Source organism: Neolamprologus multifasciatus, chromosome 19 (assembly GCF_963576455.1).
Source record: "Neolamprologus multifasciatus chromosome 19, fNeoMul1.2, whole genome shotgun sequence".
Lineage (NCBI taxonomy): Eukaryota > Metazoa > Chordata > Actinopteri > Cichliformes > Cichlidae > Neolamprologus > Neolamprologus multifasciatus.
Window position 1 is genome coordinate 22244924 of NC_140457.1, and position 143786 is coordinate 22388709.

The window sequence follows — 143786 nt, forward strand, 5'->3', positions numbered from 1 at the left end:
CACAGAAAGTACGAGTGTGTGTGTGTGTGTGTGTGTGTGTGTGTGTGTGGCAGCTGCTCACACTTATTGTCTTCTAGAGTGTGTGTTTATATGTGTGTGCACATTCAATCCCAGCGTTTTACACATGGATTAGTGGTGGTTATGTAACAGCTGTCGGTGTCAGGATCTGATATGAATCTGTGAGCCTGATCAGGGGATGATTGACAGCTCAGCTCCCAGAATAGATGAAAAATCTCTCTTTGATGAGGCCCTAAACTCAGAGTTGATCTCTTCACGGGGGCTTTTTTAGAAAATCTCTGCCTTGTCTTTATGATTGGCAGGGATAACACCTTAATTAGCCAGATGACTTTGTCAAAACATTTTAGAGACTGTGCAATTCTGACTGTCATTTAATCAATTTATTTAAAAATAACCAATAATGAAGATTTTTGTTGTTCCACAAGGTCTATCTTGTAGATTTTCTGCACTTTTGGATCATATCACAGTATTTTTACGAGCAGATGAAGTATGCACATCTATGCCATGTTTAATATTTAATCTTTATAACTTTCCTTCCATGTAACACGGGCACAGATGAAAGATTTTTTTAATCATTAACTAGTTGTTCAAGTCATATTTGCAGTGAAAGTGGGACACGGGAGTGCGCATTTGCAATGTGAAACATTGATTTTGTTTCAAATGTTAGTCATTTTATTTTTTATTTTGTTGTAAATCATCAAAAAATAATTATAATTAACATCCATTACATGCAGTGAGGGTCAAACATGGCAGTAGAGTCTCAATGATCAGCCTCGTTCAGCACGTGCGAGTAGGACTCTGATATCCTTCTTCATATATGTGTATGTATTATTGATGCGAACCCTTTGACAACAATGTGTGGGAGCGTCACTATCATGAGATAGACTGGGAATATGTCAAGCTCCAATGTCGGCAGGATCTTAGCTGCTTGGTTTTCCGAAATAAACAATGCCCTGTCTTCTAATGTCCCTTGATTGTGCAGCCATATTGTAGGAAATATAACTTAACAATGCCTGAACCATTTTAGTAACGCATGAATCTCTGCGGTGTGCATTTTTGTGCATGTCTGAATGATCACATGCATCCCTGGGTGGATGACTTGATGTCCAACTAGGCCATAAAACAGGAGCATTAAGTCAAATTTCTTTCCAAATGAAGCCCCATAGAGGGCGCCATAGGATCCTATCTAAAACTCATCCTCACTGTTACCAAAGGTAAAGAGTAGTGTTTAAATATTAGAAAAACTTTAATAGAAAATGAACACTTGCCACTTGAATGAACTTATGTAGCAAAATAGACTGAAAAAAATCAAAAGTAAAGTGGCCACAATGCAAACTTATGTTTCCTGTGTGTCATATATTTGGGCTATTATTTGTGATTGATGTTACATATGTGATGCATGATGAATTAAGTTATCTATAGTGGACGTATTTGCATATCAAATTTGAATCTGTAACGCATCTACAGCTGTGAAATACAGATAACTGCGCAGAGCTGGAGAACACTACTTGAATAAATGTGGAGATGCATTCACTGAAATGGGAGTTGAGCAGATGAGGAAGATGGGAAGATAAGATGCTTGAGTTATCAGATTTTTGTTTTTTTAATGACATTTGCAAATTGTTCATCAAAAGTTTCAGCCATGTGGGTGAAATTTCAGCGAGCCCTCAGAACTCATGCAAAGCGTGTCAGCCATTTCTGGCCATTCCCAGAGTTTTGATTTGCATGAATACAAGAAAAAGGATTTCACTCTTATAATAGAGGTCATAGTAAGGTCGGATGTTTTTGCATGTTAGGAATTTTTAACACTTTAAGTAAAGACCCATTTAAACTACAGCAACCCGAACAGGTTTTAACCCACAGCATTAAGGCTGGTTTTCAGATGATGCTGTTGATTCTGAGTCTGCCCTCACTGGCTGTCGGATACACTAACAGAAATCTGGACTTTTACCAATCAAACCTGCTTTGTTACTCTGCCAGCATCACATCTTTCCACAGCCAACAGTCCATTTTGGCAACGCTGAAATACTTCTGAGACTTCTTCCGGAAAACTGCAATTTGCAAATTGTACCATTTATCAGAACTGTGTTTGCTCCATGTGTCATTTCCGTGGAGCAAAACGGGCGAAACTCTGAAACTATCATCTTCTAGTTAACCTAAAACTAATTCATTCCCAAATCTAATTAAAACCACGGCTGATGAATTTATATAAAACATCGCTGACACATTTCTGGTATCTAAAATAATGGGAACACAGTGGACAAAGCTATTTTTTCATGGCAATGACAAACTGAAGTGTGAGAGTCAAATCATTGTTTATATTTATTCATCACTCTGTTACATTCTTACATAAAGGCTAAGTGTTGAGAAAGTTTTGACAATTAAAGATAAGGAGGGGGGTAAGAGATTTTTGGCCAGAGGAAAGTGTTATCATAAAGTGGCCACCCCACAGCCTTTTGAACATCTTCTTCTACTTCAGATTTCATGGTTACAAAGCTTTAAGTGGCCTGTGATCCCCTCCTCCCTCCCACTGGTCACCACTTGACAGCCAGCCTGTTTACTCAGGCTTTTTACCTGAGTGGAAAATTTCAAGTGCTTCTGTCAAAACACCACCAACAAATCTCGTCAGCAAAAGCAACACGTTACTGTGAGATGGCACATGCAGTAATATTTCATAACTGGGCAGCAGAAGACCAAAGGTTTGAACTAAAACCTGGATTCTGACTGGAAGACAAACTTCAAATTTGAGTTGAAAGTTTTTTCTTTTTGCTTTAAACACAAGATTGATACCATATCTAATCAAATATTAAGCTAATGTCCAGTCACTTTCTATTGGTTGCCCTCCAGTGACATCCAACCAAAACCTGTCAAGCACAATTTCAGGTTAGATTTTTTTTTTTTAATAACTCAAACGAGCTCTAACAGGTCCTAGCAAAAAGATCATGACCACCAGACAGATCCTGACAAACTGTTTGCAGTCATTCTGCGATCATCATAGTCTACATTTACTTTTTCAAGTGGCACTAAAAATAGGCTGTAACACCTAAAACTTTGTCTTCTTGCTGCCTGATCTGACTGAATTGGTGCTGAGGTACTTCAGTCTTAAGCTTACCTTGTAAAACAGTCTATCTTAACCCTGCAACAGCAATCAGGGTATAACAATCAGACACATGCAGCACTACTGGGAGCAGTAAATTTGCAAAAAGATGCTGGCTGTAGAAAAAAATGATGCAAATTCGATTAAAATCAATTGATTATATATTCATATGTTTATGTACTTAATGTTGCATCATCCGTCATATGCTAATCCCTACATTAGGTGAGATAGATTTTTTGTAGGATGTGTCATACCTCCATATTTGAGCTTACTCATCATAATAGTGTCTCTAGGTCACAACTCCTGCACATTCATTCATATGACACCAGCCAGTTTTCCATACTGTATGAACGATCTCATACTGATCTATATGAGCTCTGAACCAGTGTCAATCTCAAAGGTGGCGAGGGTGAAATTGAGAGAGCTTCTTCTTCTATACAGTCCTGGACTTGTTTGTGGGATTACAAGATGCACTTTACATAAACAGATGACAGTTATGGAAGAAAAACTTTAAATTTACTTTGAGGATGACCTTTTAGTGTGAAAATTGGAAGCTGGGGGCGATGTTAGGAAAAGACCACTTCTGACTGAGTTTGTGTTTATGGTAGAAAGAAAAAAAAATGCAAATGATCGGTAACTGGCACACGAGTCCTGCACAGCAAATTCCACTCCTGTAATTGTGGCACACGCAGAAGAAAGAAAGACAGTAAGAGATGTGATGCTCCTCCCACTGTCTTGCAGGTTGTTCTGGTCTGTGCTTTCTAACAATTGCCTGGCATGAATTGGCTCACCCGGGCATTCCAAGCTATATGAGCTGGCCAAGATGTGCAATGTCGTGTTCTCAATTTCGTTCGACTTGGCATCAATCAACCTTGGCGTTTGTGTTTTGCTGGTTTATTTTTAGATAAATTATATTGGATTGACACTTACTTTGAGCCAGTCTGAGACGCTGGCTAGGAAGCAGAGGAGGCAGAAATAGTATAAAATGTTTAAGATAATTACTCTTAATTAAAATAAATGAACCTTTTGACTTCATCAGTAAAAAGATGTGATTGGCAGTAGATATTTCTAGACTTTCTTACATGCAAGTTATGGGCACTTCAGCATTAATGGGCATCAGCCACTCTCACTCTCACATGTGACCCTGGGTCACATGGCGTTTTTCTCCACTGCAGGTCAAGTCAGTTCAGATGGACTGAAGCAGGCGAGTCAACAGGGCACAAGTCCTCTTCACAGTGACAGCTGCTAAGAGGCAAACGGGGGTCTGAGTGGTGAAGAGAAAAGTGTGGAGGACGGATAAGAGGACCACAAGTCTGCACAGGACAAAAGAAAACAGAACGAACTGGCATAAATGTGAAGCCGTAAACAGCAAACAGCCTGACAAATGACATGAGCAACCACAAACGGTTAAAACATGCCGTAAACATGAGGCAAGCTCTGACTGGGAACTCAGTAATCAGGGGCGGTGCATCTCCTGTTACAGAGAGAAAGAATATGCTGACATTTATGCCAAACTGTGTAATTAGAAAAAACAGCCTGCAAGAAGTGATAATCTGCGGTTGAGTTCTGGAAACATTAAATACCGTGAAACCATCATGTGACAACTGGATGTGCCAATAATATCCGTGTAGTTATTGTTGACTTAATGTCATGACCTTTGGCACTTTTGATGGGGAAAATCCTGCCTGCAGGACTGATTAAAACAATGTGGCTTTTATATTTTTTTATCATTACAGATATCCAAAGGTCTTCTGTACAAGTACACAATGCTAATAGAAACACAATGTTACACTCTGTTTGTGAAAAACTAACCAAAGGTCTTCAGAAAACACTTGAACTCATAAGCTTGCCAGCTGGTGTGTGAAGCTAAGTGTTAGCATACTGCTAACATAGTGGATGATCGGGAAGGCATGTAATTCTGCAGTTATTCGATCCAAATTCAGACAAAGACAAAGTATTTGTAAATCATCATAAATGACTGACAATCTGCCCATTGTATGGATCAGTGATGGAAAACCAACAAGTGTGGATAAAGACACAGTCTGTTAAAAACAATATAGCATAGAAGTGAATTACACTGAGATAAAAGTGATGGAAAAGTGGTCAAACAACAGTCAGCAAACTGATCTGTAAACCCTGAATGAAATTATTGGTCTCTACATCAATAATTTTTAACACTAAATGGGAGGCTTAAATATCCACGACACAATCTGCTGAAAGATCTGGTATTTAGGTCTCTTTAAAACTCAAAATACATGAACAACGGAAAGATGCTTTGTTGTATTAACAAATTATTGGTAAAGTAAACCTCAAAGGGATTGAGTGGTCATTAAAATGTGTTCAGAATTTTAAAATGAATGAAGATTCAGCTCATAAATGATCAATCATGGCACACTGCTCTCCACTGCATATCATAATTGGTATCAGTAATACTGGCCCTGTATTTACTTGGTATCAGAGCAAAGCCAAGATTTTACACAGCACTAAAATTAAAATGCTAAAATTAAAGTAAAACTAACAAAAAACTAAAAAAAATTAAAAAACTAAACTGAATTAAAAACAAAAAAAGTTAAATTGAGCTCAAAATAATAATAATAAAAAATAGGAAACTAATAACTCTGGTGTGCTGTGGTGGAGTTATGTTGGCATACGCTATCACGGAAACTTCGTCTGGCTTTGTAGTTGTGCAGCTTGTAACTCAGACAAACAGGTTAAGGGCGTTGTGTTGTTGATGTGCTTGAATAATAGCTTTCACCCAGGGGATACATCGGGCCCTACGTTACAGCCCAGGCACGTGTGTGTGTGATTTCTCTGTGCATGCAGCCATGTGTCGAGTCGGCGCTGAACTTCCTCGTCCTGCATTAGAAGAAGGAGGATAGAGAGGCGTGACGTCGCTGGCCGCAGACAGGCCCGTGCGGCAGGGGGAGAGAGGCAGGGACGGACGCTGCTGCTGCCGCAGAGCAGACTGAAGAATCGCAGGAGCAGCCGGGGCACGAAACAACCGGCAACCACGGCAACTTTGTAGAGACGCCAGACGGCCATAATGCGGCACCGCCCGCCGACGACCTCGGAGCTGATGTGACTGTGCACAACCAGAACCGGGAGGAAGCGGCGGACACCACCACCTCCCTTCGCTCTCTCTCTCTCGGTGTGTGCGCAGCCGGTCGGTTTGTCGTTCTGTCTGTCTGGAGGGAGGAGGTGGGGGGACGGACATGTCCTCGCTAAACGTACCGGAGGACCAGAAATGGGTACCGACACACGTCCAGGTGACGGTTCTGAGAGGCAGGGGCTTACGGGGCAAGGGCAAGCACGGCACAAGCGATGTGTACACCATCATCCAGGTCGGGAAGGAGAAGTACTCGACCGGCGTGGCGGAGAAGACGACCGAGCCGGAGTGGAAGGAGGAGTGCTCGTTCGAGCTGCAGCCCGGTGTGCTGGAGAGCGGCGGGCAGAGCGGATACCCGGCTGGGAGCTGCGAGCTAATCCTGACGGTGATGCACAGGGCGCTCATTGGGCTGGACGTGTTTCTCGGACAGGCTGTGATCCCTCTGGATAAAGTCTTTCTCGAAAGTAGATGCGTGAAAAACGAGTAAGTCCAACTGTCTCCGCTTGTAATAGTTGTGTGTGTGTTTTTAGTACGAGAACCTGCTACAGTGTGGCAAAAAAGCTGCGTGGATATGCTTTCACGTGTTGTTGTTTTATCTAATTTCCCCATATCCCTTGAACCCGTCAAGGGTGTTTTTCTTGACCAGTCCGCTTTTTGTCCCGTTTAACTCGCCACACAGTTTGTTGTTAGATACAAACACAGCTGTCAAATCTCTGGTGCTGCATCAGGGCCCTGCAGACACACCCTCCCTCCTCCCACAGACAGACCAAACTAACTCTTAGCAACCATCAGCGCACTCCCCACTGAGGCTCAAGGCTCCCCTACAACTTCTGCAAACCTCACATCCTCCACAATGTTTACATCATCAGCTGCTTGCGGTCGGTTCTTTAGAAAAGAAAAAAACCACCAACAACAACTGTTGTTTCCCCATAGCTGAGGCATAGAGTGGCGTAGAGATGGATTAATGCTTGTCCCAAATCCAGGGATTAACCAACAGTTACATGATCCCAATAAAGCTTCAAGGTATTTTTAGCAATAACATGCTGTTTCACACAAGCCCCGCCCACTACAGCAGGAAGTTTGGTGATAAATCTTTGGATGAATCCTTTTGTTTCTTTTTCATGGTAACAGAAATCTTTTTTTGTGCATCTCTGGTGCAAACAGGAGCTTTTCTTTTTTTGTTGATAACACCTTTCAACACCTTCAGAGAATATCGAAATGTGTGACATTTGTAGGTTGAGTAATAATGGCACATAAGCAGTTAGCTGTTAGATAAAAAGGTGGGTTTTGCACTGATGGTTCAAAGGCACTTTTAGCAAAAGACCTGACATTTACAGGAAGGTTTTGGATACCTAAAGGTTTTCCTACCACTTGCGTGTTCATACCACTGCTCCAAAACTTGACGAGCATCCTTTCTACTTTTCATCTACCAAACCAGGGTCAATAAAAAAGTAAGTCCAGTTGTTATATCTGACAGTAGCAATAAGTGCTACTCAGAACTGGTACATGATCTTGCCCCATCATGCTGACACCACACTAAAAGATGTTATGTTTTGTCATGTTGGCTAACAAAATGCCACATGAAGCAGTTTTTAAAAAAAAATCTTTTAAGTGACTGCCACTTGACCTAAGTGTGCTTTCAGTCAAACAGAGCCATGAATTTGAGACGAAAGGGGAGCAAGTCTCCTCCAGTCGGCCCTGTTGGAGCTGGTCGCTTGAAGGTTAGAGCCAGCCTGTGATGATGATGATGTGTCAGCAGTTTGGTGCTGTGGTACATTCAGTGTCTTCACGTGGGATTCAGTGAATGTTCACTGGTTATTAGCAACACCAGCAGCTTTCAAAGCTTCCAGCTTCAATTCTCGTCTTTGCTACTGAAGAGAAAATATATGCTAGAGGGTTTGCAAAAGACCCCCCAAAACAAACATTTGAACACGACAATTTACAATAGTTGACTTTGATACATAAAAAAAGCTTATAATTAGACTTTTCTTCTTATTCTTCCAACACCAAAACACTATACCCAGCCAATGCGTGTATAATTTAAAGACAAGAAAGGCTACCTGCAGGCTGAAGGTATTCAGCATCTGCTCGCTCCCTGTTCTCTGAGTTTTGCTACACAATCAGAACCTGTATGTTCTGACTACCGTTGCATTAAATCATGGGAAATGTTCAAACAGGAACTTAGAACAAATGGAAAAGTTTGGTCATTTTAAAAAGATACTTCCAACTACTAGCTACTACTGTAAGCCTCTGGTCGTATTAGGCATTGTAAGGTTATTACAACAACCCCACCCCCCCCCCCACCCCCAGTGTATTGGCTTTTCATTTTGTAGGATAATGGCTATTCTCGTTCTGAGAAAAGTAGTATTTGTTTGCTGCATGTTAATGTGTTTTCTGCAGAACTTGCTGTAGTTTGATCCAAACAAAAACTCGCATAAGAGCTTTGTCTAACAAATATGGAAGCTAGCGAAGTACAGATAAGCTAATAAGAGATTCACAGTACTGTGCAAAAGTCTTGAACTGCCTGTTATTTTTTATGAAATAGGTGCATTTTGAAATGTGCAAACATACATGGAAATACAGTATGTAAATCAAAAGCACAGTTTGTACAATTCTAAAAAGCTTGATAGTCAATATTTGGTATGACTTACTTACTTCTTCTTCAACATAGTCTGAATTCACTTAGGCAGCTCTCTTTAGGAAGTTTTCAGGAATAGTTCACCAGGCTTCTGGAAGGTCTTCCAAAGCTCTTCTTTAGATTTTAGCTACTGTTTGTTTCATTCTGTCAAGATGATCCCACACTGGAGGCCAATCCATGACTGACAGTGTCCATTGTGTGTTTTTCTATCAAGGTATGCTTTTACTGTGTTGTCCATATGCTTGGAATCAATTCCATGCTTAAAAATGAAGCTGTAGCCAATCAGCTGCATTCAAAACCGATATTGCATGGTGCATTAAAATCTGACATTACTTTGTGTGTTCATATTTACATCAGTTTTTACAAGTTCTCCGACACCACTGACTGAGATGCAGCTTCAAACCATGACTAAGCCTCCACTGTGTTTTACAGATTGCTGTAGACGCTCACTGTTGTGTCCCTCTCCTAACTCCCTTATACATATTAATGTACTAATATTAAGATTCGTCACTCTCTAGGACCTCTCGCCACTGCTTTTAAGCTCAGTTCTTGCGTACACTGGAATTCCTCAAACAGTAGATGGACCAACTGAAGAATATTGTTTTCAAATACTGTTCAAGATGGGTTTTCTTTTGTTTTTTAGGCTTACTACTTTTTCTTTTTGCCTTCACTTGTCTAGTTTCTTTTTCAAATTGCACACCATGCTGAGATATACAAAGTTTTCGGCTAATAGCTCTTTGGGAATCACCTTGTTGGTACAAAAATACAATTTTTCTTCAAGTCAAACTGTGTTATTGTTGACATGTTTTTCGTACAGTGCTGTACACGCTAGTGATCATAACTAATGAACAACTTCAGTAGATTGTGTTTTGATAGAACCCTGTTAAATGTAGTAGCTACTTTTGGCAGCTCCCTCTTCACAAGGGGTCACCACAGCGGGACGCTCCGCATGCTTGATTTGGCAGAGCTTATGCCGAATGCCCTTCCGAATGCAACCCTAAAGTTCAAAGCCAAATTGAACTGAACTGTTTGTCGAAACCAGAAAATAAAGTGTTACAGTGATAATGGGACAAAACAGCTCAGTTTATTAATATTCAGTTTGAGTTGACAGTTGATGCTTGACACTTAACATACCCCTCTCCATCATTACTGTGATCTTCTGCTTTGGAGAATATTTTGTCATCAGGTTGATCATTTTATGTAACTTTCCATTCGTTGTATACATTTTCTATATTTTCCATATGGTTTTTGTAGAGAAATAATTAATGTGATAAAACGGAGATTTGAGCCATATTGTGCAGCTGGCAAGTCATGCATCGAGGTTTGAATACATATACGATCATTAAGGTGACAATATTCAAATATTTTTAAGGAAAATGAGCACGAGAAAGACGAGAAGTCTAGTTTGACATACACAATGCAAAATTGGTTTCCTCAGGTGTGCTGTTTGTGTTGAGTTTTTTTTTTGGATGGTGATCAAATCCAGAGGGAAACATAAATGATGGCAGTAAAATCTGATAATAAAAACATGCTGAAAGTACGACTGATAAACGGCTTACATAAGGTTAGAAAGAGAACCGGTAGCTTTTCAACTCACTCAACAACCATGAAACGAGATTAAAAGTGACCTTTCCTTTTAGACTGCCATGCAATTTAATGGGAAAACAGAATAATGCAGTGACAACAGCCTTGTAATTATTTTAGCAGAGGTTAAGAAGCAAGGTGTGCATCTGTGACTTTACAGATTTTAATAGTCAGCCCTTTGGAAGAGTTTGAAGCGTCACACTGTATATTTCTACCCCCCCAGCCACCCTATTTTCTGACTTTTATTGTCTGCAGGATTCATCATTTTCCATACAGTGTACTTCTGAATCAGCATGTTCCAGTCAGTGAGTGGAAATGAGGAATGAGCTTTAAATTTGGACGCATTTATATTGGACTGCATGAGTTAACTCTGCTCATTTGACTTGCCTTGTAATTCTGTTAAAAAGGAATCGATAAACAACTTCTAATTCAACATTAACACAGGACTTCGCTTTGAGCTGAGCCTTTTGACGTAGATGGAGTCTTACTTGCCTTTTTAAAACCCAAGAATGCGAGAGGAAAAGTGTTGGTAATGAATTTAACCAAGTGTTTATCTTTAACATGAGTTGCAACCTCTGATACATTTAACTGAGTAGCACAATTGTTACTTCAAGGAATATGTCATTAAACAAATTAGCTACATTATTGTGTCAGTAAGTCAGAAAGGTTGCATTACTTGCTAGCTTCTGTTTCACCAGGACTGGCTAGCTTAATGCTTTAATAAAAGTGTTATACCATATTTTTGTATAAAACCAATAAAGATGCTGCCAGTTTGTCTTGTATGTATGTGTCATCAAGTGCATGTGTTGGTTTAATTTCTTTAAACAAGTCAGCTAAAAGAAAAAGTCCCATAGTGACAATGTTTTCAACCTTATCATGTAGCTAATGTTAGCTTAAGCTAGTTATCTATTGCTAGCTTAACAAATTAAGAAAAGCTATCAAAATCAAGTGTTTACTGGTAGTAGAGTTTCAATATTAATTGCTCAAATATTCAAAGAGGTATCAAATTTGTTGAAGGGTACAAAATGACCAAGTTGGTACTAAAACGGTGTTTAGTACCTTGACTTGTTCCTAATTCATGACAAAATCAATGGTAATGAATTTTTTAAATACATCAAATATATCTAGTAACTGGTTTAAATGAGATTTTCACCTTTTATTTTAGTTTGAATATGCATCATTGTAAGACTGCAAAATGTTAAATCATGAATCTATTGTGAAAGTAAATTTGCTGTTGCCTACAGTGAAAACTGAGGCAATTTCAATCAATAAGCACTCTAGGTTCGGTAACTTTTTGTAGTAACAGAGAAGCCTTACACAAGTATGTAAGAGTATTAAAAACACAGTTCATATTCATAGTTAGCAATGAAAGAAGTAAAAGAAAACATATCAAATATGTTCCTCCTTCAGTAATTTTTTTTCAAGAAACAAAGATAGAAGTGGATCTTCCCTCAAAAGAGTGACCACAGCATATTTGCATTTTGCATTATTGGTGTAGAGCAGATTACGGGAAAGGTGGGCGTTCGGTGAATTCCCCTACTGGGTCTGTCAGGAAGACGCTACAAAGGCCCTGCCAGTGCAGCATGAATAGCAGGGAACCCATGTTGTTAACAGAAAATTCATTTTGCCAGGCTTTTGCTGATTATCAGATTTGCCATATTCAGGTTTCCTTTATAATCAAGTTTCTTCCCAAGAGTATAAATGTCAGCTCTTTTATTCAGTTATTTATTTATTTATTGTTTGCTGCCTGCCAGTGATTCTTTACTGGTTCAGTGCTTCTTGTTGTGCTAAGATTATATATTTAGATTTGGTGCTTTACAACTTCTTCTTTGTATCGGCTCTCTGTCACAGTTCCCTGCCCTGTTGTATATGTGTAGGAAGAAAATCTGTGATGTTGTTTCAGGCCTGAGAGCTGAACGTCTATTTGCTGAGTGAGGCAGGAAGATGGTGTGTTTATTTCTGTGTGTGTGTGAGAGAGAGATGTACATCCAGAAAAATCCTCTGCTAAGAGCCAACAGACTTTCAGTAGCTACAAGCTGGAGAAAATCTAGTCTAATGGACATTAAAAGTTATATAACAGTGTGACCTGTTAAGTCACCCTAGATAATATAAATGTAGCATGGCTTTCTGGGAAAATTTTCCATGGAGATTTTTTAGACAATAATCTGTATAGATTATACAGATAGCCGAGTATGCAGGAGTCCACTGGTCGTTTGAGGGATATGTTCCTGAGTGATGGAGAGGCAGTGTGTCTCTACATCATAAAAATCTCATCAGACCATCTGGTTGTGTTCAACAAAGCCAGAAAGTAAAGGAGAGGAGGCGCACATAGAGGATGACTGCTGTTTTGTTTGCTAATATTTTGTAGCAGGCCACAATTGCTAGATGAGGTTGACTTGCTTCCAGATCTAGGTCAGCTAACATTGCTGCCTTTTTGTGTACTTCTAGCTAGTCAAATAGCTAACTGCTAATGTAAAGTTATTTTAAAGTGATGCCAGGTTAGCTCCTCTCTAGTATTAGCATTGTGCCATAGTGTGGCATATTGTATAATGTCATCAGTATAGTGGTTACTAACAGTGGCAGTGAGGGGTACCTTTGGAGTTGGTATTTATAGCTAATGCTTGCTTTTTGTCAAGATTGAAGTGTAATCACTACTTTAAACTAAAAATGCAAACATTCTTGCTTTTCCTTGATGACCAAATTACATTTGGAATCATGAGAAATCTCTTAAGTTTATTAGACTCTACGTAAGTCGATGAACAATCCCCTGATTTTAATTTTTTTATGATGAACGTAATGAGTAGTGATGTGATTAAACTAAGGTAATTTAAGGGGTTAGATAATGTGAGTTAATCTGTAGTGAATATCTCTTTGTTACTTGCAGAGCATCACTGGTGAGTTAAGTAGTCATTCAGGAGGCAAATACAGTTTATTGAAAGATGATAGGGAAAAGTTATACATGCCCGATTGCTTAAGTTTCCCATTGAGTCCCCCGTCCTGAAAGTCTTAGCTCTGTTGCCTAATTTTCTTCTCATTTGCTTCTTTCTTACTCGGTACTTAGATATTTAATGGTAGTTGTTGTACATAAACCTTGGAAAGCTGGCAGACTCGAGCGTGACATTTCGGCTGCTTTTCAGACTGAAACACTGGAACGCAGTGGTGGCAAGAATGTGGCAAACTTTTCATTGCAAAAAATGTTCTTGGATGTCTTCTGGTGGCCTTGCATATTAGTGCCTGACTCTTGTAGATATAGCTTAAAACCCGATTACAATGTATTATTTGGCATAGCCTGCGTTAGTATTCTGTAATCTGCATTTATTTTTATTTTGCATTTTCTTTTATTGTGCATTCTTTTTTTCTGTCTGTTATTGCAGTCTATCTAGCTGTTATACAACGAGCATTCATTTCCAGGTTTATTTATCACTCATTTATCCCTAATGTGTATCTGCGGCTATGTGGTTTTAAAGAATTGGGAGGGAAGTTGGTCGGTAGGTTTTTCGCTCATAACATCCAGATGTGGAATGTGGTTTGGGTCTCACAGCCTGTCTGCTTCTTCTGCTGAGGAAGCAGGAATCCAGGGCATATTACCAGTATTACCCACAGTATTCCTGAAGGGCTTGTTGGCCTAATTAATTCAGAAAGGTGTAATGGGAAGTGTTCAGTTGGTAACTCAAATGAACAACACCGCTTACATCCTTTTTTATGCACTTGGATATGATATGGAGGTGATGGTCTGCTATCATTGTTGAAGACCATTGACTGCTGTATTTTTTTCACTATATCCTTTGTTTTTAATTGTTCATTATTTTATGAATTTTCTGCTGAATCATTTCATCATTTTGGATAAAAAGTTGACCCTTTTCTTACCTTTTTGCCCCCCAACAGAAAATCCCTACTAGAGCTGAACATTGATGAAGATTCCTAACAGTATTGTTAAAAAGAAAACCTTGTGGGTTTTTTTTTTTTTTTTTGCATTACGCTGTAATATAGCAGTTTGTAGTGTGTTGGAAAGTTTGGTCAAGGTTTTTGTTTCAAAAATACTCTCATCTACTGAAGTCCTTGTGCGTTAGCATGAGCACAGCCCTCCAGAGCTGCTAGAAAAGCTGCTAGCTTCATTTCTAAATGTGACAGACTGTTTGAGAAGTGACAAAGTTTCTTCACTTGCTTGTGTTTTCTAAAGTTGTAGTGCAAGATGCACTCTGCACTCGTGTCCCCGGAGAGTACTCCCTGAAACTGAAACCTGTCTGATGCGTCTGCTAGATAAACGCAAAAAAAAAAAAAAGAGAAGAAGAGAGCGATACGACCTTAAATGCCAACATATTTGTTAAATCATGTGCTGCTAAGTTCCACAGCTCACACGCCCTTGGCAGTGATTTCATTTCACTCTTGTGTCTGGCCCCGATACCACAGAGGCTCACAGAGGCCGACTACACTCTGGATGAAACGAGTTGATAGCCTACTTGTGTTGTAATTTCAGCTCTCGTCTGCTCCGAAGGGTGGTTTCTAGGGATTGACATATAGCCTGTAAGTTGAAGTCTGCAATAAGACAGCAGCTTCAGAGTGGGAACATCTTCCTGTCTGCTCTGTGGTAGATCAGGGAGATTGAGGAGATGGTGGTGTGTTGCTGGGATGGGGTGGAGTGTTGTGATTTCCTGTTTTCCCAAGATGGGGAAGCAGATATGTAGTTATGCTCTGCAGCTCTGGAATGGCATTTTTCCCTCTCTTATGACAATTAAAAGCCTGTTTAGACTTCCACAAGTTCCCAAAAACGAGAAGAACATTTTCCATCTTTATTGTGTTTTCACTTAGTGCTTATAACGAAAACCGTGTTTGCACGATGGCCTTGGTGAACTATAGAGTTTCTGTGTGGGATGATGCTTTTGGGAAACTGGCTCCTCTTCAGTAGCAGGCTGTGCTCTGCCTGAGTATGTGGGCTACAAAATGTAGGTTGGTGCTTTTGTCTCTTTTGCAGTTTCTGTATTTGGGCCTCTTGTGTGTTTTACTTGTTGTTTGCATTTATTATTGTCAGGCTTAGTCATGCATCAGGCAAGAACAGGTGCACGTACAACGGAACTGTGCGTGGCCTTTTAAGTATTTTGCAACTTCTTTATTTTTATATGACCAGTTAGAAATGTTATTTTGAGAAGACAAAGGCACAAAATGTGTGCAGGTTTAGAGAAAGATGTACATATTTCTAATGAATTACAATCCTTGTAATGTTAGTGATGTGGTTGTAGTACTAAGTATCCCTGAGGAAACCTTGCATAGCTTCCCTGGCCCTGTGTTTGGAATGTGAACCCCACCTCGGCTGACGTGCCAGGAGGAGGACCGATACTATTGTTGACACGTCGATGTGAAATTTGAAACCACACCTAACAGGCGTTTGAGACATAATATTAGTGACAGGAGATTGAGCCCACACAAAAATCTGTCTTGGCTCCAAACATTGAAAAGGAAATAGACAAGTTCAGAGCTGAGAAATTGACTTTGTTGACATGTTGCTCGATAATCCCTTAACAGGATTTGTCTTAATGAAACGCGCCAATATAAATACTTTATCTGGATTAGACTAAATCAGCCTCAAACTCATCATTCAGCAAACGTAGAAACATAAGACCCAGGCTTATAGGCTGTATGTACTTGCTTTATTGGAGTGCTGCTCCCGCCTACGCCTTTTTCATGTGTGTGAATGATATCTGGTTCGTTAATGAAAACAACGTGCTCAAGTGGCAGATTTCCATTGTTGCCTGATTTCTTTGAGGTATAGTTCTCTTGTTCTCGGGCCGTAAAAAGCATTCCTCTCTCCTTATACGCCGAGCTCCACCTGCTCATTAGTCGTGCCTCTTGGAGTTTGACTTTTAGAGTTGTTTTACTAATTGTTTTCAGTGACATTCTTCTTGGGTGTTACCATGTTTTCAGGGCTGAACTTGAGGTCTGAGGCAGGACGATGATGATTACATAACAGGCTGTGCAGTGAATTATATGACTTGTGTTATTTCTTCTCTGCAGCCTACTATTACGCCAGTGTTGTTGCCAGAAACGACTTTCCTGTCTCTGTTCGTCTGTAATCAAACAGAAGATTGGTTGAAGAGTAGGGATGAGTATTGATAAGATTTTCACGATTCCGATTCCATTTTCGATTCTGTTTAACGATTCGATTCTTTATCGATTCTTTTTAAAAAAGGAGAACACTAAGGTTGATTAGCTTAGAACTTTGTTTTATATCTTCTCTTTGAACAAGATAGAAATTTAGGAGTAACATGGCCTTACAAACCCAGCAGTGAGATCTTAAGAGATCCAGCCTATGGCTCTTCAATGGGGTGTCACAGGATCCCAGGAAAAACATTTGTAAATGTAAAATAATAAAATAAATATTCTTCTGCAGCAATAACAAAGTATAACATAAATTATTCTGTAGCAATTGCACAAGAATATTCAGTAATGTCCCTGCCTACAATTAAACACATTCACTTACCAAAAATCGGGGGCATCTGCTGTGGCAAATGGGTGCAAGGCCTTTACCACAAACTTAGTCACTGCTCGGTGACATTCGTCTATCCTGGCCTGAAAGGAGACGCTACCGGTAGACTGCAGTGAGAACTGCCAGCATCTGAGCCAGACTCTGTCTGTCTCATCATGGTCACCTAAACGCACAGTAATGGCAGGTTTTGTAATAAGGCAGATCGCGCTAACATAATATGCACTGTTAGTTGATTATTTACCTGCCGCATTAACGGGAGAGGACGTGCAAACGTTACCGCTGCTGCTGGGTTGAGATTCACGAGTCCGGAGCGGAATTAAAAACATGACATTCATTTAAGGTCATCGCGTGTTTTGTGAGCAAATGCTTTTGCATATTCGTAGTGTTTCATCCCTTAAATGAAATATCTACTTTGCAAGTATTGCAAGTTGCCCTGTTGTCATCCGTTCTCGTAAAGTATAATCAAACTTTTGAGCATTTGAGCCGCCGTGTTTCCTGCCAGGTAAATGACGCTCCGCAACGTGGTGACGTCATTCGGGGCGACTGGAATCGATAAGGGAATCATTGGCAAAAATGGCAAACAATTCCAAGGAATTGAAACGGTGGGAACCGGCTCTCAACAAGAACCGGTTTTTGATACCTATCCCTATTGAAGAGAACAGAGTCTGGTATTCTGATTAGATTTGGATGATTTCATGTTGGGTTTATGAGTCTGTCAGTCCTACTCCAGTCTTTTTTTTTTCTCTCCATTATATTGTGTCTTCAATATAATGTTACATTTTGACCAGGTGCTGTAGGCATTTAAAACACTTATTTACGCTTTAATTACTAACTCTAAATCTTAATATTTTTTTTTAAGTCAGTTTTTCAACATTTCAGTCTAAAACTAAATCCTCTCCAGTCTTGCTTCTTGGACTGATGGAGCTTGGTAAGCTGACAAATGCTAATTTGTCTCATAAGTATGTGTTTATCTCATAGGCTAAGCATTTTTTGCCTATTGGCATTAAGCGAAGATAACAACCCTGACTGTTGAATGTGTTATTAATGTCTTGTAGTGCTGTGCACCTTGTTCTCTAAATAGAAACAAGCCCCCCACAAAGTTTTCATTCTTGGCCTCTGCAGCTTTTTACTAGCAGCATACATGTGCAGCATATATTTACACCCTTGGGTAATCTAAGATTTCAGCAGCAAGTAATCCAAACCACTCTGCAATCAGAGTCAGAATACTTTATTAATCCCTAGGAAAATGATGTGGGTTACAGTTGCTCCAAGACAGTAACAGACAAAAGTAATTAAATAATACAATATGATACAGAAATTTAAGAAATAGCACTACTATATACCAGCGATGGGCAGTAAACGCGTTACTGTATTCCGATTACTTTTTTCAAGTAATGAGTAAAGTAAGGGATTACTATTGCAAAAAAGGTAATTAGGTTAGTTACTTTCCCGTAAATACGCTGCATTACTGTGTTACTAAAACCGTGATTTTTATTTTATTTTATTTTTTTTGCAAGTGTCTCATGACAATGATGTAAGCGAGTGCGACGTTCATGGCAACAGCTGTGTGCAGATCAACAATGGATAATATATCGAGTGCGGGAGAGAGTATGAGCGTGCAGCGTTTAAAGCGTGGAAGTACCGACCTTACTTTGAGTTTGATTCCATAAAAAGTGACAAAAACATTAACGTCCGCTGTTCACTACGTGGGAAGAAAACTTCTTTTTACAGCGAAAAAAACTCCTTAACTTTAAGCAAGCACCAAGTGCGCTACCACAGAATCGGAAATTCACAGACAAACTCGCGGATTCCTAATATCATACCTTAGCTATGTAATATAGTGTTATTTTGGACTTTTGAAAAAAAAAACATAGCATAATTACATTATTTTATACTATCAAGCCATAACTGAATAGTGAAAATGCATTTTTGTGAATATGCAGTTTTGCTAATAGGTTTAATTTTGTCAGTTTATATTTCTTATTTTGTGTTATTTATTCCTGTTTTTAAAAGGCAAGGCAAGTTTATTTATATAGCACAATTCAACAACAAGGTGATTCAAAGTGCTTTACAGAGACATTAAAGAACAAAACAAATAAAAAACATTATTTAAAATTGATTAAAAAAACAGTAGATAAAATCAGGACAGTAGATAAAATCAGTAGTTAAAATGTAAGTTTTGAAATTTAAGCTTAACAGTGTGGATTTGGTGTTTTATTCAAATGCAGCTGAGAACAGATGAGTCTTCAACCTGGATTTAAATAAACTGAGTGTTTCAGCTGATCTGAGGCTTTCTGGGAGTTTGTTCCAGATATATGGAGCATAAAAGCTGAATGCAGCTTTTCCGTGTCTGGTTCTGACTCTGGGAACTGATAAAAAAAATGGATCCAGATGACCTGAGGGATCGGGAAGGTTCATACTGGGTCAGGAGGTCACTGACGAGAATAATCCCTGCTATTTTAACATTATAGGTTATACTTTAAGTATCAATTGAATTACATTCTAAACTGTACTGTACATTTATACCTACATGATGTTAGCATGACAGCATGCTAAACCGGTGCCACAATGTTGCAACAATGCAGCATATTGTGACCCATGTTAATTTTCAACTTCAGTGTTTCTGCAGAGTCACAGTGGAGGTTTAGAGAAAAAAGGAAGGGATCCCGTGGGGGAGAAATAAAAAGCTTTCTGGTTTTTAAGAAGGCGAATGTGTGAGGTTCCTTTCTCATACCCGAGTGGGGTAGTCCCCGTTTTCTTTCATGTTGGAGCTTTCATGTTTTGCCTTTGATTCTTAAACCTCTGTTCTTGTAACTTTCCTCAGTTGAACGTTTGAGTTTCCAGTGCACGACATTTAGATTTTCTTGTTTACTCAACAGAAGAGAACATTTGTAGTTGGTCATGAAGCAATTTCGACAACCTTATTAACATCCTGTTTTGTCATTTGTGCAATAAGAAGTTTCACAAGCACTTAATGCAATCAGAAAATTACATGTAAGCACACTTAATTTAGTTAATGACCGTTATTTAACGTTTCCTGCAATGAATTCTGTTTAAAAAGACTCAAATTTATATATTATATCACAACACCAGCTTAAGTTGTCTGAATATTTCAAAAGATATGAAAATAGTTGTTTACTTGACAAAGAAAGTATTTCTGTCTCTCCAAATGGAGCTTGAATATAGAGTGTGGATACCCTGCTTTATCCATATATATATCTATGGATGTCTGTAGTCTTTCTCAGAACAATGGTGAATGTTCACTTTGGTTACGTATTTGCCCCTCAGCTTCGTAATGCACATATGAATAAAGAGACGATGCGGTGGAGGTGTGAGGTTTATAATAATGTAGCCACCCAGTAGCACAGGAAGTGAAAAATCTATAAGCAGATACCTGTTTGAGGCCTGTTTGTTTGTCTTCCTGACAGAGCTGACAACTTCCCGTTGGCAGCATATTTATGCTAACTGGGGAATTTTTCTCACTCATTAAATTTTTTTTAAACCAGTCACTACAGATCAGATGAGACTTTCCTATGAGTCACAGTGCAGTGAACTTGGTGGCACCGTTCCACACACTTTTAAGGCCTTCATACTCATGTGGGGCGCTGAGTGTTACATCAGAAGTGAGCATTGTTTTACTTCATTGTTCTTGCTCACCGGCCCTGACAACAAAAACAAGGGCCCCCCCCCCAGGGTATTATGGTATGTCAGGACACACAGCTGTTTGGTATTAGTAGGTCGCAGACACTCACACACCCTGTTACCCTGTGCGAGGTCAGATTAGCCCCATTCATGATCACAATACAGTCATTCACACTGCTTCATGGCTGCACTCAGTGGCGAACTAATTGTTGATGTGATTCGTCACGAAAGCACTTTGACTTGTTGTTACTATAGTAAGAAGAGTAATCAACACCAGAACATTTCAGCTCTGTGTTTGGATTTTTATTGACAGCGAAAAAAGATGCACCTGTGCATTTTTCAATATGATGCATAATATATTTTCTCAGGAGGTTGTTCTGGATTTAGTCAGCTGTCAGATTCGTGACGAGCACCTGGAACCACAGGTGCACAAAATAGTTCCTCGCACTCTGCAGCTCTTTTCCGGGCAAGCACAGAAGCCCGGTTTAAGTATCAAATAACATGAAGCTATAAAAAATAAGTCTTTGCTGATAGTCAGAACACACATACTTTAAGATGATATGAACTAGTGAAAAGCAGCACATTTGAATATGCTATAATACAGCTTCTTTTCACTTCTTTTCACACGCCTTTTCACTAGAGAGTGATAGTGTTTGTGTGTTAATCATGCAAATGGATTCTTTTCTGTCGCAGGTGGTACAGGCTCAACTCGAAGACGGGGAAGAAGGAGAAGGAACGGGGAGACATTCAAGTCACCATCCAGTTCACCCGCGACAACCTGACAGCTAGCATGTACGACCTTGTCATCAAAGATAAGGGCGCCTCCACCTTCAGCAAGCTGAAGGAGCGCATGAAAGGCAAGAGGAGATCCAGCGACGAGGACTCCTCTTCGGCCGTCCTGCCGAGTGGGTATGGCTCTTTGTACCGCATGCGCCAAAGACTTCCTAGCGACGGAGGCGGAGAGGAGGATTATGAGGACGACGAAGGGGGCGAGGTCCGGAGGAGCAAGATGAGAACTTTCTTTTTGAGGGGAAAGTTGCGAAAATCGTCCGACACTCGGTCCAGCACGTCTCTGGGCTCGGAGAGCAGCGAGTCATCGTCACGGGGTGGGAGCCTCAGTCCCACGGCCGGTATCAGCGTGGTGGTGTCCGATCTCTCTAACTCGCCCAGTAACAGCAGCAACCTGACAGCAGATAACAGCCCAGGTGAGCTTGTTGTCACTTTAGTATCAAAGTGAAATATTCTTCTTGTATGATGATGTCTAGAACATGGATTTGTTAGCTGCTGTGTTTCAACCAAAGGAACAGAAATATTTGTAAGCAAGAGTTTTCGAGGTTATTCTGTAAATGTCACATAGACTTTAAGTTAAAATTATACATGTGGAAGTTCTATTTCTTGATAGTTGTGCTCCCTGAAATCTCATCTACACTATTACATCACCACGAGGGAGAGCAGGGTTTAAAAAGCTGCACTACGAAGCACGGTTTCTAGAAAAGATTCTGCAATCGCGGGTAAACTTTCATTGACACCTTTGTCTGCCAGAAACACCGATCAGCTCTGTTTTGAAAGACATTGTCAGGAAAATGTCAACAAGGCTTTACCAGCTGAAGTTTAATCGAGTAAAGTCATATGTTTTCCTCTCTTCTCAATTTTCTTCCATTCCCTCCTCCTCGCCATGATTTGCAGAGCACACAGCAAACACGTCGCCCAAGTCTTCGTCTCTCAAATGCGAGTTCGGTGATGAGGCCGGTGAGATCACCATTGCAGTGCCTCAGCCCACTGTTTGCATCAACGGAAGCCATTCTTACAACATGCAGCCCCAGGCCCCAGGCTCAGGAAAACCTGCAGGTTCTTTAGGCCTGGGACTGTTGCAGAAGTCTATGCCTCTCTCCGTGTCTCTACAGAACCTCAGTCAGCAGGCCTCCATAGATCTCCCTAAAGGAGGTGTGGGAGATGGGCGCCGCTGGTCCTTTGACAAGCCTGGCGAGGAGGAAAAAGCAGCCATAGCTGCGGCTCTGGAGAAAAGCGGCCCGATGCTGGGTGAAAACGAGGAGCGGCTGGGACAGGCTGCTCCGACAGAAGCCACGTCATGGTCCTCTGCTTCCACTTTGGAGGCGGGGGACATCCAGGGGAAAAAGCAGAGGAGGAACTTTTTCTCTCATGCGGGGAAAGGACAGAGTCAGCCCAAGGATGAGTGCGAGCGGGCCCATGCCGCAACTGACGAGAAACAAAGGGGATGGTTTGGATCAAAGGAGTCACAGAGTAAACCCAGGTGAGATACACACTGATCACAGAGAAGACGTCCGACCAGTTTAAACCTTTGGTACAAATATTATTTGAATGAAGAAGGTCAAAAGCAACCAAAAACGAAGTGCCTGCTGAGAGTTTGTACCTGCACGTTTAGACTTCCAGTATCATTACTCACAGAGTGAGGTGCGTAATTGCATGTGACCCGTATACGTTTTATCTTACTTTAGCAATCATAAGGGCATCAAAGAATGTTTTTGATGTGTAAGATGATATTTTGGCAGCAGAGCAGAATGCAAATGCGTGTTCGAGTAACAGAAAGTGTTATAGCGGTGTTACCCTAGTATTACTAGATAAAATCTTTAAATGGGCATTTTATTTCCTCTCTAGTGCAGGTTGCCAGATGCAGCCAGTGAGTACAGGCCACTGCCACCAGACATGGCAACCAAGCTACGACAGAGGCTAGCAGTGACAGGCTTTGACAAACAGAGTAGCAGTGAAACAGACTTCCTTCCTGGCGCTAAATTAGCACTCCATTTCCTGTTGAGCACCTCATTTGGCGTGACATTGCACAATATCTGTTGTCTACCACTATTTGCTTAAACCGATGATGCTCACGGTGCAGCAAAAGCGTAACTTAAACCCATTCACAGGAGGGTTAAATGACGGCGTAGATGTTTACGTCCTGTGCACCAGCATCACAGCTAGAAGTTGCTTCCAGCTTTGCACATATCCCTCCTGGTTTCAGTCTCTGGTTACAGCAGGTATCTGCAGTGCAGATGGAGGAGGGGAGCTGCTCTTGTGAAATTAGCTCTGTCAACTTTCAGCCTTGTGCACGCTGTAATATGCTTCAGTAATAATGTTCATTTCATTGGAAAGATGATGATGTGAGCTGGGAAAAAGAAATCATTCTCCTATTACAGGTTGTGTGTGTGTGTGTGTGGGCAGGGAGAAAGTGGGGGAAGAAAACCCCGTCTTATTTTATATCTACTTCTAACACAAGTGCATATTTAAGTGGGTAATTTATTTTGGGGGTGTCACAGGCCTTACTGCACTTTCTGCACTGCTGTCAGTGGTAAATAGTAGTAAATACATTATTAATCTTTCATTCAGGTCTCCCAAAACTCATGATTTTAATTTTTTAAAATCAATTTACTTAACCAAGGTGGGGGGAAAAAAAGAAGTCGATGTCGTAATATTTTCATACACCGAGTGTAAACAAAATATTGGCCAGATAAGCACCTGCTTGTAGAAGTAAGGGGTCAGCTATTCTGGACCATAGTACACACAGGGCCTTTCTGCTGCCTCTGTAACTATACATTTTCACAGCCTACGCACCCACATGCTTTTAGATACTGGAGTTGAGAAAGGTGCCAAGTTGGTGCAGTTAGCGCTAAGCAATGACTACACCTAGCTCCGTCAACTTTTCTCGCAAATTATTACATGAAGGGCCAATGAAAGCAGAGAAGAGACGGCCATTAATGTTTTAGATGCAAAGTGTTTGAATGGAAGACGTGAAGACACGTACATGCATATGACTGATGTCAACAATTAAAAAGTAATATCTGTTGTTTAATTCAACTTTTTCAATTAAAGTCTTCAATGAAGTGTACCTGGAACGGAAAGTCTTACTTACCGTATTTTTCGGACCATAAGGCCCACCGGATTATAAGGCGCACTGTCGATGGACGGGTCTGTTTTCATACATAAGGCACACCGGATTATAAGGCGCATTAAACGCCTTATAATTTTTTATCATTTTTGCTATGTAACTTTGCACTGTCCACTGCTGTAACAAAACAAATTTCCCACGTGTGGGACTAATAAAGGTTATCTTATCTTACATTAATGACTAACCTCGCATTGTGGATGGATTATCTCAGTCGTTCTCCTGACTGAAGTTTGGTCCATTTACAGCATCTTTCCATGCGATTGCATTTGTCAAAAACCCTCGGGAACTTTTATCAAGTGGAAAAAAGTTAGCGTTCATCCTCCAGTGTTTATGTTATGCTAACATAGCTGTGTCGCTAGTGATCACGTAGCACAGCATTATATACCAGCTAGCCCAACTTCAGTAACCCTACAAATGTCACTGCTGTGTAGTTTTCTATCTTTATTTGTTTTGCAAGTGATAGCAGAGCAGAGCAGAGTGATAGTTTTAATTTTTTTCCAGAAATCTCTCAGTCAGAAAATGGTATATCATGTTTAGGTAAGCGAAAGCAGTGAGCTAACTTCCTGCTAACATTCTGCTAACTTCTAACTTTGTTAAATTTAATAAATCCTGTTTTCATGGATGCCAGGATGTTAAACTTAATTGTTACACCTAGTAAAGCAGCAACGCTGATCATTTTATTAAAGATGAAAGAATTTAGACAGTTTTTAACTCTCGGTGTGCCTCAGTGTTTATTTGACTATAGGACCCAGATTACTCCGCGAGGCTCCTGACTATGGTAGCCGTAATGCTCCGACAATCCATCAAGCGGTGCGGCTTGGTAGCTTACCATACATAAGGCGCACTGACGATTTTTGAGAAAATTAAAGGATTTTAAGTGCACCTTTTACCTTGCGGAAAATACGGTAACAACGTGCTTTTTTAAAGGTTTTTATAGATTTTTATAGTAGATGATTACAGCAGTTGGACGTTCCCAATATGATTCTCTCAATTTCTTAATACTATCATGCACTGTTAGAGGTTGCGATTACCAACCTCTTTGCAACTCTACTTCTAGAATACTATTTTTAAAGTGAGTCATGTTTTTTTTCATGTTTTTGTTTTTTGACATTATGTTTGCTTTGCTGCAGCTTTTTGATGTGTGTTGCCCGGATCAAATTGTGTGTGGAAACTCTTCAACTTCAGTTTATACACTAATTAGTAGTGGTTTTAAAGAATAAAGGGGACTGCAGCTTCAACTGATTTGATTCATGTGAGCACTCTGTAAAAGTATGTTCTTTAAATCGTGATTTCAGATATAAAAGCCCTCTTCAGGGTGCGGTTATTCTGTGTGAATGATCCAAACTAATCAAGAGGACTGTGTGCCTTCCTTTCACAGCCTGGTGGTCTCACCTAAATTAGAACCCAGCACTGATCCCCACTTACCACCTCTTCCACCTAGTCACCACCCTTTGGGTCCCCTTGTAGAGCATACCTCCATGGTTCCAAACCTGCACCGTACTAACCCTTTCTGCCACTCACCGACCTCACCACCCCCTATATCACAATCCAACCCTTTCTTTTCTCTAATCCAGCACAACCCTTTCTATGAAGACATGATAACCACTCAGCAACTTAAACCTACACTGCCTCCTCTGCCCTATCTTTCCAGTTCCCGGCCCCCTATAGCTCAACTCTTTCCACAGCCGAGTAACTCTAACTCTGTCCTCACCCACGGCAACTCAGCTGCCGAGGAATCCTTCACTGATGCTGATGCAAGCAGCACAGAGGTCACCAAAGCTGGGATGAGAGGACTTCCTCTAACTCTCGTGGAAGGAAAGAAACCGTTACTCAAGAAGTCATCCAACCCTTTTATGTCTGTTAGCAGTGTGGAACCGGATTCAGAGTGGGACGAATCCTTTGAAGCATTTGCAGCTGGCAGGCTGCAGTCTCCTGAGGATCTCTCCACAGGCTGCAAAACGCAGCAAAAACCACCCAGCGACCATCTGCTGGAACACTGCAATAATAAAGCCAATCGAAACACAAATGTGACTGATGCACTGCATTCTCATCAGCTCGTCAGCCAAGTGACCAACACTAACATGCATTACCTTAACACTTTCCCACAATTCCTTGAAACAATCCCAGAACACAGAAGTTTTGAGCACAATGATGTAACTTTAAATACTTCCACTAACTCTCTGAAACTGAACACTTGCTCTGAAACTAATCAGGACGCCAGCGCTACCAGTGAAATACCCGACACTAACATGAGTCGAGCTCCTTGCCGCACCCCGTCTGTACAACTCAGCAGCAGCTCTCCAGATCCTAGTTCTTCAGGTCTCGGCAGTTCAGCAGAAGAGGATTTTCTGTCATGTGTTTCCTCTTATTCTGATAAAGTCTCTGCATCCTCATTTGAAGACACTGAAAGCAACATATTTGGGTCAACGGATGTAAAAAATAAAATGGGCTCAGAATCTGAAGATGACACTACTTACAGGTCAAATGATCTATCTTTAGTTGATGTTGTTCATCAAACTGTTATTGAGCTTAAGGATAGCGGAAAGGTAGACTTGAGTGGTTCAGCAGGGTCTTTGGCACCGCAGTCCACAGTACTTGGGCATCCAAATCCATCAATCACAAAGGAGATAGGAATTGATGGTGCAGATGCTGAAACACGTAACAATTCTAATATTGTATACCCTGACTTGTTGCCTGAACTCTCTAAACCACAACTAAAGTCCATCGTCTTTTCACAGTCGGACAATGTAGGGCAAGAAAGAAACATAAATGATTTAAAGGTCTCTATAGAGGATTTTTCTAAAGATTTAAATGATGGCTCTAAAGACGATAATATAAAAGTGAGGAATCCTGCAACACCAGATCAAGAAAGATCCTCCACACTACCATCATTACACATCACAACCTCCTCCCCTGATGTCAAGCAGGCTTCATTGGTTGAACCCTTTGAGAGGGCTCATTTAGCAGGCCAGGATGTTAGCCCCAATGTGCCATTTAGCAGCCTTGGTGATTTACTCAACATCAGTCAGATTGCAAACAGTCCTAGCCAAGACTTTGATGACACTCAGTTGCACAGACGGATATCTGATCAGAGCTCCAGCAGCTTTCTCCAAAGTCTGAATGTCAGTATTGACTCGCAGGATTACCAAACCTGCGTGTCTCACTCTTCCTCCAAAAGTTCCAGCGTCTCTGAGCCAAATGAGACGATGCAGTTGAAGGATGTTAAAACAACTGCAGATGCTGCTTTGGGCTTAATGGATTCTACAAATGCATCCAAGTTATCTAATGGGGAAATCGGGGAAACTGACAAATCTGAAGCATCTCCCCAAGCTGCTCAGGACAAGACGACGACTCTTGAGCCAACCTTCCCAATAGGAGACTTGCAATCATTCCCCGCAGCACAGCCGGACTCTTTTATGAGCTGTAATCTGAAGAGTGCTGGTGAGGTCTCGGATGCTACGTCCTCGATATGCGCTCCTACACAGAATGTTACACTACACCGCTCCCAGTCTGAGGGCACACTGGCAACTCCCTTCGACGAGCTCCTCCTACCCTCTTTTGGTAGTGATCCTGGCGGGGTACAGGGTTCCACCTCGTCTCAGCCAGGCCCCGACCTTCCCTCTCTGATTTCCTTTGCTCCTTCTCTTGCTCCTGAAAGTATTTGCTCCCCTGTAGCGCTTTCTACCTTCTCTCCCTTTGCCAACGCTTCAGCGAGGTTACCGCCCAGCTCAACGCAAGCCACAGCGCCAATGCCACTGCAACAGGAGGCAGAGCAGCAGCAGCAGGCAGCCAGTCAGCAGAACAGGTGAGGTTGCACATGCTCAGTGCTTAGTGACGAGGTGAAGAGGAAGGACTACTTGCAGAAATTTCTATCCTGTCATCTCTTTGGTCTCCTTCTGGCGCTCTGCTTCCGCCTGCTTTTCCTCTGCGCCAACTGCACATCCTGTCTCATCCTTGTGGTGTGATCTTCCCTTTTTTCTTCACTTTGTTAAAACACACACACAACAACATTGGTGTTAACAGAACTCTTCTGTAGGTGTCTTTCATGTGTCCTGGCTGTGGTAACGGGAGGGGAAAAAAAGCCTCAGGCCAATTAGCAGTTATTATTTTGCCCCATTTCCTACCACACACCTCCAACTCCCTTTCGAATACACACACTCACATGCACAACGCACACAAACACTCACATACCTCCCCTTTCCCCACAGGGCCAGCTAGAGTTCTCACACAGCCATGCTCATTTGCCAAAATCTCAACCAAAAAACAGGCTTTTTTTTTTTTTTGCAAGACACTAAAGGTGTTGTTTTGTCACTGGTAGCATTTCCTTTCCACCTCCGGGTAATAACATATTTAATTCAATTCTACATGATTGATTGCACCAGTGCATCCAATTAAGTCTCTCGGTTTTTAATGTCTTTTCAATTTTCACCATTACTTCTTTTAATAAGACATCTTACACCTGTCTAACCTCCTCTGGTCTTAATCACTTAAAGCAAGGAGTCCTTAAGCACCTGATGTCACCCTGGAGGTCCACAGGCCAATCTGTTGCGTTCAAATAACAGCTTAATCTGCAATACCTGGAATAAAGAAAGATTTATTGCTGATTGAGAGTATGAAAGTGCAGCAAGTCGACTCAGATTTCCTATGACTGTAGGTCAACTGTAGAGTTTCAGAAGATCCTTTAAGCTGACTCAAATAGAGGGCTAGTTTTTGGCTGTTTGTTGCCCTTCATGCAAATCAGTGTAACAAAGCAGCAAGACGGTTTTCTTGTCTCTGTTCGTTACAGTAAGGTTTTGGTGATTTTCAGAAAGGGTCAATAAAGGGTCACTTGTGGCCCTAGTAAAATGCACTATTGTCAGCCTATAGCTCCTCACGGCCACCATGTGGCTGATGTAAGACGATGTAAAACTTCTGTGTTCTGATGATTGGGTTTCTTACATTAGTTTATTAAGAAGATGTTTGGGGCTGAAGTGCTAGAATCCAGTATTACACTTATATTGTAGAATCCTGGGTTATTGTTAATGTAGCTGCAATCATCATTTCACATGCAGAAATAGTCCTGATGTATATTGTTGAAGCATAGTTGGCTTTTTTTTAAGTTATATATATCCAAGAGTTGTGGAACTCCAGTATGGCAACCGGGTTTTTCACCTGACCTCAACTGAAAAAAACTTCATATAAAATATAAGAGTCCGAGAGCGGTGTTGTATCAAGTGTGGTGGTGTGACTGTGTGTATGTCTTGTCACATCCAGCCCCCACCCAGTGAAGCCCCTGCCCACTGCCATGCAGGCTGAGGAGAAGCGGTCAGTGCTGGCCACAGGCCTGGAGAAGCTAAAGTCCACCATCCACCACGGAAGGAGCAGCCAGCTGACGGAGCAGGAGGGCGAAAGGAAGAAGGTACAGTGTTTGACAAAAATCTAACATAGGATAAAGAATGTAAATTGAAATAAACTACTAACATAAAATAAAATAGCTTACGTTATAAGAATTGTACCTTGTAGTAACAGAAGATTTTATAAGAGTTCTGAACTCTCCCAGCGAGACGAACGCATTCAGCTTTAGTGTCCTCTGAAAGTTATTCCATGAACACAGTGCAAAATAAGAGAACCAGGTCCTGCTACCTTAAAAACACATAACAACAAAAACTCAGTGCCCTAATGAGGAGATATATAAAGTAGTGAAGATCATAGTAGCTTTTTGTAATGTTAAGTAAATAAAGAGATAAAAAGGGAGCGCTTATCCAGTACGGATTTGTTATTATAGTTATACCAGTGACGTTGTCTAGACCAGCGGTCCCCAACCTTTTTTGCGCCACGGACCGGTTTATGCCTGACAATATTTTTACCGACCGGCCTTTAAGGTGTCGCAGATAAATACAACAAAATAAAACTAGTACCGGTACCGAAAAAAAGAAAATTTATTCATCACACACGTGAAAAGACCAGGGAAAACCGAGTAAACGATAACAAAATAACGCTGAAAACCGATAAAAACCCTGAAAACTATACATTTCACACCTGAGCCTCAACTCTTGTGGCCCGGTACCAAACAACTCACGGACCGGTACCGGTCCGAGGCCTGGGGGTTGGGGACTGCTGGTCTAGACCATAAAATACATGGGAATGTGTACTGGACAATGAATTTGATATGAAATACAAATAACTGTGATACACGAAGTCTAGAACAAATAATATAATCATAATAATGAAAACCTTTAAAAACATATTATGTCCGAGTGTTTTCCTGAGTGCTAAATTTAAAAAAAGGCCCTATTCTGATAATAGAAAAACCAGTGTGTACACAATATGATGTTAAAGAAAAGTCTATCATCCAGCAAGACACGTGTGTATTTGTAGGATTACCCTTTTTACACTAAGTCTTCTCCTAGCGTATGAATACCGAGATTATTTGAGATCTGGGATATTTCATTATTTTTTTTCCCCACTAATCCAGTTTAAGGTTGGGAGAAGGGGGTAGGGGTGGAGTGTCTATGAAGAGGGCTAACAGACAGAAAAAAGGCATTCATGCTCCCATTCACATTTACAGGCAGCTTAGAATAACCAGGATGTCTTTGGAGTGTGGGAGGAAGCCCTAGCACTCAGAGAAAAACCTCAAGGAGAACCTGAACACGGAAGCGCCCCAACCAATAAGTGGATTCAAACGCAGGACCTTCTTGCTGTGAGGCAGTATAGTCCTCGCCACTGTCGAGATCTGGGAGTGAACAGCAAGGTTTTGTTTCCTTAGTATTAAGAAGCAACTTCAAACCAGGCAATGATGGCTGCAGCAGTTCAAAAGCAGTCTGGATCTCCTAAATGGCCTGACTTAGAGAAGAGCTATCTGAGTAGGGTATTATATCATCTGTATAAAGGTGCAGTTCAGGAACAGACATGTCCTTCGCAATATTCTTTATAAAAATGGGGGAAAAAAGCAGGGCCTGTAGTTGAACCTTGAGAAACTTGTTTTGAGATCTCCAGGAAGCTTGACTTCCTTTCTACAAGGTAGCTAGGTAACTCCTGAATCTCATTCTGTAATGAGTGCAATGAGAAGACACAAGGCTGTACCTGTTAAATTAATATTTCTTTCTTGTCCTTTTGTTTTTCTTTTTGTCTTAAGTCACTGACAGAAGGAGCGGGGTCATACTACCACCTGACCCACAGCGAACTGGTCAACCTGCTGGTGCAACGCGAGGCGGAGCTGGAGAGGCAGAAGGGGGAGTATGAACGTCAGAAACATTTGCTGGCCAAGCGGGAGACGGAGCTGAGGAAACTGAAGCCGCAGGTCAAAGATTTGGAGGACTACATTGACACACTGCTGGTGCGCATCATGGAGCAGAAGCCCACCCTCCTGCAAGTGCGCTCCAAATTCAAGTGACGAATTCAGGCGGGGGGTAGAGGGTTTGCAGTTCACGTTGCATCCGTTCACTCTAACCTCCACAACAGCTCTTTAGTCTTTTCACTGCTATGCTGTCTTTTTTGATACAAATATTTAGGCACTGAGAGATGTCGAGGCGACGTTTTCCAGCTGGCATGCTTTACTGTACTGAAACACGTCCTCGGTGAAGGGTTTGGTCTGAGTGGTTTTATGAATGTAGCGCGCGCGTCCTCAGGTTGTTTTCAGGTTCACAAAGCCAGATGGTGGGTTTAAAAAACCCAGATGCTTCAATTTTGGGATCTTGATTGTAAAAACAATTAATTTTCCTTCTCACCTCACCTGTCACTTCTATCACCTTATCACAAAAGAGAGAAAATTGTAGGGTTTCAGTCCACATGACGTTTATCCGACTATATCCTCACTCGAGATGAAACGACACCAACACTTCCTCATGAGTGTTGCAGCTTTGTAGCTTGAGCAGAGCAACCTGAAGAGACGTACTGGTGGTTTTGCATATTTAGTCCATCAGTTGTTGGCCTTTTTTCAGCATACAGTCAAGTGGTAGATTGATTCCCCTCTTTCAAGGCAGACATTGTTTCAGCTATTTTTGGCATGAAAATCAAAGACGCATTAAGCCTCTCAAGACACGATCGATCAGGGTGAGCATTTTGTTGTCTTGTTACATGTCATAGTAGCTCATTAACAGAAAATGTTGCCATTTTATGGAGTGCAATGAGATGTTGCTAGCTCAATTGCCAGTTCAAAAGCCAAAAATGACATAAAGAGACTAAAAATCCTGACATTTGAAGGAAAAACTACATTGAGTATTTGCAGCAGTATCTCCTGTGCATTGAGCAGTTCACTGGGCAATCCCCTAACCTAGTTTCTCCTGCATTGTCTGGAGTTCATGTGTAAAACCTGTGAAAGTTTATGTTGGATTTGGCTTTTTGAGCCCCGTGTATAGAGTCAGAATGACGCGCCAACAGCAGCCGCTGCAGTACGCAATGGAAACACCGCTAACAAATAACAAAGGCACCATAACATTTCCTCCAACAGAGGGAAAGTTTCAAGTCTCTGCAAGTTGAGACCTGATTGAAATGATCTCAAAAGTCTGGCTATCTGGAAGGAAGGAAGAAATCGTCAAATAGAAATCATGCAAAGTGAACTAAAAAGGCAAATTCATGATAAAAAAAATGTGCAAAACCACTGATGTGTTTCTTTTGGTGTGGCTTTCTGCAACGTTTGAGTCGTGCTACTATTTCTAGAGTGTGTGTCTGTGCGTGTGCGTCTGCGTGTGTGTTTGGTTTTGGATTAAGACTCTACTAATGTTCCCTGATAAGTACCGAGTGCTCTGACTCGTTTTTGAAACTACAAACCAAATGAGCAGATTTCAGCCTTTGTCACGTGGACATTACTGGGAACTGATTGTAGCCTTTGAATGTTCAAAAGTGTTCTTAGCCAGCAAGTGAATGGTGTTTTCTTCTTTTTCTTTCACCCATTTATTTGCTTGTTCCGTCCTCTTTTTTTTCCTCTTTTCTTCTTTCCGTTCTTTGGGCATGTTACGCTCAGCCACATAAGCTAACTGATTCTAGCATGGGTCACAGTGTTATCAGGTGAAGACAGTATCACTCAGTATCCAGTCAGTATCAGGATCAGCCATCCCAGCTATTTGATCTCATGCTTCTGCCTTCCCACATGTGCGTTCTCGACACCACGTTAAGGAGAAGATGCCTGCGACATGCTGGTACTTGACTTCCCTCCCTCAGTGTCTTGGGTGTCACATATGCTTCTGCTCAAGCACACATATCGCTACAGCTTTCAGGTGTTACAAAGGGATATATACCGCGTTCTACAGCATATATGCCGTATTGAAATGCCAAATGCTGCCTTATTTTTGTTTTTCGGTGTTCATTGAGAATCGAGCACTTGTTTGAACTTGTCGGGGCCCGAGGCAGGTTTTGAGAAAGAAAAGCCATCTGTTCACTGATATTTTTCTGTTCTCTCTGTTTTTTTTTAAACTCTTCTAATGCTTTGTTTTGATATTGTTTATGTTTAGGTCACTGCTGCACAAAAGTACAATGTATGCATAACAATAGAAAATGAGTAGAAACAGTGATTTCCTGTGAAATGCCAAAAATATAGTGTGTACATATTTATTTAAAAATAAGCCTTGAAACTTAATCTATGGAGCAGAGTGATACACCATAAAGTATTCTGATATGATGCCACTTTTAACAGCATTCGTGGATGTTCTTGCACTACTTAACTGTCAGAATAAAACTGTACCTGTCTGTCTGATATCGGTATAGTTAGATCTTCTTTACACCGTACTGCACTTTCTAATCGCTCCGTGATTTAAGCACTCGGCCTACTTTTAACGTCACGACAGATAACTAGCCAGTGAGCTCAAAGCATACACGAGCATACACAAGCATCCGGACCTATCCCGTCGTCTCAGTCCTGCTGTGTGATTGCAAAATCGAGTTGCATAGATGACTGTAGAGACTGCACATTACGTGTGACTCGGCACATCCTCTTTCACGTCTTCCATTTTACAGAGGTTTTGTTTTTTGGGTTTTTTTGCATTTCAGTTTAAACTGATTGTATTTTTCTCCTCAACTGTGTAGCTGGTGGAATGTGCTTGAGGTAGTATGTAAGATTGGAAAGTTTACAATCCGTGATGCAATTCTGTTTCACAAATTTTGTATATTTAATAAAGAATATTTTGTGTTTCTTGCTCACCGTATGTTTTCTGGTAATTATTTCTTTCCATATTTTCACTGGTTGTTTAAAAAAACACTCAGAATCTTTCACTCTGGTTTTTTTTTTACAATTTTGCATCCAATTCCAAGCTGCTAAAACAGCAGTGTTATAGATGTTCCTGACATTCAGGTAGTTCTTTAACTAGTTTGACTCTTTTAGATTGAGCATATTCTTCAAAGTAGTAACTGAATAAAATGTGATATATTAAAACAAGTGATCTTGCTATGTCATGTTGAACTCTGTCTTTCACCTTTCACCGACAGTGACTGGGCTCATATTATACACATGATTTCACCCATTTGTCATGCCTTTATTAGTTCCACCTTCTTAAAACACTGAAAAGATGGAGCTGAAATCTTATTGGAGATTTCACAATACCTCTCGTAGCCTTTACACTAGAACACTGAAGTCATTAGTCTTCTTCACTATTAACAATAACATTTTTTATATCCTATTTGAATCTTTTCCTGCAGTTTTATTATCCTTTGTACACGCTCTCACACACCTCCAGGACTGATATTCTTCTGAATACTGCATAGTAACCAGCAATTTTAAGCATGCATAATTTCTAAAAACCACGTGTGTCATGACATCATATACTTTGAACTCAAATTTACAAACCAAACCCAACTCCTGCTGGGTTACCCTGTTGCACATTTGTATAATGCAAGCTGCTACTGTTTGCTCCTCAGAAGCACCACTAGGGGGTATGTTATCCTCGCACTCACCAAGAGCATTTCTCTTTTTAACCGTTGTACTCCAAACCCAGTGCAGGTCTTTAAACATTAACCTCCCGCTTTAAAAGAGGCGAAAACAATGCAAGCTCTTCTGGGAAATGTAGTCATCCTGTAAAGGGATGTAAAGCCACATCCTGTCAGCGAAGCAGACCGGAAAAACTACATTTCCAACAGTGCAACCTGGCCAGCTGACTGTTTGACGGCAGTCCCACAGCTGTAAAAGTTAGTTGGAGGGTGAGAAAGAAATAAGCAACATTTAATAATCTCAGAGAAGAAGAGGGCTGGCGGTGATTTGAAGCAGCATGTCTGAATATCCGCCCTTCCAGTATGGCAAGTCTCGTTTCGACCAGGTACTTGCAGTTTTTATCTGATCATAAACAGATACACTTGTAACAAAATATACTTTTTGGACATAATTTGCGTGGCAAACAGACCACACCCACTCACCGTGTCAGCGTGTTTATGCGTGTGTGTGGTTAGATGCGCTGTCCCGCATGCGGATTCTTAAACCCATATCAGGACCGTTATACCATATCATAGCTTATTGCGCTTTTGAAATGAAAGTCATACCACAACTTTAGGTGAAACCTTGTGACTTTTAAAGCTGTATCCCAAAGGCTTTAGCTGTAGTTGGGCATTGAACGCATCACAAGAGCAAAGGTAAACTTGTAAAAATCTGTAATATGCAGCTAGGTCCATAAATGTTTGGACAGCGACGCAGTTTTTTGTAGTTTAGCCTCTGCACACCACCTCTTGACTTAAAATCAAGATGTGATTAAGGTCAAGACTTCCAGCTTCTATTCAAGGGGTTTAATAAATAACTGCTCAGTGGTTGGTGTCAATCATTGTACAGGTGAAACCAAGATGAATTTGTACTACAGTGTGCAGGGAGGGAAAAGTATGGAGAAGGAGATAAACATGCCTCATTATCTGTCAATCAGGGTGGAGGCAATGTTATGGCATGGTCATGTATGCTTGCCAGAGGAACCGGGTCACTAGTGCTTACTGATGACGTGACTGCTGATAAAAGTAGCAGGATGTACTCGGCGCTGAAAAGCTTAGAAATATGGTATCTAACCAGATTCTTACTCTGGATGGCATTACCTTGGCCTCCAGTAACACTGTGAGGAACCTTGGAGTCATTTTTGACCAGGATATGTCCTTTCAACGCACATATTAAACAAATATGTAAGACTGCGTTCTTCCATTTGCGCAACATCTCTAAAATTAGAAATATCCTGTCTCAGAGTGATGCTGAAAAACTAGTTCATGCATTTATTACTTCCAGGCTAGACTACTGCAATTCATTATTATCAGGATGTCCAAAAAACTCACTGAAAAGCCTTCAGTTAATCCAAAATGCTGCAGCAAGAGTCCTGACAGGGACTAGAAAGAGAGAGCATATTTCTCCTGTTTTGGCTTCCCTTCATTGGCTTCCTGTTAAATCCAGAATTGAATTCAAAATCCTGCTCCTCACATACAAGGTCTTAAATAATCAGGCCCCATCTTATCTTAATGACCTTGTAGTACCATATCACCCTATTAGAGCACTTCGCTCCCACTCTGCAGGCCTACTTGTTGTTCCTGGAGTATTTAAAAGTAGAATGGGAGGGAGAGCCTTCAGTTTTCAGGCCCCTCTTCTGTGGAACCAGCTTCGAGTTTGGATTCAGGAGACAGACACTATCTCTACTTTTAAGATTAGGCTTAAAACTTTCCTTTTTGCTAAAGCATATAGTTAGGGCTGGACCAGGTGACCCTGAATCCTCCCTTAGTTATGCTGCAATAGATGTAGGCTGCCGGGGGATTCCCATGATGCATTGAGTTTTTCCTTTCCAGTCACCTTTCTCACTCACTATGTATTAACAGACCTCTCTGTATTGAATCGTATCTGTTATTAATCTCTGTCTCTCTTCCACAGCATGTCTTTTATCCTGTCTTCCTTCTCTCACCCCAACCGGTCGCAGCAGATGGCCGCCCCTCCCTGAGCCTGGTTCTGCCGGAGGTTTCTTCCTGTTAAAAGGGAGTTTTTTCCTTCCCACTGTCGCCAAAGTGCTTGCTCATAGGGGGTCATATGATTGTTGGGCTTTTCTCTGTATCTATGAAGCGCCTTGAGGCGACATTTGTTGTGATTTGGCGCTATATAAATAAAATTGAATTGAATTGAATGTTATACTCTGTGCTCCGATTCGGCACAAATGCTGCAAAACTGATCAGAAAGCGATTTACAGTGCAGAAAATCATCGAAAGCAGCGAGTCAGAGACACTGAATATTTTTCAATGATTCTAGACTTCAGAAAGTCACTGACTGCAAAGGATTTTCATCCAAGTATTAAAAACAGTCATTTTATTTCAAATTATGTTGATCCAACAAGCTTTTAGCTCCTGAAAAATATCTGTAATTGTTAAATAGTTCCTTGATTGCTTGATTTTAAATCCACTGTGGAGGCACACAGAGCTAAAACTGCAAAATACTGTGTTGTTGTTCAAATGCTTTTTGACCATCACTGTATGTGCTAACAGAAAATATGCAGGTCAGCTGTTATCATACAGGTATCCCATGAGATATGCTTTTATTCCATCTTATGTTAGCCTTTTATATTTCAACCCTAGTGTCCTCAAAAGCGAATACACACAATCCTGCACCTTCGAGGCTCTTTCAGAGAAATGTTTATTACTTTATCAGTTTGAACTGTACGACCTTCTTTTGGTGTCTGACTTTTTATATGCCTCATTTAGATAAATGAGACAAATGTCATAAACGGCTCTCTATATGGAGTATAGCGGTTCAGCACCACAAGCCACACGTAATAAAAACCATCGCCCAGGTGAATCGGTAAAGTTTTAACAGAAAATGAAGATTTATTGTGTGTACCTAATACACTTTTTAGTCTGCTATAAATATACATTTACAGCAATTTATGGTATTTTTGTACACAAATATATTGAGTCGGTAAAAATTAAAAAGAAGAACATAAGACATAAGATGTATACACTCACCAGCCTCTTTATTAGGTCCAACTGCTGGTCAACATAAATATGTGATTCGCCCACATGCATTTTGCTATGTAGGCATGGTCTCTACTCATAAACTAATTTTCAGAATGAGGACGAACGGTGATTTGAGTGCCAGGTGAGCTGGTCTGAGTATTTTAGAAAGTACTGGTTTGCTGGGAATTTTCTGTAGGGTTTACGACAACGGCCTGAAAAAGCCCAAAGCCCAATCTCTTGTTCCAGAGGATGGTTATTTGTTTTGGTAGCTTTAATTTCTGTGCTTTCATAGTTTTTTAACCATCACTGAGGTGATTTGCATTTAACTCCAACTCTATTGGTCTAAGTTGGGGAGGTTTAGCCTTCTGTAATGGCTAGGTGTTATAAGTCTCCATCTGTACTCCGGTATAACGGTATGGCATGAACTGTGGAAAAATTGAATTTCCAGCATTCCCTATTTTGATAGTGTGAAGTTATTGTATGGAAATATTTTTTTGAATTTTCTTGTATAAAAACTGTTAAGTTTACTCCATTGAAAGTGGAATTTCAGACGAAGCTGAAATGTGGAAACCAACTCAAAAGGCTGCGTCTTCATAAATTAGGATCTGATACAACATAATGATAAGATTAAGCCCCTGTTACCCTTCCAGTAAAGCTGAGACAAGTCCCCTCTGTTCCACTCGAGTATCGACTCAAACTGGTCAAACTGGAGTGGCACTGGTGAGTAATTGAATGTACCAGATTTAACAACTTTTCCCCTGTGCCATGTTTGTACAAACCATCCATATGTTCAGGAAGTCACGAGGCACAGCAGTGAGTCAGATACCAGATTTTCATCCAAATTAGCAGTTAGTGTAATTAAACTCCAGTTAGGGAGGGATAGGAGGCTTCCGAGGCTGCGTGGCGCGTCGCTGATTCCCCTAAATTATTCCTTATGCTCGGTTATGAATAAATTCTCGAAAGGTATTTCTGGCACAGTCATTATTAGAATTAATTGCAAAACGGTGTGAGTAGTTTCGGGTGTGCAAAAGATGCAGATAGAAAACAGTTTGTCTCTGGCATTAATGAGGAGGCTCCACCTGGCGTGTTTAAACAGCTGGCAGGGGTAATATTGCTGTTTACTGGGCGACAGCTGGAATCTCCATGGCTCTCGATTCATAATCATGAATTGGCTGCATGTAATTGATCAACAATTTATATGCAGACTGGGTGGAAAGTTGGAGTTTTTGAACTTATTCATTCCAGATCAGGATTTTTCCACTGATTATATATTTAAAGTTGCATCTGCAGTTTAATGTTTGGTCTTTAAATAAAAAAACAATATTGCTAACAATTGCTTTGTATATGAATGAATGAATGTGCATCTCGTTTGTCTCTCAGAGCACGTTTTTTGGCCGGTTCAGGCACTTCTTGGACGTGATTGACCCCAGCACGCTCTTTGTGACAGAGGTAAACAAACCTTTGGATTTGTTACACGGATCACATGCGACCTATCGGGGCTGCTTATTTACCAAGTTAGCCACAGTATCACAATATCTGCATACAAATGACATTAAACTCCATCAGATGATCTGTGACGGTGATCTTTAGAGAAGTCAGGTTTTATATAACCGCAGTGGTTTCCTAGCTGGGCTAAAACGGCAGCACAATAATCTTGTGGGATTCAACATTAGCCAAAATTTACTGAAGGAGGTGTTGAATTAAAGGAAGAAAACCTCAAAGGTATACTTAAAATGAAGGATTCTCAGCTACTGCCAGCAAATGTGCCACCTTTAGGTTACAGGATATTCTCTGTAAATGTTAGGCTGCTCTGCTCATTGCAACATTTCCACAGTTCTTGGTTGTGTTGTGGTAATTTTGCTCATGGAGCCATCACAGCTCTAGTGCTCTGGGTAATGAAGCTGTTAGTGGGTTCTTTGGTGGCACTAATAGCTGCAGTACCTCCCGGGATGTGATGAGGTGTGGACATATGGGGCTGCTGGGAGGGGTGGAAAGTGCATATGCTTAGACACTCACCCACACCCACACTGATACACATGACACCTTGCTGGGCCAGGCATCGCCTCAACTTGCCCCTAATGCAGACAGTGGAACAGGGACAGCCCTGATTTGCCTTCGGTCGCACGCACACATGACCTCCTGTGCATACAGTAAAACAAAAAAAAGTGCACGGCTAACACTGACACGCACAATTACAGAAACGTGAACACACATACACACACAGATGGCGAGCTCATTAGAACAAATTGGTCCTCATGACCTTGTATTTTCCTCCATATTAGACAATGATCACACCACAGTAAGCTCCTCATTACCTTTTAGGGAACTCATTTGTCACATGAAAATCAGCACGGAGGTTTTAGTAAAACATAATTATCACACATTGAGGCCTAGACTTAAATAGCAGGAGGGCAAATACACATCTAAGCTGACATAGAGGCGAGAGTGGCCAGACTTGGTTTCATATTTTATTGACTTTCATGTTCCGTCACATCAGAAACGGCTGCGGGAGTGCGTCGAGCTGCTTGACCATTTCAAGCAAGGAACTCTGCCTCTGGGAGTGACGGATGCTCAGGTAAATATGCGTCAGCTTGAGTTGAAAACTCACATCAACATCAGTTTGTGAGAATTCAGCATCTGAAAGACGATGCAAACCTTTCTGAAAAGCCTCTTCTGTGCAGTCTGACATGTGTCTCCTGCCCTTGAGTGGATTATCTGTGCACTGCAGGCACTAACCGGCCTTTGAATGCTAAATCAAAAATAGCTGCTTTAATGTTTGTGCCAGGGAAATATTTATGGTATGAACAAAGTTTATATTGTTGCAACATTTTAATAATTTGTTTTTATTTACACTGTTGAAGCAACGTATTCGTTATTTGTTGTACAGTAATTTCTCTGTGAAGCAGACTCTGTGAATATACTTAACCATCTATTTTATCTAAGGAGGTATTTACAATCAATACTTTTAATTGTTTAAACGTTCAGATGAAATATTTAAATTTGAAATATCTGTTCTTTTCAAGTCTACTGCTTTACAATAGCTGATGTACTACAAACAATTTTAATTGTAAAAATAAACCAAATTTAGTCATTTTAATTCATTTAATTTCAACAGTATTATTAACCGTACAGTCCTGTTAATAATTGCAAAATATAATAAATGAAATTTCATCATTTTTTTAATGTAATTTATTATTTAATTTTCTTTTACATATTAAATTTGGAAACTATATTGCAGACAGACAAACTATCCCAATTAAACGCAGAAGCATTGAAAGACTTTCTACTTTTTCTTATTTATTTTATTTTACAGCTTTGGCAAGCCCAGAAAATAAAGCAGGTAAGATTTCTCTGTTTTTGCTTACTTTGTCTATTAAGAGAAGCAGATTAAATGCGATCCATCTCTATATAATGTCATTATTGAGTCCGATCTAAGTGAAACACTCATTCATCATTCGAAGCGGGTAAGGTTTGACTGGTGTTACGTGCTTATACTGCAAATATACCAAAGAGTGTACAAAAACAACATTAAAAAAAGGCTTCCATGTTGAAGTAACTACATTAAAATTAGACACTGAAGCAGGCGAGCGGTTTTACCTCCAGTGTTAATTAGCTGGAAGTGCCAGCTCTGCAAGACGGCTGACAGTCGTTGAACTACAGGTGCAGCCGGTTAAAGTGGGAGAAAATTATTTAAAGTTTTAATATCTATTTACAAACTGCCAACGTCCAACACTGCCAGAGATTTATATGTTTGATATTTATGCCTCACCTAAATAAAACTTAATTAATGTAATGAATTGATGAATTATTTAATGAATGTATTTTTAAGTGCAATGTCAGCACTGTGAAATTAGTTTTGTACTTTGTTTGGCATTTCTTTAATTTAGATGCTGTTTAAATCCTATGACTTACCACGTCCACCTTATTTATTTAAAATGTGCATTTTCATTGGAAAATTAAAAATGAAAAGCCGTCACATCTCAGTTTTTGCTCATATTGAACTCGACACTAAAATGTGTATTTAAGGATCTAATCAAACACTCTAAATGCAGATGAACCAAAAGTATCCTCTCATCTTTAGAACTAATTTTCAAAACCACGGATGGGATGCAGTGGACTTTGCGTTAAAGTATGTATTTTGTCGACATAAACTTGTCTTTGGGTCAGGTTTAATGTGTGTATAAAGGGCTGTTAAGACAAATCTTAAGTAAGTAACTCTTCTTTTATCATTATGGTTGCTATTGCTTCCATTTCATGTGTAGGATATGCAGTTCAGTCTACATAAACAATTTCACACTCTGCAGGAATGAAACCAAATCCGGCTCAAACTGGGCTCCATATGAACACTGAAGGCTGGCTTACGTCCAGGTTTGTTTTTGTATGAGAACATCCAACAGTTGGTGCTCCTGCAGGGTTTCAGGGTTGTCAACTGCCAAAACTCCCCAAAACCGACCTATCCTTCAGCATGGTGCTTTCCTTATTTATGTGCTTCTAAGGTTTATACTCTTTCTGAGTGTTAAAGACCTAGAACTCTTTGTGTAGTTTGTTAGATCATTATAGTTTAAACTAGTCTCCAGATTTTTCTTACTGCATCCCAAGTTCATTCAAGACTAAGAGGAAAATCTATATTCAGCCATGATAGTGGTATATCTATCATATGTACCTACGAGGTCTTTTACAAGCTGAAGCTTGGCTCCATGAGCCTGAGGAAGCAGTGTAATCGCTTTCGTTCTTTTCCAATCTGCAGATTTGATCACTGTTAAGGCAGTGGGGGAAAGACACATCATCTGTCTTATCTACTTGTGGGAATAGCAAACTGACGGGATAATGTCTGGTGTACTTGCTTGAATATTTGTGTAGAATTGACAAAAAACATCCCACAATCCTTCTAAAATCATTTAAAAGTAAATGGGCTTTTTAAAGTTAGTCTCCTATTTGTCTAGAAATACCTGCCATAGTTCATTTTGGCTGCTTTATGTCATCCAAGATTCACTCAGTGACACTGGAATCATGGCTCTATGGTGGCCTTACCTAATGTTGCCGGTCCTTCCTGTGGTTCTTTATCACTTTGACGGTCTGGTTAAGTTGTTGTAATGTTGTAGAATGAATCTGAAACTGATCAAATGCTTTCTTGTGTGGTAGATGAGAAGGTAAACCTTGAAAATGCCTCGTACCTTAGTCTAGCTGAATAGACTGCTGTTAAAATTTGCTCCCTGTTTCGGGGGAGTTAATCAAGCCTTTGGATGTGGTTGCAACCAGTTCGTACATTCAGCTGACAGTGTGTGCAGGCAGTCTGCAGGATAAATTTCATTCACTAGACATCCCTTAACTGTCCATGAAAACTGCCTGGTTCAACTTTACTTTGTGTTTTAATATAAATTAGAAGATGATAGCATGCTAGCATGCTAAAAACGATAGCTCTCGCTACCCAAACCATAACAGAAATTAGATTTGTTGTACATATTGTGTTAAGTGTTAGGGTTTGGTTTCTACGGCACCCCACAATTGGTAATGACACTGGTGTTTGTACTTTTATGCATCAGCGTATTGTTATTCCAAGTATTTTACGTTAGCATTAGCATGTTTAGCTTCTTAAAGGGAGCTTTTTCTGTGGTGAATACCTTTGGCTTGCTTCAAAGCGTTATCATACTGTATCCGACAACTCAGTCACTATTTTTCTTTTACTTGTGAAGATAACAAACTTTTGTTGAATTACTTTTCGTTTTAGCAAAATGTCAAACTGTTATATTTGTCAAAGAAGTAAGGTTATTTTTCAAAAGCTCCCCAAGTGCAATGCATTGTTCCTCAAATATAATTGAGTGATGTAAATAAATAAGTAGATTAGCAATAACTGGTTAATCAATTGATTTGAAACCATTTTTTCAGTGGTTTTTATATATTCAAGTTAATATTAAATACCCTGAGCAGTAACTTTCTTTTAGTTATTTTCACAGCAGTACTCTCTTTATAAGTCATATGAACTGACTTAACCCAAATTATTCGGTGCTCATTACTGTCTGATTGTTATCATTATGCACTTATTACAGGCCATCATCCACCCCGACACAGGGGAGAAGATCCTCATGCCTTTTCGGATGTCAGGTAGCGTATCTAAGAGTGGAAACTTTGGAGTGGAGGGGAATCTCGGGGCTTTTAAGTGGTCCAATACAGAGGCGTCTTCACCTTAGAGACTGTCATGGCTCAACAGGGCTCTTCAGGTTGTCTCAGGCCTGGAAAAGGTCACGCTCAGCTGGGCGCTGATTAAAACCTCTCTGCTGTGCTGACAGAGATCTACTTGGGGTTTGTGAAGAAGCAAATGCTAGCACTTTGGTTCAGTTTGAAAGCACCCTTTTTTGTAGGATGACCGTAGTGGAAGTGAGAACAAAGAAAAGAAGGAAAGGACAGAAGCAGTTAACATGTTAGGACCAACATACCACATGAATGTCAGACCAATAGGAACTGGCCTCATGATCCAAAGTTAGAAAGAAGAGAACAGTGTTTTTTGAAGGGCTTGGACATTTCTGCACAAAAGAATAGATTTATAGTAAATCTGAGAAAAAGGGTAGAGGCGAAATTGTAAGAGTGGTAATACTCATCATCTTTTACCAGGTTTTATCCCGTTTGGCACACCAGTGGTAAGAGTGGTTTTCATAAAGCACACACTCAAACAGTACCAATGTTACAAATAATAATAATTTATTGATTTTCCTTTATGAAATTTTCCTTTCTTTCTTTGCAGGTTGTTGGCCTCCTTCTCCCTAATCAAACACTCGCGTCTACCGTCTTCTGGCAGGTATTTCTTCGAAATTCATCTCTGGCGTAGTACAAGTTTGGTTTTCTAAATTACTTCACTTTGTAAAGATGGCACATATGCTGTAGGTAGTGCCTCAAGAAAAACAACGAATGAGCAAGTGTTGACTATTTATGTGACAATATATTACCATCCATTATTATAAATCATTGCATCCATCATGATTTGCCATGTTAGTGATTTTGTTTTGATAAAACTAAGAATGATCAGTTGTAAAGCTGTGGGATTAATGGAAAATGCTTTAACAAAAGCAGAAACAATAATGAATAGAATAAATTAAGAATTAATTATAAGAAATCCGGGTGGTGTGAGACAGAGGCTGCCACTGTTTAAATAACGGAGTCTCTTCTGTCACTGATTCTGCTGTATGCTTGATAGAGCCAGTGGCTGAGCCTGTAGGTTAAGATGCTTCTTTTAGCTGATTTTAAATGCACAGGAGAATCACCTTGAATGAAACTTATTATTATCGCAGTTTATTACATCTTTCTATACTTTTCACTTTCCTCTCCTTTGTATGGCAGTGGTTGAACCAAAGTCACAATGCCTGTGTTAACTACAGCAACCGCAATGCCTCCAAGGTACTGTACCTGCATGGTATCCCAGCTGGCCCATTACTACACACATTACAAATGGCTTTTTTTGTTGCTCAGCTAAAGTGCTTTTATAATGTTGTCTCCTCTTGTTTTCTGCCACTTTAGCCAGCTCCAGCTTCCAAGTTCCTGCAGGGATACCTTGGGGCGGTTACCAGTGCAGTGTCCATTGCTGTAAGTCCCAGCAAATCTTGTGTTGACTTGTGTTGATTGATAAAGGAAAAACCAAAAAAGTAAAGCCTTCAACCTTGGCATGAGTGTTGATGTTGCATAGTTTTTCTACCAAAACAGTGCAACTTCCCTGCTGGCCAACAAATGTTTGGAACACCACAAACCCAACAACCAGCTGATCCAAGTAATGTAAATGAGAAATCCATGATTTGTTGTGGACTGAAGACTCATTAACAACTATTTGCGGGATCTGTGTATGTGCTGTGTCTGAAACAAATCTATGATTATATCGGCCATTATAAAGGACTTTGAAAATCACCAAATAGTAGTATTAGTCTCATTCAACATCTAAGGATCCATCAGGTTAACTGATAATTCACTGAAACTAGGAACAATGTATGGAAGCAGGTCTTTGTAATCCCTTCATTACCCACAGATGGCAAAAAAATGTCCAATCAGACTTTTTTTTTTTTTTTGCAGATTATTTATTAATTTGTCTGTTACATACACTAAACGAAGGGTTCCTGTAACCACCTTGATAACCAGAAGAAAATATTGGTAATCTGGGCTTCTGTGCAGTTTCAGCATGTGGTCTTTCACCGCATTACTTCTTAAGTTAAACACCAAATATCCAAAATGGCAAAAATTCAAATAAGGTGGATATCACCATAACTATAAAAAAGCAGACTTCATAATATCCCAATCACTTGAACCTCTCTTCTTACCTCTATGTCATCACAGAATAAAATGTCATAGGGGCGTAATACCCGTTCACACACCTGCCTGACACAACCCTTAGTGTGGACAAGGAGCTCCAACCAAGCCAATTACTGGTCCTGCTGGGTGTTCATCCGGCTGATGCCCTCAGGCTTGACAATGGCAGCAAGCACAGAAAGAAATTGCGGGGTGTCTGGAGTTTGGTACGACATCCCTGGAGGGGGGCAGGCACGCTCCAATTAAACGTCCGCTCTGGTGACGACCCCCCGCAGGGCTAGAGGGAGCTGGAGGATGAAGTGGCGTGGTGGTGTGTTATTTGAGCGCATATAGCCTTTTGAATGCACCAATCTGAAATGTTAAAACACTGCAAAGTTACGTCCATCAAATGTTTAAACACATTGCCCATAATTTTAGTCCACTTTCTCCCAGTGATCCTTTTTCTGATGCTTGTATGTTTAAGCCTGGTGGTGGCTGTTCTCGTGCTCTTCTCAACCCCTTTGTAAGAAAGAGCTCTGAATTCCAAATTTTCTATGCTGGCTTTTCAAACACACAGTGTCTGATCATATCATCTGTGTCTGGTTTATCTTCAGGTTGGGTTAAACGTTTTAATCCAGAGAGCGAGCCGCTTCAGCCCAACCACCAGGCTTTTGGTGCAGAGGTTCATCCCCTTCCCAGCAGTGGGTAAGTTAAATAAAAATGTAAAAAGTCAGGTGAGCTTCTCGTGGGACAGAGAAGGGTTAAGCCTAGGACTTTATTATGATGGACATTTAAAGTAAATGTCATAGCTTAGATATTTTTTTAGTAATAGTAATAAAAACAATTGGGGGTTTTATAGAAACAAATGAAACGCCTTTGGCTAACAGCTCTGCAATAATTGCTATTAAAAGGTATATTTTAAAAAAACGCACACACAAGCTGATTGTTTTCTTTTCCTTGCTCTTGATATATTATACCTTTTTATTTAAGCTGTTTTGTGATCACAATAATTCCCTGTATGAAAGCTAAATAGAGCGATTTTTGTTTCACGCCGCTCCCCTCCGCCCGCTCTCCTCTCTGCAGGCTTACCGTCGCGTTGACAGCCGGCTTTGTGTGTGCAGCCACAAAGCTGATTTTCATGCCACTCTCCCGCAAACACAATCACACCCAGGGGTATAGACCCGTGTCCCAGAATGCCCCGGGCTGCTGGCTCATAATTAAATTGTTTGCTTGCCACCCCCCACCCCCCACCCCCCCACCCCCTTTCCTTACCATGGCGGTTCTTCTAATTAAATCAACAGGTTTCTACAGCGCAGCCTTTGCCTGGTAATTGGCTGCTTGTTAGAACTCTGCTGCCGCAAACAAATTGGATAATTACCCTTAAAGTGGCGTCTATGTCAAGGCCTCATTTACCTGATTTCTGTTTGTTCATTGTTGTTCCTGTTGTTGTTTTGCTAGGCCAATATAAGAGGTAATTAAAATGGCTAATTGAAGCGAACGAAAGCAAAGGGCCGTTTGAATTTTCGCCCATTTGATTTTGTTTGCTTACTTAAGGCTAGATTTATTTGTAATAACCTAATCAAGCGGCGGCCTGTCATTCAATTAGATTATGAAGACCTTAACTGGAGGGAAAGCCACGCTGGCAGAAATTTAGGGGGTTAATTATTTGTTGTCTTATTTGTCATTATTTGTGATATTTAGAAAGTAATTATGTACGAAAAAAAATTCTTGGATGTATTTCTGTGCGTGTACCACCAGTTATGAGATGATGATTAAAATGTACACAAATGTAATTATTTTAAATAATTACAAATGACAGGCAGATATTTCAACATTAAGCTGCGCAGATTTTGCATTTATCAATTTAATTTAGTAATTACTTTGATGCTTTTATTTATGTATTTAAGAGTTTCTATTTAACTGTAGTGTTTGTTCGTGTTTGTTCCTCGCCAAAACCCTGTCTGTCCCTTTTTATTATTAACTGGTCTGGGTAAAAAAAAATCCCTTATAGGTAAAAAGAGTTATTTGCTCAGTCAATTGAATTCCCCTCACAAAGCGACCTGGCAGCCCTGCGGCCTTTAGTAGAGATAACTCTGAACGCTGTTGTCTTAAATTAAAAAGGCTCGGGGCAGCACCACTAAACTCTCTAAAATGAGTTTGTCTTATTCCTATTAGAGTCAAGAAGAAAGGTTAATCTATATTAACATACATTTGTGTTCATTTTAGTTTTCGTGAATAATCAGAGGGAAGCAACGCCGCTGTTTGTCAACCTGCCAGCCTTCGTGATTCTGTTCTCTGTGATCGGACTGTTGTGTGTGTCAGAGTCTCGCAGAGGCACGGCTTCAGTTTTCTGAACGCCGACACAAGTGACATGGCAATAATGTTCTTCATTTGAGGAGTGAGAAGAGTAAACAGCAGTTCAGTGTCTTCCACAGGGACACTCAGCGGCGGTAATTGGCAGTTTGGAGTTTTCATAACAATGTCAGTTCAGCCTGTTAGCTTCTTTTACAAGAGATGATTTTCCATACAGGAGGGAACAAGCTGTGGTGTTTTCTGACCTAATTGCATATCCTGATGTGTTAAAATGGACTGTAGATCAATGATAGGCTGCTCATCTAACATTATTGTGTTGCAAATAACACGCAGTTGTAGATATTTAATGTAAATATGCAAACATAAATTATTTATCTGTATTATAGGTCTAGTGCCAATCCTTGAGTTAATGTAGTTAATAGGTTATTTCATTTGAAAGAATAGTCTTGTGCAAGTCTTGAGCCACACTTCATTTCTTTATATCTTTTAAAAGCGGTCTTGAGTAATAGGTGATTACCAGAGAGTCAACAACTTGGCCTTATTGCAGCATGGCGTGCAGTGTGACTTCAAAAAATTTGAGGAAACTGTGACAGGCCTAAAAAAAATGTCTACAGATTAACAGTATCTGAAAATTATGTCCTTAAGAAATTGGAAAAAATCCAGCAAAGGGTTCACACAGGAGCTGAGTGATACAGCCAACGCGTCAGCTGATCCACGTGTCAGTGAAAGAAGGGTGGCTGTCATTGTTCTTATGGGAAGTAAACAAGGAGAACAGGCTGAAGTATGACAAACTGAACAAGAACTGGACTGAAAGTTGGTGGCAACAGGTCTTATGGAGTGATGAAAGCAATTTTTAACTCTGATTCAAGTCATTGTCAGTGTGGACGGAGGAGATCGAGAGAAAAGTACAACAGTGAGTGTCTGTAGCCATCTGTGAAGCACGGCGGAGGCTCTGCCAAGCTTTGGGGCTACAGTCAGTGGGGAGAGTGCCTAAGAGAGTTCAGCCTGTGTTGGAGAATAAATGAGGTCACACCAAATACTGACTTTTAAATGTTATTAGAATTGTACAAACTCTGTTTTTGCCTAATATACTGTATTTCTGTGTATATTTGCACGTGTTTGCATGCACACACTGCAGTTATTTCCTATTTTTCTAGCAAAAAAGAAACAAATAAGTGATGACTCGAGCCTTATATGATATAATTTGAAAGAAACATTATGTGCGGGTATTATAAGTTTCTTTTTTTTAATCAATCTGTGTGTTAAAGTATTATTTCTTGTTGGCAGCTGAGTGTCCTTACAGTTTTACTGCCTTGCTGCCAGTTCTATAGTTAGTTTTATGCTGATTCTTACATTACAACATTTTGGACAAATGGTGATTTTTCACTTCATGATAAAAAGTTAAAGGCTCATCAAAGTTATTGTAGTGCATCAGGGTCTGTAGTAAATTTAATGTCAGTCCAGATTTTTAAATATATTTCACAAGAAAACAAAAGGTCACGCTCGTAGAAATCCGAGAGGAAAAGTCAGCGCCAGAGGTTAGTCACTGTGAATTTCATCAAAGTGGTGGACCAGCCATATGACCCACTGACTGATATTACCATCCTTAGAGCCAAGATGCCTCATTATTTTTGAGCAAATATTTAATAATCACGGGACTCTGATGTGGCGTTTACATCTTGAAAAAGAATATGTGCAACTTCTGAATCCATCCGTGCAGTTCAGAACAAAGAAAGTTTAGTCCTTCATCCTTATAGGACTTATAAAAGGAAATCAAACCTCCCTTTTCCAGTGGGCGTCTTCATAGAAAACCTGTTTATCAGTTAGTAGACTGATAACTTTTAAGGCTGTCAAAACGGTGGGGCTATTTAAAAATTGCTTTTTAAAAGAAACCTTTTCTATCTCTATCCATAACATCACGATTTCCTCATTCCAAACCCACTGAGCTGAGTTACAGAGCCAAAATAAAACCCCACCCAACTTGTCACTGTCTGGAAATATGACTGTATGTTACATTCCTAGTGGCAGTGGCACGTTTCCCTCTTAAAAAACATTCTTCTGTCTTCACAGCGAGTGCAAATGTCTGCAACGTGGTGCTCATGAGACACTCTGAGCTGTCGGAGGGCATCAGCGTGCTCGACAACAACGGCAACGTGGTGGGAACATCAAGAGTAGCTGCCAGGCATGTATGTCCTCAGCTCTGAAAATTAAATGGATCATGTTATTGGTATTGCTGTTCAGCAACATATGCACTATCATGCTTTTAAATGGCAAACAATTTAAAGTTTAAGTGTTTTGCTTTCACACATCAGTATTCGTGCATTTAAACACTTAAATGATCGCATTGTTTCCCAGATTCAAAGCAAATTTATTTGTATTTTTTAATATTCCTGGTTTATGTTTTCTTATGCAGGCTCTCTTGGAGACAGCCCTGACCAGAGTAGTCATGCCCATGCCAATCCTGGTGCTTCCTCCCCTGATCATGTCTGCACTGGAAAAGTAAGAAACACTTCTCCACTTAGTTTAGCCAATGTAACTATCTGTGCTTCCACCTGTTCAGCTGCTGTTTAACACAAGACGCCCTGCAGAAGTTCAAATCCAGCATCAGAATTGTTAAGAGAAATGATTCTTGATGATGCAGAGGCCACTCCGAGTATTTCAGAAACAGCTGATCTGCTGCTATTTCAGTGCCAATCAATTCCTGCTACAGCTTTCGGATGGTAGGATCCCACCTGCCTTATATAAACGTTTCAGGCTGGTGGTGGTGTAATGGTATGTGGGGTGTTTTCTTGGCAGACTTAGCACCAGTTGAGCGTTGTTTAAAAGCCACAGCCTACACAGCAGTATTGTTGATGACCTTCCCGTTCCCAGGATCCAGGAGGATAACCCAAAGCTCAAATCATCTCAGACTGGCTTCTTGAATATGAATGGGATATTTGCATTTCGGACATGCAGCTGCCTAATCTGCAGCACCTGTGTGATGCTGTCATGTCAATACGTCTGGAATGTTTCCAGCATCTTGTTGAATCTCTGCCATGAAGAATTAAGACCATTCTGAAGGCAAAACAGGAACCAACCCGATACTAGCACCGATAGGTGCACCTAATAAAGCTATCCTGTGAATGTATCGGTCGACTGAAGGCAGAAAGATGTTGATGCCATTTAGATGTTTGGATTTTCTGATTCTTTATCGTCTGTCTTAAAGTGTGCTGTTGAGATCCATCGCTTTTATATCCACAAAAACGGGATAACAGTAGAAGAACCACACTGTCCCTGATCAAAGAAAGAATTCTCTGCAATGTCTTCAAATGAAAATATAATCTTGACTTTCAATGGAGACTGATCTCTTCCTTTCACTGGAAAGTTGACTCCTCTGGCTTTTTATGCTTTTAACTTTCTGTAGATTGTTTCTGTTGGAACTGCTGAAGTTGACCTCTGTTGTCTGTACAAGTAGTGAGGTTGTGCTCTGTACTTTAAATGCATCCCTTAATATGCATTTCATTTTGATATGAATAGTTTTTTTTTAGGAAAAGAAGACCAAACAGCCAGTGTTTGCAGCAGGAAAATAACTAATTTAATTAAGTTTTAATGGAGAGAATCGCTGTCTTTATCAAACTCCATAAACTATTTTTTAAAGAGGCTAATTATGCTGTTATGGCGGTAATGAAGGAGGTGAAAGTTTCATGAGTTAGAAGAATTCAAGGATCCAGCTGTCTTCTAATTAAATTACCACAAATTAATTATAAAGCCGTCCAATTTTTGTAAAAGAAAAGAATATTTGCGATTCTCTCGTTATCTACTCGGCTGTTGTTTAATTCTGATTCGATACTGCACATCAGCTCTACTGGTTCAGCGTTGTGTGCGACGACGGTAACGGTGCCTTAATGACAAAGGGTGTTTATGCAGATGCCCGTTGATCGATGGCGCGGCTGTGCCTGTGGTGCAGCGAGGAATGCAGCCGTCTCTGCAGATCCTTGACAGCACTTGTCTAGACCTCTCAGAGTGGGCGGGCTCAGTCGGTGGGGCCGACTGCCCAGGTGTGTTTGGGATTCCTGGCAGCTGAATGACTGAACCGTGAGCGAGAGAGAAAGCAGCGGTGGGGTGAGCGTAGATCTCAGAGGGTTGGCCGCAGCGCTGCTCAGCCGTCCTCCACATCAGCTCGCCTTCACTGGCTCTCAATGGAGCGAGAACAAGGGGACGGAGACACGTCGCCGGGCGGCCCCTCAGTGATGGATTACACTGCTGAGAACAGATACACGGGGAGTGACTGCAGGTTCTGGCTTTCATGTGCTTCAGTAGCTGTGAGGGGGTGCAGTGAATTCTGGACTTTCATCTGTTTATTTATTTAAGTCCCAGACTACATTAATCTGCAATGGGAATTTCCATTTGGTGTAAGATACCCAGGTTACCTGATTCAGAGTCAGGTTTACTGTTTCAGCATTTAAATTCTAAGTCAGGTATTATTTATAACAATTTGATAATATAAATGATAGTATATTTTCTGCAGTAGCAGTAGCGAGACTGTTTAGATAAACACAATGGTCAAAACTGGCCATGTTAAGGCTCTTTCATATTGAAATATGACACCAAAAATATGGCTAAAAATAGACATGCTCACCATTATCTTTTCCTTTTTTTGTAACCTTTGTGAAAAGTCTGTATTACACAACCCCTCTTGACACATGTTTGCACGCTTCTTTCTGCTCTAACTGGCCAACATGTCAAAATAAATCAAACGATGGCTCGGCAGAAGCGAACGAGTGAATAAAAATGAACCGTTTGGCTTTTAGGAATTCAGTTTTAATAAATGGGAACACATTTGGGCACATTTTGGGCAATCTCACTTGTATAATAAAAATAAACAATATAAATATGATATCCTAGATTTAGTAATCTAGAAATCCACATTAAAGGGGGGAAACGGTTGTAGTTGATTATGTGTTAATTTCTGATGCTTTTATTTGCTGTTTCATTTCACAGTAATGCACTTGGTTAGAAGTAGAACGACTAACAATATTAAGTTTGATTATGATGCTGTTTTTTTTTTTTTTTTTTTTCCTCCATCATCATCTAGTGCTGCGTTTCACCACAGGTCAGCAGGGGATAGTCTAACAGCCAGTTAGATCATGGTAACAGGGAGACACAGGTCCATGTAAACAGTTCAACCTGGGTAAGACCTTGACCAAAATATGGCCACTAGCCAGGTTATAGTCAGATCCCGTGAATGCAGTATTACATTAAATGATATCCCCGATTTTGGTTGGTTTCAAAGCAAAAAGAGTTTTTAAATTTTGCACATGAGCCCGAATCCAAGTTCCTGTCACGTCTCACATACCTTGCAGCTTTTCTCCCATTGACTTTTTTTTTGTTAAAAATGCAGTTTTCCGCGTGTGTGTGTGTATGCGCGTGCGTGCGTGTGCACGGAGCCTAATTAAACCATGGCAGCCATATGTGTTAATGAGCTCCCTCATTAGGCAGTAGCTCTCCTCGTTAGGGGGAGAGGCGTCGCTAGCGGTGGAGAGACAGAGCGGCTCTTTCTCAAGCTCCTGCTGAGCTTCGCTGTCCCGCTCAATGTAGAGGGGGATTATCCTAGTGGAGGGTTAGCGAGGAGAGCGAGGAGAAACATATTTCATTCGTTCGATTTATTAAATGCCCTTAAAAAAAATTAACATGCATATTGTTTTCTTTAGCTCATGGGAATACATTTTTGAAACCTTTTGCAAAACGTTAGTAAAGGATCATGCAGTTCAGTTTTAACTGCATAAACGGTGATTAAAGGCTTGTTTAAGCTAAACGTGTGTAACGACGGAGTGGACAGCTGATAGTGTGTGTGAAATCAAAATGTTTTGATCTGCTCACCTGCTGATCCACGTGAGTTTTATCAGGTCCTGACAAATGACTTTATTTAGCTTAACTGCACTGAATTGACTTCGGTGATGAATGGTGTGGAAAAGTAGCCTGCCTAGCGCTGCATAGGTCTTGTGCTGACTGGCACCTGAACAGGGTTGGAGACTCCGTCAATGTCTTGGGGTGTTTGTCATGTTCCTTTCTTAAGCACATTTTGCTGGGACCCTGGCCAGAACCTAAAGTTTTCAACAGAAGATTATAAATATAACAAGATGATCCAGCTTTTATTCACCTTTATTTTAATATGTGTAGCTGGTTGGTCCCTAAACACTCATAGCACATGTGTGTTTGTTGACTATATATGCAGCCCAGGCTATGTTGCACTGTGTTGTGTGTGAGAACCTGTTGCTTTTGCCCATGGTCTGGGTGTATGGCTGACAACTGACTTGTTTCTTCTTCTCTGTTTCCCGTCAGGCTCCCTCTCCTGCAGAGACAAAAGCGGCTCGTCCTGCCTGTCCACAGTCTCGTGTGTCTCGCTGCCTTCGGCCTGGCTCTGCCGCTTGCCATCAGTTTGTTTCCACAGATGTCGCAGGTACTTCATGCCCAATTCTTTTTCTCTTAAGGAGCATGCAGTTGGAGACATAACTATTTGATCCCCTGCTAAATTTGTAAGTTTGCTAACAAAGAAGTGAACAGGCTAATCTTTATGGTCGTTTTATTTTAATTGAGAGAGACGAACTATCAACCAGAGTCACTTGCTTGTTGCCTTGGGGGTATGTTTTGAGGTCTGATGGAAGATCCATCCATGACACAATTTAATTTTAGTGTTCTGGGCTGAGAGAAGGAGGTTCTCAGGCAAGATTTTACGGTACTGAGGAAGTCGTCTTGTAAACTACGCAGAAAAATAGCCCCAAAGCATAATGTTTCCACCTTGACTGTGGGGATGATGTTCTTTGGGTCATACTCTGCATTTCTCTTCCTCCAAAGACGGAAGGTTGAGTTGATGCCACAGAGCTTGATTTTGATTTGACCTGACCACAGCGCTTTCTCCCAAGCCTTCTCTGAATCATTTAGATGTTCACTGGCTTGTGCATGTGCCTTTGTAAGCAGGGAGACTTTTTGGAACTGTGTTATCAATGGTGTTCTTGGTGACCGTGGTCCCAACTGCCTTCAGATCATTAACAACCTCCTCCGGTGTAGTTTTGTGCTGATCCACCACCGTTCTCATGATCATCCTCATCCTATGAGCCAAGATCTTGCATGGAGCTCCAAACCGAGACTGACTGACTTCCAGTGATATTCTCTCTCTGCATTAAAATGAAAATACCATAAAAAAGACAGTTCGTTTATTTTGAAGTGAGCATACTTACAAGTTCATCAGGAGATCAAATAATCATTACCCCCGCTGTAATTTTTCAACATTGAATAAAACAGAGCAGACTTAAGCAGGGCTTTATATTGGTTCTTCTAAAATTGCAGATATGCTGGACGTGTGTTCGAGCATATGTGTCTAAATTATGAATGTTTGAGTCTCTGCGGTGGCACAGTTTTTGTTCTCCTGCTTAATGCTCGGATGCTCATGCTCAGTCCTGAGATGTTGTTCATTGCAAACACAGAGCTGCAAATGTAAAGCCTCAGGTTGAATGATGATGTCGGTGACCAGCGTCTCCTGACCTCTCCAGTATTTCCCATTGAGCTGTGCAGCAGCGCTGTCCTAATGAGGCACAGCCCTCTGAGACTCAACCTGCTCCGTTATGATCTGCCCAGAGCCACCACTGCCTATATTCACCTCCACTGATGCCATCCAGACTAGCGGGCTGAGATCTAACTTTAGCCTTATTGCCTCAGTACGTATCATTCTACTCATTAAACGGCAATGGCACAATTATGTTTTTCCACTCCATCTCCCTCTCTCTTTGTCTCCTCTCTGCCAAATGACTTGCTGACACAAGCCAACCAGCTCTGGCTTTAAAATGTTTAGGATTTAATTACCACTTGAAATAGCTCAGACAGCCATATGGCAAAAAACTTCAGACATATGTGCCGCCAACAGTCCTGTGAAAAGCTGCCTCCAGTTCCACAGAGGGGCCTGTTTTTTTTTTCTTCTTCTCACAAGTCCTTTTTGCACTTTCACAAGGATAGCAGATGAAAAAAAAGGGAAAAAAAAAAGATCTCCCCAAAAAGCAACATGAATGCCCCACTCTCTTGGACCCCCCGCCTACTCAATTTGTCCCACTTCCCCATTTCACACCTACCAAGATGTCTGATTAGGATTCTGCCTCCAACTCCAACAGCCATCTGTCTCTGGTTCAAATATTAGGTGATGCAAACCTCAAATTAGACTTTAATCTGGCAAATTGGCTCTTTTTGCACATTAGCAGTAAATACAGAACATTTAAAGCCTTTGAGAATTACAGTCAGTTTCCAGTCTCTATGCAGCGGTTCGTGTCGGCGATATACGGTTGCATATACAGCACGCACATACTGTATCGAAGCTGTTATATCTGACGATTTGTGCGAAATATTTCCATTTGCACTACTGACCTTTTCTGTCCTGCTTTGGTTTCCCACAGATCAGTGTAGATCAGCTGGAGCCAGAGATCGCCATGGCAACCGACTGTAAGATTGTGACATACAATAAAGGACTTTGAGTGATCGCTACCAAAACTGAAATGTGAAGAAAGGACGCGCAGCCCGTCGTGGCTCGAGCCGCCCCGACGCTGCCAGGGAATGAATTGTGTCAAATTTGGCTGCTGCTGCAGTGGCTTTAGCACACGTTTGGACAACAACAGCTGATACGAAGAATCAGCAGCAACAGTGATAAGAAAATATGTATGTAACACGAGGAGACAAAGCCAAACAAGTGCATTTTGAGGGTAACAGCCCAGTTAGGTTGATTAATTAGGCTAACAAAACCCATAAGCTTGCTTGGTTCCTTGAGGCTTTTTCCACAACGAGCAGACAGCTAACCATAGATCAATGTAAAGATGGGCAAATTAAAATGTCTGGACAAATAAATGAGTAAGCTGTGAATGAAATGAAGATACAAATGCTTCCCGCCTTTGTTTTTGTTTTTGACCCTTCAATATGAGTCAGTACCTTCCTGTGACCCAAGGCGATGTATGTCTATAACCTGGAAGTATTTCAATCAAAGTGGAAATAAGAAAGCAGCCAAGATCAATCTTTTTGAATCTGGATGATTATTTTTGCTCTCTTGGGGTGCTGTGACTCACGTTCGCAACTACTGATTTATGTATTTTTAAAGTAGCTCTGCTGTGAATTGCGTTTCTCTGGTGTCTGCACAACAAATATATACACAGCCTGATTGTGTTTGTTTAAGTTTCCTTGCATCTCAATGAGCCAAGTGTTCCCTGTGACCACTATCAGCTTTAAATTCCTCCAGTGAAAGAGTGACACAGTTTCTAACCACCATGGCAGATAATGAAAAAGTTGCAGTTTTGGTTCAGAGTGAAAGCCAGAACATTATAATTAAGCAAATATTGCAAAAGCATAAATAAATTCACAATTGTGAGATTTTATTTCCAAATTGTTTCTTTTATTAGTTTTATAACCAGGGACTTCTCTCTAGCTCTCTCTCTCTTTGTGTACATATTCATGCTCGATTTATCTAAACATTCTTAAAGTATTAAGATGGTTTGCTGTGATGTGTGTGATTAGTATGTTTGCCCGGTTGCTGGGGGAACACAGCACAGTAGGCTGCACAATTCAACAAGAAGCCACATGCAGGATCAGTGGAGGTTGCTGGGTGTGAGTTATGGCACACAACCAGGGTGAGATGAATAAATGGAAACAAAACCCCATTCATAACGACACACATCTGTCACCAAGTTATTGTCATTAGATTTAGTTCTGGCCTGTTAACTGTAATGTCATCTGATGTTACAAAGGACCATGTTGTAGCTTTTGAGCTAGTAATTTAAATTGTAATCCACAGTGGATTTATCAGCATCTGTCTGATTAATCCAGACGGGGGGTGTGGTTGGGTATCAATTGTGTGTCTCTTGTAGGTGAGTATATGAAACCTTTGAGCAAGATTATAAACTGGTAATCAAAAGTTATTGGTTTTTTTTTAACAGAACTTGAACGATATTGATATTTGTTGGCTGATATTTGCGTATCAAAAAGCTGTGGGAAAATGTCATGAATTTTTATTATTATTTTTTTTAAGAAGGCCACAGTTCATTAAAATCATGTGATTTGAGAAATTGTGCCATAGTTTGTCCAGTAGAGTTGTTCCACCGCCAGAGCTTATCCAACAGCTGAGACGTTTATAATGCAGGATCAAGGCGTCCCATCACCAGAAGCTGCTTACTAGCTTTGTAATATCTCACTGAAATTCAGTAAATTTATTTTATTATTATTTTTTTAATTTAACATTAAAATAAAAACAATAAAATAGCCATAAAATAACAAAAATAAAAAATGCTTAACGTGGTTACGGTGATATATTGCATTTATTTATTTCTAATTACATCCAATAAATCTATGTTGAATATTATTTTTCAGCCAGCAAATGTTTTTCAGCGTCATCTCTAAAGGTGCTGTGGGTTGTGCCCTATAATTTCAGTTTTTCAGCTATACTTTGAGCTCCATGTAAATGCTACCAGGGCCTAGTTAGCAGCATTCTTTCAGTAATTAGACGTGTAATTCTGTGTGTGCGTTGCACTGCATGATTTATCACTCAACGAGGAATTTTAAAGCCAGTGTAATTTGTACGTTTTACTGAGAAAACAGAAGGCTGCTATCATCCCCCAGAAAACAAGTAATGAGAAAATCCTGATTAAACCCACAGTGATTCGGTCGAGTTTTCTAACACCTTTGCAGCAACAACAGCAGCAGCAGCTCCTAACCCTACACGTCTGGAGAAACACTTGTTATTCACGCTGGTTTCCTGCTCTCATCCTAAACTCTCCCCTCTGCTGACTAAGGCGACAGGAGACCGGGCGTTTAGGGAGATGAGCTTGATTTTTGCCTTTAATTGTTTTCCTAACAGACGACTTAGAGGTGCAGATTGCGTTAATTGCGCTGACCTTATAGCTAATCAAGATGTGATTGGGCTTAAGCAACCCGCTCACCGTCAAGACAGCTTTTAGTGTCAGTGAGCTACTGTACTGTTTAAAAATAAGCCCATTTGATTGTGTTTGTTTAGATGATTGGAAATCGTCAATGTCTCTTACAATGTATTTGCACCTGCAGTGAGTATAAGATATCCTGGAACTCAAAACAAAACATATGGCCCCTTTACACCTCCAGATGTCTGATGTATTGTGCAGTTGTTAAAAAAAACAAGAAAAAAAGTGAGCGCTACTGCAGTGCATTTTACTCGTACGTCTCCGTGCCTCTTAGCTTACAAAACAAGTCATCAGGGTCAGCCGTCAGGGCTCATCTCTAAAGCCTCGGGGTCATTAGGCAGAGGCTCCTTCCGTTTCCTTTGACAGGTGATTACTGTGGCAGTTGGTGAAAAGGCTTCTGCACAATACCAACTACTTTCCCTCCTTTTTTTTCCAGGAGTTTCAGCCTCTGGATGGGAATGATTTCTGTGCTATTTCTGCTGGAATTCAGAGGAAATACAGACTGATGGCTAACACACCTGACACCTGTGCAGCTGTCCGGCAACATTCCTGACACATCAATCTCAAAGAGAAACCACCTTAAAGGGATGTTGGATTGCACCACCCAACTAAGCAGCAATTAAAACTTCTGAAAGTGTCAGATTTGCTGCAGCTTACAGCAAAAAACCAGTAAAATCCTTCATTTGTGCTCCAGGATTGCCGGGTTTTTATTCCCATCACTTGCATGCATCTTGAGTTTGAAAGTAAGAAGTAATAAATCAAATCTGCAACTGCAATGGCTGTAATGAAATGTAATCTTGCAGTATCTGAAGTTTAAAAAGAAAACACTTGAGTTACACACACACACAAATGGCGTAACCCAACAGAGAAATAATTTTTACTTTTATTTCTAAAACATCTTTCTGTAATTACACGTTCCGCTCGCACAACTGTGTTCCGGTCATATTACGTTTTTGTACTACACACAGTGCTGGATGAAATCTGCACACATTCACAATCACAAATGTGCCATGGCAGAAGAAGCACGAAGCTGTGAACTTGTACTATGCAGCTCAAGTTAACCCGAACACCAGAGGTCTCTGCAGCTTCTCATCTGTCCCAGAGTCATGCACAGCTGGCCATGAGTCACATTACTGTGAAGAATCTTCATTAGGAAGTGTAACAAAGAGCCAAGACGGCTTTGAAGGCGTGAAAGTGGGAATAAAATCATGCAGGATCTTTTAATCTTCATTTGATGCGTGCTCCTTTTACGTTATTTTTTTGTTTGTTTGTTTCTCCCCAGTTCTTGTTCTTCTGGTCTGGCACCGAGTGCGTCCTCTGACTCACTGGGTGGATTCGTAGTGTGGATCATCTCCTTCTTGTAAGTGAGGAGAAATTTAAATTAACTTGGTACACAGGTGGTGGAGTAGGGTGAGCAATGAAGTGTTAATGACCTAAGCAAGTGGTAACACCCCCCCCCCCCCCCCCACAAAAAAAAAAAAAAAAACAGCTTTCATGAAACACGTAACCTTCACTGGTCTATGTACAATTTAAAAAAACAAAACAACAAAAACACCATGGTAGAGGGTGTCATGTCTCTTCATGTTTGGCTGTCACACAACCAAAATGATCAAATGATGACAGAATCTCTCCTCATCCAGAGACAATCAGAAGAGATTTCATTAAATAAGATGCCCCCCACCCCTCCCAGTGTCACAGAGTATAGCACCTTGATGAAGAGATGAGCAGTGATCACATATTAAGTCCTCGAGTCTTCCTCTAATGTGTCTAATTATACTTAATAATATTACATAAATAGTATTGGTCCTCTGATGCGTCACAAGCAGACGCAGGGGTAGGGCAGCATTGTCAGAGGCTGGACGGCAGATTTAGTCCTCTGAGGTCACGTCAATGTCCTCGGAGCTGGTCTGCTTAGTGGCGATGCGCCATCTGTTGATGTGGTGGTTCCCCTTCTTCTTCTGCTGGCTGTCTGGTCCCTCCTCCTCCAGCTTCTGTCGCTTGTACTTGGTCCTCCTGTTCTGGAACCACACCTTCACCTGGATAGAGAAAAGCACTCAGTGTGTGACCCGAGAAAAAGGAAAAGACTTAACGAACATCTGTTTAGATGCACATTTTGTGTTTCCCAACGCACAAGCAGCTAATAAGATAAATGATGGCCATGTTGTGGTTTTGTTGATCTAATAAAGGCACAATAATTACTCTAAATCAGTCCTTCATTTCACAGCCTCGGTCCGGCTTCTCAGCTGTAAGAAGCTCCTTTCTCTCTTTCTTTATAGTACTACAAAGTATGTGCTTTGGCAAACTGTGTTTCTGACTTGTATTGTTGAAATGCAGTAAGGGAAATAAAATAAAGCAACACAGTTTATTCTGTTTAGCAAACAAGAGGGAAAACAGAAATGCACATAAAGACTTAATGACTAAGGATGGCATAAAATGCATGAAATATCAATCTTAAAAGCTTCCAGACGGTTGCTGCTGTGACCTTGTAATATGAACCTGTCTGACTAACCTGTATATAGTCAGAGTACTTCACACTTACATTACTTTTCTTTTATCTTTACTTTGCTTGGCTTTGGGGTAATTCTTGTTTTTAGAGCAAACGCTTAAAGATCCTTGGTACAGTGCAGTAATTTGTGAATGACCTGTTTAGCTAAAGGGGTGGAGGGTAAGCGTGTGTAGCTGCATTATATACGTTATAGTATATTACAGTATTTCGTGCTTATTTCATAACCACAGTGACTTGATTAATCTAACTTTAAGATAAACTGATGACATGGGCCTTTCTATCACCCATGTAGATGCTATCGTTTAATCTTGCTGATCCAATAAAGTGAGTTTATTAGTATTCGTTTGACAGTCTTTAAAATTTGCATAATTCAATTGCTGCTTAATTGCAAGCCGCCTTATTGACTGACACAAACTTGCAAGCAGAATATATTCACACTGCTGACTGAGGAAATATCTTTTAATCTTACCTATTAGGCAGCCTAATTGACACCCACAGAGTGTGGACTCATTAAACTTAAGCATCAATAATATTTACCACAGCTTACGGTAGAGCATACATGAGTGAAATCCCTTTGAGAGACTGTTTGCAAAATGTGGGTCAAGTAAATGTTAAAAAAATGCAAGTGCATAGGCCTATAGCTATGTCATGTAAGATAAATTCAGTTAATTATTGAATATCCATTATTGAAATTAGAATAACAAGAAGAAAACATTTGTATATTTATCATCTCTGTCTCTGAAACATAGTGGTCAAGTCAGGAACTTTTGTTCATTTTGGATTTTCATTTTCTGCTTTTCATTATGTTAACAGGTTCACAAGAACTGTTTTTTTTCTGCCACTTAAATATATATTTTAAAAGTTTGAAAATACTTATATCAAAGTGCTTGATGCATCCATATCAAGAGTGCTGTAATGTTCCATTTGAAGGATCATCCAAACTATCAGTAGGCTTCAGCTTGTCCAGAATGCAGCAGAGTCCTTATAAATACGCAGAAATTTGAACATATTAAAGTCTCCCAGCTCAGTACAGAATCATCGTTAAAATCCTATTAATTCAGAAAGCTCCAAATGGTTTGGCCCCGCAATAAATCTCTGACTTGCTCCCTGTCGATTAAACCTCTCAGGTCATCAGGTGCAGATGTTTTAACTGTTCCCAGAATTAGATCAAAGTGTGCTGAGAATGCTCTCAGCTACCCGGGTCCTGTTCTTGGGAACAAGCTGCCCTGAGGTCAGTCAGAGCTCTGTCCACAATCAAAGACAAACTTCAAACTTTATCATTCTCGCAGCTCTGCACTTAATAACAGTGTGTGTTACCTTGTACACGTGTTGTGTTTTATATCTTTGTAAAGATTGTTTTGTTATTTTTACTGTCTGAAGGCACAGTAGACCTACATGGGTTTTTATGTTTTTATATTTCATGTTAAACACATTGAGTTTACACATAAAATGTGCTATACAAATAAAATTGCCATAAACTATTACAATTGAATCTAGTTTTTTGCAATACAGTGCATTCATTCAAATAAATGTATACTAACAACTAAACAGACGAGTAAAAACCTATAATATAACATATTAAAAATTGTTGGCTATGTAAGAAAATAAATATAAATTATTTTTATAAATTATTTTTATTATTATTCTGTTGTTGCTGTTCGTTTTAATGTCGTTGCTTGGGCTTTAAAATATTGGGGCTATTTTAGCTGTAGCTATGTGTGGATAACGTTATAGAAGTGTCCAGAACTAGCCAAATGCTAGTAATAGTTTATTAGCAGTAATAGTATTGACGATAAAATTAAGCGACGTTAGCAATTAATTTAAACAAGCAAACGTTAGCTTAACCTACCTGCGTTTCAGATAAACTCAGGCTGTTGGCCAGTTGTTTCCTCTCGGCTCCGACCACATAGTGGTTCTTCTCGAAGGCTCTTTCCAGCCGGAGGAGCTGGGAGGGAGAGAAGGCCGTCCGGATGCGTTTGGGTTTTCTCGCGAAAGGGCCGTGGAGGAGCAGGCTGTCCTGGGACACGTCGTTACCTGACAGCGAAGTCAACGAAACGGTAACGTCAGTCATGGAAAAAGTTCATTCTTATTTTATTTTCCCGAGAAAAAAACAAAACAAGCTATAATGGTTCACTTATTACTGTTTTTGTTAATAAAATAAAATTGACATTTGAAAAAAAAAACAAACAAAAACGTATTAATACAAAAGTACGATAACAAAATGCCGTTTTGCACAATCATGCTATTTATTAGGCCCGTTTGAACGTGGCATTGTAAACTGTCCAAACCTGACAAAAAACACAATAAATTAATTTTCTGGTAAACTCATTAAAGACAGTTTTGCCCTATAACGCAGTTTTAGGCTGAATGACTTTACGCACATTTTAAAAATAAATAAATCGTGACAAAAATCAGGATCAGACATTTATAGTTAAATAAGAAAGTACATGGCTACACATTCGGAATAGAGTCATAAAATAGCACATCATAACACATCGTAATATATATATAATATTTATGTGACTACAGCTAAATATATTAATGCGTCTTGTGAGCAAAAGTTATTGCCTTTAGTCTGATCTATTTTGCATTTTTTAGGGTATAAGAGGTGAGACTGAAAATATTTTTGAGAAATTTTTTTATGGTCAATATTTCTCAGAGTTATGTTTTGGTGCAAACTGTTTTATTTAAAATAAATGTTTGGGTTTTTGTTTGTTTGGGTTTTTTTACATTTACAAATTCTGTTAAATTCCCCATATTACCCAATTACATCCAATAAGGCTAATGTATGTATTAATTAGCCTATGGTATAATTATGATACAGATATTTGATTTATTTAGTTGTTTTTGTTTTGTTTTTAAATTAAGGGGTTGCGTTTGCAACATTGCTTTTTCCCCCCCAAAATGACATTTTCTGTCCAGACAATTATGTAATTAAAAATGATTGAATGAATAAAAAGCTGTAGATTATTTTTCATGTCTTACTAATAACAGGTCTTAGTGCTGTATAGTTATTGGAGGGTAGGTGTGGCTGAGGTTTGTCACCACTAGCTGTGTTCAAAGCCTCTCTGCATCAGATTTTTATTCCGCATCCCTCCCCTCACGATGAAATTATTATGGTAGATTTGATCTATTTTGCCTCTGTGGACTGGCTTTTGTGCAAGATTTTTTAATTAAATGAAAAAAACTGTAGCCTCACCTAAGGCGAATTTTATTGTATGTGGGGAAAAAACACAACACGGCTGCTTATCTTTTCCTCCTGTGGTTTTCCGAGAGTAGCTGCAGGGCAAACGAGAGTGGGAAACATGAGAGGAGCCCAACAAGCCTGCTGCAAGCTGTCAGTGGTCTTGTGGATTGTGATATCTGCGGCTACAGTTTATTGTTCGACTAAAAATGCTTTTGAAATCTACAGTCATATTATTGAAAGAAAAAAAATCCCACACAAAGATATTTTGTTTACTATGGAAACCACGTGTTATGCACACACTTATTTTATTAGTTTAATCACCTCCACCTACTTTATTCACCATTTTACACACAGAATAACGCATTGTTTAATTCTAGACTAAGAATTCTGGCCTTTATAGCCCAACAGTGGACCTCAAAATACGCACACATCTGCAAGTCTTTAAGCGAAGTAATAATTTAAAAAACTTTTATTAGTATTATTATTATATTATTATGTTTTGTATTCGCATTTTTCGCGTACCTTGAAATCTGTGTCCAAAAAATCTGTTCCGTAACACCCAGGGGTAAAAGTTGAGCGGGTCTCGGTGTTGCGTCCCAAAGAAGTGCGGATGCTGTAGGTGGGATCCTCCGAGCTGGTGAGGAGCCACGGTGAGTGAGGGGTGGTTCATCGTCTCCGGGAACACCAGGTCTGGGCTCTGGTAGAGGGACCTGGCCGGTGGTGGAGCCTGGTAACTGTTCATTAAGGCATCTGTCGTCGGGTTGGAGTAACTTAAAGCCGTCGGGCGGATGGGATCCTCTGCCATTAGAGGGTTCTCTTTAGCGACCAGAGACTCTATCGTGAAGCAGCGCTTGCCTGCAGACGAAAACATCATCTCTCGGTAGAAAGGGAAACCAAAAAGAACGCGATCAACCTTTATTATTTTTCCTCCTTCCTCTTGCTGTAAAGGGAAAAAAAGAAGCCCACTCTCAGAGAAGCATCATGGCCAAAGATGGTGGGGGTGTTAGGGGGAGGGTGGGTGAAGGGTTTGTCTACACGAGCTCTAAGATGCTGCTAGAAAACTCAACAGTGCTGCAAATTGTCCTGATTCACGGAACCCGTGCGCGCTCGGAGGGTTTCTGCGCGCAAATGCGCACCAAGAAAAGCGCCCGAAACCTTCCATGTGGCTTGACGTTGCGCGGAAAGAGGGAGCTGATTGGACCAGAGCACCTGCCAATAGGTCTCCTCAAGTACCTGCTTTGTAGATCACACAAGACCGGGCAGCTTAGTTACAGGGGCACGCTGAGAAAAACTAGCGTGCTCCAATTAATGGGTCATTGCATGTCGCGTTCAGCTTTAATGTCAAGTTTTTCTAAAGGAGGGGAAAAAAACTAGTCCGCCTGCGGGAGTGAGAAGGTCCCACTCGTCCCAGAGCAGATTCATCCAGTTCAGGAATTCTCATAGTGTCAGTATTTGACTGACGCTCGTTAAGAAGTTATTTTTTTGTTTGTTTGTTTTCAAAAAGCTGACTCATCGAGACATTTTGGATCTTTCACCTTTAACTTAACATTTAAGCTCTCTTTCAACTCTCATTACAAACACACACACAAGAGCAAAATTAGATTTATATTATGAGATTTATGTGCCTCTCAGAATAAGACAATACAAAGTTTTACCTTCAAATACCACTTATTTTTCTTTTATTGAGGTTATCGTTATTAATTATTATTACTACAGTCGAAACTCCACGGCTGTCTTTCATGTTTTTATGTGATCTTCATAATATTTTTTAAAAAACAAACAAACCCAACAACAACAACATGAACCAGTGAAGAATGCTGTTGATTCTGGTGAGTCAGACTCCCTGCAGCAGAGCATCCTTTCTCTCTACAATGTGAGGTGTGCCGCTGATTGTTTTGTTTTGTTTTTTAAATCAAATTTTCCGTGGATTTGAAATGTTTTTCAATCGGTGCAATAATAAGTGCACGTTCGACTTAATAGCTCCGGTTAAAAAAGGAGAAAAAGCGAGAAATAATATTTGTTACAGGTGTTATTTTTCATTTTTCATTTTAGTTGAGAGTTTTTTTTCCTGTTTAAAATTTAAATGTAGTCAAGCAAACGTTTTTAAATTTGGTCGAATCAAATCGAAACATCTTTCAGGTCACAACGTGTATTTGTATTTTTTAATGGTGTGCTCGCGTTTTTATGTTAAAAATTGAGCTCATTTATTATTAATTATTATTATTATTATTATTATTACTTTTTATTGTAAGCACATAACGGCGTCATTAATTCGCCTCGTGTTTTTTTTATATATATTTTTAAGAAAACGTCTGTGAGTTTGTCCTCTGTGAGGACAGTTTAGCAGGAGAAAGTCTGTTTGTCATTACTAGAGCTGCTCCCTCGGCGCTCAGCTTCCATTGCGCGCTAACCAAGTTAATAATTATCCTCTTAATATGCTCCTTCGCGTTGGGGTTGCATTAGAAAATCATTACCGATGGAAATTATGAGGTAAAACAAGCTGTTGATTAGGCTTTTAGAGCTAAAGGCTCCTAAAGACAGCAATCGGTTCTGGGAATGGGTCATTGTTCGAAAAGCTTAATATGGGGCTGTTCCTTGAACACTTCCATTTCTTTTAGTTATAGTAATTACACGGTGAGGATTGTGGCGAGGCATAAATGCTATTCAGTTATTTTAACATTCATTCTTGGTGGATCATAAATTCCTAATACAGTTTGCCAGGAAATCATCCACATATGTGGCATAACTATAAGTGTCTATTGAAAGGTCTGCCGCGAAATAGCTGTAAAATTAAACCCTGGAGTTTTTTTTAACTCTTTAAATTTAACCTTCACAAGTATTTTAGTCGTATAGGTCAGCGGTAAGTTCCACAAGCCTATAGTGGTGGAGAATGTAAGGAGAGATAAGAGGAACAAGGAAACAGCGCCGATGAATACACCGCCTTTACAGGGAAACGTTTCAGGAATCAGTCACGCAGCTCAGTTCTCTATCTAAACAGTCCAGACGGAGCATCAGAAGCAGGAACTTGAAGGATGGCTGAGTCGGTTAAAAATGCCGCCTTGAGTTTAATGATGAAACCCTGTGGGCCTCTACGCGCTGACCCTGATCGCGGCTGGTTAATAGATGATCAAATCGCTCTGCTGTAACAAAAAACAAAGGAAAGCGCTCTAACCTTGTTCCGTACCTGTTGCTGATTTCACCCCCGAGGCCCCCTTATTACTCAGAGTCTGAACAAAGTGATCTTCAAGAATAGTGCACTGACTGTTTTAATGGATTTTTTCCCTTAAAGCTTTTATGGTAACATTTCAATGTAGCAGCTGCAACAATCTGAAACCTTTTCGAGATCTTAATTCTCATTTAGTGCATTAAGAATCGAATAAAACGAGATAAATGACAACTCTTTAAAGCACCCAACACACGTATGAACACACGTATGAATATGTCCAGTGTGACCGGAGAAAAAAAAATCATTGCACATTTTGTGTATTAAGAAAACCTAGAAGAGATATCAGAGATGTTCCAAGATGCAGTTAGCCTGCAGGAGCTAGAAATAACCGGATGGAAGAGTGGGGGGAAAAAAACCCTTACGGTAAACCCTAAACAGCCCGCTTTTGTCCATAACTTAAAATAAATTTGTATCTTATAATTTTAAATGTTAATCAACTGATATGAAGTGGACAACAAAAGCAATAATAATAATAATAATAATAATAATAATAATAATAATAATACATTTTAAACCGTTCAGTTCCTCGCAGTCAAAAAAGGAAACAACTGTGAGGAGTGACGGCAGTTTAGATTAGTGCTGTCCTCTAGTGGCGGAAGATTGAAATGCTCTTACAGCTCACTGAAAAACACCGACTTTTGTGTCAATGCTGCCATCTAGCGGTTGAGATGAGGAACGGTAAGGTTGTAAGGATTTTGAGTTTATCCGCAGAGATCAAAGGGAAGTTGTGACCTCAGCGGTTCCAGGGCTTCACGAGGGCTTGTAAGTTGGAGAACAAGAAGTTTAAGTTGCATATTATTATTTTTTTTTTATGAAACGTAATGAAATTACATGTGAATTAAAAGGAAATAACTAAATAAATATTGGGCTATTCAGCTTTTGGGGCTGTGTGACAAAGATCAGCGCCGTGTGTTGTCTGGTCGTTCTCCCCTAACGCTGATCAAAGCCATGAGATCAAATCAGTCCGCAGACCGCCTCGGTCCCTTCCTCCGTTCATTAATAAACTAATTGGCCATTTTGTTTCGCATTAGCGTTGTGTGTTCAGCTAATCTCTTCCACTTAAATACTTGGGAAATTTCACCCCATTATAACGAGATGAGAAAAGTAGCACGTCTCTGCGTTTGTGGCACCTGCATAAGAAGTGCGGTCGTTCGGCCACCTGTACGGGCCCCGCTCTTCCACCGGCTCCCCTCCTCAGCATAAACAAACATCCCACTTTGAACACGGCCTGGGGGAAAAAAAATAATGGGATGGGAAATGCATTAGTGTTAAGATTATATGTTTGAAATCTTAGTTTGGGACTTCAGATACAATACAATTAAAATATGACACTTAATTGATGAAAGGTTTTGCTGTCGAACGTAAAAGTTGCACAGTCGGTATCCAGCGGTCTTTCTGTTTTAGCCTGCAGCTTGTTTAATGGCGTCCTCCGTCGCTGTATACAACGTTAACAGGAACTGCTGTTTCCTGGCAAAGAAAAGAAGCAGTTTGTTCTCCGAGCATGAGCCCTTCTTGTCCGTGCCCGTGTCAGAAGTCAATGTGCATCTCAAATGCGAGCCTTTCACGTCGAGACAAAGCCCTGCTTCTACTTCAAACGCTTGTAATGAAAGCTAATGACTATTAGATGGAGTAGAGTGGCCCTTACCTCTGCAAATAAAATGCAAAGAGGGATTCCCCCCTTTATGATCGCCTGCTCTAAAACGCATGTTGGTTAAAGCGTGAGTGCGCTCTCCATTGAGGCTGCAGGTCGTTGAATTCCATGAGAACTTTCACACCTCCTCAAAGCTGCATTACAATCTGAAGGCGAAGAAGTCATGGGAGTCATATGACGAACTGTATTTAAATTTTTTGGTGGGGAGAAACTCAGTAGCCAATTAATTAGGTACACCAGACAATATAAAACAGCTAGTATAAAACAGGCCTCACTGGTGCAAATAAGGATCATTATTGCCACTAATAATCCTCAAAAAAAGTGAGGTCAATATACTACTACTACTACTACTAATAATAATTATTATTATAATAATTATAATGATGCTTTGGCCTTTGATCTGTTCTTGAGGCCAAGAAAGCGACTTTGAAACATCAGCTTCAAATACAAGAAACTCAGATCAGACTCAAATTGACTAATTCATTCTTAAAATTAGGATTTAGTTGCAATTAATTATTCACTGAAACCCTAATATTGATTCTCCCAACATTTTGAGCTTTGAGCAAAGTTAATAGCTTGAAATGTGCACGCTCTAAACACTAAAACCAACAAAGAGTGGTCTTTTCTCTTGAGCGAGTTATCAAAACAGTTGCTGATGAGTTGTTGCAGATTAACACAGCCCAACAAAGGCACATTGAAGAGACCCGTGTGGATAGACCAAAATTGCCCACTGTGTTTGTGTCGCCAAGACAAATTGTATAATGTGCTGAAATGCAAAGCTCACGAGAGCAGATGAGAGCGACCAGTCAAGAGACAAGTGAAGATGTTACAGTTTCCTTTCAGAAAAGCCTTCAATTCGGACCCTGCGGAGAGTCTTGAGAAGCACAGTCAGCGCTGGCAAGCATCCAGCCATTAAGGTGCCCTGTGCTAATTGAGACGATGAGCCCGGTGACCCCCACCGCCCCTCCCCTGGACTCTCTCAGTTTTCCCAGGCCTCTGGCTGCTTCTTTCTGTTCCTCAATGGGATTACGTGGAGCTGTGGACAGAGAAGAGGAGAAGGGGGCCCTGATTCCCGGCTGATCACATCAGAAACGGCTCTCTGCGGTTTTACACAAATTCTGCTCCTTCTGCGGTGCTTAAGCCATAATCAGGCCAAACGGGGGCACCAAGAGAGAGCAGGCAGGGGGTGGCGGACAAGAGACAGTGAAAGAGATCAGCTCTGTTAGCGTTTATTAAGCTCTTCTCTTTGATACGGTGACCAGCTGTCTTCCTCTTGTCTCCTTGCACTCTGATATTTAAATTGACAGTTAAATTGATCGGCAGTGAAAGAAGAAAAAGAAATATCTGACTTGATTTTGTTGAACTTTTTGTAGTGAATTAGTCAGCTTTAGTGGCCTGTTGGTCAGAAACATATAGTATATTGCATGGGAAAGGAAACATTTATTCTAAAATACATTTTGCACGCAGAAACAAGTGTATCTGCATCTGGAGTTGTTCTGTTGATTGAATATGATTGTGTTTGTATATATATAGTTAGTTACTTTGTTAAGTCAATGACTCCCATTGACTTGCGTGTGCTTTTTTCTTCCAAATGTCATGTTTGTGTAATTGTTCTTTGCCTCAGGTAAAATAACGTGAGCATAGAAACGAAATTATAAATTTAAATCATCACTTTCAGCAACCAAATTTGTTACCATAGAAGCAAAGAAGCCTAACCCTTCATATAATTAGTTACATCAGGGGTATCAAACATAAGGCCTGGGGGCCCAACTTGGCCCGGTGAAGACTCTAAGCTTGCCTACTGGAGAGCTTTGGAAAATGTGAAGGAGTGCATAGCTTTAGCTAGGAACTTTTAGCTGTATTTTTTATAAGTTTTCCAGCTTTTTCTGTTGGTAAAGACAACCTTCCCGCTGGTATTCACACTATATGAAAGTAATTCAGTAAAAGATAAACAATTAAATGACAGAAACATTCCTGGTCACATAAAAAAGGGGAAAAAAGAAAAGAAAACCTCCCCAGACATTTTTCAGAGAAATAATAAAAACATTATATTTTAGAATTACAGGACAGTCTGGGCAATGAACTACCAAGACTTTTTCTTTCATTTTACTCATTTACCTTGTAATTTCACTTGGCCAACCCACTGAAGATCAAAGTAGCTGTATGTGACCTAGAACTAAAATCTATTTGACATCCCTGACTTGTACCTTCTGTTGTGCTTGTGACGGTGCATTTGTTAACATGAAATGTGTCATCATATGTTTTTAAGATTATAGAGGTAGACGCTGTGTGTTCCCATCAGCCTTCTTTGTTTAATGTGACCGAGTTTCAGTTGACCACCCCAATTACCTGCTCTGATGGACACATATCCTTTCTACGTGCCGTCTTCTCTTCTGTTTTATCCCTCGTGTCTGCCAGGCAGACAGCATGAGTCCCTTTCCGCCTGGAAGGAAAGATGCTGAGTTTCAATAGAGCAGAGACAGGACACCTGCTGGCGGTGGGTGGGCATGTGGAAGCCCTGTCCACTGAGAAGCAGTGAGAACGGTCGTATTGACCATTTAAACAGATTAAACAGTGAGACCCAGCTCTCTTGCTCCGAGACACAGTGACCCCTACCACCCTGGGTTACAGATATCCCAGCTAATCCCTGAGCTGGTTATTTATTTGCTTAGCTTAAACTAGAGGGGAACCTAGACTTTACATTGGATCGAACCTGGAAGGAAATATCTCCCATCATCCTCAGACTTGGCAGAGTGAGATGAGAGGGAAAATGAGCAAAGTCCAGACAGACACAAGAATGACATGATTAGGACACATTAAAGATGAACATTGCTCCATATAGCAAAGATGAAAGTTCATTTATTTGTTAAATAAAACTCTGAAATATCTAAATGATGGCTCTGAAAACAGAATTTTCTCTAAAACACTAAGTGAACCAGGTTTGAAGTTAATGTGCCGTTTATTTTTTTAACCCTTCAAACATGAATTCATTTGCTTCTTCATAACTGTGTGATCACATTTCACTGACAATGAATAATGAACCCCAGCAAACATCCAGCAAATTCACTCAAACTATTAAAAATTCAGATTTGAAGAACATGATGTAACATGTCTCTGTTTCCCAAACAAACTTTAAGCTGCTGAGTTTGCTGCTGTTGCCTTAAACTTCTAAAATCTCTCTAATTGGATATAAAGGAATGAACGGGACAGGTTTTGCATTCATTTCATAAAATATATTTTCTTAATATTTCAGATATACAAAAACAAACTCATCAAAAGGGCAATAAATGTAGAAAATTAAATAAAAAACTATAAATCTATTAAATATTTTTAGTTGGAGACTATTAGCCTCTTTTCTCAGATATATATATGTACATATATATAAAAAAGTCCTCTTTTTTATTGTAGTCAAAAGTCCGGTGGTTGGTTCAGCAGTGCTCATTGGAGTCGTCAGATACGTCAATATCCACATCCGAATCGGAGAACTCTTCATCCTCATCGCCCTCATCTCCGTTCCCTTGAGATCCGGGGCTTTTTGGTGGAGCAGCCAGGCCCAGTTTGGCCAGTTTGGCCTGCTGCTGTTCCAGACTCTGTTTGCGCCACTTGATGCGTCTGTTCTGAAACCAGACTTTGACCTATGGGGTAAAAAAGGAAAGAAGATCGTACCTTTACCTTAAGACGACTAAGTTGTTGAGATGTCTGAAAGAATACCTAAACTATGTGTTTTCCGGTAAGATTTTATTACCTGAGCTTCGGTGAGCTGCAGAGAAGACGCTAGGAGGAATCTCTCCGATCCGACCATGTACTGCTGCCGGGCGAACTCTTTCTCCAGGCGGGATAGCTGCTCGCTGGTGAAGCTGGTGCGCATCCTCTTTGACTTCCCACCTTTCGTTTTGAGCGAATGTAGCCCCACGTTGATTTTGGGCATTGCAGCTGCAGAACAGATGAAACATATAATCACACACACTGCCACGTAAAGGTCTCCGTTTCTACGGACAAACTACTTTTCGGATGTTTTTGTTTGTTTGTTTGTTTTTACCTTGAGCGTAAAGTGCGCCTCGACACGATGGCTGGTAGGTGAAAGGTGAGTAACAGTAGACGGAATATCCAGGTTGCGTGTGGATCGCTGAGTGTAACACGCTGGGCGAGGAGTAGACCCACGGTGCTGGTCCTATCGGTAAGCCTATGTGTCCGGTAAAAGGCAGAGATGGTGCTGCTGGCTCGTATTTTACTCCGCACTGAGCAGGACTCGTGCGGCCGCTGGTTGTCTCCTCGGGTTTGGCGAGCAAAGCCTCAATAGTAAAAGATTTCCCACTTGGTGGTTTCGACTCGCACTGCCCTCCCTGGTAGTGCGGGTGCAGCGACGCCGGTGCGCCATTACGCACGGAGTATCCATAAGCTCCGATTGGTACCTGCATGCTGACGGTTGTTTAAAATTAGTTTATGAAGGTCTCTGCTGAAAAAAAAAAGTTGCTTCTCCAAGTCCAGCAGGAAGGTGAATGCTGCTCCTCTGCGGAGTGTCTCAATTTATAGTCCAGAGGCGCACGGAGGTGTCAACAGCCCCCCGCCGGCCCTTTGTCTTTCTGAGTAGCAGATGAGAGGCGAACATCCCGACAAGGTATCCAATTAATTGCTGGAGTAATACAAGCTGGGATTGTCAAACATCCTAACCCTTTGAATGAGCAGGCTTTTGAAGAGGGCTGGGGGGGCTGGGACTCAAGAGATTTGCTAGAGTACAAATTCTTGCATGGATCTTAAGTCCACATGTAATCATTACCGCTGGGAAAGCCTTGATGTTACCAAATCATCTTATTTTGGTGTCCTTTAAGTTCAGGCTGGTCGACAGATGCTTTAAGCACTTCATAATTGGAAACCTTCTTTAAGCTACAGAGAAAGGGAATGTTGTGTTGCTTTCTGTTTTTGTATCCTGTATTCTGAATTGCACGCTAAGATACGTGTTTGCAGTTGTAAATCAAGCACTGCGTCTGTGTGTTAACAGTTTGCGATGCGTTTCCTGTATAAAACGAATGCACTCTATTCCCAAAGTGTTTCTTTTAGCAGCAACGGTGTGGTTCTTGAAACTGAATAACAGCTCCGCGTAATTGAGGCGTCAAATTCAGCGGGTGAGCGCAGCGCTGCAGGTTTTACCAAACTGCAGCTCCGCTAATCTCAATTACTCCGTGCTGATCTGTCCCGTCCTTTAGCTCCTCAGAGAAGGCAAGGCTTTGGTTGATTTCTCAAACGATCTAAAGTTGCTCTGAATCGGAGCCCTAAATCTGAGGTCGGGTTGGTTTATGGTCTAAAAATATTAAATGTGGAGTATTATCACTGCACAGCTATTTTGCATACATTTATTAAAAAAAAAAAAAAACTTGTTAGTTTTCTTTCTTTCTTTTTTGTTTAAGGGGGTGATTTTACACTAACTCTAGGACAAAAAAAACTTCCTCTCTTTCAACCCGGATTATTGCCAGCTCTGCAAACTTTCCAGGCTCATTTCCATCATTTGGACGTGGCAGAGAGCGCCTCCCGAGCCTTAAGTAACTGTTAAAACACATTTAAACACCGAAGCGAAACGCTCATTCCCTTTGACCTCCGTTCGATCTATTTATTCTCTTTGGCTGACACTAGAATGTCTAATGAAGAGGGCAAACACAGACTTTCTCGAGTCGGCCTGAACAATAAAGGATCCTTCTTCTGATGCCTATACGACCGGACCACCCACCCCATGACCGGTGTTTACTGGCGTGTACTGCGGAAAACCTCAGCCCCGACAAGTCCTTTAATTCACATTTAGTCTTGAAAAGGAAAAGCTTTAAGTTGGTGCGCAAATGTAAGCCATTTCAGAGTTAAAACAGCGTTGGAAATTATTTGTCGACTAAGGCCTTATTTTCTGACGTGGAGAAAAGGACTGTTGTAGTGTCAGAAAATTATCAAAAGAAGTGAAAAATGCATAAATTATTAACTTGACATTCTTCCTGTGAGGCCAAGACAATTAATAGGCAAATACAAAAATAGTCTAGGTCTATATAAGAGACATTTAGATCCAAAAGTTATGTTATAATATGTTAAATGTGTATATTTCCAGGATTCTTTTCTGTTAAGATGGACAAAAGTGGAATATAGAACATAAATACATTCTTTGATGGATTCACAGTGAGCTGCGGGGACTGGTGATGGACATTTCCTGCATTTTCTGGACAATTTAGGCTGAAAAAGAGAATTGAATAAATTCAATTTTAAGTCTGAACTATGTTTAATTGATTTCTTTTTCATTTTCAGCCAAATCCTCCAATATTTCAGCTGTAAATATTTCATCTAATAACATTACTTCATCTTCAACAACACTCTTTTTCTTTATATTGAGAGTTAACCTGAAATAAAAACCCTCTCTGGGTCAAGGTAGTCACAGAGCATGCTTGTGTATTGGAGCCAGACAGGGAATACACGCGCCTTTGTCCAGGGGAGTTCCCTTTTCATAGTCATGGCTCGAGAGAAGAAAGACAACTAAGGGCTGCTCTCTAATAGCTCCGTGGGCTACCCTTCCCAAATGAGGCTCTCAGCAGAAGCTTGAAACTCATCAGCATCACTTAGTCATTCAGCATCTGGCTGCATGTAGTGATGGCTCATGTTTCTCTCGCCTCTTGGTATTTGTTTTACTTCTGTGAGTGATGCAAAACTCTACCAAGATAAAGGGGTCATACAGTGAAATCAACCCTCCACACACACTTGGTGAACAACCAAAACTCCATCTAATTAACATGATGCATAAATGGTAAATGGCCTGTATTTGTATAGCGCTTTACACATCCAGTCATCCACCCATTCACACACACATTCACACACAATCTTAAAATTTCATAGAAAGTGAAACATTTTCATACATCAGAGTTTTAACAGCAGTTTGTGGAATATGAGAGATCCTATAGCTGCTCTGACAGATGCCATTAATGTTATGTTAATACAACCAACAAGCACGCAAGCCTTTGCTTCTACAGGGAGAGAAAAATCACAGTAGTCTGTCAATGATGGGTGGCATTTAGATTCTCATTTTATTTGCGATTCAGTCAGTTGTGAAAGTTTACCCAAGGAGCAGTCACAGACATAGACAATAAAGGGGCTGTTTTTAATCAAAAGCATACAAGAATCATAAAAAAACACAAGAGCTGTCAGCAGAAATGAACCTCACATTCTCACATTTGGTATACAATCAAGTTGTGTAATAAATACTTGTATGACAGATAATTCACCTACAGTTTAAGTAGCACGAAATAAAATAAAACAATGAATTAAAAGTTCCAACAAAACACGGCGACTGGAGATGTGAGCCTACTCTGGCCTACATGCTTCTGTTTTCCTGTTTTACTTTCAGTTACAAGTTACTGCGAGGTTTTCGGGATCAAAGCCGTCATTTTAAAACAATGGATGTCAGAAATATTACTCCAGCTCATGGGCACATGACAGAGGAGTGAGAGCTATACAACTCTGTTTAGCTCTGTGCACATGCAGCTGAATGAGACAAAAGCAAAGAGAAACACTATCATCATCATCATCATCATTATTACCGCTGCAGTGAAAGGGATCTTTTTCTCACCTGCTCGACATATTTAACATACACTGTAATCTCAGTCTTTCCTGTCTCCACACATTCCCCACTAATGACTTTATGAAGCTACTTACTAAACGATCAAGAACGACTTGTTTCTATCACTTTGCCACTGGGAGTCATTAGGTATTACAGGGGCCTGCTGGGCTCTGGCCCTCACCTTGACTATGAATGAGAGTCCAGTGAATGGGCAGGTACGCCGTCTGACTCCAATACACATTCAGGGACTGCTGTGGGCTGTGACTGTAGTTGGTCAATGAAGAACCTCACACGCCCTAAAGATGAAACCATAACATGAGACTGTTTTTCAAAATTGTTACTTTCTAAGTGTTTTTATTTTTTTTTTAAATTTCTTTAAAAAGCGAGTTGACCTGCTAGAAGTGGACAGCTTTAAAATCAGCTTCAGTGCTTGAACCTCAGGAGTTACTGTTTAAGGAAGTGTGAAGAGGCAGGACACACAGAAATATTGAGATGTATTAACAAAAAACAAAAAAACCCACCAGTGCATATCATTCTCTGTCTCTGTATGGTGACTTCTAATAAATACTGTCGATAGCTTAATAGTTGTTCTATATTTTTTTTTAGAAATAAGTCAGATCTTGTCACAACATGTCTCAAGACTTTCATGATAAGTCTGGGGGGGGGGGGGGGGGGGGGGTCACAGGCTTTTAAATTGCAAATGAGTCTTTGAATGTAAAAGACTCTATATCCGTGTCATCAACCATTAGTTTCAGATAAAAATCTTTTGATCACATATGAATAACATTTATGATTAGCCCTGGGGAAACTTTCTTATATATATTTGATTCTTTTGGCGTTTTACTAGCCCAAATCATTAACTTGAATATATTTACCTGTAATCATACAGCAGGTCATTTAAAAGCAGTTATAAATAGGCTGTCTAGAATGTATGTGAACATACATGTGTTTAATTTTGCTCTATAAGACCTGATCTCATTAAAAGAGCTGGAGAGAAATAAAAATCGGAATAAAGCGATGTTTTGTATTCCTCTAATGAACAAAGTAATTACAGTATTGGAAATAGCTTCTTTTGCATGTGACTATGCATATTCTGTGTGTTTGCAGTGTCCTTCAGTGTCGACACCGGAGCTGTGAACTGACTGTATGAGCTGCTTTTTGCCACCATTCACTTAAATGATCGTCTATGCTGTCAACTTAATGAAGGATTAACTTTCTTGCTGAGGAGTTTCTGTTCACTGGCTTTACAGGCACCGGAGCATCAGTGTATTTGAGCTGTCATACACAGACAAGCCACTACTGGGCCAAAGAAAGAGTCTGTTAATCCCTGATTTCAACAGAGCAAAATTCAAAATAAAGAGCCAATTCCCTCAGTAACTTCAAACTTCAAAAATTGGGATTTCAATAAGTCATTTGATAGAGAAAAGTGGTGATGGTGAGACACAATAAAAACAGCATTTCAATATTTAGATAGGATAGCCTTTTCAGCCATGCTAGCAGCTTAGCTATCATATCTGTCAGCTACAGAAATATATATATATTATATAGTTCTGTCCTCAGTCAACAAATCCCCAATGTCTTTCCTTTAGGAATGCTATAAGGTGGACATTTGTGGTTTTAGTGGATTGTTTTTAAAAGATGCTGCTTGCCATTAAAGTGATGTCCCGTTCTTCTGAATTCTGATAAGTTTCATGATCTAACAGCTAATCATCTGACCCCAGATTACATTTAACAAAACTTAATTTTGTTACTAATTTACTTTATGACCACGTAATGACCTACAGAAAGGATTAAAGTCCCATTAGCAAAACCTGTGTTTAGAACACAATTCAGTGTAAATTTAGCAAGCTAACAAGCTAAACCTAGCAAACATAACAGTAAGGTGTAGCCCAACATTGTACTTCAACCATGTATTCAAGCTGTGCACATTTTCCCTTACTTACAGGAATTCATGCTGCTGACCTTATAAAGCATTTATTGTTGCATACAATGTAAAAAAAAAAATTGCACCATGAACTGAGACACTTGCTGTATGTGAAGCCTGTGCAGATAATTGTGGGTGCAAATCTGCCTGGTCTATTAGAACTGAATTCCATCATGCATGGTTCTGGCACACTGATGTGGTCAAATATATGTGCAGCCATTGTAAGCAACAAGCTTAGGTAGTGCTTCATAATACCGGTTACTTTCAGTACCTAAAAATGCTTACCAGTAGGCACAGACAAGAGGTAACAGCTAGTGCTTTAATAGGAAAAACAAATTATACTATAAGTATATTTCATGTATAAACAATGTGATTGCATTTTTGGGGGGAAATGGGCTGTAAAGTCCTCCAGATACTGTGTTTTTCAAGTGCCGCTAGTTTCCAAAAAGATTTCAGAAGTAATAAATTAAAAAAAATTGAATTAATTGGCATTTCAGAGGCTTTGATTATCTCAATTTATTTAAAATTAAGGGTTGGATTAGTTAGTTCAAGATAATTTGTTCTTTTGCTTTTTAATATTATAATTTATTATTTGTTTAACATTCAGTTTATTCTGTTCAAAAGTCGACGTGGTACGTTAATTAAAACATCGGTCAATTAAAAATGTTGCAGTCTAATTTACTCATCACTTACCTTAATAATGACAATTGTTACCCAATTATTCTCCCGTGCCTACATTTATCCCCTGAAAACATGCACATGTGTGCATTTTTTCTAATTATTACTCATGGTATAACATTGTCCAGACATGCCCTGTAAGGACACGAGGAGGAAACGGTCACCTGTGTGAGGCTAAAAGCAGTGGATCCCTCACCAGCTGGATTACAAAGAGCACAGGTCACAATAACATATGTACCAGTTGCTGCATTGCGGAGGTATTCAAGTATAAAAACAATAATAAACACAATTTTTCTATCATTACTTTATCATGGATTAGGGCAAGAGTTGTTAAGTGTGGATAACTAAATAACAGTTTAATGCAATAGCAAACTGTGCCTTGTTCTCAGATGGACAGCAAGTGGAGAGTGATGGATGAGATGAGGAGATGGAAGGTGGAAGAGCGGGTTTTTAAATCTCTTGCCTGATGGTTCCAAGTACTGTCACCAATCTTTGCATTTTATTATTATCTCAAAACACTTGTTTAATCAGCCACCATCTCTCCTATGAACCTTTTACAGTCTACAGTCTCAGATCAGCACAGCCCTGCCCACCAGCACTATCAGCAGCAGGAGCAGCAGCAACGCCTCCACAGCAACATCGTACCCATCAGGTAAAACATAGGCTACGTTTGCTTTGCATTGTCCCCACCTGATGACAGTGATATAGTATGATGTGATTCTATATTAGATTCTTGATGAATGCGTGTTGTTGTAAGTCAGCCTGGTTCTGTGTGGCCCTTTTTAACTTTGAGCACCTTCAAACATCTCTGCATGGCTCTGACCACTGCAGTGGATTTTAAATGAAAAAAAAAATCAAGATGTGATTGAAATACCAGCTTTCAGCTTTAATTCAAGGTTTTTTCCAAAAAAATACTTTTTCTAGAAGTTGTACCCATTTGTGCACATCGTCTCCATTTTCAGAGACGTGATTAGACCTTGTGAAGATCTTTTTCTTTAGGATGGAAATTATTCTGTCATCATGCACTTTAGTTGTTTTTCACAATCTTTCAAGCCTTTTGGTGTTTCTGAGATGGTCATTCATTCTTTTAAGAATTTACCAGATTGCTGATTTGTCCACTCCTAACGTTTTTTCTGTGTGTGATGGCTTTAAATGGCCTATTTGTGCCCTGTAGTAAAAATTACAGCCAAAAGCTGCAAAATGCAAAATCAACACTTTGAATTTTGATATTATGTTTACATCATTTGCCATGTAATAACAAGGGAACAGGTCTCACACAGCCATGAAACTGTTTGTCAACTTTCAAATTCATCTCAAGCCTCTGAAAATGGGGGACTGACTGTAATTCCCGATGCCAGCATTACCTCTGACAAGGAGATTATGTTTTCATTAGCATTTGCGTGCAGGTGTGTCATCATTCTGTTTGTAAACATGATCGTTCAATTTTTTTTAATGGCATTTGATTAAACTTCATGGGGGGCAAAGTGGGGTCCTGTTCACAATCCATTAAAATTTGGCTTACAAGTGTACTGCGTATTGTCAACGCATAGAAATTACTGAAGATTTAAAATATTTTGTCACGTTTGACCTCAAAATGTTAAACTTCCACAAAATGTCTTTTATCTTTAAAATTTTCCTTAAAAATCTGCTGCCTTTGTTCGTATTGGCAAAATTTAGAAAAATGGTATATGGTGATTTTAAATATCATATATAATATTATTTTCTTAAAACTAAATCCATCCCAGAGAGTGAACTGCCTTTGGGGAGGTTTGTGGCCTCTGAGAGCTTCGTGTTTTAACTGTGATACAAAAATTTTGCTGTGTCTGTCTTTAAAATGTAATAAGATTAACGGTGCATTCCCATCTAGCAACCATCTAATTTAATGGCCAAGTCAGTCACCTGATCTCAACCCAGTAGAGCATGCATTTCTTTTATTAATAAGTGAAGGCAGAGATCTCAAGAGAGCAAACACACTGATTGGTGAAAGGCCTTATAGGTGGCATCATCATAACTTCTTTAATAAAGACATTTTTTGAGAAAATTTTGGTCAGACATAGATACCATATTTAATAACCAAACTTTACCTTTTCTTGTCTCTCTAGTCAAATTAGCATCCCCATTAGTCTTTTGATAAATGCATAAATTGTAGACTTTTCAGATCTTCACTGAGTCATAAGGCTTCTTTTTAAAACCAGTCTTTCCAGTGTTTAAAAGTGGGGGCTCTTCCCAGGTGCTTTGAGGGACCCCCTCTATCTTTAATGGAGGTGAGAATTGGCGGGTTGGACTTTAACACTTGACCTCTGTTTACACTTCCTGTGGGTGTCAGAGCTTGTCTATAAAGCACTTCTTGCAGGGTTTTGCAGCATTGTAAGAAGACAGCGAGAGGCCAAGCACCCTGGCGCTGCGAGCTCAATGCACTGCTGCTCCTGGGCTGTGATTATAGGGACAAGCCATTTCCTCTCTTCACATTCTCTGTTTGCTTATGGTACTGCCACACTTCCTCCACCCCCCCTACACTCAGGCCTTTTATAGGAAATGATGACAAGCCCGCATATTCAAACCCGACTGTTCAGGTCACTGTCTGGCTGATAATAAAGATCTAATGAATGGTAGAAATCAGAAAACTCCTGTCTTCCTCCACTGACCCCCAACCAGTAATAGGGTCTTTAGAGTCTTTACCTTACAATATAAACCACCTTGAGGCAACCTTGTTGTGATTTGATGCTATAAAAATTAAATTGAATTGATTTTTGTTTTGTAGTCTGAACTATGAATCATTCAAGGATTAAAACATAAAGCATAAACCAATGTTGTGTAGACAGATAACTGAGCAAAGAACCCATTTAAAATGGCATCTTTGGTCACTTACAGCCTGTCACAAAAACAAGCTATTTGTTCCCAATTATTTAGGTAAAACTATGAAAGATGCCAAAGATAAAACAGTTTGATCTCAGCATGCTGTGCAGTGGGAACTGGAGGAAACTGTACAAGTGGAAGACAAAAGAAGAAGTGGCAGGCCTAAAAAACTATCATTAAAAATGTCTAAAAGTCACGCTCTTAAGGAAGGAAAAATCCAGCAAAGACCTGACACAGGACCTGAGTTAAACCATCTACTATTCACTGCAGCCTTGTCAGAAATGCTCTCAGTAGAAAAGTGGCTCTCAAGAAGCCATTATTAAGGGAAACGGAGAGAAAAGACTGGTGTGGGAAGATACACAAGAAATGACAGCAGGTGACAACAGGTCTCACGTAGTGAAGAATCTAAATTTGTATGAAATTGTCTGAAAAATAATCACATAAGCTGATTGAATATGTGACCTGCATTAGCAAATTAGATTACTGTCACCAGGCATAGAGGAAATTAGGAATGAAGTACAAAAGTGAGTGTCTACATCTATCTATAAAGCATGGATGAGGCTCTGTCGTGGTTTGGAGCTGCACTGAAGTCAGTGGTGTCTGTGATCCTGTTAAAATGTAAGGAAATATCAAACAAGAAAAGTACAGTCAGATCTTGATCCACCATGCAATACCAAAAGCGTCAGCTTGATCATCAAAATGTGAACAGACAACATGCGGTCAAAGGAGTTCTCTTTGCAGGTGAAACAAACCATCCTTAAGCTGCGAAGACAGAAAAAACCCATCCAAGAAACTGCTACAATATTAGGGTTGGCAAAATCTACATTTTGGTGCATCCCGAGAAAGAGCCAAAAGGTTGATTCTGTTCATCTGGACGTAGCGTTTTCAGTAGGCACGTTTTCCCACTGAAAATGATGAACTGATGATGAACTGAATCAACCTTTTGGGATTTACTTACCTGGATGGTTAAGCATGCATCAAGACATCCTGGGAAAACAAAGAAAAAAAATTCATGGTGAACTCAGCAATGCAAAAAGACCTGGACATCCATGGAAGGCAACACCGGTGGATAATCGCAGAATCATTTCCATGGTGAAGAGAAATCCCTTCACATGAGCAAACCAAGTGAACAACACTCTTCAGGAGGTAGGCGTATCTACATCAAGTCTATCATAAAGAGAGGACTGCATGAAAGTAAATACAGAAGGTTCACTGCAAGGCAGAAGCCACTCATAAGCCTCAGGAGTAGAAAGGCTAGATTGGCTAAAACAAAAAAACAAAACAAAACCTAAAAAAGCCAGCACAGCACACACAGGACAGAAGCAGCCGAATGAATTCTGAGGTCTGCTTAAATCCAACTAAATGCACTCAAATTGATTTGGAGCCTTTTCATAATACAGACAATGAACCAGACCATACCGTGGTAATGTACAGAACCAAAATGAGAAGATGGTTGTCTTTATCCAAATACTTGAATCAAACTGTATATGTCCAATGTAGCAGACGAATACCTGAGCAAGTGCTGGTTTAGCTCATTGGGTGAACAGGCAACACATGCTGCATAGCCAAAAAAGCAGTGGATTGGATTTAGTTTATTAAAAATTAAATGTAAAAAAGGAAATAAAAACAGAGTGTGGGCCTGTGTAGATAAAAGGTTTTTAGTTTGTTCTTGTGTATGCACAGATGGTCAGCAGGCAGCTTGTTACAAAGAACAGAACCACGATAGCTGAAAGCAACTTGAGCACATTTAAATCTAACTCTTTACAATAAACTAGTAAAAATATTTTAGGGGTAATTCCACATTACACTGGGAGCCAGTGAAGTCCCTTTAATGCTGGAGTAATATGGTAAAAATTTCCATTTACCCGTCAGGATGGTGCAAATTTTAATGAGCTAAAGTTGTCCTATTGATAATAATAATGTATACTTTATTGATCCCCATGGGGAAATTACTTGTTTTTACTCTGCATTTGACCCATTCACCTTGTGAAGCAGTGGGCAGCCACTAAGCAGGCGCCCAGGGAGCAGTGTGTAGGGACGGTACCTTGCTCAGGGGTACTTCAGGATAGCCATTCCGTGGATTCAAACCCCCGACCTTCCGATCAGGGGGCGACCACTCTACCTACTGAGCTATCCCTGCTCTACTGCCCAGTTTACATTATTGCAAATACAACATTGCAATAATGTAAACTGGTTGATGTGAATGTATCGACCAATTCCTTTTTATAATCATTTTGTGTTAGGAGTCTTCTAACTTTACATATATTTTAAGTGACAGAAAGCAGTTCATGTAACAGTATTGATGTGATTATCAAACCACTGTTTTCTGAGCACTGTTCAGAATGACTCCTGAGTTGCTCAATGCACTTTAAAGACATATGATAGAAATATCACCTGCATAAGAATGGTAGGATATATTAGAATTCTTTATGACACTGACAAGCAGGAGCATGTAAAGGTTGAAGACTAATGAACAAGGACTGACCCTCAGGAACCTTTGATTGAAAGGGTTGTGCAGATCTAACCTGAAAGCACTACTTTCATTCTTATGTTGTAATTTTGGTGATGGGATAAACATTTGTTTACATTTAGAAGGAAACTGTAAATGAATGTTGTGGTTTGACGCTTAACTTCAAAGTTTACAGTCGGCTCACCTTGGCTGTAGTCTTTTGTTTCTGTCATGTAGCCTGACTTTGAGCTGAGCAACAAGGACTTTAAACAGCAGATCAAAGCAGCTGTCTCCATGGAGAAATGACAAACAAAGACAGATTTGCAGATTATGTGGGCCATGATAGACAGAGTGCAATAATTAGAGTGGACGGCCCACCTAGAGGCACACTACATCTCACTTCCCTGTCTGCTCCAGTATGCAAAGAGTCAAGGGACACAATGGCTTATTTAGTGTTTTTTCACAAGGGCAGACTGAGCACTTCAAACAAGACCACACACAGGCTCACAGGTAGAACCAGGGACGGCATCTGGTGACATCTGGTGGACAAGTGAGGTAGAAGCTGTTAAAGTGATGAAAAACATCCACATGGAAAAAAAAGTCAATTCTGTTTCAGTTGTCCAGTTTATTGCCCCTGCTTATGTTCTAAGTCCACCTTGGAATGTGTGTGGCTCTCCTCAGTCCTTGAAGAACTGGTGGAGTCCTGAGTTATCATCTACTGTATTCAGAAACTGTAACGTGCTGCGCAAATATTTTTCCCATGATCCTTTGTCATTTACAGTAAATTAAAGTATTAACTGGTTATAATATCCTACTGTCACAATATCATGCTGTTCAAAGTACACAAAGCAGTCAGAGTCAGTAAAAGATAGGTAAAATAATAGAATTTAATTTGCCAAAAATGTATCAAAACTGAAGCACAAACCTCTTGGACGGCTTGTACCTCATTTATATCATTTTAAACGCTTTATTCAGGCCTAATAAATTCATATATGACATGTTTTTTTTAAACAATGTCTTTTTTATTAAGAGGTTTCCTTTTATACACATAAACATCAACATATGTATTATACATATAAACAGAAAGAAAAGAGAAGGTTTACAGATGATCTGTACATTAAGGTTAAGTAGTACATTTAAGCTGTAAAATGAGTTCAGAAATGTATCTTCGGCTGTGAAATAAAAGGGGAAAAAAAAGGGGGGGGGGGAGAGAAAAAAGAGAGAAAAATATAAACAAATGTATAATATATCCCAAAGTAACATAATCCCTGCAAAACAATCCCATTCATTCCCACCCAGGTCACTGTCTGCACCTGCACACTGTAATTCCACACCAGACCAGAGTTTGCTGAAAAATTCTTATAGATTTTGAAAAGCATCAAGGAAGGGTCCCCACATGTTTTGAAATTTCCCAGTGGAGTTCTGAAGTGAGTGTCTTATCTTTTCCAGTTTTAGACAGGCCATGAGGTCATATAACCACTGTTTGTGAGTGGGGGGGGGGGGGGGGGGGCAGCGTCCCACCACCTCAGTAGGATTGCCCTCCTGGCCAACAGGGAACAGAATGATAATGCCTGTTTTTTAAAGGCCGGTAAAAGCACCTCATTCCCACTGATGCCAAACAGAGCAAGAAGGGGGCCAGGGGCCAGCGTCACATTGAGAATCCTGGGCAGGGTATGAAAAACATCTGTCCAGAACTGAACGAGACTGGGACAAGACCAGTACATGTGGATCAGTGAGGCTTCAGCAGTTTTGCATCTGTCACAATATGGAGTGATTTCAGGGTAGATACGGGATAATCTGGATTTTGAGAAATGGGCTCTATGCACCACTTTGAACTGGATTAAACAGTGGCGGGCACATAATGATGTTGTGTTGACATGTTTGAGTATAGAGGCCCATGTTTCGTCAGAGATTGTCATGTTTAAGTCTTCTTCCCACAGTGTCTTGAGCTTGGATGAAGAGGTATGTGTCAAATTTCATATATGACATGTTTAATGACAACATTTTCATACTCTGTAAATGATGGATTAACCATTTCTAAATAATGTACAAAAAGGATTTAGGAGCTCTTTATTTCTCATGGCATCATTTAGAAAATCTAAGTAAATGAGTAAGAAAGTTTATAGATGTACATTTTTCCATACGATTAAGATATGAGCTAACTTTCCATGAGTTACATCATGTCTGCATTCAAATTAATCTTACGACGACCTGCAGCTTATTGATCACAGCAGCCAGGCCTCTAATTTTAATAATTACCTGTACAACAAATGTGTGCGTTTGTGGGTGCATGTGTGTGTGATTTGGTGAACGACTCTTTGAGTTTTTAACTGAGTAGAAAGGTGCTATATTGAGTACCAGTCCATTTATGAGTTGTTAAAAAGAAATTCACCCACCATACGTTTGCTTTAAAGAGTGATACTACCTCTGGAGATCCAAATCTTTTTGTGTTTTGTTTTTGTTTACATCAGGTTAAAATAATTTTTTTTAATGAAAAAAAGGAGATTGATTCACTTTTGGAGCTCGCCTCTAGAGGCCATTAAAGGAACTGCACCGTTTTCTACACCGTCGTGTGCTCTTCGACTGGCGTTACACTACAAGTGACACCGACACTACACCCACATGGTCAATACATACTCTAACTCCAACATACAAAAAACCCTTTTATTTTATATTATATTATATTATTACACATTAAACACCCCCTCCCAGGGGAAATTAGTGAAAAAAACTAGTGTGAAAGCTACTTCCTGTAACTTCAACTGAAGTTTTATTTGCTGGGAGAAGTTAACGAGGTGCCAAGCAAGCTAAAAGTGAGCCCATGGAAACCAAATATCTCCTCTCACATAAACTCTCCGTCAGTCAAAGAACAGTTAATCATCAATTCAGTTCATCTCCATGAAGATGATGCAAAACAACAACAACAAAGAATTCTAATTATCTGCATAGTTTCGGAATCCTCACTTGGAATGTGACATTTATTTCCCAAAGAAGAGAGAAAGAAAAACAACAAAGGTTTTCTTACTCCCGTTTTTGTCTTACACTAATGTCGCCAGTAGGTGGCAGCATACCACCGCTAAAGATCACTTGGTTGCCGCACATGTCCAATCAGTTACTTTATAATAAATAATAACAAACACAATGTTAAAGTTGTCTGTGGATTATTTTTGAGGGGGAAATTACTAACTACAAAAGAATAAGCAGTAGAGTGAAAAGTGAAATTACAGGAGTTTTTAAAATGTTGCTGGTAAGAAAAAAGTGTGGGGAACTCTTTAAATCAGTGTTGCTCCAATACAGTGGACGTTTTCTGAACAGGAAGTTAATCCCTGCATAGATTAATGACATTAATCCCAATTAATTCAGTAATAATAAGGAATCAGTCATTTGGGTGATAATCGGCAAGCGCTCCTAATTGTTGAGTTTGCGAATATTTAGTAACTTTTCTTCTGATACTTGTGGAACTTATTAACTTTTAATCCCTGACCTCATCCATGATTAATAACTCTCTGTCTGATCCTGTGAAAATGAAGCCCCGCACTGGCTCTGACAGATGGGCAGCCCAACTGCTGCCAGCTGCTTTCTATGCAATATTCAAGATGCATATGCCTGAGCGTGCACGCGCAGACACACATATACACACACAACCAGTGCCCATGGCTCACATTGGCAGTTGAACAAAAGGACAGTCTCAGTATCACAAGGACGGTGATCTTATTCCTAGACAGGCTGCCCCTCTTTTCTTTTAGTTATCCATCAAGGTGACAACAGCAACATAATTTAGGCTATTTGAGAAAAACTGGGAGATGTCATAGAATGATGACCGTTGAGGAATTTTCGGAGCTATCTGTAACATACTTTATTTTTATGCATCATTTTTTTCTGTATTACAAATGTAATAACTTAGAAATGAAATAATCAAGTTGCAACTGAGCTTCAAGTCAAGGGCTTGAAGACGCATGTTTATTTTTACATGCATTTCTGCCATTGTGACACTTTACCGCATCAGTGTGCAGTGTTTGCTAGTGGCTCTTTCTGCCTTTAGTTTTGTCCCTTTTCTGACCAAGGGAGTCCCGCGTTATCACTCAGTATCCCTGATACTAAGTGATACTCACTATCTCACTATATCGGCTAAATGTATATCTGCTACAGTTCTGAGGGAAACTTCCAAGAAGGTAAATGCTCTCTCCAGAGGATGAATGCAAACACCACAGAAAGAGGATGAAGAGACTTGGTGGTAAAATGAGGAACAGCGTTCAAAGGAAGAGGTTAGAAACTTGTGGTTCCTAGGATGGTGCCTTCAGCTTCCAGTACCCAGCTCCCAGTTTGGATTTGACAGACACACACCTTAACTGTTTTATGATTAGACTTAAGACCTTCCTTTTTGATAAAGCTTATAGTTAGACCTGAATCAGGTGACCCTGAACCCTCCCTTAGTTACACTGCAACAGCCCAAGGCTCCTGTTTCCACTCTCTTTGTGTTTATTCACCACTTTGCGTTTAATCATAAGTTATTGTTAATCTCTGGCTCTCTTAAACAGCCTTTTGTCTTTTGTCCTGTCTCCCTCCCCTCACCTACAGATGGCTGCCTGTCCCTCAGTTCTGCTGGAGGTTTCTTCCTGTTAAAAGGGAGTTTTTCCTTCCCACTGTCACCAATGTTTGCTCATATAGGGTTCGTCTGAATGCGGTGGTGTTTTCGCTATATTATTGTTGGGTCTTTACTTTATAATATAACAATATAAAGCACATTGTTCTCTCTTATATGTGTGTGTGTGTGTGTGTGTGTGTGTGTGTGTGTGTGTGTGTGTGTGTGTGTGTGTGTGTGTGTGTGTGTGTGTGTGTGTGCGTGTAAAAAAAACTGTTTTTGACCAAAAAAACGTGTGTGAGGAACTTTTTCAAAGACTAAAAGCATCTGCTTCATGTACAAACCACATTAAACTGTGTGATCTATGCTCTTTAGTACTGCATATGTTTATCTGTTTCCGGTGTAGTACAAGTGTACACTTTGTCACTGAAGCCTTTTAGAAATTCTTTTTTTCTTTGCTTTCTAAGACAACAGAGCAGTGTCTATCAAATGCCATGAAACAGCCTAAAACTGAGCGCTCTGGGGGAAAATCATGTCCTTCAGCTGATAATTGTTCATGTTTTGAAGCAAACGATGCGTTATAAACACATTTAGTTTAAAAGTTTTAAATCCATCTCTTACTGATGACCTACATACACGTTTTATCTGCTTAGAATAAACGCGTTGATAGCAATTTTGAAGAATACAGTAATTAAAAATGCTAAAAGGGGGAGATATTTAAATGTCACCAGTATGTGGAGTTTGTTCTGAGGTGTCCCTGTAAAACACTATGATGGTATCTAAATCCATTTCCCCAGCTGCTGCATAGATAAAGATCTGCTCAGCAGAAACTGTAAACAGCCGAGGGTATTCACTCACAAATTCTCCCACTGAAGTCGTTTTTTTTTCTCTCACAGTGTGGAGCCCGACTTAACAGCCTGCTCAACGCAACATGATAAACTTTGCCTCACTCGTTTGCTCGGCTTAAAAGCAGTTTGTTTTATTCTATACATTTCTGTATAATTTTCTTCATCTTTGTTGTTTTTACATTTAAATGTAAAAACAAGGTCTTAAATAATCAGGCCCCATCTTATCTTAATGACCTTGTAGTACCATATTACCCTATTAGAGCACTTCGCTCCTGCTCTGCAGGCCTACTTGTTGTTCCTAGAGTATTTAAAAGTAGAATGGGAGGCAGAGCCTTCAGTTTTCAGGCCCCTCTTCTGTGGAACCAGCTTCCAGTTTGGATTCGGGAGACAGACACTATCTCTACTTTTAAGATTAGGCTTAAAACTTTCCTTTTTGCTAAAGCATATAGTTAGGGCTGGACCAGGTGACCCTGAATCCTCCCTTAGTTATGCTGCAATAGATGTAGGCTGCCGGGGGATACCCATGATGCATTGAGTTTTTCCTTTCCAGTCACCTTTCTCACTCACTATGTGTTAATAGACCTCTCCGTATTGAATCATATCTGTTATTAACCTCTGTCTCTCTTCCACAGCATGTCTTTTATCCTGTCTTCCTTCTCTCACCCCAACCGGTCGCAGCAGATGGCCGCCCCTCCCTGAGCCTGGTTCTGCCGGAGGTTTCTTCCTGTTAAAAGGGAGTTTTTCCTTCCCACTGTCGCCAAAGTGCTTGCTCATAGGGGGTCATATGATTGTTGGGCTTTTCTCTGTATCTATGAAGTGCCTTGAGGCGACATTTGTTGTGATTTGGCGCTATATAAATAAAATTGAATTGAATTGACATTGAAATGCAGCTAAGATTGTATTTATTAAAGGCTACATTTCTTCTTCTTTGCCTTACAGTTTCTGTTATTTACACTAAACAATAAACATATAACATAGATACCATATCTATAGTATGTAAAAGTAAATAATGAAAGTTTACCTAACAAGTGAAAGATCGCTGGTTCAAACTGAGGAGGAGGCGATCGCTTTGGTGTTGTGTCAGGAAGGGGTTAAATAAGATGATAGAAAACATGTTGAACTACCCGTTATAAATGAGGAATAAAGTGTTAACCATGCATACACATGCAGGTATGAATACCATAAACCAGAAAACAAAGCAAGTTGTAACATCTAAACAAGCATGAATGTACACAATCTTGTAAAAACACAATAACATGATCCCGTTCTTTTAACAGTCCACTTTTTTTTAACATACACTCAGTCCTTCTTCCAGCTTTGTTTCTGAAATCCTTTTCAGAAACTTTCAGACATATTTGAGATCCTTCATTTTTTAAATTGCTTTATTTTTGTAGCTTCAAATCTATACATGTGAAGCTCGCACACAAGAATTTCACTCACATGTACTGTACCAGTGAACCTGCACATGTGATGTGACAATAAAAGTGATTTGATTTGATTTAGATCTGCTCATATCTTTTGTAACAGTTTGTGGTGTCTTTAACTTGTGTTTATTATTCTTTTCTATTTTTAAACCGCTCTGTTTTGTATTTTTATAATCATAAAAGAGCAGACTAACACAGGAAGACTGTGTTGCTCCAGCTGTTTAAGAAAAGACTAATTTCCTTCCTACTCTCAAATAATGATGATAATAATAATAGGAGAAAGGACTGACTTCATTTATATGCACCTTTCAAACCTTTCAATGGAGCTGAAGATGTGTAATAATATCTCCTTTTTTAAAAATGTCTGCTTTCTCTCGCTTTAATATTGTGTATTAACAGAATACACTCTGAGCTTTATCAGGATGTCATTTCACTCTATTAACCTCCATCTCCTCCTCCTCCCTTTCATTAACCCCTTCAATTGCCCGCTGCAGCCTCCCATCTTTGCCCCCTCCTCGCCTTTTGTCTGTCTTTCCCTCAAGAACTTCCGGCCAAAGGCTGGAGCTCTTTCCCCCCGTGTCCATCTGTCAGCCTTCTCCAAGAGCTGATATTGACTCCTGTTGCATTGGCCCGCGCCTAGGGGTGTGGGTAAATGTGGAGGGAGCTGGGGTATCTACGAGTGAAAGGCTGACCTATACACACTGACACTAGTAGAGACAATGAGCAAAAACAATGGTATGGATGGACACCAGGCAGGACACCAGGGAGGAGGATGGGGGTGCCTGACTGTGTCCATGCATATGAAGCCTTCATTCCTCTGTAGAGCGGAGGACTGTGAGCATACATAGGACGAGTTAAAGCTTTCAAGGGTCTTGACTACCGCAGGATTTCTGCTCACAAAACGATCTCATCACTATAAAATGACCTAAAAGGTTTAATATAACAATATAATGTGCAAGTCCAAAACACCTCTACATAATGTCTATTAAAATTGGATTTTAAAGCAACAGACACTTCAGCACAGTACCTCACGTAATTTGCTTCCATGACAAGAAACAGTGTTTTGGCAACATAAATGCATCTTACTTTGCAAATGCTTATCTCGACAAAACATTTATGTGAAAAGTCCACTGAAACCATAAATCCTGTGATAGGGAACTTTAAAAAACACAATAAGGAATATGGTGTTTTGCCTACTGTATTTTATAGATGGGAAAATGTTATACTACTGCCATGAAGCTACCCAGTAACTGCTGCTTAGCTTAGCTTAGCTTAGCATAAGGATAGAAAGCAGGTTGAAACAGCTAGCCTGGGTTTATCAAATGAAACAACAACAAACCCCCAAACTATGTCTTTGTGCAGCTATAAATACCACAAGTTGTGTTTTAGGTGGAGAAAGAAATGTTGTGAATCTGTGTCATGAATCTGGATTGAATGCATTTTTTTAAAGCTTTGCAGAGAGCCAGACTAGGCTAGCTGTTTTACTCCCTCCTTTTCATCTTCAAGCAAAGCTAAATGAGCTAATCGATTAGCAGGTTGTTCAGGTTTAAAAATGTAATAACTCTGAGAAAGCAAGAAAATAAGCATAATAAAGTGGTCAAATGAAAAGAAGAACAATATATGGAGCAGTTAAATGTTAACTTACTGCAGCATTTCTTTCATAGTACCACTTTTTTTAAAACACTGCTGAGATTTCTTTATCACACAGCACATTTTAATTGTCCTATTAGGAAACACAGGGCTTATATTAGTTTGCATTTACAGGTTAATCTCTGTTGCATTGATTGAAGCTGCGAAGATAGCTCAAATGACTCAGGTAGGACTGCAACAACAGTGAGAAACCATGCCTATAAATTTAGTTAATTTGATTGTTTAATTCTTTCTTTGTAAAGGAACAAAGCCATAGCTACAGCAGTGCTGTTCAACCTACAGAGAGATCATTATTAGCAGCTGCAAGAGACGTTGTTTTGTGAGCAGTCTGCCATGTTAATTACCCTCTGATGTCATCACCCTGACGTGGTAAACTGTCTCCTCTGTCCACATGACAGTCTGAGTGCTCTGCCACTGTGCTAATGGCCTGTTTGAACTAGTGTGAATGTAAATGCTCCTTCCAGGATTCAATTCCAGATAAGACAAATTCAAATGCGTACCTAAGTGTCCAATCAACCACTCCAGCTTTTATCAGCTCTTAACCTCTGCTGAGGTCGTCTGTTGTCAAAGCCCCCTAAATTAATAGTTAAAAATAACTAGGTGCTCCCAAATATTCCATATAATTTAAAGAGACTTCCTTTAAACTCCATCCATCCATCCATCTTCATCCGCTTTATCCGGGGCCGGGTCGCGGGGGCAGCAGCCTAAGCAAAGAGGCCCAGACCTCCCTCTCCCCAGCCACCTCCTCCAGCTCATCCGGGGGAACACCAAGGCGTTCCCAGGCCAGCCGAGAGATATAATCTCTCCAGCGTGTCCTGGGTCTGCCCCGGGGCCTCCTCCCGGTGGGACATGCCTGGAACACCTCACCCAGGAGGCGCCCAGGGGGCATCCTTGTCAGATGCCCAAACCACCTCAGCTGGCTCCTTTCGACGTGGAGCAGCAGCGGCTCTACTCTGAGCCCCTCCTGGATGGCTGAACCTCTCACCCTATCTCTAAGGGAGATACCAGCCACCCTTCGGAGGAAGCTCATTTCCGCCGCTTGTATCCGCGATCTCGTCCTTTCGGTCACTACCCACAGCTCGTGGCCATAGGTGAGGGTAGGGACGTAGATCGACCGGTAAATTGAGAGCTTCGCTTTTACACTCAGCTCCCTCTTCACCACGACGGACCGGTGCAGCGTCTGCATTACTGCAGCTGCAGCCCCAATCCGTCTGTCGATCTCCGGCTCCCTTCTCCCATCACTCGCGAACAAGACCCAGAGATACTTAAACTCCTCCACTTGGGGCAAGACCTCATCCCCGACCCGGAGTGGGCACTCCACCCTTTTCCGGCTGAGAACCATGGCCTCAGATTTGGAGGTGCTGATCCTCATTCCCGCTGCTTCACACTCGGCTGCGAACCGCTCCAGTGCGAGCTGGAGGCCCTCACCCGATGAAGCCAACAGAACCACATCATCCGCAAAAATCAGAGATGAGATCCTGAGGCCACCAAAGCGAAAGCCCTCCGCCACTTGGCTGCGCCTAGAAATCCTGTCCATAAAAATTATGAACAGAACCGGTGACAAAGGGCAGCCCTGGCAGAGCCCATCACCCACCGGGAACGAGTCCGACTTATTGCCGGCAATGCGAACCAAGCTCTTGCAACAGTTGTATAGGGATCGAATGGCCCGTAGCAATGGGCCAGACACCCCATACTCCCGCAACACCTCCCACAGGACACCCCGAGGGACACGGTCGAATGCCTTCTCCAAGTCCACAAAACACATGTAGACTGGTTGGGCAAACTCCCATGCACCCTCAAGTATCCTCGAGAGGATGAAGAGCTGGTCCAGTGTTCCGCGACCAGGACGAAAACCGCATTGTTCCTCCTGCATCAGAGGTTCGACTAGCGGACGAACTCTCCTTTCCAGCACCCTGGCATAGACTTTCCCGGGGAGGCTGAGGAGTGTGATCCCCCTGTAGTTGGAACACACCCTCCGGTCCCCCTTCTTAAAGATGGGGACCACCACCCCGGTCTGCCAATCCACGGGTACTGCCCCTGATCTCCACGCAACATTGCAGAGGCGTGTCAACCAGGACAGCCCTACAACGTCCAGAGCCTTCAGGAACTCGGGGCGGACCTCATCAACACCAGGGGCTCTGCCACCAAGGAGTTGTTTAACTGCCTCAGTGACCTCGCCCCCGGAAATTGGCGGGTCATTCCCCTCATCCCCAGACTCTGCTTCCTCCTCGGAAGACGCGTCAGTGGGATTAAGGAGGTCCTCGAAGTATTCCTTCCACCGCCTGACAATTTTCTCAGTCGACGTCAGCAGCGCTCCGCCAGCACTATACACAGTGCAGGTAGAGCACCGCTTTCCCCTCCTGAGACGCCTGACGGTTTGCCAGAACCTCTTCGAGGCAGTCCGAAAGTCTTTTTCCATGGCCTCTCCGAACTCCTCCCACACCCGAGTTTTTGCTTCAGCCACTGCCCGAGCCGCATTCCGCTTGGCCTGTCAATACCTGTCGGCTGCCTCCGGAGTCCCACAGGCTAACCAAGCCCGATAGGACTCCTTCTTCAGCCTGGTGGCTCCCTTCACCTCTGGTGTCCACCATTTGGTTCGGGGATTACCACCACGGCAGGCACCAACCACCTTGCGGCCGCAGCTCAATGCAGCAGCTTCGGCAATGGAGGCGCTGAACATGGTCCATTCGGACTCACTTTAAACTCACTTCCTGTAATATAGAAATGTTTCAGTGATCCACGGGTGCTATTGCGTTGCATTCATTTTGCTAGGAGTATCTGTGATACACTTGTGGGCCACGTTTTTATAGCCGAAATGCACCCTCTGCAGTTTCACACAGTGACAAGTCTAAACTCCACGGTGCCTTTGGCAAGAGATCTGTGAAACTCCATGACCTTCTGTAGTCAAATTAAAAAGTTACTCACAAAGACCACCTTGAAAGTCCAGTTTCACACCTATGAGACTACAAGGTGTGTGTGCGTGTGTGCGTGTGTGTGTCTCTTTCTCTCTCTCTGTGTCTCAGCTCCCTTGTAGTTACACAGCTGCAGAGGGGGTTGAAAAGACTGCAGATGGTTTAGTCGGGGAACAATTGGTGAAAAAGCACTGATGAACCTCACACCTGCAGGATTCCACAGTAACACAAACAGCTGCCCACAGATAACAGCCTGCTAACTGATCTGACAGAAATGAGCAAGAAGCAAAATGTGCCTTTAACTGTTATTAATGTATATAAAATGTTAGATAAAACTGAGTACAGCTCCATGTCAAACAACTTGTTGCTATAGACTAAAACTTACAGACTGTTTTTTAGTTTTTTCCCCCAAGTAGCACAGGGGCTTTACAACAGTTTACAACAGTATACCGAGATAATCACTATAACGTTTTAAAAGCTCCCTGGATCATCATTTTACTGTTTATTTGTTTGGGTCTTATCTATAATTATGGCGCAGTGTGACCCTCCTAGTCAGCCCGTCTGTATAGAACTGTAGAAAAGTTTGAGTTAAACGTTGTGTTTGCTGAGTCTTGATAATAAAGCTGTTATTTTGACATAAGCTGACTGTGATGGATTACAGTTGTCAAGCAAATTTCAAGAGTCTGCTGATTCACTTTGTACATTGTGCAAAAACTCCACAGCAGCATGCTTTGCATAATGACATTGCCCTTGCAGTGATATTTAAAGCTGTATTGACTTGGTGTACTGCAATCATAAGTGTAGGTGATTTGCAGCAAATTGGATGGAGCACAAAACCAGAGACAGTAAAGGAAACATAGTAGTCTTTATCACTCTCTGGCACACATTTTGCACACCAATTCACTCGTGATGTGTAATGGGTATCGCAATAGGCAGAAGTTAAACACAACTACAGCGCAGATGTGTTGCAGTTGTGTTTAATGATATGTGAACATATTTAGAGATAAGCAAAAGGGCTAAATGAGATTTACAAACTTTATCTAATTAAGTAAAAGTGGTAAAAACAAAAGACAGAAAATTTGTTTCAGAGATTGGTTTGAATACTGAATGCTCAGTAGTGTTGTTATTTTGACTGAGTGTGCATGTGATCTGAAATTGTTGTGTGGTTTTGAAATAGATAAGAACGGTTTTGAGGCATTTGAGTGATTTTGCCGAACGAGTCGGAGGTTTTGCAAATGTTTGTGTATGTGGATGTGTATCTTTGCAATTATGAATAAACTGTAGCCTGGTATGATCAGAAGCTCAGAAAGTGCAATCATAGCTAACTCTGGGAAAATGTAATACTTCTGGCCAATTCTACCCTTCTACGTGTGCTTCTTTTGCAATTGCAACATGTGACACATGCAACATGTAACACATGTTGCAATTATTCTGTATGTGGTTACAATTCACTTATTTAAAGTAACAACAAATACATAAACTGATGTCAGCATTGTTTCTTTAAAGTGTGAAGGAAAATGAATTCTCATAAATCCAAAAAATCAACATGTTTATGCTATCGGATTACTTGAATGGTATAGAGTCTTGTTTTCAGTAGAATGATTCTCAGTGATCTCAGTCTTATTTGCATGTTTGTGCAGCTGAGGTTGTGGTGTGAGTGCAGTAGCACTATCAAGTGGGAGCAGTAGTTTTGATGGGGGTTCATTTGGGATGATTCACCTTCCCCCTCCCACCTTTTGTCTCCCTTTTTCACTCGCGGGGTGTGGAGCCTTGGGTTGTACCGCTGTGCTCACACCTTTCCAAAGAAAGTTCATTTACATTTGAGATGGCAGTTACAAGGATACTTTAGCTGAGCGAAGTCCAGTGAACAGCGATTAAAACCAGAAGGTCACAGGGTCAACACACCGACTTTGCTGAAAATGTTAGCCGAGGATCTTCTCACTGAGATACTAAATCACTGTTGTCATGTTAAAATGAGTGATAAGATATCAGATTTTCAACTATACACCACTGTGCCCTTAGCTTTGTGAATGCAATCAAAATGTGGGAAACCTGGACTGCTGGTGGAAGAAGTTTCTAAATGAATCACGCAGAGATGGATGAAAGCAAAAAATAAAGCCTGACATTAACCTCAGGCAGAATACCGATGTGGTTTTACGAACATCTGTCTGGTTTTGTCGGTTGGACAACTTCAATTGTCTGGTTGAACTAGTTGCAGGAAGGTGTGTGCCTTTCAGTTCAAGATATGGTAGCATATCAGTCAACAGCGAGCATGTACAAACTTTATGACTGTTAGCCCACTGCATATAGGAGATTGGGATCTGCTGTACAAATACAGAGATCATGAACCATTTACATTTTATGCAGTTTATAATATCATTACATTGTACAGTCAAAAGTCCATGCTTTAAATTGAAACATATGTGTGGTAAAGTATATTGTCCAGCAGCATGAAAATGGGTTCATTCTATTTGAGATGCTTTCTAAAACATTTAGTTGTAATTTTAGGAGCCAGGTTGTGATGTTTCATTTCAAATAACATGAATTTTGAAACAATTGGTTGAAGTCCTAACAACTCCCATATCACCCCACAGCATTCACAATCAACAAGGAGCATTCATTAGAACATGAGTTCTATTTTCTCATCTAATCAAATAAAATGTTTCATGCATTTAACATGATTTCAGAAAGAAAAGCACAAGAGAAAGAACGTGGTGTTCTTAATACATGTTCACCCTGTGAGAAGCTGATTTCTTTGATTGACTCATTCTGCCAGCATGCACATAATCAGTGTTACAATGGGATTTACCAAATTTTTGTGCAGCTCAGTCCTCTTAAGGAACAACCTGCGGTTCATCTGTAAGATTTATGTAACATATTTGGGCCTTTTATGCTTAACTATTATTGAAGTACTGTACTTATAATTTGTTTTTTAATAAAAAAAAACAACAATGGATATCTGTTTTCTGTATATGACAAGTTTGTTACGCACACAACCAAAAACACCCAGTTGAAGCATTTTTGTAATTTCTGCAATTGATTTCATGTTTTAAACCTAACGTTGATAATGCTTTGTACTTAAAATCATGCAAGCATTTTTATGCTTTTTTACTTTGTCAGTGTCTTTCACTTAAAAAGTACTTTGATATTTCTGCCTTCACTAAAAATATTCATGAAAATATGAGGGAGAACGTTTTGTTTCAGCTTGTACTTGAGGTTAGATTATTATTGATGCCCTTAATCGTAGATTTGAGTACAGGTTTGCAAATACGGGCATTTTGTTTGCAAGACTGTCCATTGTTGTTCCCTATCAAATCCATCATTTACAGTTAAGTAAATCGTACTCCACAAAAACTAATAAAGTACTCTGAAGACATGTTTTACTCCCGGTAAATAAATAATAATTAAAAAAAAATTTAATTTCTTCTCAGAACAAAAGAATTGCGGGGAAAAAAAGATGAATAATATGTCATATCCTCCTCCTTTTTTCCCTCATCCGGTGAGAGGACAACAGCGGAGACGCCTTTCGCGCTCTGATTGGTTTTCCAGATGTAACAACGTCGCTGATTGGCTCAAATATTGCCGCTTCTGAGCTTCTATTTTGAACATAAATACGAGCAGCTTCAGTCCTTTCCTCACAAATCAGGGCTTGTCAGAGAGGAGGTACCTTGTGCTGTAACTCTCTGGCATAAACAACAGCTATGTGGCTTTTGTGATTTGGAAAGACCAAGTCTAGGTTTTACACCTCACGGAACCACCGTCTAACTTACGGCCGGTGTTTTGCTTCGTATTTTTGGAAATGTAATCTCAATTGTGCTTAGCTAGCTGATTAGCTTCCGGGTTAGCTCGAAATTTGGACTGTCTTGCTTTCTCCGACTCGAAATTCAAACCAAATCTATCATACAACAGTACCCCCGCGTGACTTTTGCACAGATTTGACAGCGAAAAAAGCAACATGGAATCTTTTTTTAGCAGGATTAGTCCTGTTAAGACGAACAGGCCCGACCGGATCCCCGAGCTTCCCTTGCTTTCTCTGCCTGAGCACAGCACTAAGACCTCGCACTGCAGGAATCTGTTTTCCCCTGGGCCCACGGCTGTGCTGTCTCCTGTTACCAATTTGGCTATGGACATGAACAATTTAGCTGGACTCGGAAGGTACTACTAAGACGTTTTTATTTGTTAATTATTTTCATGTAACTGCAGTTCCTGTTTTTCAAACCACTAACTACCCTGTCATCTGTTTATTCCTTTTGATCGGTTTTTTGCAATGCACAACACGTTTCAGTCTTGACATTAATGTAATTTCTCTGTTTCTTTCTTTGTCGTGCAGCCAATGTGATACCCCGAAAAGGCGAAAGCATGCACCCCTCGAGAAGGTTCCCTCCTTTGCCTCTGACGTCTCATCTGATGCCGGTGAGACCCCGTTAAAGCTATTGTCTGTGCTAATTGATGCTATAAGGCCAAATGTTCATGGACTGAATTTGATTTCAGTCACAAGATTCGATGCGGTTATGCGGAATGTAGTATTGTATTATTTATTTTAGCTGCAGTAAAACTTTAATGTATTGTAATTTGCCAGTTACGGCTCAAATGTATCAATTATAGTCTTTTATTTATTCTTTTTTTTTTTTTTTAAATTCATTTGTAATTCCAGTCTTCTAATGTAAAGTCCTTACTCCACCAGACAGCTCACCTATGCACTGTAATATGCGAAAAGTGTGTGTGTGTGTGTATACATGTGGCAGGTCAGTATCGTCTATTAGTGACACATATCTCTTCCTTCAGGCCTGGGCATGGATCTCCCCAGCCCACTAGATGCCATTGAAGTGGAAGACACGTAAGTTAAACTATCCTCCTTCTGACTATTGTTATCAGCCTTTGAGCAGTGCGTCTCCTTACCCTTTTGCCCCTTCACCCGACCCTCCACCCCCACCCCAGCGCTTGGCTTCAGCAGTGCTAAGCAACATTTCCCATCTGAGGGATTAATATTTCTGCCGTTGACTTTAAGACGATGACCTCGCTCCTTTTTCTTAGACAAAGCAGATTAGCTGATACGCCATGTGAGCTTTACTTTCTAAATCAATGTAGTGTGACATATTATGGACTTAACTTAATAGTTAAATATTGCAATTTTGTAGGTGGGAGGTAATACAACTGGGACAATATGCTCTGTAAAATCAGTTGGAAACCCTAGTGCTGCTCACTGAAAATACTGTTGCACTTGTGCTCAGCGTTGTTATCTTGATCAGTTTGTTAGCATACCCTCAGCTGCCTAATCTTGGGTGGCCCTTTTCCTTATTCTCAGTTGGGTGAGTCTCTGCCCTGCAGACATCTGCCGAGGTCTGATGTGAGTTCTTTTGCAGCAGTTGGTGCTCAAGACTTCATTCACCTCCGTTTACAGCTGTTGGGTTGCTAGAAGTTTTCCATGATGGGGGAGGATGTGGCGTGCGTGCTCTGGTTTGATAACCCACCCCCTCTGAGCTTTGGCACACTCTTCTACTGCAGCCTTGTTTCAATAGGGAATTGAGGGCTGGAGTTTCTCTGCGTCAGCTATTGAAATCAGGGCACCCCCAGAGAACAGCTGCCCTCCCTCCTTGTGGTCTGTGCTGAATGGGACACGCTCCCCCCTCCACAAACAAAAGAGCTCTTGCAGAAAGGGGGGGGCTTTACAGCATCGGCTCCAGCAGGCATATGGTAGATTAGCTGATTTCCGCATCCCTTCCCCTGACCTCCCTCCCACCCCCTGAGCTCTCAGGCCCACCTATTTAGCATACAGGTGGGCCGTACTCCCAATGCAAAGAGTACGTCTTGCCTCCATGCATTCACCCAACTTCCTCAAGTCCAACCGTTCCTCTCGGTGTCTCAATAGAGTCCCAGATTCTTTGTAGTTTATGAGTATGCAATGCTTCGACTGGCAGTTGAGGCCTTCCTAGTCTCTTTTCTTAGCTGATCTTATTGCAAGAATATTAGTTTTGTAATTTTTAAAGCAGTCCTTACTCTTCTTTCTGTTACAGATTTGAAAAAGCCATTCGAGAATCAAGCAGAGTTGTCAATGAGTAAGTTTTGTACCTGGTATTACACCCCCCCCCCCCCCCCCCCCCCCCCATTAAAAGCAACATTGCAGAGCAGTTTAATTTTCAAGCCAAAAAAATCTTATCTCTTTATTACGGTGTTTTTTTTTTTTTTGTTTTTTTTTATTGACTGCAATTCTTTTCTCTGCCATCTGTTGATTATAGGAGAATGCCAATTCGAAGAATAAACTCATTGCCTGTAAGTATTTTACAGCTTGTGTGTTATGCGTACACATTATCTGTTATCCCCAGAGATAACAGATAAAGTCCTGTTGTAGCTGTGATTTTGGCGCTTGAATAGCATTTAATCTTAAAGAGGAGTTGACAGTACACATAAAACAACTTAAACAAACCGTACAGTGGCGGAAAAGCCTAAATGCGTTGCTAACTGATTCCCTTTTATTCCCCCACTCAGCTACAGCTCATGGCCTTCAGTCCAGCTCTGAAGGGGCAGCAAAATGATCCAAACCGCTATGGAGTATTTGGTCAGCAACCTTCCCAAGTATCCACCTCTCAGCATGAGAATAAGGAGAACATGCCAGAGGTCAGTTGGACCAAAATCATTTACTTAAGTCTCACTGCCTTAGAACTAAGGTAATGCTAAATGAACTTTTATTACCGTGGAGACGGCATTTCATCATTTGTGTTAAAAACGGGATATTTGCATTTTATGTAAGAGAAAATTATTAGAATATTATTAGTGTCATTAGCAGGTGCTTTTATTAATCTGTCAAGCCTGTGTTGGCATTCCTTGTTTAAAATGCCTTGTTTTTTTTCTTTCAGGAAAGCTTTGAATTCAAGAAACCCACCAAACCTGCGTCGCGGTGCCGTGGGCGATCCTTTAACAACGGGCAGTCTAAGGATACCTTTGCCTGCCGTCCCAGCTCCGCGCCAGCCCTCATGGTATGTGAAGAATCTGTCTGCAAGTTAAAAAGGGGTGATCTGCTTCTCGAAAGATGCTCACTGACTTTTTTTTTTTATATATATATAAAGCTTTCTTCACCTCCTCCGGTGCAGCAGCTTGACTTTCATGACTCCAGCCCCATGTTTCTGAGAAGTTCCTCCCTCACCTCCTCAAATGATGAAGACGATGGCTTTTTGGATGTACTTGATGACAACATGGAGGTGAGTCCCTGCCATTCATATTTTTATGGATTCATTTTTTTTTTCTGCAATTCCTTTTTGCCAGGTCTCTCTTGGAAATGAGATTTTTTTTTTTTAGCTGGATAAATAAAGGACTAAAACGTCACCCATGTGTTGTTTGCAGAATGACTCTGGGGTACCGATGGGCATGGCCAGCTTACTCACTGCCCCACTGGTGGCTGACAGTATAGGAGAAGACTCTGTAAGTATGCATACTTTAGGTGCTGTATGTACGTGCCTGCTTTTCTCAGTAGCCACAGATGACTTATCCATCTTGACAAACCATTTTACAACAAACACAATATGTCACAGCATAGTATAAAGAATAGTCCTGATGTATTTTGATGCAATCGCCCAGAATAACTTTTGATGCTTTGCTGTCATAAGTTGTGGCACCTCACGCAAAATGTGGGTTGAATTTAAAAATGTACTTATTCTCGCATTTCTTTAGCCTGTGATTCGGTGCAGACCACGAAGCCTGTTTCGCTCTCCATCGATGCCCAGTCCTGTTTACCGTCTCTCTGTGAAGCGCGCTGACCGCCCCGGAGATGAAAATACACCCATCAGGGTGAAGAGGCGACGTAGCCTTGCAGGAACGCAAGTAACCACCCTGGAACAAAACCCAGAATCCCCAAGAATGGTAAGGCCATACTGCCTTGGACAACATGCATCACTTTTGTTGTTGTGATAGTTGATACAAGTTAGTTGGATGACTTGAGATCATTTTAACATGTTGGCCAATAACATGACGAGCTGAGGTGAATGGGAGGAAGTAGCAGCATCCTCTTTTAAATGAAAACGGGATGAAGTGCATGCATGCTGAGATTGGTCTTACAGCAGGTCTAAGCCACACGGTGCAAGATGAATGAAAACGTGCTGTCGAGCTTAAGTTCTTTTCTGATTGAAACATTTAAAACCAGTGATAACATGGAGCTGCTGTTCTGAACAGACAGTAATGATCTGTAGGCGTGATTTTAAAAAATCTCCACTGACCATCTGTCACCCAGCTTCTGAAACATCCACTGAGGCTTACTGGCTATTGTTCCAGGCTTTGAAGCTTATCTTAAATCGCTTCATTTTCTCCTTGGCTACCTCGGTAAGTGTCCCTCTCCTCTTTTCTCAGGGCTGCTCACTGCTCCAGAGGTCCAAGTCCTTCTGCCAGGCAGAGATTGAAAAGCTGTTGGACAGTGAGGCTGGTTCTAATGAGCTAATAGGTGATTTCACCAAGGTAAGGGAGAATGAAAACTCTTCTGTGTGCTTATTAGTTGCTTGAAAAAGTGGAATAACTCTCGAATAACACTCGAATCCTCTTTCGTCTTTTAGCCTTTCGTTCTACCCACAGTGGATGGAAAACACCAAGACCTCAAATACATTACCTCAGACATGGTGAGTAGACGTACTCAGTCCCTTCACAGTAATCACTGCTCCTTTTGAAAACATTAAAAGTATGTTCTGTGTGGTCTTTAGATGGTGGCAGCTCTCACTGGCCAGTTTGATCATGTAGTTGAACAAGTCATCGTCATTGACTGCCGCTATCCTTATGAGTTTGAAGGAGGACATATCAAGGTGAGTCAGTGACAGACATTGCAGTATACATAAAACTCGAGTGTTTCCTAATTTGTGTTGGAAAATCGCACAGAGCGATGTGAAAATCAGTGATGGATGTTTTCAGTAACAACTGTGAGGGGGGGGGAGTCTGCATTCATTTTTAGAGCTGAAAACATGACAGAATGCTGAGTTCAGTTAATCATGATTGTGCTTCAGTTGTTGTAATTTACATTTAAGTATTTTTATATTTGAGTAAACATCTCAGATCTGAATCTTGAAACTACGCAGTATTTATTTGTATAGTCCATAGTCATTTCTGGTAAATGTCTAATAAATATGAGGAGTTGTGACATTTCTTCTCCGCAATATTATGCTACTTAACTACCTACTTCATTTAGATAATGCTTCAAAATAAGTACAATTTGATGTCACGTGACCGTTAAAAAAAAAAAAAAAAATATCAATCATCGGATGATGTAAAAACTGCTTAATCAAAGACTTTTCTGTAGGTGATCCATCCCTGAGCTCTAAAAGTGACGTTTTTGTTCCAGGGAGCGCTAAACCTACACCAGGAGGACCAGGTGAAGGACTTCCTCCTCAAGAACCCGATTGTCCCATCCAGCCCAGACAAGCGAATCGTCATCATCTTCCACTGCGAGTTCTCCTCGGAGCGCGGCCCCCGAATGTGCCGTTTCGTCAGAGAGCAAGACCGCGCCATGAACGAGTATCCCAAACTTCACTACCCCGAGCTCTACATCCTCAAGGGCGGCTACAAGGACTTCTTCCCTCATTTTCAGGTTGGGTTTGATTTGATTCTCAAGGAGTGAAATATAAATGCTGGTGAGGTCTTGTGTGTGTCTGGAGCATAATGCTTCGGTTTTAGTCCAAAGAACTGCATGCTCATGTTTTAGCATATCAGTTATCTCAGACCCACATGAATCTCAGCTGTTCAGTCCTCTGAATCATCTCATCTCGTTCTCTTGTGCAGGCACAATGTGAACCTCAGTCTTACCGACCCATGCACCATGAGGATTTCAAGGAGGACCTGAGGAAGTGCCGCCTCAAGAGTCGCACCTGGGCTGGAGAGCGCAGTAAGAGGGAGATGTACGGACGACTGAAGAAGCTGTGAGCACATCCTCATCTTCCCAACCTCCCGCTAAAACACACTGCCTCTCCATGAAACAGACTCAGTGCAACCTCCTCATGTGTCTAACGCCTCACTCTAACCAAGAAGAAATGCCTTCTGTGATTGCGCCAGCAGAAAAAGGGATTTTTAAATTTCCTACAAAGTTTCATTTATAGCCAATTTAGTTATTTATACGAGTTAAAGAGGGAAGGATGTGAAATGATGGATCCTTGGTCCTTGAAGAAATCAGCAGTGCAGTGAACAGATTTTATAAAGGTGATTTGAAACAAATTGTATGTTTTAACAAAACAAACCACTAGGACCTACTGCCTGTTTTTTACCTTTCCTTTTTTTTTTTTTTTTTTTTTTTTTAAATATAAGCGGGCATTAGTGATATGAATCAGTGCCATATTGCAATATACAAACAGACCACACTGCCAGGACTTTGTCTTTCAGTCCCCCCACTGGATTTTTTTTTTTTTTTCTTTTAATGTCATGTACTACATTATACCAGCACTTATTAAAGAAAAAAAAAACTGAAATTTGAGAGGTGTCCCTGTCCCCAAGATTATTATTTTTTTTTCATATATATATATACACACAACTTTTTGTTTTGTTTTTAAAGAATGATTTGAGTATTCTTTGAAGTGTGCATTTCTCCAGGCATTCCAAAATGCAAATTGGATACTTAATGTTAACACGTGAAAGCACAAGATCAATGCAGAGCTTTGCCCCATCACCACCACCCACATCTGTTGCAATAATTATTTTCCTCAGTCAGAAGATACCAAAGCAAACAAAGCTACCTGTTTACTTTGCAGTGCGATTTCTCTGATGCTGCAGGTCAGCAAGTGTGGACAGATTTTTTTTTATTTATTTTTTTTCTGTCTTATAAGAAGTCTTTTGTTTTGCTTTGACACCTTTTAAAATCCAGAGAGAACTGTCTAACCCTCTGCCGAGCTAATAATGTTGGTGTATAATGAGCAGGGTGCTTTTGGTATTTTGGTTCAGGCTCGCGGGGGAGCTACTGAAATAAAGATCTGATGTGCATTGAAATGAGATGAATAGCAGCCTCTTCTTTCTGTGAGTGTTTTATCACACAGGATTTTAAAATTATATTTCTTTGCAAGTAGTTTGTGAATGAATAATACTTTTTAAAATAAACTTAAAATTCTTTAAAAATGGTTTGTCAGAATTATTCAATAAAATCAGGTTTAAGTTGAGCTTGACAAATTAAAACCTTTATGGTTTTGGCAAGACAATCAAAGATCAAAAGTGTTGAACTCTAATGGCCACAACCACTTGTGCTGATTTTTAGGGACTAAAAGTGCTCACTGGCTTCATGATTGCCACGTCTTTGAGCTGAAACCAGTCTCAATGTTCAGTCTGTATGTCCTGCTAAGGAGTTGAGCTGGTTTGGTGAGGTACGAATACTAAAATTCATACTTAAAATTAGGACTATCAGTTCATAGATATATCTCTCGGTCTTTAATAAGGCCTAGATTTAAAAATGTACGAAAGGCTCAATAGATCAATACTTTAATGCAATTCTCAGCCTTTGATGCATTTGAATATACATTATATGTGAGTGTGGTCAGTTTATTACCCTGCTAATTGACTGCTTTCTTCGAAAAGGCAGCAGGTTTCCTGTCAATGATTAATAATTAATTGGTTGCCCAGAGGGAGGTTCCCCCCCCCGACTATTTTTCTGATTAGTGTTGAAAATCAATGACCAGTTCAAAGTAAAGTCACTTTAGCATGTGTGTATCTCACATCTTATTCATTGATATACATGCTATGTGTCAACAGGGCCACTGTTCTTATTTCCTCTTATTCTCGTCTCAGGATTAACTTTAGTCTTAAATGCACAGAGTACAAAACTACATTAAAGAAAGATGCTGATTTTGTATATTAATATTGACCAAGATGTGATATTGAAATTTCATTCAAAGCGGAACAGTGAGTTGTTTCTGATTAATAAAGTGATTTATAATGTAGGAAATGCTCTCTGATGGCTGCACGAATCACATTAGAGCCTCTAAACAACATTTGTTTTTGTAATTTTTTTTTCACTGCTTTCTGGCAAAAACTAACTGAAGAGAAACTTTATTCATATTCCGGGATATACACATTATTTGTACACATCCTGGACCTAAACTTCCTTCAGCTTTCAGCCTGAGTTCACCCAAAGCCAGTTTTCCACATTTGATCTCTAAGAATAGCCCGTCTGCCGTTTTGTTTAGCATGCCTGCTGTGCATGGGGAAGGATTTCTTTCCACAGGCTGCTTCCTGTTTTTTCAAATTTTCCCTCTCTAGTCGGCCGTGGGAGTGGCCTCTCCTTTCCAGCACGTGTCCACGCATACAAACACATTCCTCTCTGTGAAGGCAGTACCTGGCAGCTTGACGTGTCCTGACATGAGGTTAACTGTCCTGCTACAGGACAAGGAGCGGAGGGAAAATATCACAGTCACCACGTGCTGAAAACACGTGACATGAAGGGAGGAGAGGTTGTAAAAGCACAAGCCTGCTGGCACCTCACCAAAGTTTGAAATCAGGCAGTTTCCCAATGTCCATGTGGCTGTGGGAACGAAAGGGCAAGGCTTTGTTTGCATTCCAGTCGGTGAAGTCTAACTTATTTACAGCCAAACAGACATTCAATCAAATGTCTGTTGGTTGAATTGTGCAACTGAAGCTGCTTCAAGTCTCTCCTAAATCCTCTTTAAAAAATTACTGACAGGAGCACTAAAGAGCAAACACTACACAGCTTTATAAACGACTATTTAGCTTCCAGTCTTTACACATACTGGTCTGTGAGTCTGTGGTATCTTTCACCTTTTTTTTTTTTGCAATTACCAGGCCAGCTGCTTAGATTTGAGAGGCCTCACACCTTTACACGAGGCATACATAATGCAACACTTGCGAGATCCTTTCAATACAAGCTTCCCTTCTCCACCTTAATAGTCGTTTTTAAAATGTAGATGAGTCCTTGGCAGTTCCTCAAAAAGTAAACGGAGCCAAGGGTTACAATTAGACTCATTCAATTAGGAGATTCAAGAATTCAGCAAAGCAACAGTGGGACACTTAAACTGATTTCCATGAATGAATGCTGCATTACCGAGTGGCTTGTTCTCAAAGGTCTGCTGTTTATCTGACGGCTTTCAAAAGAGTTGAATGAATGTAAACTCTAAACTGTATACAACATAAACAGAAACAATATCTTATGTGTATGTTTTCCTTTTTTTCCCTCCCACAATAGAGGTCTCACTCCCTGTATAGTGGAGGAATCTCATATTTCCATAGTGAAAACAGTGTATATTATAAAGACATACCCTAAAGGGTACCTTCTGGGCACAACAGAGAATAAAATAAACGACATTTTCCATTCAGGAAGACTTGAAAACAGCAATCGAGTCTGTAAACTTTGAGGAAAGTGTCTCCTGGGGGCATGGCTCAAGCGAGCCCAGGGCTGCTTTCCCACAGCTTGCTAGATTGTTGGACTTCTTTTTGCAACAAAGGGAAATTCTGAATGCATGTTTAAGGCACTCACTTCACAGATCCACTACCTATACTTTGCGCATACAGTGTGTGACTCTCTCATGGTGGATGCTGTTTGATGACCTTTCATTCATTTGGTTTGGATTTAGTCAAATGACTAAATGTGGACCCTTGGTGGTGTGAAGCAATGTTCCTGTTAAATCAGTTTAATTAATTCAAATATGACCAAAGACTCCTTGATCAGATGAAGATATGTAAAGACTTGACATGAGATGAAAAAGCATGCCAGCGCTCTGTAGAATTGCCCTTAAAACCTCGCCACCCTTCCTGTGACTGTCTTTCCTTTTCTGCAAAGCTGATCAAAGGTGCCCTCAAACAAACCTCCAGCCTGGGTGTCACCCATAAACCTCTGTTTGCTGTGCGACCTGATGACTGCCGACATTGTCAGTAAACTGACAAACCAGCCTGCAAATCAAAGGGTCGCACGGGCCAACAAGGGTGGTGAAATTCTGAAGCGTAACAGTGTGGTTTCAAGGAAAGGGTGGAGATTGTGGTTTTGTAAGGTGAAGTCAAAGTTTTTGAGGATTAGAAACTTCTTAATGTCTCACTCACAGTTCTGCTTTCTGCACACACACAATTTAAGAAGATTTCACCCTGCGCCAATGAAAATGCTTTCTAATTTGAGACCAAATTTTTAGTGAGTCAGACACTACCAGATTTTTACATTTATGCTTACCCAGATCTGAGTTTGAATGAACCAAAGATTTAAGAGTATTAGAGAAAAAAGTCATACTTTCCATACTTCCCAATCAGGTCTATGTTCCCCGCCCCAGAATGACATACAATGTATATTACAGGCCAAATAATAAAACTGAAAGCAAGGCAACCCCATTCCTCCTGTAGTCTTGGATCTTTGGAGAAATATCTTTTTTATTCTGGGTGTCTTCTTGTTCCAGATAAACTGAGAAATTAACTGACAAAATGTTATTCATGTCACTCGCTGCATGTTGTCTTCAGCTTCCTTTAATTCAAATTGGCGGGTCTCATCATTATTGGTCCGTATGACTGGCTGATTGCCCTTGCCATCCCCCACATCCTGTTGTTCTTCATATTCAGCTGGCTTTTATTTCATCACAAGGAAATGTGACTCATAGGTCAAAAACACCAAAACGTGTTCTGACTTTTTTTTGTGGTGATCTCGACACAAGTTTCTGCACTTCAGTCACGCTCGCTGCTTTTGCTTTTTTGTTTTCCTCCACGCTGAAAACTCGATCCTTGTCAAACAGCTGGTGTTTGAAGCTAAAATTTCACAATGACAGCATAATCTGCCTTCACTTTCACACTGACTGCTCTCAATGATTTTGTCTAATTATTACCTGCAGTGATCTCCACCCTTTACTTTATTGCTGAGGAGCAATGTGTGCAAACTGATTTGGGTAGATCATTACCTTATGTGTGTGTTGCAGAAATATTGCTCTCCTATGTCTATTTTGATGACAAGCTCCATAAAAGTAGGCTGAAAATTCTCTCTTGGTTTCCGATCATGAATCAAAACCAAACTTGAACTGAATCCAAAGTAGTCAGTGTTTAGAGCAGCAGAATCGTTTTAGTTCACGGGCCACTTGATCTCAAGTGGGATGCAAAAGTATTGGATCATTTTTCTTTTAGTCTCAAGATTTATGTTGTGGAAACGTTCACATTTGATGAACCACCCAGTCAGAAAAACTGATGACGAAAAGCTAATGAAGTCTTGAGAAAATAAATGCATCTTCAACGCTTTGACTAATTTTTTCCATGTCCAGTCATTTCGCTGTCATCATAGAGAAATGCACCAGCCACACAGTCGTACAGATTAAGCTCTTTGTTAGGCTTGTTCTTACGTTTGACACACTGGTCTAAAGAATAGTTAGTTATTAAGTTACATTTATTCATTTCTTTTCTGTCTTTTCTGTAAGTGGAACATAATTTCACCTGCACAACATTCATATTTTAACCAGTGATTTGAGAAGTGCTACAACTATCTTTATATTTTGCCATTTTTATGTTTGTTCTTTTAAACGTGGAATTTTTATGCGCATCTTAAAAGTACAGACAGTTGTTTTTGTTTTAATTTATTTAATAGAGTCAAAGAATGTTATTCTCATAAATGTACAGTAATTGTTCCAACACATTTATGCATTGTCATAACTTTGAATTCATCCATTAAAAATACACAGGAATTAACACCGGTTTGTGGCAGCTACCATATTGCTCCACCATCTTGACTACAATGGCCAAGATGGTCATCATGTTCCACCTAATCGCATCTTATGTATGCGTCTGGAGACTTGCAAAAGGCGGAGAAGAAGAGAATCTGGACAGCTCAAGGCTGGCTAGCTTAAAAACAGCTGTTTATAAGCTAACATTGTGCAAGCTAATGGAGTTTCCTAAAAATCACACTTTCCCTCTGATAAACAGTTTGATTACATTCTCACGTCATATGAGTTTATTTGCAAAGTGCCAAAGTCCAATAATGTTATATTAACTTCAAAGTTCCAGTTTTCTCTAACACCAGTTAACAGCGGCTAACTGAGTTTAATGGTGGCTAACAGCTAACAGGATATCTTCAAAAACTGATCACAGTGTCTGTGCCATTGAACAGAAGTGAACATCGCTGACACTTCAACTCGTATTCGAGTTTTACAGCCTCCTAAAAGTAAATAGACGTGGACACCTCTCATCTGCATATCGACAGTTGAGGCAAACAGTGGCCTGCCCAGATAGCAAAAAGACTCCAGGGCAGATTTGGTCCAGAGTCACTTTAATGCCTGAGTACACTCACTACAGATTAATGGTCTGTCTTCTGGAACAAATGGTAAGCATCCCATGTGTGTTGACTGCAGTCTACAATCTACAGACATCTAGTAGTAAGATTTTACACACTGTCATTTTAAGCTACAATACAATATTGTATGTTTATATGGAGACATCTCAAACAAAATAAAAGATAGTACTTTTTGTGAGGGGTTACAGAAAAAGATATGATTCATGATAGATAAGCTGTCTTTTTACAAATCTTTATTTATATATTTATCATAAGGACTTAGAAACAGTTAGTTGTGGCCTCATCACTTTTTGGTAAGAATACAATAACTCCCTGTATTAGTATCTTTCTCAGTTTTAGTTGGTTTACAACTCTGCTGCTTGACTTCTAACTGCCTGACAACACATACCTCCTTTTTAGCTCAGTTGCACTGTCTACCTGTGAAACATAGAGCTGTTTTTAAATTTTTATTATTTACTTTAAAAGCCCTCTGAGGATCAGCTCCACAATAGTTCACGGATGTTTTAAGCCCAAATCTTGCCTCCAGGTTTGAGGTCACTGAGGTCATCCTCCAGCAACGTCTCTCAGCGTCCCCTTTTCGCCTAAAGCCTAAAAGCAACCGCGTCTTTGTTTTTATAGCCCTCAGGCTATGGAATAATTTGCCATCCCATATAAAAACCTGTCAAACAGGTGATTGTTTTTAAATCAAATCTGAAGACTGACTTTTATTTGTATTCACTTTGAGTTAAGTTTGAGGGGCCTCATGGTTTTTGTCATGTCCATTGTGAATGTTTTATTCCTGCTCATTTATGTCAGCTGCTGTTTGTATTCTTAGACGTTGTTTATATAGTCATTTCTATTTGACTGGTGTTTTTTATGTGAATTATGGTACTTGAGTTTTTGTAGACCTGGAGTATAAATACATCTGCTTTAACTGGATAGAACTCCTGTTGTTTTAAATGTGCAATAGAAACAAGGTGACTTGAGTGTCCTAGCTAAATAATGAAACAAGACAGCTTAATTTCAGGTTAAACCTGACTGAGGTAACTAAACCAAACTGTATATCTAAAAGAAGAGTCAGGGTACCACTGAATTCAGGAAGATGAATCACCAAAATGTGGAACCTATCGAAAGCAGCGAGAAGTTGTTGTATTCAATTCAATTTTATTTATGCAACGTCAAATCACAGTAACAGTCGCTCAAGGCACTTTATATTGTAAGGTAGACCCTAAAACAATACAACCAACCCCAACAATCGTATGACCCCTATGCGCAAGCACTTTGGCGAAAGTGGGAAGGAGAAACTTCCACAGGAAGAAACCTCCAACAGAACCAGACTCAGGGAGGGGCGGGGCCATCTGCCACAACCAGCTGGAGAGAGGGGAGCAAGACAGGATAGAAGACATGCTGTGGAAGAGAGTCAGAGATGAACAACAACTAATGATTAAATGCAGAGAGGTGTATAAACACACTTTGAGTGGAAAAGCTGACTCAAGAAGAAAGGCTCAATGCATCATGGGAATCCCCCAGCAGCCTACACTTATCGTAGCCTAACTAAGGGAGGATTCAGGGTTACCTGGTCCAGCCCTAACTATATGCTTTAGCAAAAAGGAAAGTTTTAAACCTAATCTTAAAAGTAGAGATTGTGTCTGTCTCCCGAATCCAATCGGGAAGCTGGTTCCACAGAAGAGGGGCCTGAAAACTGAAGGCTGTCCCTCCCATTCTATTTTTGAAAACTCTAGGAACAACAAGTAAGCCTTCACTCTGAGAGCAGGGTGCTTTATTGGGATAATATGACACCTGTAACATATGACAGGGTCTCATCGTCGTGTTGCATGGGAGAAGAGATTTTTTAAAAGGGTTTTAAAATGACATTCTAGATTTTACCTGGAACCAATGAAGAGAAGCTAATATGGGAGAAATACAGTCCTTCTTTCTTGCCTATGTTACTTGTTTGCTGTGGCCTTTTGGATCAAAATAAAGATTTCCAGGATTTCCTGCCTAGCCTAGAAATCCCTAAAATACCTACTGAGATGTTTCATTCTGGACCAACGTGGTGAACTAACATGGGTCTCACCTAATAATAAAGCCAGACTGCTAACAGCCTCATGATGCTACTCTCTTCCAGCTGTTAGAGTTACGGACATACGGAGTTCTGAATGTCATAAAATCAGCAGTTCTTCTAATAAAATAAAATAAAATAAAATAAGATAAAATCCTATGAAGAGCTAGAACTATCCCCAGGTCTTGTTACACTGTGTTTCAGTTACACCAAATAAGTTCAGGGCTGAGGGTGAAGAGGTTAACAGGATGGTGGAGTGAATGCTAACAAAGCAGAGTGAATGCTCTCTTTCTTCTTCACACACACACAGACAGACGCATGCACACACACAGAGGAGGGCCTCTCAGTGTAAAGAAGCATGACCAGCAGCAGCTGTTGGATTACCAGCTGCCTCTGTTTATCTGCTGAGACCCCAAAACCCTCTGTTCTCACTCAGCCTCTCTGCACCCTCTCCTGTCCCTCAGTCCTGAGAGCTGTACTAGGAAGAAAGAGACTATTGAGTTAGTGAGGTATGTTGAGCTGAAAGCAGGAGTTTTTAATTTCACATGTGACCTGTTCAATTGAATGTTACGTTCAGAATTTTGGATTAAAATCTGCAAAGTACCAAATTTCTCCTGACAATATTGTCTATGATCAGTGTACTATAGACTGTCAGCTAAAGCAATGTTATTCTGGCTAAACTATTCTGATTTTACACACAGCCACCACACAGCTCCATGCTGCCGTTTAAAAACAATCATTTGTAAGTGTAAACAAACAAACAAACAAGTCTTCAAAGATACTGTATGGCTCTGAATAACACTGGTGGGAGCACATGTGGGAGTCGCTGACTGCGAGCGACCTCTGGTGGTTATATTTATGAAAAGCAACAGTGCACGAGACTGGTCAGCTGACCAACGCGGAAGTGCTTAAAATCAGCAGTGTAAACAACGATTCAGAAGAAATAAAGTAAAAAGCTCTGTTTGGATAACTTTTTCTCCCCTAGTACGACAGCATGGTTCGGTGTTTCCTCATCCACACCGTGTGCCCGGTGAGTGCTCTGTCTGCCGGGGAGAGCCGTGTTCTTTACTCCCGGGTTTTCGGTCCAGATGACGGAGTCCTGTCCGAGCGGCACCGAGAGCTCAGCCCGGAGGAAAGAAGGCTTCTGCAGAAGGAGAGGGTGACCGCAGTAGCCAGGTGGGTGCTTGTGGTTAACAGTTAAAAATAAATCATTATTCGAAGTAATTTTTTTCCTGGACATCCACAGATTGGGACAGAAGTGGACACTTTAATTAAGCCCTTTTTGTGTAATTTTGCCTATAGGAGTGAAGAGATGAGGACAGCAGACAGAATTAAATTCAGTTAATCACCTTTCTGTGTTTTTGCATTACAATAACATAATGGAAATGACTTGACAGCCCAAGGCTCTGTCCCATTACTTGAGCTTCATTCATTTTCCACCAGGTAGACAGAGTGAGTGCCCCAGGCCTGCGCAGTGGACCTGTTGTGGTAGTCTTCTGATTCCGCTTTGTGGATGCATCTGATGTAGACTAATCCCTCGTGTTTACAACAGGATTCAGCAGATCATGCAGAGACTACAGGGGGGGAAATGTTTTTTTTCCCCTCCTGAATAAATGTCTCAGTCAGCTCTGATAGCTGATGTGCGTTTTCTTTTCTTGTTTTGGAACTAACACCTGTCCAGATAAAGACATGCAGCCTGTGTATTCTGTTGAGTGGCGTCTGTTCGTGTCCCTGCATTGCCTGTTGATGTTTGTCATATACAGTATTGTTCAAAAGGCTCTTTGCATGCTCTATTCATATCCATCATGCAGTGTCATGAAGATCTATCCAACAGCTATCCAGCGATGAGCACAGGAGCTATATTTAGACTCAAGAACACAGGACTACTTGTTATACAGATGGTCTGCCAGACACCGAGATGGCCTCCGTCTCAATGCTTTAAAAAAACTAAATATACCTGCCAAGAAAAAAACTGCAGAGAAGAGTACCTAGAGCCATTTTGGCTTTTGAGCATTTTTTTTTACTGCTATTTGTATGAAGGTAATTTAAAAATTACCACCCTGGCTTTATTTCTAGTGATTAAATCTTTGCACAGCATTGTCTATGTATTTGTTTTATTTGATCTTTTGTTTTAGGATTTATTCTTGTTGTTAACTCATAATAGCAGTTCTTTCACCATCAATCATCTCTCTGTTTTCTCATATAAAGCATCCTGCTATTTTGATGGGAACACACAATGTAAAATGCCAGACAATAATATTTTTTTTCAGTGACTCATGAATCATTGTGTGTGTGTGTGTGTTTTGTTTTTCTCCTGTTCCAGCCTGTAACTAGTGATTACTACTGTCAAAGACAATGATTGTTCTAATGTTATCAGTAAAACTGGTTAAATAGCTCAAAATAAAATGAGCCCCACAGTTATTGTGACTATGAAAGCATCCTATTAATGGCAAAACACTTTTTGTGTCTCAGACAAGTCCGGAGTGCTGTCTCTCTGTCCCGGGAAGCCTCGGGTCGGCTGATAGTGGAGACGATGCCGGGCGAAGAGAATCTGGCTCTGCAGGACGCCGACTGCGGCGTGGTGCGGCTCAGAGCCGGAGACCCCTTCTCCGAGGAGACGAGCGCTCTGTGGCTGGGGGTTCAGAGTCTGGGCTTCACGCTCGTCTGTGAGCCTCACGAGAACCTGCTGCTGGCTGAGGGAACACTGCGCAACCTGACCCGCCACTGCCTGGAGCACCTGCACATGCTGGGGCAAGGGAGCGAGGTGAGCCGTGGACACACATTCTACTGCTCAAAAAAACACTTTTTAATCAGCGTACAACATCAAGTCAGTTAAGCTTCTGGGATACTGAGCTGGTCAGCTAAGTAGCAGTAGGTTGTAAATAAGTTTCAGTTGCTTTGAAATTAAGAGTAGGTGCACTAGAGTGGCAACAATGAGACAACCCCCAAAACAGGCTTTACAGGTCGAGGCCCCTGACATTTTTTTCCTTCCTCATCTTTTCTGATTGTTTTCTGTACCAGGACCCTACAGAGGTTGCACAGGTACTCCAACTCCTTCAGGATGACACATCAATATGTGCCATTGCCAGAAGGTTTGCTGTGTCTCCCAGCACAGTCTCAAGACCACACAGGAGATTCCAGCAGGCAGGTAGCTACTCTAGGAGAGCTGGACTTCTTCTAGAGTGAGCATACTCACTCTGTTGCACTAGATGTGTGTTTAATTTGGACCTGGTCTGGAGTATTCAGGATCTATTTTCACAAATACAGTTTAGATTTCATAAATATGACAGAGTTATAACAAGTGCCCATATTACTATAGTTCAAACTTGCCAATTCCAGTTACCGTAATTTATAAATGGCTATGGTCTGGTGCGGTATGAATTGTAAAACCCATTTAAATTGCATTAGGCTTTAAACTTTGTATTATCAGGAGTATTGTCCCTTTGATTGAGTAGTGGATGCCTGCCTGCGGGGTTGTAGCCAGCAGCAGTTTAATGAGCTTCATCTCAGTTAATTCACGTCACTGAACGAGAACTCTGGTATTGATGCCTTTTTGAGTGTCATCAGTTCAATTATCTGACAAGTAATATGGGGCCATGTGTCACTGATTGTGCTGACAGACCATGCAAGAAGTCTTTCTCTCAGTTTTGATGAATGAAGTTATGGTGTTTTATGTGTTTATGTGTTTCACAGCACTTCCTTTCAGAGTCTGTGCGATAAACCTGCTGATAGCTTAGCGCTATCATCGAAATATAGTTGCTTCTGGCTAATCTTGGTGTCAGCTAAAATGCTAAAAATGGGGATGTCACAAGCTGAAGTGCAACATCACGTTCGTTAATGCCTTCTTATATACTGTTTAAGGCTTTCATAGATTAAAGAAGTGTTATCTCTGATGGCTGCTTCAGTGACAAGTGTGTGAAGAACACTGAGACATTTCATTAGCTTTGAAGTTATTCTCAACAGTGAAACTTCAAAGACCTCTTGAGCCTTTTGACTTGTACAAACCTAGTGAAGCCATGAGTCACTGACCAGCTGTTGATAAAATGTATTATTTTATTTCATTTCTCCAACTTTTCTTTTTTCTGACAGGAATAATTGCATAAACATATTCTCTTTACCACAAACATACAGTAGATCACTGTGACTCATGCACCTTCCGGCTGCTGTAAAGTGCATTTGTATTCAGAAACTGTAGCGAGTGTTTGTGTCTATATGCGTCCTAAGGCATCATCAGACTGCAATCCATTAACTTAAACAGTTTACCTCCCCAAAGAAAGATGATTGTCGAACACTGGTATCGCAAGAGCAGCCTCTCATTACGTGCTATGAAAAATATCAATGAAGCAAAATTCAGCAGTAATGAAACTAGATTGCAGCAGCGCGCATTCTTATTACCAGCTTTTAAGCATCTCTCGATTAATTGAGAAGCCTGCTCGATCACTTGTGGCATTTTTCTCTCCAGGTCCTGCTGAAGAGCAACCGGATCGACGTCTTGCTCAGTCGCCTGCTTCCTCACGGGCAGCCGCTCTTCCTCAACCACCGCTTTGCCCAGAGTTTGGAAAAGGAAGTAGCGGCTTATATGGCCAAATAAAGCCGAGCAGCCACGGTTGCCATTTTCAGGGAGGGCGGGCTATCATTTACAGCTACTTCTAGCTATATCTGCTGGCTTCCAAGCAAACAAGCCCTCTGTCATTCACCTCCGGTGACATTTCCACGCTGGAAGACGAAGAGCGGACTACCAGCTGCTGCCGGTGCTGCTGCTGTTGTTAGAGATTGCATGATGTGTAAACACACAGAGTGGTAAATACCTGCCTCATCCACTTGCAGCTCACTCTTGGCTGTTTACTGTGTGGGTGGCTTCACTTCAAATCCTGTTTGTCAAATTGAAGAGTGGAAAGAAAAATGTGGCAGATTAAAGAGTGCAGTCGCAGAGGCCATTTAAGACGTACTTGTCAGCATTAAAGTCTGCTGTTTATCTGATTCACCATACTTGAAATGTCACAGTGTGACCTTGAGGAGCCAGACTTGACCCTTTTTTGTGCTTTTTCAGTGAGTATAAATGAAATTTCGGAGTGTTATTGCCTTATAGTAACTCCTCATAAGACCTTACATTTCCTACTACTCATCAGGTTAGCGAATGGGTGTTAAAATAATGTTTTGGGAGAACAAGAACACAGTATGAATCATCTTAAAGAAATGCACAATAGAAAGGGAAGAACAAAAGATCTAGATCTGAGTTGTTTTATGACAATTTGAAGCAGAAATGCCGCAATGCCAGTGATGCTAAGGACAACGGACGGGGCAGGAAGTGAGGAGACGTTTGGATAAACTATTATGAATGAAAGCAGAAATGTTGGCATGCAGAACATGGAACAAAACATGAGGAAATGATGACAAGACCTACAAACATCTTGACTCAACAAATAAAAAATGTATACCTGTGTCTTGTGAACATCTGTTGTTCCCCCCCGACTGCCTCTCCTCACATCGAGCCAGACTCTCCTGCTCCTCCTTCTGGCCTCTTAAGAGCTTCTTAAACCCCACTTTTTGTGCTGGCAACCAAAACCAGAGCTGTGTTTTTAGGTGTGTGTGTGTGTGTCTGTGTGTGTGGAGGGGAGATTGTGTGGATGCCAACATTGATTGCTTTGATCTTCTTCTTTTTTTCCCCCCTGTATTAAAAATAAAACTAATTTCTTGTATTACCCAAGGCGTATGCTTTGAAACTTGTGTAGTCTGCAATCAAGGATGCGGCACATCTCCCCCACCCAAAAAAAGAAGATATCAGCAAGGAGCTGGGGATTGCACCTTAAATGACATGTAGCACACAAGAGGAGAATTTGATATGCTGAGCAAAAATTACTGAAAAAAAAAGAACCACCATAAACACCTTTACACTGATCGTGGTAGTTATCCACGTGACAAGTAATTTCATGGTATGACCAGGAGAGGGAGCTGTTACTGTGACTTTCAGTGTGCCATGAAGGACGTTGGAGGGGGAATCTTACTTGGAGCTCTCTTTGTGGTGAAAGAACTTGTTAAAAGATGGATGCTGGACTGATGGAGACTTCCACATAATTGCAAAATAAAAAGGACAAGTACAAGACAAGAAGAAGTATTACTGAAGAGTCTTTACGGAGACGACAAGAAAGCTTCCAGCTTGTACAAATTGCCTTATATATGTATATATATACATACACATATATATAGCAAAATATAAAGAAATGAGGGGCGGTACTGTATTTTATCTGTTTTGAGAATGCTCATCTTTCCATCCTGTAGCTATTATAAATAATGCCAGTGGAGACATCAGCTAAGTAAGTGTTGGTCCATCGACTTTGCAATAACAGCGTTTCTACTAATAGCGTGTAAAACACAGAAAAAGTATCTGACTCCAGGGGAACACTTTCTAAGGACAGATCCACTAAATAGAAGACGTCAAACGGAACTCAAGAGTTCTTTCAGTCAAGAAATTGTTACATTTCCCTTTTTTCCAACCAACAAAAACAGCCATATAAAGAAATACTTGAGTTGTGTAGAACTGGCCCGCACAGAGACCTGACTTCAACCCCATCCAAAACCTTTGAGATGAGCTAGAACATTGACTGCGAGCCAGAACTCATCAACCAACATCAGTGAGCGACCTTATGAATAACTCAGAGCTGGTTCAGACAGGCAGCGCAGGTCCTCTGCTGCACTCGCATGGCCTGCTTTTCTCTCTGCGTGCAGTGCCGTGCAGACGTTCTGAATGGCCAATAAAGATGTCCTGATTTCTAAAAGGCACTGAGTTAAAGAGGATACATTTGATTTAATATTTCACGCAAATTGCTTTTCTTTAATTTGCATATTCCCCAATTTCAACATAAAAAAGGAAAAATGGCCCACAGCAAAGATAGGTCAGCGCTTAGCAGCGTGCCCTTTGGCAAGGATCACAGCATGAAGGTGTTTTCTGTAGTGCTATGAGTCTTTCAGTTCTTGTTTGGGTGGATTTACAGTTGTTGTTTGAACACAGCAGAATGCAGTGGCACCACTCTAAATCTTCATGAAGGTCTTTTGCACTCAGACTGCGCTTTTGATTTGCCTCTCTAGCGATTCTATCAGCAATTTTCTCAAAGTTTCCCAGGTCTTCCTGACCGCAGCCTGGCCTCCACCATTCCTGTTAACTAACACTTCTTAATTACACTTCTAACTGAGGAAACATCCATCTTCCTACTGTCTTCTTGCAGCCTTCTCCTGCTTTGGAGGCATCAATTACTCTAATTTTCCAAGTGCAGTGCAGCTGTGTTCTCTACTGATTACTTGAGCAAGGTTTAAGGAGTGTTCATAAAGCTTTAAAATGTGCGTTATTTGACCTTTATTATGAATGAATGTGAACAAGCCACAACCTCTTAAAAGTTCATTAAGCTCAGAACTATAGGGGTGCCCAAACCTTTCTATGGGTGCTCTTGTCTCACTCCCCCCCCCCCCCCCCCCCAAAAAAAAAAACAAAAAAAACCTCCAGTCTTGCTTAGAGTGTTATCTGCATGTGAATAATATTGAATCTTTAACTTCTATGCCTTTTGTAGATCTAATCTAATGAGAGCAACACTTTTTCTTTGGAGCAATTAGCTTTAAAAGACTGGAAGTCTTGTTATTGTTCAATAACATTATTTATACAAATCCGAAGCAGGAGATTTTAAGTAGGAGACATCTTTTGACATGCACACTGTAAGAAAGAAAAAGCCCATTAAACTTAAAATATCAACTGATTTCAATTCAATACATTTTTTGATTTTTTTCTCTACTTTTGAGCGTTTTTATTGACTTTACTAATATTAACGGGCTGGGCACTAAGTTCTGGCATCTACTTGTTCGACTAATTACAGTAATTCTAGCTTTAATTTCATGCATTTCTACCTTTAAAAACAGAAATTCTTCTTGTTAGTCTGGTGAAAATTGTAATTTCTGCTGATTGTTCACAAGTCAACAACAACAGGAAATGCATCAGAATAATAAAGTTTATTTTTGTTTTTGTTGTGTTCATGATCAAATGATCAAACCTGTGGATAAAATGATTGTTTCGGGAATATTGCAGTATCAACAAAAACTATGGCCCAAAATTTGAGTTTGAGTGAAACTGTATATGTCTCCTTCTTGATTATTTTTTTTAACACTTATCACACTAACACATTTCAGATAATTTAAAAAACATATTAGGAAAGATAAATAACCAGAATTTTTGGAAAGCTCAGTTCAGTTTCACTAGTCACACCCAGGCCTGATCACTGTCAGACCTGCTGAATCAAGAAATGACTTTAATAGAACCTTGTCACAAAGTGAAGCAGGCTCATAAAGCAACACACCATGCCATGATCTAAAGAAACAACTGACAAAACAAAGTCATTGACATGTTACAGGCTGGAAAGGATTCTAAAACCATTTCTAAGGCTTCAGTGATGAATGACTCACCCAGAAGGAAGAACTTAGAACAACATCTAAAGACCTCCACTTGCCAGAGTTAAGGTCAGAGCTCATGATTCAACAATAAGAAATTGTGTCCATGGGAAGAGTTCTAAGCCCAAATCCACTACTGGCCCCACAAAAAGAAAAGAAAAACATCTTGATGATCACTGAAATCTTTGGGAAAATATTCTGTGGACTGATGAAAGCCAGTTGAACTTCATACCACCAGTCAAGCATGGTGGTCTCGGCCTGCTTTGCTGCTTCAGGCCCTGGACGAGTTGCTGTAATTGATGAAACCATGAATTGTGCTCGCTACTAGAAAATCATGAAAAAGAATATCTGGATATCAGCTCATGCCCTGAAGCTTAAGTGCACTTGGGTTATGCAGTAGGATAATGATCCAAAACACAACAGCAAGTCCTCCTCTGAAAGTCTCAAAAAGTCAAACTTGACGTCTTTGAGTGACCGAGTCAAAGTCTGGACTTAATTCCGATTGAGATGCTCCGGCATGACCTTAAACAGGCTGTTCATGCTTGAAACATTTTAGTGTGACTGAATTAAAACAATTCTGCAGAGAAGAGTGGGCCACAATTTCTCCACAGTGATGTAAAAGGCTCATTAGCAGTTATCACAAATCCTTGAATGCAGCTCTTGCATGGGTGGCACAACTGAACGTCAGTGTTGTGCAAATTAATATTGCTACAAATGTGTTTTTCAGGGCATGCATACTAAAAGCAAAACTTGTACATTCAATGATGTTTTATTAACAATCAGTATGATTGGGCGCTACTGCCATGCCATGCACTCACAAGGAGGCGCAGATGCATGATGCATTTGTCAGTAGGGTTTTATCTGTGGAGCAGCTAGTGGGTTTCCAGTGGCATATTTTTATTTTTGAAATGGAAAACTTTACTGAGATCAACAATTGTTATTTTTTTTTTTATATAGCATTAACATCTTAAATGAAAAACATTAGCATGTTTGTTGAGTCTGGTTCTTTTGAGGAAGAAGAATCATTAAAATCATAAAACTCATTCAAAGTGTTCTTAACTGTCTCTAATTGTATTCAAACTTAACTTCAGGTAGTTTTTGAGTTCTTTAAATTGTTTAGCAAATTTAGTTTACTTCATTTTATAATCCCCCAACAAAACATTTAGTTGATTCAAATGTGGAAGCTGGCCTCCATCCAGTTACTTGGCATCTTTAAAAAGTTGTGTTAAACAACCAGGTGCAGCTTAATGACAATGCAGCGCCTCACCACTAGGGGGCAGTATGTAGCCAAAGACGATCCAAGCAGCTGCTCCCTGTGTTTCTTCTAATGGAAGACAAACAGCAGAACCGGCCATAAAATCACAAATGCTACTTATTTGAAACCATTTAAAACAATATGATAGACATCAAAACAAGCAGGCGCTCAAATTTTTTTCATGTGTGTGGATCCTGTTTGTGATTACGTCTAATTAGAGAAGCTCGGAAAATCAGAAGTTGATCTTTGCCAACAAGCAGCTGTTTGATAAAATGCATGACTTGGTGTCAAGTGGAGATTAAATTTACAGTATCTGCTGCAGTTATTTTAGCATGTTTGTGTGCGCGTGTATGTTGTGCTTTCAAAGCCTGCGATTGTAATGGCCTAGCTACATTTCATTACAGCACAGCTCGGTTTGAAAACGGGGACTATTAAAAAGGACATGTTACGCAGCAGTGTACAAATAAACACGTGGAAGTCAGAAGGGCGAAGGACACGCTCAGCATAATTGCACAAACAAAATGCCAGGGACAGAAAATGCAATGATGCCACAAAATGAGCATGCGCAGGTTGTCTTGACTTTGAAAGGAGGGCGCTCTCAGGTCAAAGTTTAAATGGAGGAAGGTCATGAAGAGGTTTTTCTACTGAGTGCTACCAAAAGCCCAAGAACTCCGGCTAAACACTGCAGGCGATCGCTCCCTGATTAGCACAAGGCGCGAGCCGGCTGCTTTAATGTGTTGCTGAAATGAAAACTTCAACACTCTCTGGCTTCAATAGCACTTACAGAGGGAATAAATTGAAGGCCATTAACTGAAGTACAGAAAATTCTCATAGCTAACAAAACCCGGTACTGAGAATGGCACGCAGATGGTGAGTGGGGCAAGGTTATAAAGAAGGCCCAAAGGTCAAGCTGCATGAAGCAGCAGAGCCAGTGGATCAAAGGCAAAATCTGGGTATCTGCTTTGTACACGAGCTGGACTGCACTGCTGACCCACCAAGTCAAGAAAGAAGGTGTTTCCCAGAGCACCTGATACTCTGTAGTAGCGAGCAGACTGGCTGTCCTACACAGATTTTCACTCTTTTTTACAATATTCTTATCCACTTGGCAGCCCCCTCCTGCTCTGGTTTTGTGCTCTGGCTCTCCCCTCCTGCCTTTCTTCTTCCAGCTTCCCTCATATTCACTCATCATCTGTGCGGGCTGACCAGACCAAAGCTGACATTGTCACAGCCCATCTCAGTCACTCACTCAATCTTTTCTTCTCCCCGCGTTTTGTTCTCTCCCTCCCACCGGCCTGAAGCTCCTAACAAAAAAAAAACAAAACAAAAAAAGATTCTCTCATTGAATTTAGAGTGTGGTCATTGAGTATGCCAACTCCTGAGTTTAAGGATTTTGCTCTTAATATTTTTTCTCCTGCCTCATTAGATGTCTCCCTGACTATTGTATGGCTCATGGCGAGAGCGCAGTGGAGAAAATGGGCTCAGCCCCAGCCAGAGATACAATATGAATTTCAATGCGAGTTGACGACTTATTCACTTTAGCCTCTGTCGGGGCATGCAGTGTGAAATACCTGAACGCCATGGCTTCCATTCATATACATTAGGCATCATTTCTATTCCCTTTCGCGCGCACATCGCTAGAATTTCAAACGTTCCTCTGCTCCTGGGCCACAGCTAAGTGGAGTTTCTATTGGAGTGGAGGTGGAGGAATGCTCAGTGCTAACAGCTAAACGCCACTCATATTAGATGTCACAACAGATCTGCGTGATCTGTAAATTTCTGCATTCTCCGCAGAATCTGTAGGAGGGAGATTACATGTTAGAAGTGGAGTGCGTGGGTGCGCACATGCCAAGCCTGAATTAATGGCTGGAATGTAATAAACATAAATTTGTCATGATGATTTTTTCCCCCCATAATTCTGTAAATTATACCTGGAATCATCTTTAAAAACACACACACATATGCAGAGGGAGTATCGCATTCTCTCTCATCCAGTCTATCAGGCATCACAAGTGAGACGTTCTCTCTTAGCATCTCAAATCGCGTTAGATTTCCAATTTCAAGCCCTTTATTTCATAGCTTTTTTCTCCCCAGTCTCTGAAAAAACATCTCTTCCACATTTCAACCAACATGCACGCAAGGTGCCTGCTTTCTAAAGGTACGGTTTGTCAGAGGCAGACTTCAAACAACCCCATTAATTGAAAATATAAGTCAATTATTTCTTAATTAAGCTCCCTCTGCTGCGGGATGCCTCTGTAGGATTTCTGTTTTTGCTCATTACCAATGAAAAGGCAGCGCGTGGGTCTGCGGGGAAACAAGTCGAGTAAATAACTTCACACCAAGAAATGAAAATGGAGACTTTTATGTCGTTGATTTTTCTGCTTTCTTTTTGTGTTCTTTTTTGTTTTTCACACCAAATTGATTTGTTGAGCTGTAAATAAGCTAAGCGATAAAGTAGTCTAGACTGATAAAGGCCACATGCTCCGGATGCTCTGATAGTGACTCAGAGGGGATTATATAGCAAACTGGATGCCATCTGTTTCTGCGCGGGAGACGCTCTTAATATTTGTCACCACTGTTTAAATCACAGATAGAGATACTTTCACTCACTTTTCGCTTTTCTCTTAAAATCACAGCGACAGGCTGTGCACGCACGGCTCCGTATAAACTCCTAATAAGTTCCGAGAATTGTAGCAAAAACACACTCGTGTCTTTATCACGCAGAAAACCTTCTGCTGCTTTACAGCTTGCAATTAGCCATTAATTGCAGTTTTCAGCAGTTATGAAAATAATTTCAGCGAGGCTGGAAGCTCCTCAGCAGTATGTCTGGGATCATAATTTCAACAGCTCTGAACAAATGTGGTCACATCCACTACAGAGTACCGGCTATAAAATGTTACAGCCTCCCCAATAAATTTACATCCGGGGAATGGTTGACTCCTTTATGGTAAAATTACAGTGAGAGTGCGTGTCACTGTGTTATAGTCGGGCCTGGAGTTTTTTTAATGAGTCATGCCCCTTTATCACATTAATACTCCCCTATGTCTCCTCCCTGCTCCTCATGATGCACTTTTCTTCATTCAGATCAGAAAAAAACTGTTTGTATTATGTTTTAGAAATACAGCCACATACAATTCACCTTTCTTCTTTGATTTTAACTGAATATATCAGGATATCTATGAAGCAAATTCACTCTGTTAAATAAGGGAGTGCTTCAATCCCAAATTGGCTTTTAATGAATGAAATATCCAAGTTGAAATCCTTTAATGGTATACATTTTGTAATTTGTTGAGAGCAATATGGTCAACGGAAGCAAAAATCACAAACGGCTTGAGGGTTTGAAATTTGAAATCACAGGCCATGTTCACTCCTGACAGTGTCACTCCTGATAAGATGGTAGATCGGGTCAAGGAATTTCCTTCCAGACTTGGATCAAGGCATCAGTAAGCTCCTGGACAAGTGCTATTTGATGGCTTCAGATTCACTGACACATCCCAAAGGTTCTCAGTTCGATTTAGGCCCGGAGAATGTGAAGGGCTGTCAATAGTTAATGGTATCTGTCATCACCCAGGAACTTCCTATACACTCTTGTTGGACACTGGATGTTCTCTTGAAGCAGCAGGAACTCAGGGCCCATGACACAAGCACAATTTCTGATAATGGGCGTGAGGATTTTATCGTCCATCCACAGCATCTCCAAATTCTTTCGTGCCTGTCACACGCCGATGTACTGTGGTGAATGCCAATTGAGCTGCCAAGCCCTGGTGTGTGAGCACAGGTCCCATCAAAGGATGCTGAGTCTTGTGCTGTGCTCATGGAATCTGTTTTAGAGTGTTTGGTCAGAAACATGCACATGAGTAGGCCGCTGGACATCTTAGCAGCGCTCCTGCACAGAACTGGGTTTTACCTGTATGGCTCTCCTCGTGTAACAGCCTATATCCTGTTATGTCCTCCATATTGCTGCACATGTATGACATACTGGAGGAGCTGGACTATCTGTGCAACCTGACCTTTGGGCTGCAGGCACCATCTCATGCCAGCAGTGATAAGGACACTAACAAAAAAACATAACTGAAGAAATGGGGAAATAGATTCACACCTGTCAGTCCTTTCTAACTGAAAACAAGTGTTTTCTTAACTTTTGTTGAGCAATGTAGTTTTCAATTAAGCGCGTAAAGCAACGTTTATTGATTTTTGGCCACTAGGGGGCGGAAGACCTTAGAAAAAAGCTCTGACAAGGCTCTAAAGTTCTTACTGGCCACATGTTAGCAAAGAACTGCATATTCACACAGTTCCCAGTTTGTGGTCGTTGTCATGTTACTACTTATCACAAATGTCAAAATTATTTAAAAAAACAACTAGTTGAGGATTTAATTCTTGATCTTATCTATAAAGCAGCTCAGATTGTTAATTTTAACCACAGCTTGTTATTCTGCTTTTGCCAGCTTATGTTTAATTGACTTAATGCCATGTGGCCCTATAGGCAAGCATTATATATTTCATTTAATACAGATTTACTGACAGTAATACCATTCAAAATACGCATCATTTACTGTCAAATGAACTAATTTAACTTATATTTAATTTAAAAAATGATTAATTGAGATTTAAAATGATAACTAAAATGGAAACTTTAACTCTTTCTCCCATAAAGACTAGATATCACCATCTCCCAGCACCCTTAGAGACAGGTTTTGACATCTCATTATATCAGTAAGGACAGGGTTTGATTAGACTAGGTACCAGGTTCTTCCAAGGGTCGCCCCAGTAATCTGTAAACGCAGAGACTACCCTCACTAACTTCTGCACACCCGTGTGATAGAAACTGTTCAGTTTAGAAAAGAGAAACAAAGGTTACCAGTGGAAACCCTGTCTGGAGCCTTGCTTTGCTTCTGAGCACCACTTGAGTTGTGCTTGTCATGCTAAAATATTTAACTGGGCCTTTCCCAAAATCATTTTTCTGATCTTCTGAGATAAAATGCACCAGTAAATAACTCGAGCACTTTTGCACTCATTTAAAATACGACTCTGCGCATGTCTTAAGAGCCTCATCCTTACGTTGGTTCACCACAGCTTTGAATTCAACCGCACAGTGCTTGTGGCACGCGAGAGCCTGGAGATGGAAAATGCCTCATTATATGACTGCTTTCCAAGTTAAATGGAGAAGATGTATTATTCATTTTTGGAAAATCCCCTGTGAGTGAGACCCAACAGGAAAACAGGAAGTGTGGGAGGTTTTCTCTCTGCCAGCCATTAACCAATTGGTTGATACACCCAGTTCTGCATTCGGAACCCAGGAGAAGCCGTGCAGCATTCGCTCACATAAATTACAGGATGTCCAGGAGGCCTCATCAAATGAGCTGGCTTTTCTTCGGTCTTGATAATAGCATCTTTCCTTTGCCAGACTCTAGTGTTTTTTACTTTCCATTCAATTATAATGGCATTTAATACAAACTCAAACTGCAGCCTAATTCAGCATCTGGATTCTGTATCAACTCAGTGTCTCATTTCAAAGCAATGCACCCTTCTTCTGCTGATTTAGAGGACATACTGGTGGGTCTTTTAGACTCCCCGGCATGCTACACTCCATTGTCCACTGATAAGTTGTTTAATGAAGCATTCTGGAGAGCCTAATCAACTTGCAGTAGTTGAGATTTATAACAAAACCACATTGTATGTACAAGGACTTGTGATGCACGATGAGACACTGATGAAGACGTAACACTGAAATGTTTGTCTGTGGGCATTCTTGCACTTTATCACTTTTTTTGCAGTCTGGTGAGCTGCAATAGATGTTTTGAAGCTTTTTTTTTTGTGCCTCTTCTGCTGTCATTTGATATGACTCTGGTAAATATATCACCTAAACTAGACAAATGAAAACCCAGTGCCAGTAGGAAACAATGCAAATGTATCTTGTTAGCACTCTGAACAATTTGTTGATCACAGTAAATTCATTTTACGTTTCCATTAACACTTAGAAATTTCACAGCGCAGGTAAACTGTCACAACATATGTTGTAACCCTGTGGTTTTAATGTTTCGGTGTGGATGGTTTGATTAGTGTAATGGCAGATGTGTGAAACAAACTTGTCTCTGTATAAAGTTGCCCGATGAGACATTCGTTTTTACATTTCTGGAGTCGTTTTAGGAGGAAGAGCCCCCTTTAATTCACTGGATAAAATCCCATAATACAAATACACCGCATGAGTTCAAGGGGGGCAAAGTGTATAATAACGTATGTGCTTGTACTTGCAAACTAAACACACAGAACTACTGTGACAATAAACACTAATTAGCTTTGCAGTTTATGCGATTCACTGCAGAAGGCAGTTGCACAATGCATCGTCGGTTGTGCATAGTAATACAGTTTTAAAGAGGGAATTGCAATTAGAGAGGGGGGGGGGGGGGGGGAGTGGGTCACTTGTGACACCAGGGATGTGCAGCAGAAAGCACTATGTGCTTGTCATGTCATCTCTCACTAAGCTGCAGTCACTCAGGAGCGGTCCCCAGTGTCAGCGATGTCAGTTTGGGCAGGTTGGATCCACTCTAAAAGCAAGCCTGTCCAATTTTCTCCTTACTGGCCATTATCCCTCACAGAAAGAGCCTCTAATATGTTGCAATACAGCTGTCACAAGGACTGGGCTCATATAAGGAGATTAGATTAACTGGATATAGGAATGTTGTCAATGTAACATTTTTTGAAACACCGTGTGTAGGTAGTAAAGCTATTTTAGACCATCATATATGCCTTGAAGGCGATGTTAGGATACTGAAGGATAAATGGTAGAATCCCTATTCTGTAATGGCAGCCTAATAATTACCTGTGTGTGTGGGTAGCTGTGCTGTTGTCACCTATTTGATATTTAAAGCACTTTGAAAAGATCTTTGAAAAATAGCTGTGACCTCATTTGAACACATCACACGTTACACTTTTGACTGGTGCCTTTTTTCAGCTCTGGCTGGAGTCCAGCCATGTGTATGTATAATTTACTGCAAACCAACAAGGTGTATGCATGCAAGGGTTGGAGGAGACCCATAATTTCTACCAGCGATAATCTCCGGAGACACGTCCACATTCGTTGGCGCACTTACGTGAATGACACATACAAAGGCCTCTGTGTTATTTACTGAACAATTATTTGCTGTGGATTTTCTCAAACATGGAAATTAGGCTGTTTTTTTTTTAATCCTTCTAATAACTTTGCATGTACGTGCCAAAGTATGCAAGAAGATTAGCATTTTTCACAATCCTTGCCAAATTTTACCCATGTGTGTTCAAATTTGAGTCTCAGGCAACACAAAAGCAGCAGCATATTTGGGGTATTTCAGTTAAATAGTGTCAAATAAAAGACTAAAATATTTATAAATTAAAAGCTAAATGGTACCCCAAGGTGTGATTAGTGGTGTTATTAGTGGGTATGTTGTATAGTTTACGATGTTAGAGTTGCGGCGTTTTGTTCCCGTTGGGAGCAGAAGATGAAGCTGTACACAATGTCAGGGGCGGCTCAAAGGCTCTTAGCAGTCCCCGGTGGTCCTCCTGGTGGAGCTGGCCTTTTACCCATCCTTTCTAAAAGGTGACACTTTTTACCATATCTTTGCAGTGAATGACTTCGGATACAATCTTGCTCTGATCTATTTTATTCATGTTTCTGTCACTACAGGGGCCCTGCTATGGGTAAAGGTTAGGAAGTGTAAAAAACAGTTGTTCTTCCCATTCCACCTGAACTCCAGAAGTTTTCTCACAGTCCTTGTGACTACCTGTCCTGTTTTAAGGTTTCCAGAGGTTGTCCGTCTTCCACTCCATGTCTCTAGAGAGTCGCAATTAATTTTTTCTCTCCCATCTCTGTTTAGCTACTTTTATCCCTAGCCTTATCCCGCCTTGATCCTTTATCGGTTTCAACTGTTAGAGAGCTGCCCACTCCCCAGAGTCCTCCTCTCTTACCTGGAAAGCTCTGGCTTCAAACTGTGAAGAGAGGCTTATTGATTTTCAAAAAGTTTGCTGAAATACAAATAATTATGCATCATTACCTAATGCTAATACGATCGCAGCGTATATCTTCAAGGATTTGCTTTTCCTCGTCCCGATCTTTGTGAAATAATAGTTTCCCCTCCCAGAGGGCTTTTGGAACACCAATGAGACTTTTTGTTTTGTTGGAACAAAACTGATATTTCTGATCTAGCGCGGCTGTTATAGCCACTGTGACACTGGAGGAATGATGACCAGGTAAGGTATGTTTTCACAGTTTTTTTTTTTGCTTTCTTAAAATTGTTTCCCCTGCAGCGAGGATGGATTTATATGTACCTACAATGAGGGTGGCATGCATCAACCCCAAATTACCTTGTCCTGCCCAGGATAGAAAGCAATATTTAATAACTAGCTGGTCTTTACTCTCAGTGCTAATGAGGGAAATTTCTGTCCATGGCTTTCCAACTGTCACAGCTCATTACAGCAGGTTTCAAAGCTATACCTGCCTGAAGTCTGATGTCTTTTCACACTGGACCTTTTTTCATTGTTGACTCATTCTCAAAGAGAGAAGGTAGTCAGGTAATTGCCACATTAAAAACTCCGAGAGACCCTGCAGCTCCAATTCAAACATTTTCTGTTGTATTGATGACTAATGTTAATTTCTTTAATTACAGAAACTAAAGCCACATGTCGTTTATGCTGATTTTCGTTCAGCTTCTGGTTCACTTTGCCCTCGGGCATCTATAAAGGTGAATGCATCTAAACATTTTTATTTCAAAGAATCCTCGTTTGAGTAAACTGACGACCTCTGAGAGAAACGATTGAGCCCAAACGTCCACACCCATCCAGATCATGGTAAAAGTAGAGTTTCGGTGTTTTAGTGCATGCTGACACAAGCTTCAGCTGTCCCAGAAAATGAATTATGGGAATAATTCTGTGTTCCTGCAGCTCAGCCTCATTCAGGAAGCTGGGGCACAGCAACACCTTTCATCCTAACCTCCCTAATGAAATTACAGACTTGCCCTATTTTCTAATTTTATTACTGAGATCATGTATGTACAGTTCACTGCCCCTAAAGTAGGAAGTCCCATAATGAAGAAGAAAGAAACGTCTGTCATTCAACTTCAGTGTAAGTCATGATGGACTAGGTTGGTAAAAACAACCCAAACTTTGGTGGTAAAATGAGGCCAGAACAAATGAAGTTAGTAATGTGCAGGGATAGCCTTTAGTCGCCGAGGATAGATGGACATAGGTGCAAGAAGGTGGTTGGTTTAGAACAGATGAGAAAAAGAGCGCAGAAAGGAAGTAGGACTGCTGAGCGAAGTGTTCTCTAGGGGTTGTGACACCTGAGGCAACTCGACGCCGGGTAAAAGAAAATGAAATGAAGCTGAGCCGAGTGTGGGCTTGACAGACATTGTTCAAGTTGTGGTGAAAAGAGAAATGGGTTTCTGTGGCTCTAGTAGTATCCACTGGTCACTGAGGGTGCCAATAGAGTGGACCAATGTTCCCTCTAATTTTTCATGTGTCTGAGCGAACACACAAACTCCCTGAGCGGACACTTGGAGCACTGTGAGCAACATCAGACGTGTGCACTGTGGTCACGCCAGCATCGAATCCATCCAAGTTTCATGGTTTATTAAGATAATCAAATTACAGCAATTACATTTCTGTTAGACTACTTTTAATTAACTGTTTTAGCCCACTTACAATAAAAATGTAAAAGAAATCTTGTTCATGACCTGTGTAGTATGTTAACACTATTGGAAGTAAAAATAACTTGAACTCCAATTTTGAAAACAACTTTCTTTTTTTTCTCTTTTCTTTTCTTTTCTTTTTTTAATATAAAACTGACTTGTATTATGAGTCTGTGGTCTGGGAGAGAGTCCTGTAACTCTCTCTCTGCAAAATACAGTAAATAATGACCAATGTTGGGCAATTAATTATATAGTTACTTCTTCAAAAAAGTAACTGAGTTATGCAAACAACAAAGTTTTTTGCAGCTGTTTACCTAAAAATGCAGCCAAGGCGTTTTTTTAAAATAAATATTTCAAACTATTTACAGAACAATCAGCTGCTCTGCATCAAATTTGATGCCACATAAATTATTTGTGCCACTCCAAAAAATAATTTCTGTCCACTATGAGATAAAGGAGAACAACAGCCTGATACCTGCAGGCCTGACAACAGGAGATGTATCACTGCTGTAACACCTGTAACATTCAGCAGTCGCCTCATTGTTCTGACACACACAACAAAACTATTGACTACACTACACACTAACTACACAAGATTTGCGCTAAACGTCGCAAATCTCTCACATCTCAAAACACGCCATCACTCCTAAAACTTCCTCCCGTTTCTTAACAACTAAATGCCATGTTGCCATATCATTTTTTGATTGGTCGACATGGTACATTTTTCCACCAATAGGAAAGGGTGGTTTTTTTTGGTTTTGTTTTTCCCCACAGGCGGAGAGTGCTTTCCAGCGTTTTTCTTATAAAAGGCCGTTTTTACCGTTTTATAAACAACCATAGTATTCAGGAAGAAAACCAAACATTGATGATATTTTTATCATAACTCTGGTTTTACATGGCCTATCAACACAATTTAAAAACTGGTATAAAATCCACACTTTTTCCGTCAATTGTTCCGTCTGTCCTGCTTAACATGGCTTCACTCCACATCAGCCACGCTGCTTTGCTAGCTAAAACACACACATAAGGACGCTGTCATAGCCTGTCAACACGTTCATTAGCTGCGCATATACGAATGTGAATTGCATCATTTGCTGGACTATGGGATAAGGTGGCATCGTTCTAATCCCATACGGGAGCAGCCAGTTACTTACTGATCAACACTGCAAATCAGAATTGTTAAAGTATTAATTTTAATTTCAATTCAGGTTTGATTTTTTTTTCTGTGCGCAGAGACGTCCCAGCAGTGCGCAATTGCGCACGCGCGCAGCTTAGAGGGAACATTGGAGTGGACTTGTTAAAATGATGAAAATATGAGAATGCTGTATTTCCTCAGTTTGCTCTGCAACACATACACACGAATCGTGAATAAAAGGCTGCTGAAATATGTTTGCATATTGTGTTTTGTATATTTAACACATGCGCTTGCAGTGCGCTGACCTGTATGCACATTAGAGGTGGGCGGATTGATCCAAATGTCGATGCTGGTATTTGTATGGGATCAATACTACCGTGATCGATCCTCTATTTTTATCCTCTAAGTTCATTATGCAGCCCACTGAATTGTGTTACGCTTTTTTCTTGGAAATGAAAAAAATATAACTGAAACACGCGCTATGAAAAATGTCTGAACCTTTTTGTGTTGACTGTCTCTATTTTAGCATATTTAAACAACAGAAGTTTCCCCAAAGTGCTTGAAAAACAGGCACATTTACAAAAAAATCAAAAACAAAACGAGTGATTTGTTGCATTTACTAATTATTGTGGAAAGTAAAAATCACAGTGATTTAGTGGTCGTTAAAATGTGTTCAGAATTTGCAAACTAATAATGATTCATCTCATAAATCACGACACTCTCTCCTACATAAACTGGCTTTATAGTATCGGTGCTGGTATCAGTATCGGCAGTATTGTCCTTGTATTTCCTTGGTATCCGATCAACACAAAAATTTTCCATATTGCACAGCAGTGATGCACATATGTAAAAAGGTAAGCAGGTTTAAAGGTAATACTGTTTGCTTCATTAAGTAATAAAACTCATCCTTTTCCTGTACTGTGTTTCCTTTTCAAAGTGGCTACTCCCCAATGTATTTTCAAAATAAAAGCAACCCTTCTACTGTAGTCATGAAGCTCCTTTGCTGTAACCTGCATCAATGCCACTTGCTCTTGATAGCAGCGCACGCACTGTTAGCAGACACTCTTTCACCCAGCTGAGGGCAACAATTAGCCAACAAAAGGGAATCTCAATCAATTTCAATTTCACCTTTGTAGAGACAATTGAGAACACAAGGGGTTAATTATCCCTCTGCAGTATTGATTGGTGTTCCTCGTTGGCCTTTTAATTAGGGTGAATGATTTGGCGCTGAGGTTGGAGTGAGAGTTAAATGATAAGCATGAGTAGAGGGAAGAGGTGTGTGCAGCAATTCCTCGCCTCCACTCAACAATTTCAGGCCTCCTCCTGTTCATATCCCCCCCTCCCCGCCCCACTTTCCTGTACTTATGAATCTGACTGTGCTTTTAGCTGAATAACGTAGGGGCCTCTGATTCAATCTTCTTTTCTCCCCTTCTAGTTATGTTTGACGAATGTGGCTTGATGGAGGCATTTTCTGTCACTCAGATGTCTGCGATTTTGCATATCACATGCTATTTACCTGTGACAGGCAGATCTGCTGCAATACATAGTTTGTTTCTTATGTTTTTTTCATGAAGAAGATGGCATAAAAGGTTATTTTTCTCTTCAGCGAAAGAAGATACCTCCTCAAGCTGTCTCGTTGTCATGTCTCATTGATGGGGGTATGATATGGAATGAATAAAACTCAGATGCAGAAACACTTGCTGGGAGCTTTCTGTGAGCACTGGGCTTCATGCCGCTTGGCTATGCTTGGCTACACAGGTGACAGTGTGGCTTAGCTGTGAAAGTAAGGCAGGCAGAGCTGCAAGGCAAGCCTAATTGAAATCCCCTCCTATGTGAGACAGAGGAGATGGAGCTGTAAAAGGGCCTGTAATTACTGAGGCCACTAATGAGAGATAATTAGGTCATATGGCAATGTCTCTACCGGGGCTGTGCTGCAAGAGATGTGGTTAGGAATAAAAAGGTGGGAAAAACTATGAACTCCTGTTGCTCATCACCATTATGTACCACCATTACAAATGAGCAGTTCATTAGTAGCAATAAGTTATGCTCTTTTTCATCATCAGCAGAGTGAATTCTACAAGAAGCCACGCTACACACCTGGCAAGAGATGCAAGGGAGTAAAGTAGATTTTTGCGCCCAAAATGATATTAAGGACCTGATAGAGAATATGAAACATTTCTATCCAGTCGTGTGAAAAAGAGCAGTTTCAGAGGACTTATTGAAATTAGAAAAAATGGAAAAAGTAAGGCTTGTTTGAAGTGTTTGTCAGGAGACAGTCTCTTCCCTGTGAAAAGAACATGACAGGACAGCTTAGTGTTGCAAAATTGTATTTCAACAAACCACAAAACCTCTGGAATAACCCCCCTTGGGTAGATACAACCAAAATGGAGATGTTTGCTCATATTGAACAACACCACATGCTAGCATATCAGTATGGATGGAAATTGATAAGAATTTAGCGATTCCGGTTCCATTATCGATTTTCTTATCCGATTCTCACTGGCTCCCCTTTGGGATTCACCACTATCGCTAAGCAGCAGATCAAAGGTATTTGTGCAAAGTAATTGCGTGCTGTGTGGTTCCACACACCAACACAAACACCTATGCTAATGAGGACACACTATGATCTTTCTCTTAGTATTTAGGTATGAACACAAAGCTGACAACAGAAAATAAAGATGGAAACCAGCGCAGACACTTTAAAGCTATCGCCATGGTGATTCCACTTTATTTATTTATTTATTTTTTTGTTTCACACATGGTACAGCAGCAATTCATTTCCCATACACAACCTTCCTTTCAATTAAAGTAACACTGTTTCTATGCATTTAGAAACAGGTAGAAACAGAGGTTGCAGCCTCAATGCCTCATCAGTGCTTTTGATACCTGTTGAAGTTCAGTTTCAGGCTGCTGGCCTGGTGTCAGCATTCACTCAGCTTTAACATCACTCTGGCTTTCTTGGCTAGCTTAGTATTAGAATGCTGCTGTGCAGGTGCTTGCAGGCTTGAAGTTGTGTTAGCAGCATAATGCAGCTGTTTCTGTTCTGGATGCAGTTTACCACTTCACCATTGTGCTCTTGTCCTTTTTTGCAATAAAATACAAATAAATGATCCACATCAGTGCTGTAGACTGTACTGCTAATGTCCTTTTCTGGTACAAGAACTGAAATCAGGTGATTGTACGATTGATAAGCGGCAGACTGAACTAAAAGGAACAAGTTCTTACCAAGAACTGGATCTCAATTCCAATCCCTGCATAGCATCGCAAACACCTCATGCCAACTGTCAAGCAAAATGGGGAGATATCCTGATTTGGTTTTGTTCTGCAGCCACAGGACCTGGACACCTTTCAGTCATCGAGTCAACCATGAACTCTGTGTACCAACTTGTTCTAGATCTGTCCAAGAGCTGAAGAGTGGCTGAAACCGAGTCATGCAACAGCAGCAAATCTCCAATAGAATGGCTGAAAAAAGAAAAGACTCAAGATGTTGCAATGGCCCAGTCCAAGTCCAGACCCCAATCAGAGAAGTTGGATCCTAAGAAAGCCGTGCATGAACGAATGTCCAAAACTTGCAATGAAATGAAACAACATGACGAGCAGTGTTGGTCAAGTTACTTGAAAAAAGTAATCAGTAACTAATTACTGATTACTTCCCCCCAAAAGTAATCCCGTTACTTAGTCTCTTTTTAAAACTTGTTTTATTAGTTTTAATCTTTTAACTTTATGCATCAAGCAAAAATTAAATTATATGCAACATTCTCTGACTGGAAGAAATTTGTTTAATATTTAAACCTATTTTCTGCACATTCCAGCACATAAAATACATTTTTTTGTGTGTTTACACTCACTCTTTCAAATAGATGCAAGTAAAACACAGCAGAAAATAAATAAAGTCAAAGACTAGTGGTCCTTTAGCTCTATTTTCACCTGTAAAGCAGGAGTCAGGTAGGCGGAGGTTTACCCTGGTGCAGGTGTGCCGCAGCGGTAAGTGGAAGAATCCGCGAGTTTCTCTGTGAGTTTCCCATTACGTGGTAGCGCACTCGGTGCTTGCTTGGACGTTTAGGGTTTTTTTTACGCTGTAAAAATAAGTTTTCTTCCCATGCACAACGGATGCTAATGTTTTTGTCACTTTTTATGGAATCAAACTCAAAATAAGGTCAGTACTTCCACGCTTTAAACGCTGCACGCTCATACTCTCTCCCGCACTCGATATATGATCCACTGTTGATCTGCACACAGCTGTTGTCACGAACGTCGCACTCGCTTACGTCACTGTCATGAGACATTCTCGCAAAAAAATCACGGTTTTAGTAACGCAGTAACGCAGCATTCCTATGGGAAAGTAACGGTAATCTAATGACTGCTTTTGCAATAGTAATCCCTTACTTTACTTGTTACTTGAAAAAAGTAATCGGATTACAGTAACGCATTACTTCTCTGATGACGAGTGGGCCAAAATTCTTCACAATAACATGAGAGAATGATCAGCTCTTGCAGAAAATAAGTACTTCTTGTAATTGCTAATAAAGGTGGTTCTACATGCTACTGACTCTGAGAGTCGACTTAGTTATTTGCAATGCTGCACTGAGTCCTGCGAAACTCTCGTTTTTTTTCACATGACTGTATCTGGTGGATCTGTTTCAAGTTAATTGTGCTCCTTGTTTTTTTCTTGACTAATTTGGCATCAAGCTGAAATTGCTTTTTTCTACATTTTCACATTGCAGACTTAATTTGTACTCTTTAACAGTTAAACAATAAAAGACAGGTTTAAATGTTAATAAGAAGTAATTATGCACTTAAATAAAAGTAATAATATCACAGTGTGTGATGAACATATTAAAAAATCCATTTGAAACAGAACATTTTGAGCCTGATGAGCCCTCAGCTCATCTGGATTATTTGTACATAGGATGACCAAAAATAGGTAAAAGATAATCCACTCAGAAATGAAAAGTAATTGAGATTAATTTAGCTGTTTATCGCTGATGCTGAATTTACTTTCATTGTGTGTAACAGTCTTAGTAAATTAGAGTCACTCTATATAAGCAAAGTGAGAAACTAGTAACGCTCTTACAATTCAGTCATACCCTGGTCTTCCAATCTCATCATAATTTTATGCTCTACTTTTAACCACTTTCTACAGACAAAAAAAAAGCCCTTTTAAATAAATGTAGTTTTAATCCAGAAGTCAGTTAAGGGATGATGGGGATTCGGAGGAGGCTGAAACAGACTGCTTCATGTTTAACGTGCTGGTGGGACTGCATGACTAATACAGGAGATGCTGCTGTGATGTTCACAGTTAGAGTGTGATTATGTAGAGCTGCTGCACATGAATGAATGATTCTAACACAACGTGCATGTGGAATCCAGTTGAAAAAGACTTTTAGACACCCGGTCCCTTTGCAGTTGTATATATTGATGTTGCAATTCATGTTTCTGTGGCTGTTCAGGGAAACATTTGTACTTTGTTTAGTTTACCATCTCTTTTTCAGGGCTAACGTGAAAGTCAATATTTCTTGGATTTGTTTTGTGTGCAGTGCTCAGTTTGTGGAAAACATTGATTTGTTCTTTGGTCTTTTTTCCTTTTGGCTTAGCTTGGCGTAAAAAGGATAAAGTTGCTCTATAGCTTATACAATGCGTCACAGCTTATAGCAGTGGATGTTTGATAGAGTGTGTTGAGGATTGAATTTACGGACACATGACATGCATGACTGCACCTATTCCTCAGATTCAATCAAGGTAAAGAATTTAACAAAAAGGCCAACAGCCTCCATAAAGCAGAATCAGCCATGTGTTTTCTTTATTGGAGAAATGTAAAACTAAAGTGGGAGAGTCATGGGTCCAGCTTTGAAAAGCCCTAATGGGTTTCTTTAGAGCTCTTCAGGATAATGACCTCTTCAGCTCGCCAACCATTTAAGTGATCTCCAGTTAATTGGGCAGGAACCCCAATCATGTCGACACATTCGCCCCATCTGACCCTGCTCTCTTTTAATCCATTAGCCTTATTTTTCTTCTACATTTTACAGGGAGCCTTCAGAGAAAATCATCTGTGAGTTTAAAGCAGGGTCTCAAAGCGAGTGTTTAAAATTTGCAGCACTATTAAAGGAAAATAATACCGCTTTGGTCCACTTAGGCAGGGAATGCGATCAAAGACAAAGAATGATTTTAAGCACCCTCCAAGCGTCACTATATCATCAAACCAGTGAGTACATTCAAAGGGGTTTGTGATGCCACAAGGACCAAGATGGCATCGCTTTTCCTTACAGTTAGACATCAAACAGTCAATTATCAAAGTTACCTCGTGTCGTTCATAGTATTTTTTTGTGATGACATACTGCACAGTATTGGGAAAACTGTAAACACTTTGTAATGTGAAAATTTGTAAAAGTGTAAGCATTCACAAGGGGTGAGTAGTTAATGTTAGGTTTATATCTCTACTTACCTGATTTAAAAATACATTCAATACTGACAGAAAATACAGAAAATACACATTTGAGCTGATGTCTCTAGTTTTTCTGCCACGTTCTGTCTTCCAGATGCAAACGAAAAAGCTTTAAACCGTAGTCAAACCATAAAAGGTGAAAAAAAAGGTAATGGAAAAATGCAGTATTTTTGGTGAGGACATACTGTTATAGTCCCTTAATCTCTCTCTCTTTTGTCTGCTGCTACTTTTAGTCGCCACAGCAGCGCAGAAGCTTCAGTTGCTTCATGCGCATCGTGACGTATTTGCCAAGCCTGTTGTAATGTCACTGTATTACATTTTGATGCACTGATACAGGGATACAGTGCTTTTTTTCTTCATAGGTTTACAAAGTTGTTTTCATGCTCATTAAAAAAAAAAAGCACCTTGCTTCATTTCAAAGTCTAAGAAGCCACAAAAGTCAAAAATCAGTCATCTAAATGAGATGCCTGGAGGAAAAATAATGAACGTGAGCAGGAAATAAAGGTTGTTGATTGTTGAGAAAGACTGATTGTTGATTACAATCTCTTACTGCAAAAAGAGGAAGAAAGAAAGAAGTTGTAAAATTAACATTAATAAGTCTAAATTATTATATATGCCTACAGCGCCTTTTCAAGTTCTGTCACAGATACAGACTTTAGTGAGCTACATAACTGGCCGACGTCATTCCCCACATTCATGCTTGTGTGTAATTACGTGTTAATTAACGTGTGGTATTACATATGTGGTCCCAGCTGATAAAAAAGTCTCTCAGGTTTTTCCACTTCTTTGTATTCACTCACGTCCATTTTGGTCGTTTCAGCAATCTCCCTCCAGGAATCTGCTGACATTCGATTCCTTATATATATATGCTATGATTATTGTTCTTTGTACCGAGGCGATGATTGCTATTCTGCCACTGGTAAGTTAAAAAACAAAAAAGTAGCTGGAAATGGTGCTGAACTGACCAGTTATATATTTGATGTGTAGTTATTTTTCGGGTTATGTCGTGGGGTTATAAGAGGTTTCTAATTACTACTAGTTAGTTTATGACATTTTTGTGGAAGTCTAAATCAGAATAGGTTATGGGTGATGTACACTGAACATGAGGAACAGGAAGAATATGCACAGAAAGCCAGCTGGGTGATTTGAACCCAAAATAGTACGAATTACATTTACAATCATATAGACTGTGATTAAAGTGTAACCAAAAAAAAAAAAAGAAATAAAAAGTCAAAATTGTAACAAATTAAGGAAACATTAGCTGTCTGCCTAAATCTGTGAT

The 143786-nt window shown here is 40.4% G+C and overlaps 6 protein-coding genes and 1 long non-coding RNA gene across 9 annotated transcripts; 4 read left to right on the plus strand and 3 right to left on the minus strand.

The window, feature by feature from the left end:
- Window positions 1-1610: 1610 nt before the first annotated feature.
- Window positions 1611-5966, minus strand: LOC146496629 (uncharacterized). The gene is made up of 2 exons (XR_014871181.1): window positions 5871-5966; window positions 1611-4428 (listed from the first exon to the last, which is right to left on the minus strand). It is a non-coding gene; the product is annotated as an uncharacterized LOC146496629 (long non-coding RNA).
- A 53-nt stretch (window positions 5967-6019) lies between these two features.
- Window positions 6020-32334, plus strand: rab11fip5a (RAB11 family interacting protein 5a (class I)). Of its 2 annotated transcripts, none has more exons than XM_085143300.1 (6): window positions 6020-6704; window positions 21260-21771; window positions 22253-22838; window positions 25864-28290; window positions 29739-29883; window positions 31600-32334. In XM_085143300.1, exons 1-6 carry the CDS (start codon window positions 6328-6330, stop codon window positions 31855-31857), a joined length of 4305 nt encoding a protein of 1434 aa, XP_084999426.1. In that variant the 5' UTR covers window positions 6020-6327; the 3' UTR covers window positions 31858-32334. The 2 variants fall into 2 exon arrangements, with proteins under 2 accessions (XP_084999426.1, XP_084999427.1); XM_085143301.1 differs by having other exon boundaries at window positions 6021-6704; window positions 26137-28290.
- A 2327-nt stretch (window positions 32335-34661) lies between these two features.
- On the plus strand, window positions 34662-59135 carry sfxn5a (sideroflexin 5a). The gene is made up of 14 exons (XM_085143302.1): window positions 34662-35707; window positions 39726-39794; window positions 40843-40920; window positions 41659-41685; window positions 44393-44447; window positions 44955-44980; window positions 45085-45138; window positions 45678-45734; window positions 45855-45920; window positions 47225-47315; window positions 50994-51109; window positions 51337-51422; window positions 55245-55362; window positions 57344-59135. The coding sequence occupies exons 1-14, from the start codon at window positions 35660-35662 to the stop codon at window positions 57419-57421; spliced, it is 969 nt and encodes a 322-aa protein (XP_084999428.1). The 5' UTR covers window positions 34662-35659; the 3' UTR covers window positions 57422-59135.
- A 161-nt stretch (window positions 59136-59296) lies between these two features.
- Window positions 59297-70712, minus strand: emx1 (empty spiracles homeobox 1). The gene is made up of 5 exons (XM_085144273.1): window positions 70428-70712; window positions 69913-70010; window positions 66079-66430; window positions 64219-64403; window positions 59297-61899 (listed from the first exon to the last, which is right to left on the minus strand). Exons 1-5 carry the CDS (start codon window positions 70486-70488, stop codon window positions 61732-61734), a joined length of 864 nt encoding a protein of 287 aa, XP_085000399.1. The 5' UTR covers window positions 70489-70712; the 3' UTR covers window positions 59297-61731.
- A 3106-nt stretch (window positions 70713-73818) lies between these two features.
- On the minus strand, window positions 73819-75012 carry noto (notochord homeobox). The gene is made up of 3 exons (XM_085144274.1): window positions 74473-75012; window positions 74179-74366; window positions 73819-74068 (listed from the first exon to the last, which is right to left on the minus strand). Exons 1-3 carry the CDS (start codon window positions 74849-74851, stop codon window positions 73862-73864), a joined length of 774 nt encoding a protein of 257 aa, XP_085000400.1. The 5' UTR covers window positions 74852-75012; the 3' UTR covers window positions 73819-73861.
- A 25929-nt stretch (window positions 75013-100941) lies between these two features.
- cdc25b (cell division cycle 25B) lies at window positions 100942-107590 on the plus strand. Of its 2 annotated transcripts, XM_085143804.1 has the most exons (15): window positions 100944-101493; window positions 101669-101751; window positions 102124-102175; window positions 103353-103394; window positions 103575-103608; window positions 103825-103953; window positions 104193-104312; window positions 104403-104534; window positions 104677-104754; window positions 105004-105192; window positions 105676-105780; window positions 105876-105938; window positions 106020-106118; window positions 106652-106897; window positions 107089-107590. In XM_085143804.1, the coding sequence occupies exons 1-15, from the start codon at window positions 101294-101296 to the stop codon at window positions 107227-107229; spliced, it is 1713 nt and encodes a 570-aa protein (XP_084999930.1). In that variant the 5' UTR covers window positions 100944-101293; the 3' UTR covers window positions 107230-107590. The 2 variants fall into 2 exon arrangements, with proteins under 2 accessions (XP_084999929.1, XP_084999930.1); XM_085143803.1 differs by having other exon boundaries at window positions 100942-101493; window positions 104193-104534.
- An 8159-nt stretch (window positions 107591-115749) lies between these two features.
- On the plus strand, window positions 115750-121365 carry ap5s1 (adaptor related protein complex 5 subunit sigma 1). The gene is made up of 3 exons (XM_085143805.1): window positions 115750-116762; window positions 118059-118350; window positions 120049-121365. Exons 1-3 carry the CDS (start codon window positions 116581-116583, stop codon window positions 120175-120177), a joined length of 603 nt encoding a protein of 200 aa, XP_084999931.1. The 5' UTR covers window positions 115750-116580; the 3' UTR covers window positions 120178-121365.
- The last annotated feature ends 22421 nt before the right edge of the window (window positions 121366-143786 follow it).

Excerpts from the sequence above, each read along its gene's own strand:
- rab11fip5a (XM_085143300.1), top strand. The coding sequence starts at position 6,328 with ATGTCCTCGCTAAACGTACCGGAGGACCAGAAATGGGTACCGACACAC. Across the intron at positions 6,705-21,259 it reads AGTAGATGCGTGAAAAACGA|GTGGTACAGGCTCAACTCGA; the intron begins GTAAGTCCAACT and ends TTTCTGTCGCAG. Across the intron at positions 28,291-29,738 it reads GCAGCCAGTCAGCAGAACAG|CCCCCACCCAGTGAAGCCCC; the intron begins GTGAGGTTGCAC and ends TGTCACATCCAG.
- emx1 (XM_085144273.1), bottom strand. The coding sequence starts at position 70,488 with ATGCGTTTTAGAGCAGGCGATCATAAAGGGGGGAATCCCTCTTTGCAT. Across the intron at positions 66,431-69,912 it reads CGACCGCACTTCTTATGCAG|ATGATGTTTTCGTCTGCAGG; the intron begins GTGCCACAAACG and ends TTCTACCGAGAG. Across the intron at positions 61,900-64,218 it reads TGAGTTTATCTGAAACGCAG|GTGAAGGTGTGGTTCCAGAA; the intron begins GTAGGTTAAGCT and ends TTCTCTATCCAG.
- sfxn5a (XM_085143302.1), top strand. The coding sequence starts at position 35,660 with ATGTCTGAATATCCGCCCTTCCAGTATGGCAAGTCTCGTTTCGACCAG. Across the intron at positions 39,795-40,842 it reads GCACGCTCTTTGTGACAGAG|AAACGGCTGCGGGAGTGCGT; the intron begins GTAAACAAACCT and ends CCGTCACATCAG. Across the intron at positions 41,686-44,392 it reads AAGCCCAGAAAATAAAGCAG|GCCATCATCCACCCCGACAC; the intron begins GTAAGATTTCTC and ends CACTTATTACAG.
- noto (XM_085144274.1), bottom strand. The coding sequence starts at position 74,851 with ATGCAGGTACCAATCGGAGCTTATGGATACTCCGTGCGTAATGGCGCA. Across the intron at positions 74,367-74,472 it reads AGGCGCACTTTACGCTCAAG|CTGCAATGCCCAAAATCAAC; the intron begins GTAAAAACAAAC and ends TCTGTTCTGCAG. Across the intron at positions 74,069-74,178 it reads TGCAGCTCACCGAAGCTCAG|GTCAAAGTCTGGTTTCAGAA; the intron begins GTAATAAAATCT and ends TTTACCCCATAG.
- cdc25b (XM_085143803.1), top strand. The coding sequence starts at position 101,294 with ATGGAATCTTTTTTTAGCAGGATTAGTCCTGTTAAGACGAACAGGCCC. Across the intron at positions 103,609-103,824 it reads GAAGAATAAACTCATTGCCT|CTACAGCTCATGGCCTTCAG; the intron begins GTAAGTATTTTA and ends TCCCCCACTCAG. Across the intron at positions 103,954-104,192 it reads ATAAGGAGAACATGCCAGAG|GAAAGCTTTGAATTCAAGAA; the intron begins GTCAGTTGGACC and ends TTTTTCTTTCAG.
- ap5s1 (XM_085143805.1), top strand. The coding sequence starts at position 116,581 with ATGGTTCGGTGTTTCCTCATCCACACCGTGTGCCCGGTGAGTGCTCTG. Across the intron at positions 116,763-118,058 it reads AGGGTGACCGCAGTAGCCAG|ACAAGTCCGGAGTGCTGTCT; the intron begins GTGGGTGCTTGT and ends TTTGTGTCTCAG. Across the intron at positions 118,351-120,048 it reads TGCTGGGGCAAGGGAGCGAG|GTCCTGCTGAAGAGCAACCG; the intron begins GTGAGCCGTGGA and ends TTTTCTCTCCAG.